This window comes from Pongo pygmaeus, chromosome 3 (assembly GCF_028885625.2).
Source record: "Pongo pygmaeus isolate AG05252 chromosome 3, NHGRI_mPonPyg2-v2.0_pri, whole genome shotgun sequence".
Lineage (NCBI taxonomy): Eukaryota > Metazoa > Chordata > Mammalia > Primates > Hominidae > Pongo > Pongo pygmaeus.
This window is the reverse complement of record NC_072376.2, coordinates 5,990,325-6,134,503: the sequence shown is the minus strand read 5'-3', so window position 1 is coordinate 6,134,503 and position 144,179 is coordinate 5,990,325. Positions and strand designations below refer to the sequence as shown.

At 44.2% G+C, this 144,179-nt stretch overlaps 1 protein-coding gene across 13 annotated transcripts; it reads left to right on the top strand.

Moving 5' to 3' along the window:
* The first annotated feature begins 42,930 nt into the window (after positions 1 to 42,930).
* On the top strand, positions 42,931 to 140,695 carry KIAA0232 (KIAA0232 ortholog). 13 transcript variants are annotated; one of them, XM_063663506.1, is made up of 14 exons: positions 43,364 to 43,513; positions 47,288 to 47,406; positions 48,530 to 48,619; positions 56,302 to 56,408; positions 64,724 to 64,782; positions 65,011 to 65,094; positions 84,188 to 84,687; positions 99,317 to 99,454; positions 114,659 to 114,725; positions 115,917 to 115,998; positions 118,408 to 121,690; positions 129,090 to 129,198; positions 134,194 to 134,291; positions 138,114 to 140,695. In XM_063663506.1, exons 7-14 carry the CDS (start codon positions 84,457 to 84,459, stop codon positions 138,291 to 138,293), a joined length of 4,188 nt encoding a protein of 1,395 aa, XP_063519576.1. In that variant the 5' UTR covers positions 43,364 to 43,513; positions 47,288 to 47,406; positions 48,530 to 48,619; positions 56,302 to 56,408; positions 64,724 to 64,782; positions 65,011 to 65,094; positions 84,188 to 84,456; the 3' UTR covers positions 138,294 to 140,695. The 13 variants fall into 13 exon arrangements, with proteins under 13 accessions (XP_063519573.1, XP_054340709.1, XP_054340714.1 ...); XM_054484736.2 differs by lacking the exons at positions 48,530 to 48,619; positions 56,302 to 56,408 and adding an exon at positions 123,701 to 123,772 and having other exon boundaries at positions 43,363 to 43,513; XM_063663501.1 differs by lacking the exons at positions 48,530 to 48,619; positions 56,302 to 56,408; positions 65,011 to 65,094 and adding an exon at positions 123,701 to 123,772 and having other exon boundaries at positions 43,363 to 43,513.
* Positions 140,696 to 144,179: the final 3,484 nt, after the last annotated feature.

Below are 144,179 nucleotides of genomic sequence, written 5' to 3'. Positions count from 1 at the left end.
CCTCAACCTCATTTCACACTCTGCTCCTCACACAGTAGAGTCTCAGAAGACCATGGCCACAAAGGGTCAGGGCACCAGCCTTGGGACAAGACCCAAATCATCAACCAGATGTCACAGCTGCTGACCCTGGCCTCACCCAGCCGCCCTCTGCCTTGCCCCTGTGCCCACCCCAAGCCTTGACAAGAGCCGTTCCCTCCATTAGGAACGTGCTCCCTTCACTGTCCGCCCGCAGAGGTGCACATCTTCCGGGTCTCACACATGGTGATAACTCAGACGACTCAGTCAACTACTCATTGACTGAGTGAATATATTCACGGTTGTGTCTCCAGGGTCCTCAACTGATTCCATACATTAGCTGCGTACCTGCCGTGTACCATCCCTCTTTCTCAGATTCTCAGTCAGCAATCAGGAGACCTGGGTTTCAGCTGCGTGACTTGGAGCAAGTCACGTGTCCTCTCTGGCCCTCAATTACAATCAAATCTTTCAGAGCTGGAAGGGATCGTAGAGTTCTCCAGGCTAAGCCCTTGCGCGATGCATGGGACAGCTCTGCTGCATCCACATTCAGTCATGACCCAATCTCTCCTTGTTCACCTCCAGGGACAGGGAGTTCACTCCCAAACTCCCAAGAAAGTTCACTCCTAGGTATCTTCCAGAGTAAATGAAGATCCCTCAGACTGGAAAAGGCGTAGGCATTAGCAGACCTGGTTCAGATCACACTTCTAGCTCTATGGCCTTGGGCAAGTCACTTAACCTTTGTGAGCCCAAGGTTTACCATCCATAAAACGAGGATCATAATGTTTTCTGTTAGAGTTGGCTCCAGGATCAAGCCAGATGGCCAGGAAGTGCCTGGCACACTGTAGACTCCGGACTCATTTAAGAGATGTCAAACATACACTAAGGAGCTCCACGTCCTGATTACTACAGCACTTCCCAGGACCTAGACTCCGCGTGGTTCCGGGTGAGGGGCTGGGAGGGGAGGGCTGGTAGAAGGTGGTTGTCTGCAGGCCCTGGCAAGGTAGCATATCCTAGGAGGAGGCCATAATGAAGACGCGGTCAGAATGGTGTAAGAAAGAAACTAGATACATAAATGATAGCTAAGTAAATATTTTGTTATTGTGGTCAGATACACAAGCCTTAAAAATTTACAATTTTAACCATTTTTAAGTGTACCGTTCTAGGGACCTTAAGTACAATCACAGCCGGGCACAGTGGCTCATGCCTGTAATCCCAGCTGAGGTGGGAGGACCACTTAAGGCCAGGAGTTCAAGGCCAGCTTGGACAACATAGTGAGACCTTGTACAAAAAAATAAAAATTAGCTGGGCCTGGTGGCACACGCCTTTGGCTCCAGCAACTCAGGAAGCTGAGGTGGGAGGATCACTTGAATCTAAGAGCACAAGGCTGCAATGAGCTGCTATCATACCACTGCACTCCAGCTGGGGCAATAGAGCAAGACCCCGTCTCTGAAAAAAAAAATGTAAGTACATTCATAGGCCAGGTGCAGTGCCTCATGCCTGTAATCCCAGCACTTTGGGAGGCCAAGGCGGGCAGATCACCTAAGGTCAGGAGTTTGAGACCAGCCTGGCCAACATGGCAAAACCCCGTCTCTACTAAAAATGCAAAAATTAGCCAGGCATGGTGGGGCACGCCTGTAATCCCAGCTACTCAGGAGGCTGAGGCACGAGAACTGCTTGAGCCCAGGAGGTGGAGGTGGCAGTGAGCCGAGATTGTGCCACTGCACTCCAGCCTGGGCGACAGAGCGAGACTCTGTCTCAAAAAAATAAAAAATAGGCTGGGCATGGTGGCTCACACCTGTAATCCCAGCACTTTGGGAGGCCGAGGTGGGTGGATCACGAGGTCAGGAGATTGAGACCATCCTGGCTAACACAGTGAAACCCCATCTCTACTAAAAATACAAAAAGTTAGCCAGGTGTAGTGGCAGGCACCTGTAGTCCCAGCTACCTGGGAGGCTGAGGCAGGAGAATGGCGTGAACCCGGGAGGCGGAGCTGGCAGTGAGCCGAGATTGCACCACTGCACTCCAGCCTGGGCGACAGAGCGAGACTCCGTCTCAAAAATAAATAAATAAATATATAAATAAATAAACAAACAAATAAATAAAATAAATTAAAAAGTACATTTACAGTGTTGCGCAGCCATCACCTCCTCACCCATCTCCCGAACTTGTTCAATCTCCCCAACTGAAACTCTGTCCCCATTAACCACTAACACTCATTCCTCTCTCCCCCAGGCCCTGGCACCCACCATTCTACTTTTTATCTTTATGAATTTGACAACTCCAAGAACCTCATATAAGTGGAATCCTGCAGTATTTGTCCTTTTGTGACTGGCTTGTCTGATTTAACATAATGTCTTCAAGGTTCATTCATGTTGTAGCATGGGTGAGAATTTCCCCCTTTTTTTTTCTTTGAGACAGGGTCTCACTCTGTCACCCAGGCTGGCACGAGCTCAGCTCACTGCAGCCTCAACCTTCTGGGCTCAAGCAATCCTCCCAACTCAGCCTCTGGAGTAGCTGGGACTACAGGCGCTCACTACCACAACTGGCTAATTTTTATTTTTTTGTAGAGACTGGGTTTCCCCATGTTGCCCTGGCTGGTCTCACACTCCTGAGCTCAAGCCATCCTCCCTCCTTGGCCTCCCAAGGTGCTGGGATTACGGGTGTGAGCCACGATGCTGGGAGTGGTTTTCCTCCTTTTAAGGCTGAATAACATTCTAGTGTAGAATATACTACATTCTGTTTATCTATTCATCTGTCAATGGACATTCGGGTGTTTCCACATTTTGGTTACTGTGAACGATGCTGCTGTGAGCAGGGGTATACAAATATCTATTTGAGTCCCTGCTTTCAGTTCTTTTGGGTATATGCCCAAAAGCAGAATTGCTGGATCATATGGTAATTCTGTGTTTAATTTTAAAAATTTTTAAATTTTTTGTACAGACAGCGTCTCGTTATGTTGCCCAGGCTGGTCTTGAACTCAAACAATTCTCCTGCCTCAGCCTGCTGAAGTGCTGGGATTACAGGCATGAGCTGCCACACCCAGCTTGTTTTTTTGAGGAACTGCCATGCTCGTTTCTACGGTGGCAGCACCACAGAACATTGCCACCAGCTATGCTAGCACCAGGTATTTCTCCCTATCTTCAGTTTTATTTTCCCCATATCTTCACCAACACTGGTAATTTTCTGTGTGTGTTTGTTTGTTTTTATAATAGCCATCCTAATGGTTGTGAAGCACTATCTCATTGTGGTTTTGATTTGCGTTTCCCTAATGATCAGTGATATTGAGCATCTTTTTATGTGCTTATTGGCCATTTGTATATCTTTGGAGAAAAGTTATTTGTCCATTTCTTAATTGCTTTTGTTGTTGTTGTTGTTTCTGAGAGGGAGTCTTGCTCTGTCGCCCAGGCTGGAGTGCCATGGTGCAACCTCAGCTCACTGCAACCTCTGCCTCCCCGGTTCAAGCAATTTTCCTGCCTCCACCTCCCAAGTAGCTGGGATTACAGGTGCCTGCCACTATGCCCAGCTAATTTTTGTGTTTTTAGTAGAGACGGGGTTTCACCACGTTGGTCAGGCTGGTCTCGAAGTCCTCACTTCAAGTGATCCACCCACCTCGGCCTCCCAAAGGGCTGGGAGGGGTTACAGGCATGAGCCAACGCTCCTGGCCCATTTCTTAATTGGGTTGTTTGTTTTTTGTTGTTGAGTGGTTGTTCTTTATATATTCTGGATATTAATCTCTTATCTGATATGTGATTTGCAATCATTTTCTCTCATTCCATGGGTTGCCTTTTCAGTGTGTTGATAGTGTCCTTTGATGCACAAAAGTTTTTGATTTTGATGAAGTCCAGTTTATCTATTTTTTCTTTTGTTGCCTATGCTTTGGTGTCATAGCCAATAAATCATCGCCAGATTCAGTGTCATGAATCTTTTCCTCTATGTTTTCTGCTAAGAGTTTTATAGTTTCAGCTCATACATTTAGATCTTTGATCTATTTTTAATAATTTTTGTATAGGGTATAAACTCAGGGTCCAGTTTTACTCTTTTACATATTAATACCCAGTTTTCTCAACACCGTTTGTTATAAAGACTATCCTTTTGCCCATTGAATGGTCTTGACACTTTAGCTAACATTCATTGAAAAAAGTAATTGAAAAAATTTTAATATATAGAATAATTATTATATATAATATATAATTATTGTACATAACAATATATAAATTATATAATATATTAATATATTATGTATTTAAATATATATTATATACATTATATTTATATATATATATAAATAAAATACTGAGATCTTTATTCTATCCCATTGATTTATATGTCTGTCTTTATGCCAGCATCACACTGCTTTGATAACTGTAGCTTTGTAGTAAGTTTTGATCAGGAAGGGTGAGATTTTGAACTTTGTTCTTTTCCCAGATTATTTCACTATTTGGGATCCTTTGAGATTCCACATAAATTTTAGGAAGGATTTTCCTATTTCTACGAAAAAAATGTCATTAGTATTTTGATTGGAACTGCATTGAACCTGTAGATCACTTTGGGTTGTATTGACATCTTACCAATATTAAAGATAAATTTTTCTTTTTTTTTTTTTTTTTGTTTGAGACAGAGTCTCACTCTGTCATCCAGGCTGGAGTGCAGTGGCACAATCTCAGCTCACTGCAACCTCTGCCTCCTGGGTTCAAGCAATTCTCCTGTCTCAGCCTCCCGAGTAGCTGGGACTACAGGCGCCTGCCATCACCCCCGGCTAATTTTGTATTTTTTGTAGAGATGGGATTTCACCATATTGGTCAGGCTGGTCTTGAACTCCTGACCTCAGGTGATCCACCCACCTTGGCCTCCCGAAGTGCTGGGATTACAGGCATGAGCCACCATGCCCGGCTAAGATAAATTTTTCAAAATGACATTTAGTCATGAAACTGCTGTGGAAAATAGTCTGGCAGTTTCTCAGAAAGTTAAGCATAGAATTACCATATGATCCAGAAATTCCATTCCTAGATATATACCAAAAACAACTGAAAGCAGGGACTCAAACAGATACTTGTACACCAGTGTTCAGCATTATTCACAAAAACCAAAAGATGAAAGCAACCTGCGTGTCCAGCAACAGATGAATGGATAAGCAAAATGCAGTATATGCATACAGTGAAATATTATTTTTCTGTAAAAAGGAATGAACTTCTGATACATGCTACAACATGGATGCATCTTGAAGACATTACGCTAAGTGAAACAAGCCAGGCACGAAAAGAAAAATATTGTATTATTTCACTTATATAAGGTTCCTAGAATAGACAAATTTATAGACACAGGAAATAGAATAGAGGTTACCAGTGGGGAGGAAGAAATAGGGAGTTGTTTTTCAATGGGTACAGAGTTTCTGTTTGGGATGATGAAAAAAAGTTCTGGAAATAGATAGTGTTGATGGTTATACCGTGTTGTGAATGTACTTAAGGCCACTGAACTGGACACTTAGAATGGTTAAAATGGTAACAATGGTAGATTTTATGTTACATGGTGTAAATGTGATATGGTTAGGCTTGGTGTCCCCACCCATATCTCGTCTCGAATTGTAGTCCCCAGGTATTGAGGGAGGGACCTGGTGGGAGATGATTGGATCATGGGGGTGGTTTCCCCCAAGCTGTTCTCCTGATAGTGAGTGAGTTCTCATGAAATCTGATGGTCTTATAAGGCAGTTTTCCCTGCTCTTAACATGCTCTCTCTTGCCTGCCACCGTGTAAGATGTGCCTGCTTTGCCTTCCGCCATGATTGTAAGTTTCCTTCCATGATTGTGAGGCCTTCTCAGCCATATGAATAAATTAAACCTTTTTCTTTTATAATTTACCCAGTCTGAGGCAGTTCTTTATAGCAATGTGAAATCAGACTAATATTAATACAAAACATATATATTTTACCATAATAGAAAATGTTTTGAAGGGAGACAGACATTTATTCTCTGATTACCAGTGTCATGTATTTTCATAGATGACAATGTAGAAATACAGAGAACAAGCAGAAGGAATGCAGGGAAAAGATGCAAAATGCAAATAGCTGTCAGATTTGGGGCAGCAGTCCAATTTTTCTGTGGTTGCCCTGGGACATGGATGAAGTGGCTTCCCTGCGAGTTCCCCAGCCGTGCGCTGACTCTGCTGTCTGGCGGTCATGCACCCCCACGTGCAGGTGAGCACAGGCCTCCGAGGAGACGTCTTTGCCCTTCAGTTGGCTTGGACACACATTTCCCTTGGCTGTTCCTACTTGGGTTTCTCCCTGCTCCCAGAAAACTTAGTGAGGATGGCTGGGATTCCAAGATTCCAAGATTGTATCTTGCGAGAGTGAAACTCTAGGGTTTTTTTCTGCTGCTGTTTTTATTATTTATTTATTTATTTATTTCTAATAATGTACTGGGCTTTCTAGTTTTATGTCAAAAGAATTTTATTGTTGTTGTTATTGTTGTTTTGAGACAGGAGTTTCACTCTTATCACTCAGGGTGGAGTGCAATGGCTCTTTCTCAGCTCACTGCAGCCTCCGCCTCCTGGGTTTGAGCGATTCTCCTGCCTCAGCCTCCCGAGGAGCTGGGATTATAGGCGTGCAGCACCACACCCAGCTAATTTTTTGTATTTTCATTAGAGACGGGGTTTCACCATGTTGGCCAGGGTGGTCTCGAACTCCTGACCTCAGGTGATCCACCCGCCTCAGCCTCCCAAAGTGCTGGGATTACAGGCATGAGCCACCGGGCCCGGCCAAAGTCAAAAGAATGTTGATTGCTGGTCATTTTCACACCTACAAAATTATGAAGGCAAATTCTGCAAAATGACTTTTAAACAGAACCTCAACATTAGTCATACTCTTTCCTGATAAACCCATATATAGGAACCTATCCAGAGGAAACATTTGACTTATAAAAGGGTGTTTTGCAGCATCATTTATAACAGCAAGGACCTGTCCATCAAGAGGATTATGGCCATCCACTCATGGATGCATTTGCATATGTCACTTACAAGGAGGGCTATGTTAAAACCGTAGGATACCGTAGGATAAGTGAAACAAGCAGGATACGAAAGTTTCATGCAGTATATGCTTAAACTCTATTAGAGAGGCACAGCAATAAAATCTTTTCAAATACTTTTAACAGCATGAAACAGTCCAGTCCATGATTTTTAGTGAAAAAGACCATGAAACTGTGTATGAAAATTGCTACAATGTATGATATAATTATGAAAAATATAGGCTGGCTGGGTGCGGTGGCTCAGGCCTATAATCCCAGCACTTTGGGAGGCCGAGGCAGGTAGATCACCTGAGATCAGGAGTTTGAGACCAGCCTGGCCAACATGGCAAAACCCTGTCTCTACTAAAAATACAAAAATTAGCCAGGGGTGGTGGGGCACGCCTGTAATCCTAGCTCCTCTGGAGGCTGAGGCGAGAGAATCGCTTGAACCCAAGAGGTGGAGGTTGCAGTGAACTGAAATCATGCCACTGTACTCCAGCTCAGGTGACAGAGCAAGACTCCATCTCAAAAAAAAAAGAAAAGAAAAGAAAAAGAAAAAGAAAGAAAGAAAGAAAAGAAAAATATAGGCTGGGCATAGTGGCTCAGGCCAGGCGAGGTGGTGCATGCCTGTAATCCCAGCACTTTGGGAGGCCAAGGCGGGAGGATTGCCTTAAGGACCCCAGGAGTTTGAACAGCCTGGGGAAAAAAGTGAGATCCCATCTCTACAAAAAAAAAAAAAAAAAAAAAAAAAGACAATTAGTTGGGTGTGGTGGCACGTGCTTGTAGTCTCTACTACTTGGGAGACCGAGGTGGGAAGATTGCTTGAGCCCAGGAGTTTGAGGCTGCAGTGAACTATGATTGCACCACCGCACTCCAGTCCCCAGGTGATGGACGGTGTCTCTAGAAAAGCAAAAAGAAATAAGGAAGGAAGGAAGGAAGGAAGGAAAGACCTTAATAAGAAAGATTGGAAGGAAATATGCCAACATGTTAATGATTGTCTTTAACTTGTGGTACAATAAGTCACTTTTTTTTCTTTTCACCTCTTTTTTTAAACATCTTCACTACCACAAAGCCATCCAACTCTTAAAATCAGGAAGGAAAGTAGCTTATTTTTATGCTTAGGCAAATTGAAACTTCATCAAAATGTAAGTCCTTGTGTTAAGGTGAGAATAGAGGTGTTTTTTCTTTCTGTTTCTATTTTTTAAATTTTTATTTGCTTTATTGTATTGCTGTTATAATAAATTCTATGTGTTTGTCATTTTTAACCCATTGAATTTAGCCATTTCCCTTGTCACCTTCCCACTGCCCCAACGCCAACCCCAATTCCCAATGACTAGAGCCTAAACATGAGAATCACTTGACCCCAGGAGGTGGTGGTTGCAGTGAGCTGAGATCACACCATTGCACTCCAGCCTGGGTGACAGAAGGAGGCTATGTCTTTTTTTTTTTTTTTTTTGAGATGGAGTCTCACTCTGTCGCCCAGGCTGGAGTGCAGTGGCGCGATCTTGGCTCACTGCAAGCTCCACCTCCCCGGTTCATGCCGTTCTCCTGCCTCAGCCTCCTGAGTAGCTGGGACTACAGGCGCCCGCCACCATGCCCGGCTAATTTTTTTGTATTTTTAGTAGAGACACAGTTTCACCGTGTTAGCCAGGATGGTCTCGGTCTCCTGACCTTGTGATCCGCCGGCCTCGGCCTCCCAAAGTGCTGGGATTACAGGCTTGAGCCACCACGGCCGGCCAAAGTCTCTGTCTTAAAAAAGAAACAAAAAATAAAACAACAACGACAACAACAAAAAAACCCAAAAAGCAAAACAAAAACTAAATGTAAGAAAAGGTCTGAGAATGTATACAAATGACAACACTGAGTTTTATTTTGTATCCTTCTGGCATGGGTTGTTGCCACCTTCCCTCGGATTTTGCAATTGTTGCAAATCCATTTTGACAGAGGAGGGTGGGCCGAGATGGAAGTCAAAGAGCTCACACTTCCATTCAAGGCACAATATTCGTTCTGAGCTGTCACTGGTAGAGGCTGCTGGGCGGTGTCAACCCCTGGCCTTTCCATCCTGCCCTGAATTCAGCAGAGAAGCTTCCAGGAAGCCCGCAGGCACAAAGATGCAGATGCTGCCTCCAGCAGAGGGGCTGATGTCCCAGGAGAGGCCCTGAGGGCAGTGGCTGCCTACTCCGATGGCCGCCCACCCCCGAAGGATGTCTTTGGTGCAGGTGATGGGTGCCTCTCACTTTGGAGTTGCCGATGCTGCTGCCCTGGGAAACCCCCTCCTGCCTTTTCCCCTCCCCCATTGCTTAGATCCTGCTCTGTTCCTGATGCTGGCTAGGAGTGGGATTTTGACATGCACCATGAATTGGAAGCTGACTGTCACACCATGGCAGCAGGGAACAGCACAGAGGCAGTGCTGCCCATGGACATAGAGAGCCCTGAGTGAGGAGAGATCTGGGGAGTTCTCGGCCGTGCACTGGCAAAGGACAATGGATCTCCAAGGGGTGCGGCCAGCTGATGGGTGATGGCATGGATGGAGGGTGGGTGCATCAGTGCTGGAGCATCAGCTCTGTGCACCCCTGAGGGGAGAATTGCCCCTGCCGAAGCCCCGGCTGGTCCAGAACCACACCAGCCGCTTTAGGGGTGTCTGTGGACCCAGGACCCACACAGCCTCGAGAGCCAAGAGTCCTGAGTGTGTGCACCTGTCGGCTTGGGTCTGGACTTGCAGCCCCAGCCAATGGGGCCCCAGGTCATGCTACCCATGGGTACACACAGCTGAGCATGAACGCGGGCACTCCTGCACTTGTGTGAGTGCTGGCAGGCTCGTCCCCCTCCCAACTGAGCTGTGGGAGAGTGAGGGCAGGCGTGAGAATGTGGGAGTGTGCCAGGGTGCTGCATTCCTGTGTGAGCGATGGTGCATGTGCATGAAGCTTTGTTGGTGGGCGGCCACCTGTGTGCTTGCCTGGGAGTGAGAGGGAGTTGTTGGGGTGGCTACTGCTGGGAGCAGGGAGGAGGGGACCACAGAGGACCGCAGGGGACCTTCCCAAGCTGGCTGCCCGCCCAGGCTTCCGTGTGTTTTGGCAGGGCTGCCCAGGCCCAAGGGCCCTCAGCGTCCAGGTAGAACTGCTCTGTCCAGACACTGCCCCTCCACACCCTTCTTCCCTCTCGCCTCTCTCCTCCCCACACTCTCAGTCTCTTGCTTTGTCTCTGTCCGTAGGTCTGTGGCCCTTTCTGTTTCCATCTTTCCCCCTCCATCTCCCTCTGTTTCTCTGTCTCCCATTCACCCCCAGCTAAGGATCCTCCTTAGAGGCCCTAGGCCCTGCCACGCCTTCCTGGCAAGCACAGCCCAGCTGGCCTGGGAGCCAACAACCTTCCCTCCCAGGCACCGGAGTGGGTCAGGAGGGCCTCCGGGAAGTCCTCTCTCCTCATCTCTGACATGGCTCACTGTGACTGCGTTTTATGGGGTCTTAATGAGTCCATTCAGACAGACGGAGCTGCACCAAGGTGTGGGGACAGACGTGATGATTAAAGAGGTTGCCAGTAGCCAGCATGGCTGGCACCAGGGTGTTCAGAAGTGAGACTAAAAAAGGCAGTGGGTGGGGCCTTCAGAGAGCCAGAGCCAGGGTAACAGCCCTGAGTGTGCAACAGCCTTGCTATCTGCTAAGTCCTCCCACCCTGTGCCTCCTGGGCACAGATCCGGGCGGACTGTCCTCTCACAGATGGAAAAACTGAGGCCAAGGGAGGGTCAGTGGATGGTTTGAGGCCACACAGCACAGCAAGTGTTTGCATGGAGACCTCCCTGCCCCTGGGCTATCCAGACTGGGGAGAGCCCCACCCAGCTCCTGGCAGAGAAAAAGGCCTAGGAAGGGGACTTGAGCCAAGAAGCACAGGAGGCGAAGGGGACTGTCCGCCACTCAGACAGCAAACGCTTCCGGAAGCCTCCATCACCACCTAAGAGGCTCGACTAGGTGATTTCCCAAGGTCGAGTTCTCTCCCTGCAAAGAATTCTGGGGCCTGCTATAAGGATAATTAAATATTCTCCACTTCACTTCGTTCCTGCACTCTTTCACTCATTCCATGCACTCACTGGACACCTAGGGCCCCAAGGCACCTGTTAGAAGCTGGGGAGCCAGCAATGGATCTGGACCTGAGAAGCGGCACAAGGGGCAGGTGCTGAGGCCATAGGGCCCCTCCAAGCTCCAGCTGAGGGCCCCTCCCTACCCTGAGCTCCGTCTTGTGGTACGGCTGTCCATCTGTCTCCACTGGCCTGCGGCTCCTGGGGGCCCAGCGCAGTAGCTACCCACAGCTGCAGCTGAACAGCGTTGCTTGTCAAAGGGGGCGACAGCACCATTTGGGTGAAAAGCCTCATAAACAGCACGGGTTCATGCACAGGCGAAGGGTCATGAGAGTGTGCACTTAGGCTGGCTGGGTCCGGGGGGCAGGAGAGGGGTCAGGCCAGGGCAGGGGTGGCGTCAGGAGGCCAGAGCGGTGACTTGGCCTTGGTCCAAAAGGATGCTGCCCCTGGCTTGGGAGAAGACCCCACTGCCGGTCCCACCCTCCCAGGCTGACCTTGGCCAACACAGAGCCCAAGCACTCACCCCTCTGAAATATTTACAGATCGGGAAATTGAGTTGAAGAAGTCATTTCCCAGATCCACAGCTACTCAGAAAGAGGACCGGAATTCAAGTTCTGATGTCTCTGGTTTCTCCCACTGAATCCAGCAGCCCCCCATGTGTCAATCTTTTTTTTTTTTGAGACGGAGTCTCGCTCTGTCACCCAGGCTGGAGTGCAGTGGAGTGATCTCGGCTCACTGCAAGCTCCGCTTCCCGGGTTCACACCTTTCTCCTGCCTCAGCCTCCTGAGTAGCTGGGACTACAGGCGTCCGCCACCACGCCCAGCTAATTTTTTGTATTTTTAGTAGAGACGGGGTTTCACCGTGTTAGCCAGGGTGGTCTCGATTTCCTGACCTCATGATCCTTCCGCCCCGGCCTCCCAAAGTGCTGGGATTACAGGCTTGAGCCACCGCGCCTGGCCCCATGTGTCGGTCTTAATAATAACATAGCAATAACAATAGTAACAGCAGCAGCAACCCTTTGCAGATGAGCCTCAGCGTTAAAATGCACTTTCTGTAATTCTCTAATATTATCTCACTGGCTGCTCTTGAGAGCTCTGGGAGGTAGGAATTCTCATCTGCTTTGACAGATGGCGAAAATGAGGCACACCTCAGCCAGGCATCTCCTCACACTACAGGGCAGATCCAGCCCCTGCAAAGCTGGGCCTAGTTCCTGGGTGGGGCTGTGTCAGGACAGCTGGGCACCGATGGGGCTTTCACCCACACTGGGGCGCCTGCTCAGCCAGGCTGCCTGTGGGGCGGTGACTGCTTGACAAACTTGCTGTGTGGCCTGGACGTCAGGGCGAGAGTAACAGCTCCAGGAAGGCCAGAGTTCAGCCCAGGCAGCCCACTCGGCCCCACTGCTCGGGCTGCCCTCTGAGCATGTGTCATCCTGCCAGGGTGCCTCCCACTGCGCCCTGTCTTCCTGGCAGCTGCTGTTCAGGAGTTCTGCACCCCGCCCTGGGTGTCCCGCCAAAGCGGAGGTGGCCGTGCGGTCAGAGGCAGCGTCCCCTGCCCTCCCTGTCTCCCTGCCTGTGTGTGCCCCTCCTCCCATGGCCGGGAGCCTTTCTCCTTTCCCTTTTCGTTTTGTCAGACTCCCACCCTACTGTCGCAACCTGCCAAAGAGGCACTGCTCCAGGCAGCTCCTGGACTCGCCCAGACGCAGCCAGACCCTCTGCTGTACTCACTGCATCGTCGTGGATGTAGCTGTCTCTCTGCCTTTCTGGACATCCTGACTATGGCAGAGGTCCCCAGCCCCATGCGGGGTGGGGGTGGGCAGGGTGGGGGGTCCACGTCCCCTTTTCTTAGGTGAGGGGGGTCACTTGAAGCCAGGGCAGGTGTGGGGATGGGGGCCCCAGACTTGAGCATGTGCCAGGCAGAGGGAAAGGGAGCTCCAGAGAGGTCTAGTCAGGGTACGGGGCTTGATGGCCACACCCAAGCCAGAGAGGAAGCCAGGAGGCTGCGAGCCAGCCTAGAACCCAGCAGCCTCTGCCGTGATGAACCAGGGCACCCCCCTCTACCCAGCGGCTCAGCCAACCCCCTCAGAAACTCAATTTTATTTAACCAGCACATATTATGTGCACTCTGGACCAGGAGTGGTTCACTTACTCCTCACAAGCAGGCTGCCAGCAGCGGGGACACGGGCACAGAGGGGCTAGGGAACTTGCCCAAGGTCACACTGCTGGTCGGTAGCAGAACTGAGATGGGAGCACTGACCATTTGGAGCTGCAGTCCAAGCGCTGCTGCCCAGCTCTTCCCCAGGGAGCCATTCTAGGTGGAAACTGGACCCCGAAGAGCAGGGGCTGGACTGGGGTTGAGACTGCTGGCGTGAACCTGACAGATCGCCATGGCCCAACCTCTTCCTGGCTGTGTGGCATTAGAGGAGTTGCTTCACCTCTCTGGGCCTCAGATGTCTCCATTTTAGAGTAGGAATAGTAGCAATAACCATCCATTCAGAATTTGTTAAGCACCTTCTGTGTGCCAGGTCCTATTCTGGAATCCGGGACCACAGCTGTGGTGAGGACAGGCGAGACCTGCCTCACGGTGGGGCTGGGGTGGTGAGGACCACCTGAGACAAGGTGTGGACAAACACCTTCGTCTACTTGTGGCTGGCTCTCCTTAATGCTCCACTGGGCCCTGCACATTGGGCCTGATGGCGAAAATTTGGGAACCGCACACCTGGAGGTGAAGGAGATTCCAGGGCAAGGCAGTGCAGGAGCAAGGGCCAGGGGGCTGGGCGGGGCGGGGCGGGGCGGGACAGTGCTGGGACAGCGTTTGGGTGGGCCCTAGGGCCGAGATGTCCCTGCTCTAGAGGCTGTGCTGGAGGTCCCGAGGTTGGAATGTCCTCTCTGTGTCCTGGGGTGGGGATGGGTGACAAACGGTAGCATCAGGCCAGCAATCCCTGGGCACGTCTTGAGGTACAGGAATATCCTGTCTGATAGCTTCCGCATGAGTTTCCTGACCTGTGAGCAGTTCAGGTTCACCTGCCCAGCTGGGCCCAAAGCACGAACACTCACGCGTGTGGGCTGGGAACATCTTTTTTTTCCAGAGAATCCCTTTCTTTCTGAATTCAAAAGCGACATTTGTTCATAATAAATAAGATTGGAAAAGCTAGGAAGATACCAAAATTATATGAAAAAAAAAATCACAAAATCACCCCATCCAGCCCCCCTGAGACGAACGCTAGTAATATGTTGGTGAACAGTCCTCTGGCTGGTTTTCTGCGCAACTTTCAACCTGGTTAGGACCAAGCTATGCGTAGAATTTTGTGTTGGATTCTTTTTGTTTAACATATAATATGCTATCACCTAGAATTACGTTTATGGTTTCTTTCTGATTACAAAATGAATATGTACTCACTGTGAAAACAAATCAAACAATTTTAGAAATGTGGAACGGTGAGAGTCCAGGGTGAAAAAGAAAGTGAAACTCCCCCCCAGTTCCCAGCCCAGAGACATCGCTGTGTAAACTGTAAACAGGTAAACACTGCTGTGTAAACTCCCCGAGGAGTGCAGACCAGCAGAGGTGTTTAGAGCACAGGCCCAGGATCAGGTTGGCCTGGGAACCAATCCTGCCTCCTCAGGCAAAGCCTTAGCTGACCTCTCTGAGCCTTGGTTTTCTGTAAGCGAAATCGATGAGAGCAGGGCCTACCTCATAATGTTGCTGGAGGAATTAAGGAATATACCAAAAGCATTGCCGTCAGTGAGTTACAACAGGCAAAGTGCTCTAAGCAGGACACAGGAAGTGCTGGAATCATGTTAGGTTGTACTGTAAACACCCGACAGAAACCACAAAGGGGAACGCAAAACTCACCATGCACCAGGTAAGGGCTTTGCACCTGTCTCATTTAATCCTCCCCCAAGCTCTGTGAGATAGGTACTTTGATTATCCCCATTTTACAGATGTGAGAACCGAGACTGAGAGAGGTTGAGTGTCATAGAAGCACTATTCATAATAGCCCAAAGGCAAAAGGAGCCCGAATGTCCATCAACAAATGAATAAATCCATCATGATATATCCAATATACATAAAAAGGAATGAAAGACCAGGCATGGTGGCTCACGCCTGTAATCCCAGCACTTTGGGAGGCTGAGGCAGGAGGAGGCTGAGGCAGGAAGAGGCCAGGAGTTCGAGACCAGCCTGGGCAATATGGCGAAACCCCGCCTCTACAAAAAATACAAAAATTAGCCAGGCAGGGTGGCATGTCCCTGTAGTCTCAGCTGAGGCAGGAGGATGGTTTGAGCCTGGGAGGCAGAGGTTGCAATGAGCCAAGATTTCACCAGTGCACTCCAGCCTGGCGACAGAGGAGGACCCTGTCTCAAAAAACTTAAAAAGGAATGGAATACTGACATGTGCTACAAAACAGAGGAGCCTTGAAAACATTATGCTAAGTGAAAAAAGCCAATCAGAAAAGACCACATGTTGTATGCTTCCTTTTCTATGAAATGTCCAGAATAAGGAAGTCCACAGAAACAGAAATAGATTAGTGGTTGCCAGGGAATGGGAGAAGGAGGGTGTGGGGACAGACTGCTTAATAGGTAATGCGGTCTCCTTTGGAACTAGATAGAGATGGTGGTCGCACAGCATTGTGAATGTACCAAACGCCACTGAATTGTTCACTTTAAAATGGCTAATCTTGAGTTTAACCTCGATTAAAATTTAAAAAATGAAAAAGGAAGAAAGGGTGAGGGACTTGCCCAAGCTCGGGCCACACAGCCATTGATGGTCCTCCTGCTGGGCAGACTGGAGACCACATGGCAGAGCCCTTTGTTTGTAGCATTTCTGCCCATCGCCATGACCCCGATTTCCAGAGAGGAGTCACCAGGTCAGAGGTGGCAACCTGTACACGGATGACACACTGGGGGACTGGGCCTTGCCCTGAGGGGGACCTGGGTGGGTGGGAATGCCAGCTGCCTGGCCAGAATCCCACGAGACTGGTCAGTGCAGTTGTCTCCAGAGCCCAGCGGGGTGGAGGGCGGGACTGCCCTTTGGCCTGCACTTTTTGGTTAAGGCTGTGCTTTCAACACCCGCCTCCTGCCTGCCTGGGTTATATTTAATCCTGCTCGCTTCCGGAAACCAGGACTCCGAGGACAGCGTGGCCTGCTTCTGGCTCCAGAGCCCTGTGGGGTCCACCACGGCACAGACTTGCCTTTGGTCACCGCGCAGGCTCAGAACCCTGCTGTGCTTTCTGAGCCCCAGTTTCGCCATCTGAAAACAGATGCGACAATGGCCCAACCACAGGGAGGTTTCGATGGGGGGATGGACCTGCGGGGTCGGCTCAGAGCTAGGCCTATTCAGACGAAGTCACCAGGAAAGGAACTGTCTGTTCACTTGCCCCTAAGATGTTCCGGGTTTCTCTTGCGGTACCTTGGAAAGTTGATTGTGGACCTAGAAATATGTCCAAGGTCTATCATTACATGGAAAAGCAAGCGCAATGGGTGAGGGGGCCTCTAGCAAACACTCAAGTGGGAGCTATTATTATTTATTTGGGCTTTTGATGTTTGTTCCACGTATGTTTCCATACACACAGAACATTTCTAGAAGACTTCATGAGAAACTGTGAACAGCAATTAGTTCCTTCTGGGGATGGGCAGGGAATGAGATTTTTCACTCAATACCTTTCTGTTCTCTTGAAAGTTTTCGCCATGAGCATGTGTAACTTTTATAATAATAGTTTAAAATAACATTAAACTCTGAAATAAAAAATGTTCATTATTATGACCCTTTCAATTAATGGAAGAGGAAAATGGCACCCAGCCTCACCTCCTCCAAGAAGTCCTCCTGATAGCCCAGGCACCCGGCTTCTCCCAGGCAGAAGGGATCACTCTGCCCATCACTCTGTTTCCTTATCTGCCTCTCCTATGAAACTAGCAGGCTGGGAGGGATGGGCCTGTCTGACTCATCCCTGAGTCCCTAGCACCCAGCCCTGACGAGTGGCACTGGTGGCCACAGATGAGGGAAGGAATGAGGCTCCTAGAGGCTAAGCCAGCTGACTGGGATCGCAACGTAAGTGGTTTTGCAGGGTGAAACCCTGGTCTCTGGGCTCCAACTCAACCATACCCTGATTTCTCTAGGCCAGCTCTCATCCACTTACCAGAAATGTCTAATAGGGGCAGCCTGAGGATTGTCCAGACGGCCTCAGGCCTCCTGCAGGTGCTATGGCATTTGGAGTTTGGGAGAAAAATTTGTTCAGGCTCCAAGTGGGAGCTGGGGTGCCCAAGCTGTGGAAAATGCCAGAGGGTGGTCCAAACGGAGCCAGCCAGAAAGGCCACCAAAAAAGAGTGGTTTGTTCTCCCTATTTCCTTACCTGACACTTTAAAATTAAGATTTCAGCCACCTAAATCAGGTACAAACTTTTCCAATGATGGCAAAGTCCCTCTCAGGTGAAGAGCAGCTGCCACTGCCTGGAAGGCTTTAGAACCCAAAGGTCTGGTAAGGCAGCTCTTATGAACCCATTTTGCAGATGGGAAAACTGAGGATCAGAGAGATGTAATGCTTTGAAGAACAAGGTCTCGCATTGACCCTTCAGAGTCTAGGATGTCTGTGTTGACACCAATGTCCCACATGACACGGCTTTGAGTCAGGCTGCCTGGATTTCTAATCATTCCTAATTCATAAGTCTGAATTAATAGTTTAAAATAACATTAAACTCTGAAATAAAGAATGTTTGTTATTATGACCCTTTCAATTAATGGAAGAGGAAAATGGCACCCAGCCTCACCTCCTTTGAGTCAGGCTGCCTGGGTTTCTAATCATTGGAAGATTAAATAACATAGTGCAGTATACAGAAGGCACTTAAGGCTACTGCCTGGCACAAGGTAAGCACACAATAACTACCATTAGTGGCTGTTGATGCCATTGCAGAGGCAGATTTTTGAGGTGTGTATGGCCTTTATTGGTGACTCTCTCAACATATGTCCATCTACCCCTTGGAAGCATCAATGTCTCACCACCCTGTCCCCCAACCTTCCATTGCAGGAACAGGCTCCAACCCTACCTTAGAAGAACTGGGGCCTCTGTGAGCTCCACCCACCCTGGGGGCAGCACCTGACCTGGCTCTGGCCCTTTGGCCTGCTGCCTGCACATGGTCAGTGCTGCCAGAGAGCCTGACCTGCCCAGAGAGGGCTGACCTTGACCTCTAAACTGGACTTAGGGGATGTCTTCTTGGCAGACCCTCAACCAACAGCAAACATCATTTCCACGTGCCTTAAAACAAACAAGTGCAAATTACACTCCTAAATTACAGAGACTGGGAAAACTACCTCCTCCTGCTCTGGTTTGCTTTTGAAGAGGTATCCTTGGAATCATGATCTTTGAATTTCTGGACTCATATAAGCCTTAAACATTTTCGGTGGCTAGGCATGGTGGATTGCTTGAGGCCAGGAGTTTGGGATCGGCCAGGGCAACATAGCGAGATCTTATCTCTATAAAAACTTAAAAATTAGCCAGGCATGGTGGCACATGCCTGTAGTCCCAGCTACTCAGGAGGCTGAGGTGTGAGGATTGGTGGAGTTGAGGAGTTCAGGGCTGCAGTGAGCTACAATTGCACCACTGCACTCCAGCCTCACTCCAGCAAGAACATGTCTAAAAAAATTTTAAAAATAAAAAATAATAAAAAATTGGGAGGAGGAGTGTCATTATGTACTCCCTTGTATATTTATACGTTGACTCTCCACATTTTTTCCCTATATTTACACAGCTGCAAATAATGCAATTTCTATTTTTTTTTTTTAAGACAGGGACTTGCTGTGTCACCCAGGCTGGAGTGTAATGCTACCATCATTACACCTCAAACTCCTGGGCTCAAGCAAATTCTCCCACTTTAGCCTCCTGAGTAGCTGGGACTACAGGTGCACACCACTGCACACGGCTAATTAAAAATATATGTATTTTTCTAGAGATGGGGGCTCGCTTTTTTGCCCAGGCTGGTCTTGAACTCCTGGCCTCCAGCAATCCTCCCTCCTCAGTTTCCCAAAGTGCTGAGATTACAAGCATGAGCAACCATGCCCAGCTCTAATGTATTGTAAATGTTGACATTTTAAAACAAAATTGTGGCCAAGTGTGGTGGCTCATGCCTGTAATCCCAGCACTTTGGGAGGCTGAGGCGGGTGGATCGCCTGAGCTCGGGAGTTTGAGACCACCTTGGCAACATGGTGAAACCCCATTGTTTCTACTAAAATACAAAAAATTAGCCGGGCGTGGTGGCTCAAGCCTGTGTAATCCCAGCACTTTGGGAGGCTGAGGGAGGATCACTTGAGGTCGGGAGTTCGAGACCAGCCTCACCAACATGGAGAAACTCAGTCTCACTAAAAATAAAAAATTAGCCGGGCGTGGTGGAGCGTGCCTGTAATCCCAGCTACTCAGGAGGCTGAGGCAGGAGAATTGCTTGAACCTGGGAGGCAGAGGTTGCAGTGACCCAAGATCACACCATTGCACTTCAGCCTGGGCAACAAGAGTAAAACTCCATCTCAAAAAAAAAATATATATATTATGTTATGTATTTGATAAGTAATTATTGAACATAAAAGTAAATTGTTATTAGAAATGTGTTAATTACACAAATAGGCCTTGTTTTCTGAAGTAGTTCATGACATCTGCAGATTAATATTTCTTATAGCTACAATGAGACATGGTTTAGGGTAGATTTTATTCTTTTTTGTATTTATAGATATAAAACATGTAGAAAATTTATTCATATAAAGAAGTGGATGGAAAGGGAAGACCATTTGTTATAGAAATGTCACTTAAGGCCAGGCACAGTGGCTCACACCTGTAATCCCAGCACGCCTGTAATCCCAGCACTCACGCCTATAATCCCAGCATGCCTGTAATCCCAGCACGCCTGTAATCCCAGCACTCATGCCTATAATCCCAGCATGCCTGTAATCCCAGCACTAATGCCTGTAACCCCAGCATGCCTGTAATCCCAGCACAAAGTGGGTGGATCACTTGAGGTCAGGAGTTCAAGACCAGCCTGGGCAATATGGCGAAACCCCCATCTCCACTAAAATACAAAACTTCGCCAGGAATCATGGTGCATGCCTGTAATTCCAGCTACTTGGGTGGCTGAGGCACAAGAATCACTTGAACCCGGGAGGAGAAGGTTGCAGTGAGCTGAGATCACGCCACTGCACTCCCAGCCTGGGTGACAGAGTAAGACTTCATATCAAAAAAAAAAAGAAAAAGAAAGAAAAAAAAAGAAATGTCACTTAATTCTCTGAATGTCTTAAAAGATATATGGCCAAAAAAGTCACATTATGATGCTCCATCATCTAAATCAGGGAGTCCAATCTTTTGACTTCCCTGGGCCACACTGGAAGAAGAATTGTCTTGGGCCCCTCATAAAATACACTAATATTAACGATGGCTGGTGAGCTTAAAAAAAAATCACAAAAAACTCATAATATTTTAAGAAAGTTAAGAAAGTTTACAAATTTGTGTTGGGCTGCATTCAAAGCCATCCTGGGCTGCACATGGCCCGCAAGTCATGGGCTGGACAGGTTTGATCTGGATTGTTTTTTTGATCAGTCAGTGGACAACTTGGTCAGGATTTTCTTCAATGTGTTGGAAACACCTGGTTTATGCAGGGATTTGTCACTCAGTCTCTAGAGTCCTTCACTTTCTCAGTTTCTGGGGAAGTGCATATATGGCAGACACACCTGACAGCAAGAGCGTGACATAAGCACACCCTGAGAATGACCCCAGGATCTGAGAAGAATGTGTGTTCCGAGTTCCAAGCTAAGGAATCTGGGAGTGACCAGCCCGGAGATTCATTCCTTATCTGAGGAACATGTGAGCCCCCAGCTCATACCATGGAACTCAGGCTGTGCAGGAGATCACAGCCTGATCTCCTTGTTTTGGGTTAGATGAAGGTTGCCAGGTGGAGGTTAATGGGGGGAGGTAGGGTGCCAAGGGAAAAGGCTACATAAACTGCAACCTTTTTACAAGCAACTGTGGTTCTTCTGCCCAGCCAATTACCGCTGGACCACCCTGTATGTAAGTCCCCTCAATAAACCCCATGTCTCATTCTCCAGCCTCTGGAACATGGTGCCATCCCTATTGAAGTCAACAGGAGTCCAGCATAACAGTGCACCAAAAAGAGTTTTCCGAGAGTCACCCAGGAGCTGGTGATTATACCTGTCACTCTTTCACTTAAATAAAGGCACCTTGTTTAACCAGACATTTGCAGAAAGAATTGGAAAAATTTAATGTTGTTAATTTCAATATACTTTCCCCCCAAACTATTGTTAAAGGCTCTTGTAATATGATCCATATATATATATGTGTGTGTGTGTTTTTGAGATGGAGTCTTGCTCTGTCACCCAGGCTGGAGTGCAGTGGCACGATCTTGGCTCACTGCAACCTCCACCTTCTGCCTCAATTCTCCTGCCTCAGCCTCCTGAGTAGCTGGGATTTACAGACACGTGCCACCATGCTAGGCTAATTTTTGTATTTTTTTTTTTTTTTTTTTTTTTTTTAGTAGAGACGGGGTTTTGCCATGTTGGCCAGGCTGGTCTTGAACTCCTGACTTCAGGTGATCCATCTGCCTCGCCATCCCAAAGTGTTGGGATTACAGGCGTGAGCCACCGCACCTGGCCATATTTTTGACAAAATGTTGGAGCTATAGACTTAATTCATCTGATTTATGGGAAATATCCACTGTACAAGCAGTTGGCAAAGCCAGTCCTCATTGTTGGTTCAATAAGCCAATCAGACATGCTTTCCCCAAGAGGAAAGCATGTCTTCATCTTTCAGTTCAAATTAAGGGGGCAATATCCGTCTCCGTGACCGTCACCCCCACTTCTGAGCTCTAGATGAATGATGGATGCGTGGGCAGGTGGAGAAGCCTTTGGTCTTTCTGCCAATGAGCTCTTCACTCAATCCCACAAGACTCTTGCTCTGAAAACATAAGGCAAAAGAATTGTGTTCATTCAAAGCAAAACAAAAAAAGCAAAACAAAAAGTCCTTACTCCTGCCCTACTCTACAATAGATCTGAATTCAGAACATTCCAACAGGAGGCCAAATTCCTGTTTCCAACACCAGGTCTGCTCCCAATGGGAATAAAAAAGACAGGAAGTCCCATCTCTGTGCCTGGATTAAATGAGCTCTGCCAATCCTCATGGCCTGGGTTCCGATCCGGGGGCCTTCCTCCTGTATGGTAGGAGAAGCAGGGTATGGAAGTGGAGCTGGGGAGAAAATGCTGACTTGTCACTCAACAGGGAGGGCTGGAAATCAAGTTCCTTAAACTCTCCATGCTCATGTGCCACTTGGAAAGTCTGTGCAGGCCCCCAGAAGACACATTGCCCCATGAAGGCTGCTGCCTTGGGGGCACTCTTAGAACTGGAGGGACCACTGTGCCACTTGCCCAAGGAAAGCAGACCTCACCTGAAAACGTCCTCAGCTGGAAAGCAGCGGGGATGGCCGAGGCCTCCTAGTCCTCTCCCGCCAGCCCAGACCTTACTGCTATGCCCAGAGCCTCGGGTGGTTTCTCCTGGGATGTCTCCAGGCACCTCACACACAGCCCGGCTGGTCCCATCCTGCTCCACCTCCTGGGCTCCTCTCTCAGTGAGGGCACCACCTTCCACTAGAAATCTAGAAGCTATTCCTTAATCAAGGTGCCATGGTCAAGCAATCACCAAATGCTGCCATGTCTCCCTTCTGGTCATCCAGCGGTCAGTACCTTCTCTCTACTGCCATAGACACAGGCCTGGCTGAGACAGTCCTCCTGGGCCATGGCACCTGCCTCCTAGCAGGTTCATGGATCCTGCCTTGTTCCTCCTACTTCCTACCCCTCCCAGAGGCCAAGGGGCCGTTCCCAAGCCTGAGCTTGAGTCTCCTCTGCTCAAGGTCTTCCATGGCTCCACCCAGGCTGGACATTCGAAGCATGGTGTTGTCTCATGCACCGTGGCCCTCCAGTCCCTCTTCTGCCGGCCCCGACCCTCACCTCACATTGCACACCGGCCACACTCACACTGCATGTGAGTGAGCCCAGCTACCCTCTCTCTGCCTCTGTAGAACGGAGCAAGAGCACATCTTTCCATTGTACAGTGGTTGTTAGAATTAAATAAGTACCCACAGTGCTAATCCAGAAAGGGTACTCCATGGTCAGTGTTCACAGCCACACTCCCCTGACCCTATAACTTTCTGTTTTGGGCTTCAAACTGGTGGGCTTGTAACATGGAAGACAGTTCAAAACAATGCAGGGTCCTGGGTGCAGGCCAGACCAACCCGTGGCAGCCTGGGCTCATGTGTGTGACCTCAGAAAAGTCCTTTTTGTCTCCTGACTTCAGCTTCCCCATCTGAAAAAGGAGAGGGCTGGACTGAAGGATGCCCAATGTCCCTAGGTGTCTTCTTCATCCACATCCCTTCTTGTCCCAGATGGTAACAGCTCTATCTCGTTTCTCAACTGCCTGTGGACAGGGATCTTGTAAAGTAACCTCCATGTGGCCCTTAACATCCCGCTCTCCCATTCTTTCACCCACCCACCCCCAACAGAAAAGGGAAACTGTTTCCCTCTAGCCTGCAGCCCTGGCCTCCCGCCACTGAAGGAACACCGTGTCACCAGTGCCGGCAGGCGGAGGACAAAGGCGGCTCTGTCCCCCAGGGCAGTGGTTATCCACTGTCACCGTGCAGCCTGGACTATCATCATATGCCCCTTGTCTCCCACCTTAGGGCGCTGAGGGTGGGCTGACGCTCACATTTCCGCACTGGCCCCATTTCTTGCTGCAGAAACACACTGACTGCCTTCACAGGCTTCCTACAGCTGAGCTGGGGACCTCTGCCTGGCAGCCAGCGAGGAGGTGGGCAGGAGGAGCTGCGCAGCCCTCAGGGCCCATCTGGAATGGAGCAGCCCGGAGGCCTGATGCGGGTGGAAGTGGCCAGCAGCCGGCCAGCTTTGGGGGCTGGGCCAGGCACGGGGAGGGTGGGTGCAGGGGTGAAGTGGGCTCCTAAACTGTGATGGCCTGTGACCAGTCTGTCTAGCGGAACAGGCACAGCTCCTGAAACATTGATGTGCATGGTCTCGCTTTTACGTTCATTTATGTACAGGTTAACTATAAATGTATCTTTTGCATCAAGTTATCCACAGCACCTGGCTCTGAGTAAGCACTTAATGAATGTTAGCTATTTTTTCATTGCTCTGATGTGCTACAGTGGTTTTAAAGCACGGCCCTGAAATCCTTGGTACTTATCGCCATGAGATACGAGTTCTGGGTCCCTGCCTCTTGACCAGGTGAGCTTGTGACTGCTTCAACTGAAAAATACCGAGCAAGCTCGCCTCGTGTGGGCGGAGGGAAGCTATCTCACCTCTTGCTGTGGTCTGAATGTCTGTGTCCCCCAAAATTCTTATGTTGGAATCCTAACTCCCAAGATGTTGGTGTTAGGGGTTGGGGTCTTTGGGAGGTGATTTGCTCGTGAGAAGGGACCCTTGTGAATGGGATTGGTGCCCTCATAAAACAGACACCAGGCTGGGCGTGGTGGCTCACACCTGTAATCCCAGCACTTTGGGGGCAACAGAGTGAGACTCTGTCTCAAAACAAACAAACAACAACAACAAAAACCCAGAAACAGCCGAAAACAAATCTATGGTGTTAAGAATCTGAACAGGAGTTGCCTTTTGGAGGGGTCGGCTGGGAAGGGGTGTGAGGGAGCATTCTGGGTGTGGGAATTTCTATGTCTTGATTGGAGTGGTGGTAGCGAGAGTGAATGCATTTGATGCAACTGCATTTTACACCATGTAATTATACCTAAAAACAGAGAGAGAGAGAGAGAGATGGTGGGGAGTGGGGAAAGAGAAAGGAAGGACACATGGATGAAAGCAAGAGGCAATAAGATAATACGAAATGAAGTGTTGGAAAAAAAATAAAAGAGTCAGCCTCGTGGCCTCACACAGGTTTAATTTTTCTGAGCCTCAGTTTCTCCATTCATAAAATGGAATAATCGCCTGACCTCCTAGAGCTCCATAGGCCTAGAAGTTTCTGCCCACAGTGTCTGGTAGACAGGGGTACTTGGTCGTCAGTCCCCTCCCTCTGTTCCTTTCTGGACTGCATCATCCTCACCCACGAAATAGGGATGAGGACCTGATGACAGCTAAGAAAAGCCCCAGGTGGCTTCCCAGGGATCTCTGCCTGTGACTGACCTCCCCATTCCTGTTGCCTGCCTTGGCTATATCAATCTTCAAAACATGCCTTTTTGGCCAGGTGTGGTGGCTAACACCTATAATCCCAGCATTTTGGGAGGCTGAGGCTGGAGGATCACTTGAGCCCAGGAGTTCAAGACCAGCCTGAGCAACAAAGTGAGACCCCATTTCTACGGAAAAAAAAAAATCAAAAAATTAGTTGGGCATGGTGGCAGGCACCTGTGGTCCCAGTTACTCAGGAGGCTGAGGTGGGGGAATTGCTTGAGCCCAGGAGGTGGAGGCTGCAGTAAGCCATGATTGCAACACCATACCCAGCCTGGGTGACACAGTGAGACGCTGTCTCAAAATAAATAAAAACAAAACACCTCAAAACATTCATTTTCATTTGCTTCTTAGAACTATCTGCCACCAACTTGTACTAACTTCCATCTCTCACCTGGGACCATGCAGCCAGCAGCTCCTCCTGCAAGGGATCATGGCTTAACACCATCCACCCCAATGTCTCAGAGCTGCCTCATTCTGCAGGAGGAGGCCCTTGCAGAGATGGTGGTGGCAACTGCACAGCAATGAACAAAACTGCTTTTTAAATGTCACTAGTAATTCCCAGGATCATGCACAGCTCTAGAAAGCACCACAGTAACTATTCCTTCTGAACACCTTGGCACAGGAGACACGGAGTGACCCTATGTGGCTTTCACCCGAGGGGAATCATGTCTGGGGCTAAATACCAGGACAAAGGAGAGAGAAGCCTGGCGGATGTCGGCTGGGGCAGTAGTGGTCAGAGAGCGAAGGGCTTGAAGGTCATATCAAGGAGTCTGAATTTTGTTGTGTACAACCCAGAGGGGTGTGGGAGATGGTTAAGTAGAGAACTAAGAGAACAATAAGAGATTGTGTACCAGAGATTGTTGCCTCCCCACTGTCTGTTTCTCCCTCCTTCCCTTCCAATGAAACCTTGATTTTATTCTGGCCAGAAATGTGTCTGGCCAAAGACTATATTTCCCAGTCTCCCTTGCAGCCAGATGTGGCATGTGACTGTGTTCTAACCAATGAGACATGGCAGAAATTGATGAGGGTGCCTTGTGGAAAGCTCAATCAGAAGAGCACACAGCTGATGAAAGCTCTTTTTACCCATTTCTTCTTCCTCCTGCACTCCACCTGGAATGAAGATATTATGGTTGGTGCTCCAGCAGTTATTTTGGGCTATGAGGTGATCTCCAGGTTAGAGGCCAGAACTTAGGTAAGGCAGAGCAAAAAGATAGGTTAGTTGTTCCTGATCCTAGTCCAGTGATCAGTAGCCCGAGGATGTCTGGTAGACCCAAGCAGAAACGCATTTAGCCTTTCACATCCCATTCAGAGTTATCCTCTGACACCTATCCTCCAACATCCTCCTCGTCTGTCAATGCGCCACTATGCTTTAGTTTTTTAAACGAGAAACATGGGTGTCATCATCCATTGCCCTCTTTCTCATCTGCAAACCCCAACAATTGTGCCTCTAATTCACCCACTTCTGTTCATTCCTGTCACTGGCAGTCTGGCCCAGGCCACCCTCCCCTCCCACCTGGAACACTGCACCTGCATCTTATCTGCTCTCCTGGCTTCCACCCCCCTTCCAAGCAGCATGATGTTGTAGGATGGTAATCCAGTCCTGTCTTTGCCTTGTAGCTTCCTCCTGAACTTAGACAAGAATCTGCACTCCCTACCTTGACCTCCCAGGACACCTTCCCTTCCTTACCTGCTCCCACTCTCTCTGCTTTTCAGATAAGAAAACTCACCTGTGATGAGCCCGAGGTCATAGGGTGACTGTGCTGGGCACAGCAGACACAGAGATGAGCAAGACATGTGTCCCCTCCACGAGCCCCCAGCCAGGTGCTGGACATAGACAGAGAGATGAGCAAGATATATGTCCCCCCGAGATATATGAGCCCCCAGTTGGGTGCTGGGCACAGCAGACAAGGATGAACAAGACACAGGTTCCCCTCCATGAGCCCCTGATTGAATGAGAAACTCAGACAAGTGAGCTGGTGGCAAAACAATGGGGCTCCTTCTGACCTTAGGGCCTCCCCACATGATGTTCTCTGTGCCTGCTGCCTTCCCCTTCATCTAGCTAAGGCCTGGTTAGTCTTTTCTTTTTCTTGAGGAGGGTCTCACTCTGTCACCTAGGCTGGAGGGCAGTGGCACATTCATGACTCACTGCAGCCTGCCCCTCCTGGGCTCAAGCGATCCTCCCACCTCAGCCTCCCGAGTAGCTAGGACGACAAACACACCTCACCACGCCCACCTAATTTTTTTTTTTTTTTTTTTTTTGAGATGGAGTCTTGCTCTGTCACCCAGGCTTGAGTGCAGTGGCACGATCTCGGCTCCCTGCAAGCTCCGCCTCCCGGGTTCACACCATTCTCCTGCCTCAGCCTCCCAAGTAGCTGGGACTACAGGTGCCCGCCACCACACTCGGCTAATTTTTTGTATTTTTAGCGGAGAGGGGGTTTCACCATGTTAGCCAGGATGGTCTCGATCTCCTGACCTTGTGATCCGCCCACCTCAGCCTTCCAAAGTGCTGGGATTACAGGCGTGAGCCACTGTGCCTGGCCTGAAAACAGACTAATTTCAAAGAATTGGCTCACACAATTGTGGGGTCTGACTGGGCAAGTCTGAAATCTGCAGGTGGGGGGTCTACAAGCTGGAAACTCCAGGGCAGGGGCTGATGCTGCATGATTGGCAGAATTCTTCTTTTTCAGAGAAACCTCAGTTTTGCTCTGAAGGCCTTCAACTGCCCGGCCGAGGCTCACCCACACTAAGGGGAATCCCTTCTCTTAAAGTCAACTGATGGTAGATGTCAACCACAACTACAAAACACCGTCACAGCAACACCTGGGTTAGCATTTGATTGAATAAATGTGACTGGAGCCTGGCCAAGTTGATACATAAAATCAACCGGCACATTCCTCTTAGGTGACGATTCTTTCCCTCTCTCTTTGAGGTCCCTGCTGGAGTAATTCTCCCCAGAGCTAAGTCCACCATCTTTGGAATGAGTGTTTGGGGGTGGCCAGTCCCCCTGCCGCCCGCCCAGGCCAGGGAGCTTGCCAATGCACGGTGGGCACACCCCTATTCCCTCCTCACTCATGAGTCCGGTGGGACAACTCATCCGGTCAGTCATGATGAGTTGTCCCACCGCTGGGAACCTCTGCCCTGAGAGGTCTGGATGGGCTCAGCCTCATGGCACCAGAGCAGGAGGCTCATGAGCAGCCCCGGGGGACCAGCAGGTCACTGGCAACTGTTAAGCTGTGGAGAACTTCTCAGGGTTCAGCTGGCATTCCAAACTCCCTTGCCTCCCACGGGCCTGGGCAGGGCCCCTTCCTTTCGTCCTTAGCCAGCCGCCACTCTGTCCTCCACTGGGAGTCCCTGCCCCCATTACTGCACCAGCTCCCCTCCCCCCACCCTGAGGACACCCACCCTGTTCGTTATAAAGGGACACAGGCACAGCTCACAAGGAACAATTGTGGGCAGAGTCCAAAGTTCAGGGTTTTAAGGACACTGTTCCCACCCCTGGCCTCGTCTCTGAGATGATTCTGTGCCCATCAGAGGCTTCCAGCTTCTCCTTTTATGACCCTCAGCTTGTCGGTCTCCCTATCCTCATACCCCCTGCCCTTGGAGAGACCCAGCCTTCCTTCTACAAGATCCGCTGCTGAGGGAGAAGGAGCTGGCTGGGGCAGGACTGTAGGCTCAGGCAACATGCCCCAAGTTCACTCTCAGCTCACATGCTCGAGACATTGTCCTGGTGCTCAGACTGCCATCCAGGAGGCCCTCCCAAGCTCCTGGGCTTCCATCCTCGTGATCCAGTGGCCCTGGTTCCCAGAGCTGTGTGGGAAAGGGCCCCTTGCCTCTGGGATGGGAGGAAAATGCTCAGTCCTCTGTTAAGCTGGTCACAGACTCTGACGAACCTTTCCAGGGCCATGAGTCATGCCGTTTTCCAAAAGAGGAAGGAGGCTCAGGGAGAATAAGTGTCTTGCCCAAAGTCACACAGTGGAGTCAGCACTTGAATTTAGCTCTGACTCCCATGGCACCTGCTGAGTGCCTGACCTGCCCCCTCCGTCCCCCATGGCCAGCCTGCTCCTCAGTGCAAGGATCACCTCAGCTGTCACAGCTTTAGAAGTGAGCTGTGCATGAACCCCTGAATCCCGAAGCATCAGGGAGGGTCACCCAGAACCCCAAGCCTGCCAGATGCCGAAGCCATGCCAAATAAATGGGATAGCCCTACTCATCATGCAAAGCTCCAGTGATGCTTTAGCTTCCCAGGAGATCGCTCTTGTCGTAATGAGCACCAGTAGCAAGTGATGGCCAGCAGGCCCCCACTACAAGCCCGACACTAGGAAGAGGTGTTCCCAGCCCACACACAAATGCCTGAAGAATCACTAATTTGCTGCCCATTCTTGCTGGGAAGAGAATTTTCTGGGAGGAAGGGCTTTGCACGCTCTAACTCACTTAACACACCTATGAGAAGGAACTGGTATTATGCCCATTTTACAGATGAGAGACTGAGGTGGTTACTGGTCCAAGGTCACACAAATAGTAAGTGGTAGAGGCAGGTGCATCTGGCATCAAAACCCTCATTCTTTGAACCATATGACAGAAACTCTTTGCAGTTTGCCCCAGGCCCTTCAAACGTGATCATAATTCCAGAGGGGCAAGGAAACCTGTTCCCAAGCTCTTAACCAGAATTGGATTCTGTCCTGGGGAAGGCTGACTGTGGACATAATTATTCGCTGCTGAACAGATCTGTAGCTTGTTGTTAACCAACACCCTGGCATCTAGAACCGCCATTGGGTCCCCGTGATTCTAGTCAAGGGATTCGGCCATCCAGAGCAGGGTATCGGGGCCCTCTCAGAGCTTGAACCTCTAACAGGATGGGGCCCATACCTGGGTGCAGCTGCGGTTGTGGGGATGCCCCTCCTGAGCAGCTGCTGCCTTTGTGTGCTCTCCTTCCTCTCCCCACCCCCACTCTCTTCCCAGGTCTCCCTCTGCTTACTACCCAGCATGGGCAAAAGCAGCTGCACCCAGTATGGACCAATAGGGGCACACCCATTTCGAGGCGCTAAATGTGGTGCTGATAACAGAGTCCCTAGGCCTGGCCTGGCCCAAGGATGGAGCACCCCAACACCCCAGCTGTCTTGGGGGCCCACTGCTCAGCCTGGCTCACTCCCCGAGGGTTGGTGGTTTCTAAGCGCAGCTGGTGGGCTTGTGTGTGATGGTGGACGGAGCCTAGAGTTTAGCAGGGTGACTGCGGCCAAGCTGTTTCTCTCTGGATCTGTTCCTTAGTGTTATTGATGTTGTTGACAGCTGACCGGTCCCGCACTGTGCTAATCATTTTACATGGAGAAGCTCCCTGTAAAGCTTCTAGGTTGTAATTCTCATCACAACCCCGTGAGGTAGCTCATATTATCACCTCCATTTTACAGATAAAGAAACTGAGGACCAGAGAGCTCAAACTGATGTGCCTTAGGTCACACAGCTAGTGAGCAATTGAGCCAGACTTTGAACCCAGACAGTCTGGCTCCAGGACAAGCCCGCACAATATCTATACAGAAACAGGGCCTGGTGTATTTTAGGGTTGCCGTGATTTTGTCCTTATCTGCAGGTGCCTTTACCTCTGATTTCATTTGCCCTATGACCTGTATGGTAGGTTTTATTACCTCAGTTTTATCACACTTTCACCCTCCTCCAGGGTAGAATCAGCTTACAGATGAGGTAACAGGCTCAGAGGGGTTGAGCAACTTGTCAGGTGTCCCACAGCTGGTACGTGTGACAACTCGAATTCAAAGAAGTCCCCTGACTCTCACTGCGGAGCCTCCCATTCAAGAGGGACCTCAAGATGTCACAGAATTTAGACATACTGAACGTCCTGACTTCATGAGTCCAGATTCAAATCAGTAATAACCCAATATCAGAGGAGTTGAAGAATTCTTTCATGTATTTGTCCAACCTTGTTCCAGACCTTGTCCTAGGATCCTTGGGGTTGCAGTGGTGGGGATGGAACTATAGAGATGAACAAACCATAGATTTAGGAACTGGAATTTCAGCAATGCTTTTGGGTCTTCTGACAAGGTGCAGGCAGGCCACCTTTCTTGTATGGCAGGGCAGGACAGGGCTGGCCTGCGTTCCAGTTCTGGCTGTGTCACTCCCATGCTGTGTGACTTAGGACAAGGCTCTGCTCTCTCTGTACATTGGGTCATCAGGCAGGGATGAGCTGCCTGGTGTGGTGACTCCAGGTGGCTCCAGGAGGAAGGCAGGGGCCCTCTCAGGTGAGTAGCCACATTCCTCCCTATGGCTTGTCCACAAAATAAGGGGACCTCAAGGAGACAGCTCTGTGCTCCTGTCATGCTGTAGCCTGGGAGGGACTTGGAGCAAGGCTGCAGCTTCCTTGGGGTCAGATCATCACAGGGGCCATAGTCACAAAGCCAACTGGCTCTGAGCACGGGCTGTGGGGTCCAAAGACCCAGGGTTAACTCCTGGCTCTGCCACCAGCCAGCTGTGTGACCTTAGCCAAGTTACTTAGCCTCTCTGAACCTCAATTGCCTCATTCATAAAGTGGGGAACCTAGCACAGTGCCTAGCAGCTGCTCATTTACTGCAGGCACAGTCACTGAAGCTGAGAATTATGAAGCTGATGAGGATAGAGGGTCCAGCATAGAAAGAGCCACCTACAAGCACCTACTATGTGCCAAGACAAGGAGACAAGAAGGTGATGCGATTTACTTCTGGGCATACAGCAAGAACATGGCAAAGCTGGACCTGAGCATTGGGATGCTTCAGCGCCTGCAGTGCCTGGTGGCTCTCAGCCTGTAGCTAGCTCCCTGGCTGAGGTCTGGGGCTGTGCCCTAGAGGAGGAGCCCCTACGGCCACTCCTGCTGGCCTCTGGCTGGGGCGGCACCAGCAAATGTCTTCAGTCCATCTGGCAGGTCTCACTTGCTTGGTCTGAGAACCTGCCCCACAGGCCTGAGCTCTGCAGGGAAAAGAAATAAAAATAGCCAGGTCTGAGAGGGCAGTGGCTAGGCCGTGGGCAGCAACGCGTGCCTTTCCCATGACTCCTGCTCTGCAGAGGAGAGTCCTTCCCTGAGCCGTCCTGTGTGCCAGGCCCTGGGCTGGGCGCCCGGGAAGCAGAGTCATGGCAGGCAAAGCTGCTCCCCAGAGGAGCCCATAGCTTGGTGGGTAGGACATATTTGTCCAGTGCAGCACCTTGGGGTGGGGGCCCGAGAGGGCTAGCAGTGGAGCATTGCAAGAGAGACCCCTCACCCTCCTGGGAGACCACAAAGAAAGCTTCCAGAAAGAGGACACACTGGAGAAAACAGTTGTTAAGCAGAGTGGCGGGGGGCGTTCCAGGCAGTGGGACCAGCATTTGCAAAGGCAGAGAGGTGTGACAAGCATGGCCCATTGAGAGAAGTGTAAGTACCTGGGTACATCCGGAGGCTGGGGTGTCTACAGGGACAGGATGGAGGGTCAGGCTAGGAAAGCAGGGAGCCTGGGACTGTGGGGACAATGGGGAGCCAAGGGAGGTTATAAAGCAGGGAGTCACGATCTCTCCTCAAGATCCATAGCCTTAATCCCATCAGCAAAGTCCCTTTTGCCACGTAAGGTAGCATAGTCGCTGGTTCCAGGGATTAGGAGGTACACTTCTTTGGGGGGTCATATTCTGCAGACCCTGTCTCTGTAATAAACTGCACTGAATCCCCGTCCAAAGGTTTCTAGGGACTCCAACTAAGACACCCCCAACTTTAATTCTGGTCCCTGGGCTCCCCATCACGGACCCCAGCTCCAGATCCTTGGCTCAGCCCCTTCAAAAATCTTGGCAGGTCATTCTCTAAACAGGCAGAGCTGGGTTCAAATCCTGCCTCTGCTGCTTACTTGATCTGTGACCTTGGGCAACTCACCGGTCTCTTTCAGAGCCTCAGTTTCCTCATCTGACAAAGTGGGTAAGGGGCCCAAGAGATTACTAAGCAGGTTAGAGGGTCAATAAGTGCCTGGCGCATAGTAGGTGCTCCAGAAACAAGAGCTATTGTCAGTTACCAGGTAGTTCTAGCCTTTTGTTTCCTTCCCCTGTGCAGAAAATAATCATCATAATTACATGCTCTGCTGTCATCCTGACCTGCCAACCCTGCTAGGGGCAAAGAAGTTTGTTTTGTTTATTTGTTTCCTGGATGCAAAGAATCTGTTGATTTCTCCAAGCCTAGCGCTGGCTGAAATTGTCCCAGCCAACACTGACGCTGCCTAGAAGGTGGCTGCAGCTTTGGGGTGGCACCAGAAAGGGTTCTTTTAAGGAGCCACCAGCACCTTCGCCTCAAAATCAAGAACAATACCAGGCCCCATGCCAGCCACAGGAGTAACTAGGCCAGATGGTTTCAAGGCAGAAATTCCAATAGTCCCTGAAATGCTATAAATCGAGCCACAGACAGGAGGTGTGGTGACTTGACAGCAATTTCTCCCTAAGGCAAGGCCTCCGCGGCATCACAGCCAGCCTTCCCTCCACTCGACTGCAGAAATAAATGAAGTTACGGATGCTGGTGTTTCTTTGCATTGAATCAAATGGATTCCCTGTGAATGCTGTTTGATATTCTTCTTGATCATGTCAACTAGACAGAGTGTGTTTTTCTAGCATTTGTTTTTCAAAAAAAAGATGTGTGAAAGAGGAATTTTCACATAATTCCTGAACAGGTTTTGGTGGCAGTGGTGTTTGTTTTCCAAAAGCTGGGACAGGAACTGCAGAGCCTTCTGGTGCTTTCCTTCATCTTCTCCCCAGGGCAGCCGGAACTCGCCCCTGGGGTGGCCCACTCTCCCCCACTGGGAGCAGCAGAGACAGCCAGCTGCACAGGCTCGGGGTGTAGGCTGGGAGAATGCTCCCCCGTGAACTCACAAGCACATGTTAGGTGCTGTGGATACGAGAAGCCCAGTCATATGGAGAGTATGTGGTTGGGAGGCCAGGCTTTGGAGCCAGTGGCCTGACTTGTCGTCCCAGCTCTGCCACTCCTTGGCTTTGTGACCTGAGGCAAGGTTGGTATTTCTCTCTGCTTCCATAAGATGGGATAACAATGGCACCCACTTCATAGGGCAGTGAGGGTTTGATGCATAAATACAGGTAATCTGCAGAAGCTCACCTGGCACACAGTGGGCACCCAGCAGACGCTAGTAATTTAACTCTGCTGATAAAGCCCCTCGTTAAGCAGATGACAGGCAAAGTGAATCATGTATACACCTGAGGACAGGAACACCATTTTGCAAGTGAGGAATAAGGCTTCAGAAAAAAAGAACCAGGCTGGGCGTGGTGGCTCACACCTGCAATCCCAACAGTTTGGGAGGCTGAAGTGGGAGGATCGCTTGAGCCCAGGAGTTGGAGACCAGCCTGGGCAACACAGTGAGACTCCATGTCGATAAAAAATATAAAAATTAGCTGGGCATGGTGGTGCGTGCCTGTAGTCCCAGCTACTCCCAAGGCTGAGGCAGGAGGATCTCCTAAGCTCAGGAGGTCCAGGCTGCAGTGAGCTGGGGTTGTACTACTGCATGCCAGCCTGGGTGACGAACAAGACTCTGCCCCCATCCCCCAAAAAAAGAAAAGAAAAGAAAAAACGAGCTATAGCAACATTATGCCTAGAAGCCGAAAGGTGGAAGCAACCGAAGTATCCATTGACGGATGAATGTATAAACAAAATGTGGTCTATCCTACAATGGAATGTGATTCAGCTTTGAAAAGGTAGGAAAGTCTGACACATGTTCCAACATGGGTGATCTCTGAGGACCTTATATCAAGTGAAACAAGCCAGTCACAAAAGGAGAAAGACTGCGTGATTCCGCTTATATGAAGTCCTTAGAAGAGTCAAATTCCTAGAAACAGAAAGTAGAATGGTGGTTGCCAGGGACGGCGGGGGGAGGGGAATGGGGGATGAATGTTTAACAGGAATAGAGTTTCAGTTTTGCAAGATGAAAGTCCTGGAGATGGACGGTGGTGATGGTTGCACAACGATGTTAATGTCCTTGACACTGAACTGTACACTTAGAAATGGTTGAGATGGTAAATTTTATGTTATGTGTATTTCACCACAGTTAACAATTTAAAAGAAACGAACCAACTTGGCTGGGCGCAGTGGCACATGCCTTGTAATACCAGCACTTTGGGAGGCTGAGATGGCTGGATTACTTGAGGTCAGGAGTTCGAGACCAGCCTGTCCAACATGGTGAAACCCCATCTCTACTAAAAATACAAAAATTAGCCAGGCGTGGTGGCACGTGCCTGTAATCTGAGCTACTTGGGAGGCTGAGGCAGGAGAACCTGGGAAGTGGAGGTTGCAGTGAGCCGGGATCTGACTCTATCTCAAAAAAGAAAGAAAGAAAGAAAGAAAGAAATGAACTGGCCCAGGTCCCTCTTCTGGGAGGTATGAAAAGCAGAATTTAGACCCAAGTTTGAGTGACTATCCGACATGAAAGCCCGTTGCCTTCTATCTATTGGATGGGTAAAATTTAGCAGAAGTGGGTGGCTTCAGGAAAGAAAATACTTTACCAAGGGAAGACAAGAGGAGACAGAAAGAGATGAGAGATCAGTAGGCATGAAGCCAGGAGAATGGGTGTCAGGCTGCTTCCGCTGTGTGACTTTGGCACACCACTCACCCTCTCCGGGCTTTGGATCTCTACTCTTATATAAAGGTTAAGTTGGGAGGGCATCCAGGGCCTTTCAGCTCTAAGGTCTACGGTGGGGTGAGATGGGATGCCCAGGCACATTGTGAGAGCTCCACTAGGCATAAGAACTCACCCCATCCCAGAATCCTTGGAGAGCCCACGGTTGGAGGGTAGGGATAAGTTACAGACAAACAGCAATTGGCAAATGTTGGCTGAGCACCTACCACGTACCAAGCTCTGTCCTAGGCTAGGCTCCTGCTCTGAGGCTGACATCCTGTTGGGGAGTAAAGGCAATAGAGAAGTAAGCAAACAGAAATAGATCACATGGAGAAACAAAGATGGGTAATGGGGTGCAGGTGCTCAGGGGTGGGGCTGCAAGAGTTCCTGGTGGAGGAGAAGGCTGCACTCTGGTTAGTGGCCCCTGGAAGGCACCCTGGAAGAGGTGGCATCTGGGCCAGGCTTTGAGCCTGGTTCCCCAAGCCTTTACTGAGCACGGGTGCTAGAGATAGAGAATTCATGGGCCCATCATTGTGGGGAAGACAGACATGGCAGCAAACACATCACAGCACAGCCCAGGACTCACCACCACAGGAATCTGACTAAACTATGGGGCAGGAGAGATGGGGACAGCGGAGCATCTCATGGGAGGTTTTCCTGTTGAAAAGGACACATGAGCAGGGCTTTGAAGGATGAATACATTTCTCAGAGCTGGGAAGTGTGCCCCAGGCTTGGGGAATGGCCGGTGTGAAGGCATGAGGGTGTGCGGCAGAGGCTTGGTGCAACTGAGGGCTTTGGGGTTGGCTGACAGGTTTGTACGCAGGTGGCTCTGCAGGTTTGTATGGAGGTGGCTCTGGATAAAGCAACTAGCTTCTCTGAAGTCCAGTTTCCTAATTTTCTCAGTGAAGGAGAGTAATAATGCCACCTGGTGAGGGGTGTTATTTTTTGCGAGTACTTTTGAGTATGAAGTGGTGTAGGGACTCTTGTTCTTCCCCAGTTCTGCACTGCTGGATCACATGGCATCAAGGGAACAGAGATGGGGAGTGAAGTGAACTAGCTCCATTGTATTCTGGGTATGCCCCTTCGCTGTACATTGACCACCCACCGCTCTTACAGAGAATCCCCCTCTGGGACCTCAGTACTCCACAGGGAGCCCACCAGTTCCAAAACTCTAACCATCTCAGCCCAATCCATCTAAAGCACCCCATCCTGAATGCCATATTTTGGGGACCTTCCGTTTCTGAATTTGGTGGCCAAGGATGAGTGAAATTCCTACCCAAGGCTAGGGACCTTGGTGGGGGCTGCTGTGTTACAGAGATTCCAGACCCTGGTGGTGGCGAAGCTGCCTCTCATCAGGAGAGGTGGGGCAGGTAGACATTCCTGCCGCCAAGGTCTCCCAGTCTGAGCTGAAGGAGCCTCAGGGATCTGCCACCCAGTCCAACTTTTCCATGTGGGAAATGGAGGCTCTGAGAAGCAAATCGCCTGCCTTTGACCTGGTGCTTGCTCTAGGCAGGCTCCATGCCAGGAGCTTTCCCTGAGGGGTCTTCTCCCAGTCACTTCTTCCTGGAAGATGCCAGCTTCCTGCCATTGCCCTCAGACTATGAAATAATTATGGCATGTCAACATAAATATAATATCCATTTTAATAGCTATCATTTATATCCGTTTCCCCTATAAACACTGTAGCATCATTGGCTGTTACTAGCAATCCTGTGTTTTAGGAGTGACCCAAATGGGGCTGTAAATCTTCAGCACTGTCTGATCTTTATTTATGCATTCAATATATATGAATTTTGAGCGCCTGCTGTGTGTGAGGCCCTGTTCTAGGAGCTGAGGAGGCAGCAGTGAACAAAGTAGACAGAGCCCTGCCTGTCTTCCTGGAACTTACAGTTAGAGGGGGAGCAAAGCCATAGGTAAATACATATATGACACAGCACGTGTTGATTAGTGCTAAGAAGAAAAAAATCAGGTGGGCACGGTGGTGCATGCCGGCAATTCCAGCACCTTGGGAGGCCAAAGTGAAAGGACTGCTTGAGGCCAGGAGTTCAACACCAGCCTGGGCAACAGAGGGAGACCACAGCCCCGGTGCCTCTGACCTCCCACCGTCTTCTCTAAAAGAATTTTTAAAAATTAGCTGGGTGCGGTGGCACACTTATAGTCCCAGCTACTCTGGAGGCTGAGGCAGGAAGATTACTCGAACCCAGAACTACAAGGCTTCAGTGAGCTATGATTGTAACACTGCACTCCAACGTGGGCGACATAGACCCTGTCAAAGGAAAAGAGAGAGACAGCATAAGAAAAAAAGCAAGAAGGAAGGAAGGAAGGAGGGAGGGAGGGAGGAAGGAAGGAAGGAGTGAGTCAGTTGACACAAAGGGGTGGGTGTTGTGCTATTTTATTACCACAGGAGATGTTTAAGTATAGTGGGTTGAATGTTGGCCGCCAAAACATACGTCCATATATTGATTAAATTTGACAAAATCGTCCCCGGCTGGGTGCAGTGGCTCACACCTATAAATAAATAATCATTTCCAATTCCTTCACATGCTAATTGTCCAGACGCAGGGTACTTCTGGGCAATGCAGAGGAAGCCTCGGGAATGGTTTGTGTGGTTATAATGATGACAGTAAGTCGGAAGCCAGGAGGGAGGTCGGGTCAGGGTCTGGCCTTCAGGCTCCGTGGAGGGAAGCCTTCTTTGCTTGGGTGAATCCCAAAAGGGACAGGGATTCACCAAACATAAGAAGGGGCTTCATATACTGGCAGATGGATCAAAAGATGAGTGTTCACTGCTGAAGGGTGCTCCCACTGTGAGCATTTTAGAGAGATGCGAGCCAGCTTGGAGAGAGGAAGTAACTTGTTCAAGGTTTCACTGTGCCACATGGCTGCGCTGGACTCAAACCCAGGTCTGTTTGAGCTCAGTCTGGCTGCGAGGTCACCTCTGAAACAAATTCACCAGGTCGGTGCACTAGGACTCTAGCTCAGGCAGCCAGGGAGAGGGTGATGCTGTAAATAGAGCAATGAGGGAAGGGGCCCCTGTGTGGAAAGGCAGTGAGTCAGGCAAGAACACGCTGGGGGCTGGGGAGGGTCCCACCAGCAACGCAGACAAGCCCAGGAGGCGATTCTGGGCCTTGGAGAAAGGCGGGGGTAGGGGAGAGATATTAGGTGTCTTTCCATTTTCATGTTACCTAACAGCTACTGGAGTGGAGGAGACTGCCCTAGTGGTACACAGAGTGATAACAAAGGAGGGATAAGAAAGGAGGGAATGGGAGGGACAGAGGAAGAGGGGGACCCGGAGATGGGCAGTCAGAGCTAACTAGTGGGGGCTTTAAGGAGGGATGGTCACGGGTGCTGGTATTTATTGAATGTTTGCTGTGTGCCGGGTGTCCTCTGTGTGGATTCACTTACCAGATGAGGTGACTGAGAGGCTAAGTAATTTACCCACGTCAGTGAGCTAATCAGCCAGTGTGCTTAATCACCGTGCTCCCCTACTTCTGGTGACATTGCTGATGACGTTGTTGATTTTCCATGGATTGGGTGGAGGGATAGAAGTGAGGAACAACTTTGGAAGCAGGAGACAACCACACCTCTGATCTGGTTTGGCCCTGCAGGGACAGGCAAGTGGAACAGGGTGTTATCCCTCTGTCATTTCCTGCACTAGGAAGATGAAACCCTCAGAAGGTCAGGGGCTTGCTCAAGGTCAGACCATGAGGCTATGCCAGAGGCTTGAACTCTCTCTTTAGGCCTGGAATTATGTTACTACTAGTAAGAGGAATGGAGAGCCACTGAGAGGAGAGGCTGTCAGGATGCGGATGCAGGCCTGGGGTGGTTAAGAGAGCAGGCTGTGACGTGGGCCACGTTGGCTGACAGCATCTGAACTGAGATGCCCAGTTAGCATCCCAAGTGAGGGTCTTGATCCCATGGGGAGGCAATGGGGAGATTATCTGGTCATGGTTTTATCTTGGCCTCATTCATTTAAAAGTCATCTCATGATGGATTTTAATGATACTGTGTGGCCCAGTAGTAAGCACAGGGCTAAAATGAAATCCTGGTGCTGCCTTTTAGTAGCAGTGTGGCCTGTGCAAGCCATCTAAAGTCTCCAGAGAAGCCTTGGCTTCTGTGGCTGCAAAATGGGGATCATCTCTTCCCTGCCTGGTATTGTGGGAGTTAAGAACAATGTGAGCAAAGCACCTGGCATGTATCTGGGGGTCAGTAAACAGGAGCTGGCATTGTTCGTGTCAGGTGACAGGTGAGGGTTTGTACATCTTTTATCAAAGTGTAGCTTCATTGAAATTTTGTTTCGAAATCTCTCTCTCTCACACACACACACAGAGGCACAGAAAAAAGGAGATTTTTGAAATCTTCCTGCCCAAGTCCCTTCTTGTGCAGATGGGGTAACTGAGGCCCAGAGAGGGATATTATGTACCCAAGATCACAGAGTCGAAGAGGCCTGGCCCCTGCCTGCTGTCAGTCCGTTTGCTGCACGACATCACAAAGCGTCCCGGACCCAGCCTCATCCCTGCTGTTCACTGAGCATACACATTACACAATCACTGCCCCAGATGGCAGCTGTTAGAATCCTCGCTAGCATTGAACATCCAAGTCAGAGGGCACTCAGAGTCGTCAGCTTCCTCCAGCATTGCCTCACCCGGCTGTAGGGGTTAAAAAGCTGTGGCAGGTGCTCCTGAGACTAGAGAAATGAAATGAATGATCTCAGACATACACAGGAGACAATGGTTTCTTCTTAGAAAATGCTGAAGGGGGAGTCTACCGCCTCCACACCAACCCTGCCTTAACGCAGGAGTCCTCTGGCCTCATTTGCATTCCCTAGGGATCTTAGCCCACAAGAGGGAGAAAGCTACTGTTCTCCTGAGTTTAAGTTGGCTGATCTCTACCCGGGAGCCTTAAGGAAGGTCGTAGGCAGCGTGGCACACTACAGGGGATAAGGGGCTCATGCAGAAGAGCCCTGTTCCTGATTGCTCAAGGGAAGGTGGGATTGTTTTCTTCCTGATGTCCACTCTGACTACATCACAGATGATAGTTCAGTCCTGCACCTACAAACTGGCAGGCCCCGTGCTGGGCTCTGGGCATACGAAAATAAGCACCACAGGCAAGATGCCTGCTCTTGTGAGATACGGGTCTTGAGTGAGGAGGCTGAGATGAATGAGGAAACAAACATACAAACAAGATAATCTCAGATACTGGTAAGAGCTGTGAATAAAGAAACCAAATATACAAATATAGCAGTGGCATCATGACTGGGAAGGTTGGCTACTCCAAACTGGGCATCTAGATGTCTCTGGGCAGGTGACATCGTAGCTGGGCCTTTAACAAGAAGGAACCAGCCACGCGGAGGTCTGGGGAGAGAGTTCCTCACAGAAATCAGCAGATGCAAAGGCCCTAAGGTTGGAGTCAGCTGAGACTCCTAGGATTTTTATCACAACAATTTGGAGGACAGGGGGCTATTTTGTTACGAAAACAAAGTAAACAAGACACTTTCTTTCCCTAATCTGTCATCTTTCCCCACCAGCTCCAAATCCTATTAATACAAGATAATTCCTACTTAAAAACCTCTTCTTCCAAGAAGTATTCAGGTTCTACTAGTTCATGGTAGAACGAGTATAAAAACTGGTCTGTGGCAAAGTAATTTAAAAAAGGTCAATAAACTGCACGCGCGTGTGTGTGTGTCACTATACAGATGCCAACTGTGTTTCCTTTCTTCAGAGACTGAGATATACTGTTATTACTTTTCAAAGAATTTTGCTGTTAATACTCTTTTGTAAAATATGATGTAGATGACAGATATGTCACCAATGTAGCAAAAATCAAAAGCTGATCATCCTTTGCAAATCCCCCATACTTTGGTCTGTGAAATCCTGGAGTCTGGGGGCACCTGTGAACTAGAAGCTCTGCTACTCTCCCCTCCTTTACTCCCAAGTGGCCCTGGATTTCCCATGCCCTTTCCATTCTCTTCACTGTTTTTAGAGCTTGAGTTCCAGGAGCACAGGAACTGTGCGTTCCTGGCACTGAGCCAGGTCCACAACAAGCACTCAGAAGATACTGACTGAATGAACGCATGATTTATGATGATATACATTCACCTGGGAGAATGCTGAGAGAATACAATTAGGAGCAAACTGGTTAAGGGAGACAGTAGCGTAAAGGAAACGAAACCCCTATGTCAGAGCCAGGAGCCTGGGTTCATATTCCGTCTCCTGCAAGAGGTGGTTTAGCAGGGTCAGAAGGCCCTGTCCACTCGGTAGCAGCCAGGCTTGGGTGAAATCACTTTCTTTGAGCCTCAGCTTCCTCACCAGTTAAATGGGGATGACAAAGCTTAGTCCCATGATTTTTGTAAAGAACAAAAAGATATGTTTGCAGAAAAACACTCTGTAGATAGCATGTAAGCGACAGTTCCTCGGTTTGTCCTTCCGTGGATGCATGCAGCATCTAGCCAACTGAGCAGATGACCCCTTTCCAGTGTTTCAGCATCTGCTTCTCCCACAAGCCCGTGAGCTGGTGCAGGAAATTCTCCTACAGGTTCTGAACAGAAAAGCATAGTGCCTGGCACCTAGGGGGTGCTCCATAAATGAACAAATGACCCCAGGTAAGTCACTCCTCCCATTGGACCTCTTTCCTCTAAGTAATCTCCCTTCCTTTTCCAGGTCCATGATACTTATTTGATTTTTTAGAACAGGCCTAGGAGTCACATTTAGGGAAGGTAGGTGGGTGTGAAGACACTTTGATTAAAAGGTTAAATGCACATTTTTGGTTTCCACTTTGGAATCTTCCAGAATTTATTTTTGCCTAGTTAATAAAAAAAGAGCCATGTCACATTTCTTTAGCTTGTCTTCTGGGTTCCTTAACAACAACAACAAAAAATTAAAGTCTTTATTTTAAGCCGCCTACTCCAGCCATCCCAGGACGCGGCGAGGAGGGGGCGCGGACAGGTGGCGCGCGAGCCCGGGAAGGCGGGGGCTGCACCGGGCCGCGGGCGGGGCCGTGCACGCCGAGCCCCAGTTCCCCATTGCGGGCCAGGGGCGGGGCGCGGCGGCGGAGTTCGGGGGCTTTTGCCGAGGGCAGTCCCACGTGCCCCTCCGCGAGAGGCGTCTCCTCTCCGACGCCCAGCACACTGGTGGGCTCCCGCTTCCTGCCTGCTCTCTCTACTGCTTGCCCTCTCACCTCCCAGCGGCTTCCGTCGCCCCGGCCAGGCTGCGCGGCGCATCCCGGCCCTAGATCCCCACCCGCCAGGCACCAGCCCCGGCCTGTCCCCCCCGCGCCCTCAGCCCGCGGCCCACCGCCCGCGCGCGCCCGCAGGCCAGCCGGAGGGAGGGGTAGGGGCGGGGCCCGGCCGGCGCTGATGTAATCCCGGCACCCGGGCGGAAGGATATGGAGCGCGCCCCTGGTTGGCGGGGCGCTGAGGCCAGTTGCCGGGTAACGGAGCAGAGCGGCTCCCGGCGCGCCGCCTCCCGCCCTCCGCGGAGTGGCGCTGGGGCCGCCGTCGCCGCTTTACGTAAGGCGCAGGCCAGGGCCGCCCGGCGCTCGGCAGCCGCCCGCAGCCCCTCGGAGCCAGAGGAGAGGCGCCCCCGCCGGCCGCCGCGCCGCCCGGCAGCCTCGGCAGGTACCGCGGGCAGGCGGTGGGGAGGGAGGGCGCGGAGCAGCCCCTCGGCCGGGTGGGCGCAGCCCGGGGAGGCCGGACGCTCGCCGCCGTGGGGCTCCGGGGCCAGCCCGAGGGAGGCCGGGCCGCAGCCGAAGGCTTCGGGGCCAGCCCAAGGGAGACCGGGCTGCCGCCGGGGGCTCTGGGGCCAGCCTAAGGGAGGCCGGGCCGCCGCCGAGGGCTTCGGGGCCAGCCTGAGGGAGACCGGGCCGCCGCTGGGGGCTCTGGGACCAGCTTAAGGGAGGCCGGGCCGCCGCTGATGGCTCCGGGGCCAGCCTAAGGGAGACCGGGCCGCTGCTGATGTCTCCGGGACCAGCCGAGGGAGGCCTGACCGGTCCCGACCCTGGTGGTGCCGGGTGTGCGGGTGAACTGTGGGTCCTGGGACCCCCGCCCCGACCCCAGGACGCCGGGACACCGGCTTGCGGCTCGTGCGCCTTGCGGCTCGTGCGCCCGGGTGGGCAGCGGACGATGAGTCCGCACAATGGGTTGCCGTTGGCTGCCTCTTGCCTGGGGCAGGTGTCGCCGCGCCGGGGCGGCTCTTCTGGGGGAGACGAGGCGGGGGTGCTTAGACTTGATAGGACGTGGAGCCCCGAAAGTGGGCGCGGGAGGAAGGCTTCGGCCGGTGGGAGGCGCCCGGCGTCCCCGGCAGCGGGGTCAGGCCGGCAGGCTGGGCCGCTCGCTCGCGTCCCCTCCGTTCTCCTCCCCTCCAGCATTGTCCTTTTGGGGCCCCGGGAAGGGAAAACCGCGGGGTGGGGGAGGAGGGCCGCAGGCGGGCGGGGCCGGGAGGCCGGCTGAGGGACTGGCGCGCCGGCCTATGGCGCGGGGCGCGGCGCGGGGGGGCGGGCCTAGAGGGCGGGGCCGGTGCAGCGCAAGGTTTGGCGAAGGTTACAGCTGGAGCTAGGAGTGACAGGCCCACAGTCATCCGTGAGCCGCCCGGCAGACCCTGGCGCGAGGACGCCCCGAGTTGCTGCGGGGCCTGATCCGGTTCCTTTCCAACAATACGTGTCTCCAGCTGGCATTTCTAGAGCTCTCTGCTTCTTCCCGCTGGAGAAACCAGTGTGTGTCGTGTTGGAATGCTTCGTGTTGCCCTAGAATTCAGCTTGCGTCTTGTGGTGTGCAGATGACAGGACCTGCCGAACTCTTGGTACAGACCCCTAAATCATGGCAGAACTGTCTTGTTTTCTTTTTTGCCACCTTTCTGTTTTTGTCCTCTATAGGCAAGCTATAAAGACTTAACCCAGTTAAAAACAGGAGGGAGATTCAGCGGAGAGGAGGCATGCGAGATTCTTTGGAAAAAATTATATAAATGTAGTTCTTGCTAATAATTACCTGGGCTGGATACTTTGACTTATTGCTCAAGTTCCTAAGAAGGGATTTTACATTTCTGGCTCTTGTTTTAAAAACTGTTAGAAAGCTCGTGAGGGGGTAGGGACAAGCAGTTTTGATAATAGGCGATGCTGTGGATAAAACTGTACGGTAAAATGCCCAAGCTAGATTCTTCCAGTGCAAAATAAGACCCGTTCAGAACACTTTGACCATTTCATGGACTTAGAATTTAAAGGCGGGTGAGGGCGGGGGGGAGGAGGAGCGGAATCTATCACTCGGCATCCTCAAGGTCAAATATTCTTCCATCAGTTATTTTGGATTGAACCATTCCTAAATAGGTCTCAGAATCTCTATGTCGCTTCCTTATGACACAACCTATTTCCGAGATTTTGCGTTTGCATACCTATAGAAGCTCCTTTCACTTAATACATCTTATAACTCAGATTCAATTGCTGTACTTGCTAAATAATGCATTTTTAATCATTCAAAAAGTGGTTTACAGCTTCTTTGGGTATAATGGTTTTTATGTAAGCCCGTTACATCAGTGAAATGCTAGTTTTTAAACATTGAAGGGAAGGGAGAATATTCTTATTTATTTCCATAGGAAGTAGAATTCAAAGTGCAGGTGCTTTTTTGTTTGCTTTGGAGAAAAAGTATAGGTCTTTAATATGATGTTAACAGAAGTCAAATCTAAGGATAATTAGCTTGTTATACAAGTTGCAAACATTTAAGAAGATTAGATGAATTTTTTTTTTTTTTTTGAGACGGAGTCTCGCTCTGTCGCCCAGGCTGGAATCTGTGATCTCGGCTCACTGCAACCTCCGCCTCCCGGGTACAAGCGAGTCTCCTGCCTCAGCCTCCCGAGTAGCTGGGACTACAGGTGCATGCCACCACGCCCGGCTAATTTTTTGCATTTTTAGTAGAGACGGGGCTTCACCGTGTTAGCCAGGATGGTCTTTGTCTCCTGACCTCGTGATCCGCCTGCCTCAGCCTTCCAAAGTGCTGGGATTACAAGCGTGAGCCACCGCGCCTGGCCGATTAGATGAATTTTTAACACTTCCAGTGGTAATATAGGGTAATGTAGCTAGCCTGCTCTGTGCTTTGTTGTACGGTAGCACTCTTCAAAAGCAATTAGAATGTTCTTGTTCTTTATTTTTCATTGTGTGGAAAAGTACTGAGCCTGGGCTTTGTCCTTGTTTTTGTAGCGTTTGATTTGGCAGTTAATGGCTTGTGAGCTAGTTTCCTTATCTGTAAAATGGGAAGATTGATGACACCTGTTTCACAGAATAGTTGGGATGATCACTTGAGGGAAGACGTGAAATTTCGTCAAGACTCAAACCCTTTAAAAATACTCGCCTAGTGTAAGTGTTAAAACCTCAGATTGCTTGCTTTGCTTAAAGCTTTTTTTTATTATTATACTTTAAATTTTAGGGTACATGTGCACAATGTGCAGGTTAGTTACATATGTATACATGTGCCATGCTGGTGTGCTGCACCCATTAACTAGTGCTAAATGGCTTAAAGCTTTTAACTTTGTCTTCAGGCTCCTCCCCACCCCTTCCTATCCATACTTTGCCTGGCTGCCAGAGTCATCTTTCCTGAGCTCAGACCTTGTCAGCCTCTGGCTCAGTAGTCTTCTAAGACTGCCTGTGCTTTGGAGCTTAGAATTCAGAGATATCAGCATCGCAATGCAGGCCCCTTGCAGTCTGGCCCCCAGTCATCTCTGTACTTTATCTTGTGTTCTTTGTCCCCTTTCCACACTGTCCAGCTAAACAAGACTGCTCTTGATTCTCTAAACATGCCAAGCTATTTCAGACCTTCTTTGCTTATATTCTTTTCTCTTATTGGAATGTCTTGTCTCACTCCCACTCCCTCCAGTTCTTAAAAGTTCATATCAAATATTCTCTCTGGAGTCCTTTGGAAGTCCTATTACAATGAATTATTCCTTTCCTCAATCATAGTTCTCTATTTTTCCTTCATTATTGTCTATATCATGTTGTATTATAAATTGGTCATGGTAAACTCTGGCTGTGGTGTCTATCTCATCATTTTGCCCCCAACACCTTGCTCAGGCATTTAAGCATAAGTGCTTAATGTTAAACATAAGTGTTTAAATGTTTGCTAAATAAAGTCAAAGTCTGTGATCAACATTAAAGAGTATGTTAATATTATAAAGTATATTTATTTTTATTTTTTCTGACCCTGGCTAAAGTCTCCAAATAAAGTTTGTTTGTTTTTGAGACAGGATCTTGCTCTGTCACCCAGGCTTGGAGTGCGGTGGTGTGATCATGGCTCACTGTAGCCTCAACCTCCCACGCTCAAGTGATCCTCTCACTTCAGCCTCCTGAGTATCTGGGACCACGGGCGTGCACCACCATGCTCAGCTAATTAAAACAATTTTTTTTTTTGTAGAAACAGGGGTCTCCCTGTGTTGCCCAGGCTGATCTCGAACTCCTGGGCTCAAGCAATCCTCCCACCTCAGCCTCCCAAAGTGCTGGGATTACAAGCATGAGCCACCACACGAGACCCAGGTGAAGTATTTTTAATAAACATCGGTGCCAACAACAACATTAGAAATGTAGTTTTACTATGTTGAATATAGTTACTATTTAGAATATTTCTTTACAGTTATTTTTGGCCTTTCACATAATCACATAGTAAGTGGTATTTTATACAAAGTAAAAACTGTCATCTTTCCCATCTATATCTAAACTTGTAGGGTCTAATGGAATAGATGCAGCGCCTGCATTGCTGACTGTAAATCACCGACCCGTTTTTTGGGTAGAGGGAACCAGAGCACAAGGTTAAAAATATTCCTTGTATTGGCCGGGCGCGGTGGCTCACGCCTGTAATTCCAGTACTTTGGGAGGCCGAGGCGGGCGGATCACGAGGTCAAGAGATTGAGACCATCCTGGCCAACATGGTGAAACCCCGTCTCTACTAAAAATACAAAAATTATCTGGGCGTGGGGGAGCACGCCTATAGTCCCAGCTACTTGGGAGGCTGAGGCAGGAGAATCTCTTGAACCCGGGAGGTGGAGGTTGCAGTGAGCCAAGATCACGCCACTGGACTCCAGCCTGGCGACAGAGCAAGGCTCTCTCAAGAAAAAAAAAAATTTTTTTTTTTAGCCTGGCTAATTTTTTGTAGAGATGGGGTTTTGCTCTGTTTCCTAGACTGGCTTCAAACTCCTGGGCTCAAGCAATCTGCCCGCCTTGTCCTCCGAAAGTACCGAGATTATAAGCATGAGCCACCACACCCAGCCTGCATCTCTTCTTGTCACCTTATATTTCAACACAAGACCTCTGGCCACTTCCATTATTGACAGAATACTCTGAAATATCCTTTCCACCTTTCTCTCTCTTTCTGAGTCTTGGAGTCTTGGCTTAAATGCTGCTACTTCTATTTCTGTAACCTGATTTTCAGAATTAACTCATTATTTTTCTCCCACACAGTGCTAGCCTGATACCTCTACTTATCTGTTTTTTCCTTATGACTTTTTAGTTTATATACATGAAGGTCTTTCCTGGATTATAAACTCCTTGAGAGATGTAGAGGAAAATCTTAATCATTGCTGATTTCCTCTAGTGTGCAATATAGTCTTTTACATAGTACTCATTTGTTAAATGTTTGACTGAATTAACTCAAAATTTACAGTCTCTGATTTCAGGAGAAGGAGGATAGAGTTGGAATAACTTTGTATGAGAACTTTGTGAATCCGCGTGACACAACAGGGCCCAGCATATAGTAAGTGCTCAGTAAGTCACAGCTTTTAGCTATTAATTTGAATAGGTGGAGAGAACACTAGTGGTTGGATACATTGGTTAATTGTATATGCTAGTTTATTATGACAGTGTTCACATATTTATTTCTGGTGTGTGTGTAAAGAAAAAAAATCTCATTTTCTTTCCTTTTTTTAATTTTTATTTTGGGACCGAATCTCGCTCTGTCGCCCAGGCTCGAGTGCAGTGGCGCGATCTCGGCTCACTGCAAGCTCCACCTCCTTGGTTCACGCCATTCTCCTGCCTCAGCCTCCCGAGTAGCTGGGACTACAGGCACCTGCCACGACGCCCGGCTAATTTTTTGTATTTTTAGTAGAGACGGGATTTCACCATGTTAGCCAGGTGGTTTTGATCTCCTGACCTCGTGATCTGCCTGCTTTGGCCTCCCAAAGTGCTGGGATTACAGACCTGAGCCACCACGCCTGGCCTTTTTTTTTTTTTTTCCCCCCAAGACTGAGTCTTGCTGTGTCACCCAGGCTGGAGTATAGTGGCATGATCTTGGCTTACTGCAACCTCTGCCTCGTGGGTTCAAGTGACTCTCCTGCCTCAGACTCCCCCGTAGCTGGGATTACAGGCGCGTGCCACCATGCCCGGCTAATTTTTTATTTTTTGGTAGAGACGGGGTTTCACCATGTTGGCCAGGTTGGTCTTGAACTCCTGACCTCATGATCTTCCTGCCTCGGCCTCCCAAAGTGCTGGGATTACAGGTGTGAGCCACTGTGCCTGACCAGTCATCTCATTTTCAACTTGCATCTACGTTCTTTCATTAATTTTGTGAGTAAGTTGGAGAGGGCTTTTGCATAAACAGATTCATGACAGTGGTCCTAAATTATTCTGAAGACAGGCAAACCTGTCTGTAGATGAGCAGGTTTTTTGCATATGGCTTAAGAAAGTCTGGAAAATTGGCCAGGCATGCTGGCTCGCCTATAATTCCAGCACTTTGGGAAAGCAAGGTGGGAGGATCACTTGAGCCCAGGAGTTTGAGATGTGCCTGGGCAACATGGTGAAACCCTGTTTCTACAAAAAAATTTTAAAAATTAGCCAGGTGTGGTGGCACATGTCTGTAGTCCCAGCTACTTAGGAGGCTGAGGCAGGAGGATCGCTTGAGCCCAGGAGATCAAGGCTGCAGTGAGCCATGATTGCACCACTGGACTCCAGCCTGGGTGACTGAGCGAGACCCTGTCTCAAGGAAAAAAAAAAAAGAGTGGAAAATAGAAATTGTCAAAGGTTATGCTATACAGTATGTTATTTTCAGGAAAGCGAATATTTTCACTTTAATCTTACATCTTGTTAATATACATTAAGCAGTAGAAACCTCCTGTTTGGTATTTGGAATGACTATTGAGATTCTGTTTCTGACATCTTCCCTAAGTGCTTACCTGTTGCCAGGCTTTCTCCATATCTGTCTCTTCCTCAGTGTTGCCCCTGGTTGGATAGGAAGAAGATAAGGAAAACCAGCTGTAATTATTTCAGAGTTGTTCATCCAGTTTGGAGATTTTTTCAAGCCCTTCCTTTTTTTATTTAATTTTTTTTTTTTTAATTAAAAAAGGTCTTTTTTTTTTTTTTTTTTTTTGAGACAGAGTCTCACTCTGTCACCGAGGCTGGAGTGCAGTGGCACGATCACAGCTCACTACAACCAGGACCTCCTGGGCTCAAGTGATCCTCCTGCCTCAGCTGGGACTACATGCTCATGCTACCACTCCTGGCTAATTTTTATTCTTTTTATGTAGAGACAGGGTTTTGCCATGTTTCCCAGGCTGATCTCAAACTCCTGGACTCAAGCGATCCTCCCGCCTTGGCCTCTCAAAGTGCTGGGACTGTGGGTGTGAGCCACCATGCCCAGGCAAGCCCTTTATTAGATGTCTGATGAGTATGTTGCTCCTTGCTCGCATTTTCCCTGAATATTTTAATGGAGAGAAAGTTGAAATAAAGTAGGCATGTTTTTAATTCTTTCTTTGGTTGTTTTCCTTGCCACTGCTTTCTTTGGTTACCATCATAGATAATTGAGTCCTGATTCTATTTTTGTTAATCTTTTGCCAGTACCATCTGAAGGAGTTTCTTGTTTTTATATCCTTTTTTTTTTTGTTTTTTTTGGAGGCAGTCTTGCTCTGTCACCCAGGCTGGAGTCCGGTGGTACAATCTTGGCTCACTGCAACCTCCACCTCCTGGGTTCAAGTGATTCTCCTGCCTCGGCCTCCTGAGTACCTGGGACTACAGGCGTGTGCCACCATGCCCGGATAATCTTTTGTATTTTTAGTAGAGATGGGGTTTTGCCATGTTGCCCAGGCTGGTCTCGAACTCCTGAGCTCAGGCAGTCTGCCCGCCTTGGCCTCCCAAAGTGTTGGATTACAGGCATGAGCCACCATGCCTGGCCTGTTTTTATATACTTTAAAGTTTAAATTAAACTTGTTAAAGTATATATTTTGTATGATTTGCCAAAACATTGGAATATAAGTAGCTGTTACAAAGCCTTTTTTTTTTTTTTTTGAGACAGGGTGTCATTCTGTCACCCAGGCTGGAGTGCAGTGGCACAACTGTGGCTCACTGTAGCCTTGGCCACCTCCCAGGCTCAATTGGTCCTCCCACCTCAGCTTCCTGAGTACCTGGGACTACAGTTGTGTGCCACCACACCCAGCTAATTTTTAATTTTTTTGTAGAGATGGGGTTTTACCACGTTACCCAGGCTGTTCTGGAACTCCTGAACTCAAGCGATGCTCCTGCCTCTGCCTCCCAAAATGCTGGGAACTCCTGAACTCAAGCGATGCTCCTGCCTCTGCCTCCCAAAATGCTGGGATTACAGGCATAAACCACTATGGCTGGACTCAAGCTGACTTTTTAACATGATCAATAAGTCTCTTTCTTCATCTCCCTTCCCATCCTGTATTCATCTTCCCTTGAAGACCACAGATAAATTTTAAAAAATGGAATCATGGTAAAGAGTGTTCTCGTGTCATTATTTAAACAAACACTAAACTTTGTATCTTGGAATGCTTTCCATATCAGACATACAGATTGATATGGGTTGGCTGTGTCCCCACCCAAATCTCATCTTGAATTCCCACATGTTGTAGGAGGGACCTGGTGGGAGGTGATTGAATCATGGGGGCAGGTCTTTCCCATGCTGTTCTCATGATAGTGAATATGTCTCATGAGATTTGATGGTTTTAAAAAGGGGAGTTTCCCTGTATAAGCTCTCTTCTTTTGACTGTCACCATCCATGTAAGATGTGACTTTGCTCCTCCTTGCCTTCTGCCATGATTTTGAGGCCTCCGCAGCCATGTGGAACTGTAAGTCAATTAAACCTCTTTCCTTTCTAAATTACCCAGTCTTGGGTATGTCTTTATCAGCAGTGCGAAAACAGACTAATACACAGATCTACTTGAGGTACAGATTTGCTTTACCATGTTCTTTTTAAAATGTGCCTAGTATTACCTTGTGGCAAAGGTGCCTGAATTTATTTAACTAGTTGATATGAAGAGTTTCCAGGTTTTTGTTATTTGTAACACAGTGCAACAGTAAACATTTTTGTACATGTGTCTTAGTGAACTTTCATGAGTAACCGCCTTACTCTCAGCAGCCTTAAAAAAATTGACCAACAAGTTTCTAACTACTCTGAATAATCATTTGTCATGTTAAAAATTTTCTTGGTGGCTATATTAGTTTTACTACTTCCATTAAGGCTGGATGTTTTGTTTTCTGAAGTAGACCTGTGATATGATTTCATACAATTAAGCACAGATTTTTTATATTGCACATAGAATATTAGGCTCATAAAGTTGATAAAGGTGTACAGAGTTGGCTTTAGGAGCCTGTAATTGCATCATACAGGGCCCTTGGTTGCTTCAGTGATCTGCTGTTGTAGTCGTGATAGTCTTAGGTTATTTTTTTTTTTTTTTTGAGACAGAGTCTAGGTCTGTCGCCCAGGCTGTAGTGCAGTGGCGCCATCTCACTACAAGCTCCACCTCCCGGGATCACGCCATTCTCCTGCCTCAGCCTGCCGAGTAGCTGGGACTACAGGTGACCACGACCACAACTGGCTAATGTTTTTGTATTTTTAGTGGAGACGGGGTTTCACCATGTTGGCCAGAATGGTCTCGATCTCCTGATCTCGTGATCCACCTGCCTCGGCCTCCCAAAGTGCTGGGATTACAGGCATGAGCCACTTCGCCCCGCCGTTCTTAGTTATTTTTGAATTCAGAACCCACATTATCATTCTGCACTGGGTCCCACAAATTATGTAGCCAGTCCTATGAAGACTTTATAAAAACTCATAGTAAGAACCCCTCATCCTCTCACCTCCTAATACTGTTCCCTGTGACTGCCATTAACATTACCTAATGTTAACTAATTAACTAATTACGATTAGTTAATTAAGTAATTACCATTAGTTTATCCACTTGAGGACTTTTTAAAATGTGTATATAAACAACATTGCATATTGTGCTTGAGCCATTAAAAAAAAACTATTTATTTGAAATCCACACAGAGTCAGTGTGTATTTTCCTGAAAAACTCCATAATGGATCATGAATGCTACAGACTTTGAGAAGATAGAGGCTCCAAAAAACTTAGCCTTAAGAAGTTGGTACTGAACTGTAGTTTTAGATTTTGTATTGGTTTGTGTTTGAAAAAGTATGCTTAACTTGAAGCTTTAGCGAAACAGCCTAAGTTTCAGTGTTAAGATAGCAGCTATCTCTGAGATTTCACCTTGTAAAATGAAGTAAAACCTTAAGCTCATCATAGGTGAGTCAGGAATAAAAATAAAGTTTATTCATCAATCAGGTTCAATTGAATAAGGGATTCACTAGGATTATTTGGTGCTTTCTTAAAAAGTGGTCAGAATTCTTGGTGAAGTAAAAGGGCTAAGGATTCTTAGAAGTAGCTACAGAAAATGGATAAGGGGAGAGTGAGCTAACACTGGTTAACAGTTCTAATCTGTTAGGGCATTGTGTTGGGGACCTTAGATAAACCATTTAATGTAAGCCTCCTGAGAACTCTGAGAGAGATGGGATGATTGTCATTTTACAAATGAGGAAGCTACAACTCAGATTCCAAAAAACTTCCCTGTGGTCACAGGTAATATATGGCAGAGCAGGAGCCCAGACTTCCGTCCTTCCAACTTAAAGTTCATGTTCTTTCCACTTCCCTACTCTACCTATAGATCTATTCATTTACAAAGTATTTGTTGACTGTCTGCAGTGGGCTAGGTACAGATGCCAGGATGGATTAGACATCCAGGAGGTTTATTGGGGGAATTAAGGGTAAGGCGAGAGGAAGCAGGAGTAGTATGTAGGAAGAGCCTTTTGACTTCCAGTTGGTCTGATTCCCGTGAAGAGAGGAGAGGAAGAGTGGCTAGGAATAGTCTTAGGTCACTGTACAGTTCTGAGAAAGTCTTGACCAAGCTGATGGGGAATTCTCATGCTGAAGCTGTGCATCCTGCACTGGACAGAAAGACCTGAGTCTGTTGTCCCTTTCGGATTAAACCGTTAGTTGGGGGCAGCCTGATGGAAGCATGGCTTGGTGTCAGTGCTGTTGTGGCTCTGAACATGTAGCAACTTGAGGCTGTCAGCTTGGTTTCCTGTAGCAGCTTCTCTTGAAGGGTGATCTGAGCAGGGCACCTTTGTAGTGGCTGCACACGGTCCTGTCCTGGTGGGTGTGGGTAGAAAGACTGATAATACAAATAAGCAAGTAGATGCACATGTGAAGTGAAAATTAGTGCCAAGGGGAAAAACAGAGCAGAAGATGGGGTGTTGCATCATATGTGGTGGACAGGGAAAGCCTCTGTTGACACTTGAGCAGAGACCTGAAGGGGAAGAGAGAAAGATGTGGAGATACCTGAGGAGCAGAGACCTGAAGGGGAAGAGAGAAAGATGTGGAGATACCTGAGGAGCAGAGACCTGAACGGGAAGAGAGAAAGATGTGGAGATACCTGAGGAGCAGAGACCTGAAGGGGAAGAGAGAAGGATGTGGAGATACCTGAGGAGCAGAGACCTGAACGTGAAGAGAGAAAGATGTGGAGATACCTGAGGAGCAGAGACCTGAAGGGGAAGAGAGAAGGATATGGAGATAGCTGAGGAGCAGAGACCTGAAGGGGAAGAGAGAAAGATGTGGAGATAGCTGAGGAGCAGAGACCTGAAGGGGAAGAGAGAAAGATGTGGAGATAGCTGAGGAGCAGAGACCTGAAGGGGAAGAGAGAAAGATGTGGAGATAGCTGAGGAGCAGAGACCTGAAGGGGAAGAGAGAAGGATATGGAGATAGCTGAGGAGCAGAGACCTGAAGGGGAAGAGAGAAAGATGTGGAGATAGCTGAGGAGCAGAGACCTGAAGGGGAAGAGAGAAAGATGTGGAGATAGCTGAGGAGCAGAGCGTTTCAAGGGGTAGGGGAAGAGCAAGTGAAAGGCCTTGGTTCTGCGTCCATGATGAAGGTACACTGAAGAGGGTTTGCTGATGGACGAGATGTGGGATGTGAGAGGAGGAGCCATCGTAGCGTGGGGTTGCCCTTGACTGACATGGGGAAGGTCATGGCAAGGGTAATGGTGGTGAGAATTCAGGGTTGTGTTGTTTGGCTTTAGACATGTTATAAGTTTGAGATGCCAGTTAGATACCTCCTTGTCTAGTAGCTTGGTAGCATTAGAATTCTGGAATTAAGGAGAAAGAAGCAGGGTAGAGGGAAAGGGTGGAGCAGTCTCTGCATAGGTGGTATTTATAACCATGGGACTAGAAGAGGTAAGCCAGATTGTGCAGTTAAATAAGGCAGCCACAAGCCACATGTGGCTTTTGTTTTGTTTTGTTTTGTTTTTGAGATGGAGTCTCACTCTGTCGCCCAGGCTGGAGTGCAGTTGCATGATCTCGGCTTACTGCAAGCTCCGCCTCCCGGGTTCACGCCATTCTCTTGCCTCAGCCTCCTGAGCAGCTGGGACTACAGGCTCCCGCCACCACGCCTAGCTAATTTTTTTGTATTTTTTAGTAGAGACAGGGTTTCATCGTGCTAGCCAGGATGGTCTCGATCTCCTGACCTTGTGATCTGCCCACTTCAGCCTCCCAGAGTGCTGGGATTACAGGTGTGAGCCACCGCGCCCGGCCCACATGTAGCTTTTGAACTTTGCATGTGGCTAATCTGAATTGAGATGTGCTGTGTCAAATATGCACCAGATGCCAAAGACAGTGTGAAAAATTACAATGTAAAATATATCATTAATTTTTACCTTCATTATATTTGGAGTGATATTATTTTGGATATATTGGGTTAAATCAAACATATTAAAGTTAATTTAACCTATTTCTTTTTTAATACGGCTACTAGAAAATGTATTTATTTATTTTTTGAGCTAGGACATCACTGTCATTGGCTGGAGTGCGGTGGTACATTCACAGCTTCTTGCAGCCTTGGTCTCCCAGGCTCAAGTAGTCTTCCCACATCAGCCTCCTGAGTAGCTGGGACTTTAGGCATGCGCTGCTGCATCCAGCTAATTTACTTTTTTTGTAGAGACTGGGTCTCACTATGTTGCCCAGGCTGAGCTCAAACTCCTGGTCTCATGCAATCTGCCTGCCTTGGCCTCCCCAAGTGCTGGGGTTACAGGAATGAACCACTGCACTTGGCCTAGAAAATTTTAATTACATGTATGACTGGCATTATTTTGCTCTTGAAGGCACTGGTGGAGGAAGTGAATGGAAATAGAGAAGTCCGAGGACAGAGCCTGGAAAGCTGGGAAGAGGAGGAGCAGCCAGCAGAGGAGCCAGCGAGGGTGTGGACTGGGTGAGGAGAGGATGATGAGAGGTGTGGTTTGTGTGTAAGTGAGCTGCACTAAAATTTCATTAGAACTTGAGTAAAAGGTAAAATTGAGTAAAAGGTAAAATTTCTAATGAAATTGAGTAAAATTTCATTAGAACTTGAGTAAAAGGAAAGTATCAGAAACCAGGTCTAATTAATATGTAATATGTGGAATTGGTTATTTGTAGAAGTGAACGAGTCCTGGAGATGGTCTGTAGGATCAGGATAGGATCGGGATCCTTCCCTATATTTTTCTTTTTTGGAGACAGTCTTGCTCTGTTACCCAGGTTGGAGTGCAGTGGCACGATCTCAGCTCACTGCAGCCTCTGCCTCCTGAGACATAAGCGATCCTTATGTCTCAGCCTCCCAAGTCACTGGGACTACAGGCGTGTGCCACCACCCCTGGCTAATTTTTGTGTTTTTAATAGAGACAGCATTTTGCCATGTTGGCCAGGCTGGCCTCAAACTCCTGACCTCAGGTGATCTGCCTGCCTTGGCCTCCCAAAGTGCTGGGATTGCAGGCGTGAGCCACCGCCCCTGACCATATTGTTCTTTTTTAAGTGAGTTTCATGCCACCTGTTTAAAGAAAGCTCTAACATAGCCTATCTGAGGAATCAATCATGATAGTAGAAAAGGAAGCACACATTTATAAGATTTGACACAGTTAGTGCAAGAAGGTGACTCTTATGGCCCTTAAAACTTTGGTCACATGGTTTTCTTTCAGCTTGTAATCTTCACTTAGTAAAACTACCATAAGAATATCTTACCTTCCTTTTGCTCTTTCTGAGCTCGTAGGGTGTCTTTGAGAATGTTCAAGTAGGCTTCTTGAGTGGCCTTAGCTACCGTGATGAGAGGGCTTTGTTTCCATTCTTGGTTTTCTGGTTTATATGTTGGTCACTTGGTTATGGTAGTCAGCATCCTTTGGCACCGCCTTGTGTCCTGATCATCGCATAGAGTTGAGGAACAGACTTTGGGACATTTACTGACAACAGTCAGTTGGAGAGCCTTCCTCATGCAGCACGTCGGCTTCTTTTTAATATGTTGGAAGCTATAACAGTGTAGTGTCAGGCAGATTTTTTTTTTCTTTAGACATTATACTTTTTTCCTCAGTATTTTATTATTTCATTTCCCAAAAAACACACTTGCACATTTAAGAGCAGTGTTTTAACAGTTTTTTTCCGAAGCCATGAGATAGAAACTGTCATGGAAACTGAAGCTCCTCTGAGTGGAACTTACTTAGGCCTTGCCAGGGTGGGCAAAAATGACATTGAAAAGGATCAGGTATCACCCTGCATTTTGCCATTGGCTAAAGTGGGGTCAGAGCTGGTTGCCATTTTCTGTCTGTCTGGAGGTTCAGGCCTGTCATCTTCTCAAAATGCCTCCAGGCCTGTTGGGACAGTGAACAGTAATGGCCAAACTAAAAACTTTAAGAAGGATATGATATGCTAAATGCAGGGAAAAAGGCTTTGCTTTAACCCTCAACAAATGTATAAAGAGGGCTGGGTGTGGTGGCTCACATCTGTAATCCCAGCACTTTGGGAGGCCAAGGCAGGAGGATCACTTGAGCCCAGGAATTTAAGACCAGCCTGGGCAACATAGCAAGATCCCATCTCTTAAAAAAAAAACTTAGCTGGGTGTAGTTGGTGTATGCCCATAGACCCAGTTACCTGGGAGGCTGAGGTGGGAGGATTGCTTGAGCCCAGGAATTCCAGGCTACAGAGCCATGATTGCACTACTGTGCTCCAGCTAGCCTGGGTGACAGAGCCAGACCGTGCCTCTCAAAAAAAAAAAAAGAGGCTGGGTGCGGTGGCTCACGGCTGTAATCCCAGCACTTTGGGAGGTCGAGGCGGGCGGATCACAAGGTCAAGAGATCGAGACCACGGTGAAACCCCATTTCTACTAAAAATACAAAAAATTACCCGGGCACAGTGGCGGGCGCCTGTAGTCCCAGCTGCTCAGGAGGCTGAGGCAGGAGAATGGCGTGAACCCGAGAGGTGGAGCTTGCAGTGAGCTGAGATCGCGCCACTGCATTCCAGCCTGGGTGACAAGAGCGAGACTCCGTCTCAAAAAAAAAAAAAGAGAAATAAAAATGTTTGAAGGAAAGGCTACAAGTTAAACGAGGAGTGGATAGTATGATAGAAAGGGCACCAGCTTTGGAGATAGGGCACATACATGGTGGCCCTGGTTTTGACTCTCCACGAGACCCTAAATACCGTCTAAATTTCTTAATCCATGAAATGGGAGGTCTGGCTTAGCTCATGCTTTTTCATGTTGCGAAAGCAGTGTTTGATGCTGAGTAGGTGATCAGATGTTGATTCAATGAACAAGGAATAACATAATTATAGAGAGCCTAGGTACTTAAGGCATGAGCCAAGGGTCAAGGTGATGGAGAGATGGGTATTGGCCATCCCCTGCTCCTCACCTGTCCCACCTTAACCTGTGTAGTGTAGCATTGGCTACTACTGCTTTGAGACATATTTGAACAACACTAGGTTAGATAATCCCTTTCTAAGCTTAAATATGTCATGCTTCTGATGCTGACACCAACCCTCTTCTTTCTTCTCAGTTACATGCTTTATTTGTGAGACAGGGTCTCGCTGTTGCACAGGCTGGAGTGCAGGGGCGTGATCATCGCTCACTGCACCCTTGACCTCCAGGGCTCAAACGAGCCTCCCACCTCAACCTTCTGAGTCTCTTGGACTACAGGCATGTGACATTATGCCCAATTAATTTTTTATTTTTTTGTAGTGATGGAGTCTCCCTGTGTTGTCCAGGCTGGTCTCAAACTCCTGGGCTGAAGCCATCCTCCTTCCTCAGCCTCCCAAAGTGCTGGAATTATAGGCGTGAGCCACCGTGCCCAGCTGCTGTGTACTATTTACTAAGATAAAAGTTGCACAAGAAGAAATGCAGTTTCGTCAGGTGTAGGGGAGGAAGTCAGAGGTGCTGTGTTTGTTTCCTAGGGATGCTACAACAAAGTACCACAAACTTTGATGGATGGCTTGTAACAACAAAAGTGTATCTTCTCACAGTTCTGGAGGCCAGAAGTCCAAAATCCAAGTGTTGGCAGGGCTGGTTCCTTCTGGAGGTTCTGAGAGAGAGCTTGGTCCATGCCCCACTCTTAGCATCTGGTGGTTATTGGCAATACTTGGCATTTCTTGGCTTGCATTGGTACATTACTGCAGTCTCCGCATCTGTCTTCGCGTGGGATTCTCCCCTGCGTGTCTCTGTGCGAATTTCCCTCTTCTTATAAGGACATCAGATCATTGAATTAGAGTCTCTCATCCAATTTAGGTGGCTCATAATCTAGTATGACCTCATTTTAACTTGATTACATTTTCGCAGACCCTGTTTTCAAATAAGGTAATGTTCACAGGTAATGGAGTAAGGACTTGAACATACCTTTTTTGGGGGAAACAGTTCATTCCACAGCAGGTGTTAAAGTTGGGGGTAAACAATTTCTTAAAAATTGTGACTCATTTCCTGAAATTGATCTCTTTTCATGAGAGCTAGGTCTGTCAGAGGAATTAGGATAAAACAAACAAAAAATTCATGTCTACTAGAAAGTATCGATTTGGCCTCAAGTCAAAATCGTGGATGGCATAGCCTAAGACTATATAACTATTAGAAAGACTCTTATAGAGACTAAGAATTCTGTTTTTTACACATCGGGTTTTTGCTTTGAGATTAGTTGGGTTTTTTGTTTGTTTGTTTTTTTGTTTGTTTGTTTTTTGAGTCGGAGCCTCGCTCTGTCGCCAGACTGGAGTGCAGTGGCACGATCTCGACTCACTGCAACTTCCGCTTCCCGGGTTGAAGCGATTCTCCTGCCTCAGCCTCCCGAGTAGCTGGGACTACAGGTGCCCGCCACCACGCCTGGCTAATTTTAGTATTTTTAGTGGATACGGGGTCTCACCATGTTGGCCAGTATAGTCTCCATCTCCTGACATCATGATCCCACTGCCTCAGCCTCCCAAAGTGCTTGGATGACAGGCATGAGCCACTCCGCCTGGCTGGCGTTTGTTTTGCATATGCTCTGTTTTCTTTTTCTTTCTTTCTTTCTTTTTTTTTTTTTTTTTTGAGATGGAGTCTCACTCTATCGCCCCGGCTAGAGTGCAGTGGCATGATCTCGGCTGACTGCAACCTCCATCTCCCAGTTTCAAGTGATTCTCCTGCCTCAGCCTCCCGAGTAGCTAGTATTACAGGCGCCCGCCACCATGCTCGGCTAATTTTTGTATTTTTAGTAGAGATAGGGTTTCACCATTTTTGCCAGGCTGGTCTCAAACTCCTGACCTCAGGTGATCTGCCTGTCTTGGCCTCTCAAAGTGCTGAGTCATCGTGCCTGGACTTACGTATGCTCTGTTTTCTTCATGTGTTCTGATTTTATTATATTTGAAAATTTGGGGCCAGTTGTGCTGGTTCATGCCTGTAATCCCAGCACTTTGGGAGGCCAAGGCAGGCGGATCACCTGAGGTCAGGAGTTTGAGACCAGCCTGACCAACATGGAGAAACCCTATCTCTACTAAAAATACAAAATTAGCGGGGTGTGGTGGTATGCACCTGTAATCCCAGCTACTCAGGAGGCTGATGCAGGAGAATCACTTTAACCCAGGAGGTGGAGGTTGTGGTGAGCCGACATCATGCCACTGCACTCCAGCCTGGGCGACAGAGGGAGACTCCGTCTCAAAAAAAAAAAAAGAAAATTTGGAGGAAAAGACCTTGCTCATTATACTTGTTTGAATTCTGTAAATGAAGTAAGCAGAATGGCAGAAATGTCGTTTGGTAACATTTTATGTAGTTTTGGGTCGCATAGAAGATGCAGAGCCAGGTTGGCTCCTGGGCTTATCACTCTGAAAGGTTATGTGAGGGGGGTGATACCAAGAGCCCAGTTAGGAAGGGCGGGCAGGTTCTTAAGGGTTTGTTCAGTTCAGCAATGCTTTTCCAACAGCTTATTAACATGGAATGTAGTGGGAATACAAATATAAATATAGACAGAGTTCTTGATAATTTGGTCTTAGGATAATTTGTAATTTTCTTAGTTTGTAGGAAATTAAGTTCAGCAGCTGGGTATTGAACCAGGATGTGGAATTGTCACCATTTCCCCAAATCTTGATGTGTTAGACCTGTTGTGTCCAGTAGAACTTTGTTTGATAATGAAAATGTTCCCTGTCTTTTCTATTCAGTATCCACTGGCTACATGGGGCTATTAACACTGGAAATGTGGCTTGTGCCATTAAAGAACTGAATTTTCAATTTTATTTAATTTTAATTAATTTAAATGTAAATAGTCACTAGTGGCTACCATATTCATTGGACAGTGCAGTTCTAGAGATTCAGTTCACCTTTGTTCAGTTCACCTTTGTTCAAAGAATAAGTGGATAGTGGTTGTAAGAGACTGAAAAGATGCTACTAGGCCAGGCATGGTGGCTCATGCCTGTAATCCTGGCCCTTTGGGAGGCTGAGGTGGGAGGATTGCTTGAGCCTAGGAGTTTGTGACCAGCCTGAGCAATGTAGTGCGACCCTGTCTCTACCAAAGAAAAAAGCTGGACTTGATGGCCACACACTTGTCGTCTTAGCTACTCTGGAGGCTGAGGTGGGAGGATTGCTTGAGCCCAGGAATTCCAAGCTGCAGTGAGCTGTGATCGCTCCATTGCACTCCAGACTGGGTGACAGGACAAAAAGGAAAAAAAAAAAAGAGAAAGGTGCTATTAAGTGGCTTACAGTGCTTAGGACTTTAATTAGCATATCCATGTTTTTAAATGTAGAACATAGGGTTTTCATAAAGTAGAAATGTGGATTCTGGTTTATTTGCAGTACAAAGAAAAATACAGGGCCTGTGAGGATGATCATTTTGTGCATGTGCTGAAATCACACTCTTTTAGCTTTAGAAGTTATTTGTATGCATGCCACCATTACCTTCCAGATTAAGTTTGTATCCCTCACTGTGTATTGCACATAATAAATGCCCACTAAATGGTGGTGGTTTCTGCTGTTTATATGCAATAAAGGGGCCCTTGATCCTGATAGGGCTGTTAGTTCCTTCATGAGTGTCACAAGTTGGGTTCTCTGGGAAGGCAGGTACTTTGGGAAGCAGATGCAGACAATTTAGCATGCAGAATGTTGATTAGGGCTTGCTCGTAGGGGCCAGACTCAGGGAATGGAGAAGTTGAGCTACCTTGCATGCCCAATTATAGCATAGCCTTGGCCAGCCCCATTAGAATAGCCCGTGGAAGCTGTCCTGGCTTGGGCTGGGTAGCCAGGCCTGTACGCTCTCTCAGTCGGTCAGGATGACTTGCCTGGAAGAGGGCAAGATGTTGGGTGAGGCAGTTCTCTGTAACCATGGCAGTACTTGAAGGGGCTGACGGAGCACTCCCAGCAGCTGGGGCTGCATGACCTTCAGTTGAGGGTCTGGGTTGTACATCACAGCGTGCCATGGTTGGACAATATTTTTCTTAGAAATTTTTTTGATTGATTTCATTTGACTCATTGGTTGGCATTCTGGAAAAATATGGGGTAAGTCTCTTCCTCTTTCTCTGTGACTCTTCTCAACCCCCGCCAACCCACTAGCCCCCTTACTAAATAACTATGTGTGTGTGTGTCTTATGTACGAACAGAGTTACAGTGCACATTTAACCTTTTCTTCTGATGGAAGCTCCAACCAGAATGCTTATCTTCACGTCTTCCCCAAGGACGTAAAGACAGAAAGGAGATTTTGCTATAACATAGAATACAGAGTGGTGATTCAGGTATAGAGCAAGGTGTGGTATGTTGGTGATGTAAGGAGCACAGAAGAATGAAATTAATTGGTGTGAGGTTCTCTCAAGGAAGGAAAGAATGACAGAAGGTTGAAAGAAGAATAATAGTCGAATATGAGTGCATATACCTGGGAGCAGTGGCTCATGCTTGTAATCCCAGCACTTTAGGTGGCTGAGATGGAAGGATCACTTGAGGTCAAGAGTTCAAGACCAGCCTAGGCAACATACTGGGCATACTTGAGCAACATACTGCTTCTTGACCAAAAAAAATAAAAAATAAAAAAGCCAGGTTTGGTGGGTGCATGCCTGTAGTCCCAGCTACTGTGGAAGGTGAGGTGGGAGGATCACTTGAGCCCAGGAGTTCTAGGCTGTAGTAAGCTATGATTGTGCCACTGCATCTCCAGCCTGGATGACAGAAGAATACCTTATCTCTTGAAAAAAATTAAAATGAGTGCATATATATATATATATATATATATATATATATACACACACACACACACATATATATACACACACATACATATATACACACACAATATGACTTTCTCATATAAATTGAAGCCCAGCTCCCTTAAGTTCAAATGGAAATATTCCATGGGTAGTTGGAAATATAGACTGAGAAGACAAGGTAAGAGAAAGATTTGTAGGGGGTGACTTTTGATAAATTACACAAATCTTTGATATTATCAAACATGAATGCTAAACATTGAAACATGAATATTCAAGGGTCTGTCACACAGCTCTCAAGTTATATAGTTACTGGTAGTTAGGTAATAGTTGGAAGATTCCAGTAGTTATGTAGTTACTGGTAGTTAGAAAATACTCGAAGGTTTCATTTGGATAAGATTACCCTGATTAAAATTTCAAGTATAATAATTTCTTTCTTTCTAGAGTTGTCTAATTTCATATTCACTTAAAGAGAATACTTTTTACTAACCTCAGAATCAAGTATTTCATGTTAGAGAACTTGGCCAGAATTTATAAAAAAGGAATAACCAATTTTATATTTGACATGACTCATTTGGAAGTGGATTTTTATGTTTAATGTTTGGATTGTTAGCTATTTTCCTTCCATGTTTGTTTTTGCTTTTCTGAGCCATACAGTGGGTAGTTTTCCTACCTATTTTCTTCCTTTACATTTACCTTGTAACATAGTATTTGTGACTTGAACATATCTGAAATTTTAAGGAGATATCCTTATAGGGCTCTACAGATAGTCATTTTTGAGGGGAAAGGTTTTAATTAACATAAAATTCCATCCAAAATGTATCACCTTTGTTAAGTATGGCACTTTGCTGATTATTTAAAATGTGTTTTTGAGAATGTTACATGTTAACTTGTCTTTAAAGTATTTGTATTTGAGGTTTTGAGAAATAAATCTATTTTATTTATTTGGGGAGAGTTCCATAAGATAAACATCACAGCTAGTAGGAATTCTTAATGTGTTTCCCAGATTCGAGGATGCCTTAAAGTACAATTAAATTTGGTAGCATTTCTAACACTTTTAGCAGCTGTGCTTAATACTTAGCAAATGTTTGTTAAATACAGGTATTCCTGCTCTAGCGGGCCTCCCTCCACCAGCCCCTGGAGGGCTCCCTCTTGTTCTGGTAAGTGAACACTAGTGTGCCATACTCTGCCATCCTTAGTTTAGAGCCACTGACCAGTTGCGTTGATTACCTAGTGGAAGCTCTGCCATTAACATCCCATTGTCAGACAGCTGTCTTTTGGTCCATTAAAAACTGTGATTGCTTTGTAAAGTGTAAAGAAACCTAAGATCGTTTTAATGATGGTAAGTACGTCTTTGATACTAAAATGCCTGCTTCGCTGTTGTGTAGGTAGTGTGCAGTGATAAAGGTAGGGCGCAGTGGACTTTGCCCTTGTAACCGTTCCAGAGAATGCGTTGAGAATGAAGACAACCAGTAAGTCCCTAAGTGTATGTGGGAAATGGGAAAATGTGGAAGTTTCTGATACCATATAAAAGGGAATACTAATTGATTTACTGTATAGAATAGTACAATTTATGCAAGTTATTTAAAGGAAAGAAAAGGAGATGAATATAATTAATGATCTTATTCCTAAATTACATCTTCAGTTTAACTTTTTAATCCTGGGAATTCAGGATATAAAGACCTCAGGTCAGGTGATCTATGCCTTGCTTATATTAATAACTTGGGCCTTGGAGAAAATTCTTTCTGATTAGAACATCTCCTATTTCCCAAGCTGTGTTCCAAGGAAGCAAAAGGGGTCAATGAATGAATAAATGAATGCTCTCCACTACTTTGTTTCTTTCTTGGAGGTTCCGGGTGCATATTAGCCTATTAAAGGTTTCAAGATATCCTGAAATCAACAAACCTGCTCTTGTTTCAGCTTTGGTATTTCCCTAATTTATGCAAAATGAAGAAGTTTATGGCAAAGGAATATATTTTTATATCACCCAGAATATACTTTGGGGAAACTGCGTAGCGAGTTATCCTTTAAATGATGACACTGTTTATTTAAATATCTTCCTAGGGTCCAGAAGAATTACTATAGTTATCTTCAGAACCATATCTAAAGGCTTGGTTTAATGTTGGAAGCATATAATTAATGGATGAGAAATGAACATATGTACTACTTTGATCCTATTCTGAGTTCTCTAGTGTGTATCTTTTTGCCTAAACAGAAAATTTTATTTGGACTCTTTAAAATTTTTAACTATTAGGATATGAATCAGATAATCCATATAAACTTTTCATATAGAATAAGATTATTGACAGATATAAACACATTATTGAAGTATTGCTTCTTACCTGAGTCCGTTTTGGAGAACTGTAATTTGTATTACTTGGCTGTGGCTTTTATAGTAATTTAAAAAATGTTAACTCACTGTCTTACCAGTGAGTTACAGAATTTCATGCTACCTTTACCCCACTCATTGAAACTCAGAAGATACTTGTGGTTTTGAGTTTAGTAGTTGAAAGCTGTAGAATTTATGTGCTCAGACATTTTGAGGACCAACAGTATCACATTGTAAAATTATTTTGGTACACTATGATCTAATATTTTATATGATAAAATGTTTCAACATTGACAAAGTGGGTTTCATCATATTGGAGCTTTTTGCATTTTCAAAAAGTGTAAAAATTACTTATTTTAGTTTTTTTCCAAGTAAGCTTAGGGTTTTTGAAATTTTGCATTTCTTAATGTGTAGATGTTTCAGTTTCTCCTAACTGAAATTTTTAAATTCTAAAACTTAGTTGTTTTGTCCCTTTTCCAACAATTTTTCCAAAAGCTTTTAGAATTTCATAATTTTGTTTTATCTTGTTTTTGCATTTTGTTTGGTTGCTATTTTGTTATCTTTTGCAAGGAAGGAGGAGGATTTGCTTCAGTTGTAAGTGTATACATTTTCCCCTTCCCCTTGGGCCCAAATGTTTTGTCCTTTTGTCCTGTAAAGTGTCTGATGTGAGGTTTACCCCTGCTAAGTAAAAAAGGCATTTTTGTAAATCTCCATAACTTTTTGAAGGCATAAAAACTGCCATTTTGTAGCCCTGCTAAAGAATTTTGACATTTAATTGGTCTAAATGAACTAAATGTCTACATTGGTTATTATAATTTGATAACCTGTAAAAAAAATTTTTAATATGGCAGTCCAGCTTTTCAAACCAGAAATATGAACAGATGAATAAGAATCATCAAATAACTGGAATCAAGTAAAAGTTAGACATAAAACAATGTAACTTTGCACAAGCAGTTCATCTCCATAGTACAATTAAACAATAAATTCAAACAGTAACAATTAAAACAATAAGAGGCCTGGCTGTGGCTCATGCCTGTAATCCCAGCACTTTGGGAGGCCAAGGCAGGCGGATCACAAGGTCAGGAAATCGAGACCATCCTTGCTAACACGGTGAAACCCCGTCTCTATTAAAAAAACGAAAAATTAGCCGGGTGTGGTGGCGGGCATCTGTAATCCCAGCTACTTAGGAGGCTGAGGCAGGAGAATGGCGTGAACCCAGGAGGCGGAGCTTGCAGTGAGCCGAGATCATGCCACTGCACTCCAGCCTGGGTGACAGAGCGAGACTCCGTCTCAAAAAAAAAAAAAAAAAAAGAATTAAAACAATAAGAACATATAGGCTGATTGAAACTTTCAGGTCTGTGAGCATTTGACAGTGGCATTTCCTCAGTAGAGGAAAATTTATCCAGGTTGCATAGAAAGCTTTTCCCTTTTATTTAGCGTCATTACACACTAGATCTAGCTCTCATTTGTTTTGTTTTAATAGAAGTCTGTTTAGTACTTCTGAATCTATGTAGAACTGATTGCTTTTACCTACACTGTATCATTACAAAATTGGTTTTTCCTTTTTATCTGTCTGTCTGTCTGTCTATCTATCTGTCTATCTAATCTATCTTATCTATCTATCTATCTATCTATCTATCTATCTATCTATCTATCTATCTATCTAATCTATTTAAGACAGGGTCCTGCTATGTTGCCCAGGTTGGCCCTGTACGCCTGGGCTCAAGTGATGTTCCTGCCTCAGCTTCTCCAATAGCTAGGATTATAGGCACACACCACAGCGTCCAACTTTTCTTCCTTATCTTTTAAACATAAAGACTAACCAGATTAACCAAATCTGTTACAGGCTTGCAATTTATGAAAACATTTCCTACTTCTCTTGCTATCGAGTAGTAATCTTATCTATAAGAACAATCCTGTTTATGAAAATATTAATAATTCATTTTAATTGTCACTGGAGAATATATACTTAACATGTTTATTTCTGATAACTTGACTAGTAAGAATGGAATTTCTCAATCTTTATGCAGTTTTTCCTCTTTTTGTAGAAAGAACTCAAGTCTCACACTAGTTTTGTTGATTACATTACTTTTTAAAAAGCCTTATTCATTTCCTGGGACTTGACACACTTCTAGAATGGGGAAGAAAACTGTAGGTCTGATTGTCCATTTCTACATAGCTTTTCAGATACCTAGGGTAAACCGGTTTACATAGTTTATAGCCCTTGGTTCCTGTTTTCAGTGCTTGAATTCCTGTTTGGGTTGTAGATTCTTTATGGATTTTCTCTTCTGGCTGTAGATTGGCTTTGGAGCCAGGCTACCTACTAAAGAGAATAAGCATTATCTTCTATTCCAAATTCATGTGCTGAGATCAGAAAATAACAGACAAGGCCAGGCACAGTGACTCATGCCTGTAATCCCAGCACTTTGGGAGGCCAAGTCAAGTGGATCACTTGAGGTCAGGAGACCAGCCTGGCCATCATGGTGAAACCCCATCTCTACTAAAAATACAAAAATTAGCTAGGTGTGGTGATGTGCACCTGTAGTCCCAGCTACTCGGGTGGCTGAGGCAGGAGAATCACTTGAACCTGGGAGGCAGAGGTTTCAGTGAGCTGAGATCATGCCACTGCACTCTAGCCTGAGCAACAGAGTGAGACTATGTCTCAAAAAAGAAAAAAGAAAATAACAGACAAGAATTATTTATAAATGTATAACTACTTAATTGTGTGTTTGCACTCTCTGGCTTGCCAGGCAAATATTATTTAGAATTTTGGTGAAAAGTAATAGACTCCAAACGCCAGAGTCTTAATATTTCAAATGTCTGTTTTCTTTGTGCTCTTTTCTATATTCTCTCTTTTACTTTATGTTATATATCCTTTATGCCTTCCCCCTCAAGTCTTTTCCTTGTGTGAAAGTCCTATAAACACCCAAATTGAATAATTATGAAAAGACAGTTGCAGGTAATGCAGAGTCTTGGGTACCGAGCACATCAACAATGTGAGTATGAACTTTGTAGTGAGAAAGGACCAGTTAAAAATATAGAGAGTTCAAGCATGACTTGCAGAAGTACTGTACTGGATCAAAGGGAATGGTAGAGGGCTTCTGTGGGAAGAGTACAAGTTGCTTTACCTAAGGCGAAAGCCTGCTAATATAGGATGGTAAATACCTAAAGGAAAATCCTGAGAGGGTCATGATTGTCTCGATATCACTGACACCAGGCACAGTGCCTTGTACACAAGAGACCTCTAGTACATGGGATCGTGAGAGAATGAGTTAAAATTCCTATGTTAGTTAGTCCCTGCCTGTGGACTCCAAATGTGATCTGAGTTGGTTTTTTCTCCCACCTGCTAGTATTATGAATATCATTTTATTTACCAAACTTCTCTTTTTCGGAATTTATTCTCTCCATTTAGATTTGGGAAGTAGCACAGTTTTGATCACCTGCCAAGGCCTAAGCATTCTACTGAATGGTACATATGGAGTATGTCACAGTTTGACGTGAAGAACTTTAAGCCTATTTGATAAGGGACCCATTCCCAGGAGGCAGTTAGAGAGTAGTATAAAAGGACATCATCACAAGGCAGCAGGCCATGAGGAGAGCCAGCACTCTGTAAGTGTTGGGAGGAAGACAGCGGTGTGCCCTTAAATAATTAGAAAGGGCTTCTTCAGGAAGGCAGGGCAGGAATGATTCCATTGCCAGTTGGGTGTTAGTGTTTCAGCCATGTCTGTGCTTTCTGAAACTTTTAGGAGCCTATTAACTTTTGTTTCTGATAGTTTGTCTATGTTTACCAGAATGCTAGTTTCAATAATGTTAGACTTCAGAGTTGTTTCCTATTAACAGCCCCATATTCCACCCCTTGAAGTGGTCATTAGGGCTAGTGATACCTGCCCTATTAAAGTGAAGTGAGGCTAAGAGACTTGCTTTGACTCATAAAATGTGAGTAACTCACTTCCAGGAGGAAGCATTCAAAGTACCAGTGCCAGCTTTGGTGCAGATCTTATTTTCTCTGGCCCCCTAGACTAGCAGGGTTCAAGATGATGGCCATTTTGTCACCCTGTGTCCCAGAATGATTATGATGAGTAATTACCCTTATCATCCCTGCCAATCCAGGATGAACACACAGTATGAGAAGGATAGAAACCTTTGTGGAAGTCCTAGCGAGAGAAATTAAGCAAGAGAAAGAAATAAAAGGCATCCAAATTGGAAAAGAGGAGGTCAAATTATATCCCTGTTTGCCAATAATATGCTCTTATATCTAGAAAAACCTAAAGACTCCACCAAAAAACCACCTAGATTTAATAAATAAATTCAGTCAAGTTGCAGGTCACAAAATCAGCATACAAAAATCAGTGATGTTTCTATATACCAATAACGATCTAGCTGAGGAAGAAATCAAGAAGGCAGTCCCATTTACAATAGCTATAAAAAAACAAGGTACCTAGGAATACATTTAACCAAGGAGGTGAAAGATCTCTACAAGGAAGACTATAAAACACTGATAAAAGAAATTGTAGATGACAAATAAATGGAAAAACATCCCATGCTCATGGATTGGAAGAATTAATATCATTAAAGTGACCATACTATCCAAAGCAATCAACAGATTAAATGTAACCCCTATCAAAATACTAATGTCATGTTTTACAGAATTAGAAAAAAAATCCTAAAATTCATATGAAATCAAAAAAGAGCCCTAATAGCTAAAACAATCCTGACCAAAAAGAACAAAGCTGGGGGTATCACATGACCTGACTTCAAATTATATTACAAGGGTATAGTAACCGAAACAGCATGGTACTGGTGTAAAAATAGATGAAAATAGATGTACAGACAATGGAACAGAATAGAGAGTCCAGAAATTAAGCCACATATTTATAGCCAGCTGATCTTTGACAACGCTAACAACAACATGCATCAGAGAAAGGACACCCTCTTAAAGAAATGGTGCTGGAAAAATTGGATTGCCCTATGCATAAGAATGAAATTGGACCTCAGTCTCACCATATACAAAAAATCAACTCAAAATGGATTAAAGACCTAAACGTAAGACCCGAAACTATAAAAATACTAGAAGAAAACCCAGGGAAAACTCTTCTGGACATTGATATAGGCAAAGAAATCTGTGACTACGACCTCAAAAACACAGGCAACTAAAACAGAAATAGACAAGTGGGCCTTAATGAAACTAAAAAGCTTCAGCAGAGCAAAAGAAAGCAGCAGCAGATTGAAGAGACAGCCTGTAGAATGAGAGAAAATATTTGCAAACTATTTATCTGATAGGGAACTAATATCCAGAATATACAAGGAATTCAGACACTTCAACAACAGCAAAAACAAGAAGATCCCATTAAAAAGTGGGCAAAGACATGAATAGACTTTTTTTTAAAGAAGACATACACATGGCCTACACGTATATGAAGAAAAGCTCAGCATCACCAGTCATCAGAGAAATGCAAACCAAAACCAGAATGAGATGTCATCTTACCCAGTCAGAATGGCTATTATTAAAAAGACAAAAACAAACAAACCAAAAAAAAAAAAAAAACAGATATTAGCACGGATGCAGAGAAGAGGAAACTCGTTTAAACATTTTTGGTGGGAATATAAATTAGTATAGCTTCTATGGAAAAGAGTATGGCGATTTCTCAAAGAACTGAAAATAGAATGAGCATTCGATTCAGCATTCCCACTGTTGAGTATCTACCCAAAGTAGACACTCAAAGGAAAAGAACATGTCAGAAAGACACCTGTACTCATATGTTTATTGCAGCATTATTCACAATAGTAAAGATGTAGAATCAACCTAAGTGTCTATCAGTGAATAAATGGGTAAAGAAAATGTGGTCTATACACACAATAGAATGCTATTCAGACAAAAAAGAGTGAAATCATGTCTTTTGCAGCAACATTGACGGAACTGGAAGTCATTATCTTAAGTGATAAGGCACAAGCTAGACATAGAAAGCCAGATATTGCGTAAACCCTGACTTACTATGCAATTTATGCATGTAACAAAATTGCACATGTATCCTATAAATTTTTCTTTTTCTTTCTGAGACAGGGTCTCACTCTGTCACCTAGGCTGGAGTGCTTTGGCATGATCTCAGCTCACTGTAGCCTCTGCCTTCCCAGCTCCAGTGATCCTCCCACCTCAGCCTCCCAAGTAGCTGGGACTCCAGGCGTGAGCCACCACGCCTAGCTGATTTTTGTATTTTTTTGGTAGAGATGGGGTCTCACCATGTTGCCCAGGCTGGTCTTGAACTCCTGAGCTCAAGCAATCTGCCCACCTCGGCCACCCAAAGTGCTGGGATTATAGGTGTGAGCCACTGTGCCTGGCCTAGTTTTTTTTTTTTTTTTTTTTTTTTTTTTTTTTTTTTTTTTTAAAGATATAAACCTTTGTGTTAGGCTATTGTAATTTGGGAGTTGTTTCTGTTGCATAATCTACCCTATTTTAACCTTTTCCCTCAGTTTGTTCTTGACCCCTTATCCTAGTTATTCTCAGTTCTCTTTTTGTTTTGTCAATAAGCTTTAGTTGTTCTTGTTATTCCATACAGTCTGACTTTGTCATTGAACCTTCCATGATTATATTGAAATGTAATGAAATTTGACCTTTTGAAATTTGAGACCTATCAAACATAAAGTAGATGTTTTCCAGTTCTCTCAAACAGTTCTTTCTGGGCACACTGTGTTACTTCAGAGTAGCTGTGATTAGTAGCCTTTCTTCCAGCTAGTGTCTTGGACAATCTACTGGAACGTGGGGAGGGGCATATGCACTCTATTGAAAGAGCTAATGAGTCTTTGTTAAGCTCAACATAGTCATTTGCTAGAGAGGAGAGAGTCAAAACCAGTGTGGTCTAGTAGAACTTTTGTGATTATGGAAATGTACTGTATTTGCACACTAGCTACATGTGGCTGTTGAGCACTTGAACTGTAGCTGATGTGACTGAGGAACTGACTTTTAGTTTAAAATAGCCACATGTGACTAGTGGCTACCATATTGGGCAGTGCAGTAAGGGTCTTAGAACACCATGGGGATGACATAATGCCAGGTGAAAAAGGCAGAATACGAAAGTATATGTATGTTATTATTTAATATATAGAAATAATAAATTTAAAGTTCTATGCAAAGGAAAAAGCACTAGTAATAAGCACACCAAAATACTAACAGTGAATATTAGGTGCTGAAGTTATGTATGAGTACGTACTTCTATTTTTATATTTTAAAAATACTTTAAAACTTTGCTAATAAAGGTATATATGATAAACATGAGAAGAAAGAAAGAAGTGCTGTGGTGCTAATAAAGACCACTTCAGCAAGTGAATATATCGGTTGAATAGAGCTGCCCAGATTTTTCTCCACAAGGTCCACATTTTACATTTTGCCCAGAGAAGCCCAGTTTGTGACTGTTTACTGTCTGGTGCTCTTTTTGATCAGTTGTACTGTACCAAAAGTAAATTGAGAGAACAGTCCACAGATAGTATTTATGCAGCCATGTCAGAAAGAGAGTATGCTTTTTGAAATAATTTTCATATGTTGTAATCACACCTAAAATTATTTACAGTGTATTACAAAAAAGGGAAATATCTTAATATTTAAATTAACTTGGCCACATGTCTGCTGTACTTGAACACTAAAGAAACTGAACTATAGATAGTATGTCTCTTATAGCTTACAAGAAATGCTATTAGTGCACTCTAAATAATTAGGAACACCAATAGGAGTTGTAATTTGAATTATTTTTAGTAATGTATGTCTTATAGAGTATAAAAAGATATTACCATGTTTCTTGGAACATTATTACATAAAGGATGAGATTTTAGGAAGATTTGTGAACTTCTTCAATTCCTCACTGCTCCAAAAAACCCTTCATTATTAAATTACTTGTGTGAAGTGTGGCATTATGTTTGGTCTACTTCTTGGAAAAGTATTTACTTATGTACTTATGTAACAATTTAAGTACTTAGATCTGTTTGGTTTTTTTTTTTTTTTTTTTTTTTTTGAGACGGAGTCTCGCTCTGTTGCCCAGGCTGGAGTGCAGTGGCGCAGTCTCGGCTCACTGCAAGCTCCGCCTCCCAGATTCACGCCATTCTCCTGCCTCAACCTCCTGAGTAGCTGGGACTACAGGCGCCTGCCACCATGCCCAGCTAACTTTTTGTATTTTTAGTAGAGACGGGGTTTTACCGTGTTAGCCAGGATGGTCTCAGTCTCCTGACCTTGTGATCCGCCCGCCTCTGCCTACCAAAGTGCTGGGATTACAGGCGTGAGCCACCGCGCCTGGCCAGATCTATTGTTTTTTCTCCCCCTTAATGGCCAAACCATTTGGGGTTTATTATATCACCCTGAAAACATGTAGACTAGGTAAAGAATTAAATACTTTCATTTAAAAATTTAGTTTAGTCCCTGGGCTGGTTATAAATTCTCATGCCCAGGGCTCTGACTCCTGGAGACCCAAAGTGGCATGTATTTAAACTTAGTACAGGGTTTCCTGGGGGCTGCCATAGGGGTGAGCCTGGCTTGACAGCTGTTCTCGCCTTTCTCCATCACACTGTCACTGCTGGGCGGCACAGAGCGATGTTAATATTGACCCCAGAGCCTGCATAGAGTTGTTCCAGCCTTTGGGGGATAATTTTCGTTGGACCAGGGCTATTTTTAATCTTAAGGTCTTTAAAAGGGCTTGCAGTTGTATACTAGGCATACAACTGCAAGTATATGTATGTGCTGAGCTCTCTCTCTGGACTGCTTGGGGATAACATAGTTTAAATGTGTGGAGATTGCTCTGCAGATGTCTGTGTTCTAAAACAAGTAGAAAACTGGACAGCAAAGAGAGGTTGTTGTATTTCCATATTCCTCCTCCTTTGCACTTAACCACCTTGGGTTCTTTGCACTGTCATATTAGGACTTTGTAGTAGAGAACTGCAATGTTACCTGAAATAGAAAAGGCCCTGATAGGACTAGAACTAGGTTATTATAAATGAAGATGATCTCATAGTTGGTTTTTTTTTTTTTTTAAGGATAGTAAGGAAATTGAGTATTTTGTTCTAAAAAACTAACGTTTTAAATAATTACTGTTCTTCATATAATCCTATTAGTAACAGAACCTGTAATACTAAGCATATAAAAACAATTTGAGTGTGGTAGTCTTTAACAGTACCTTCAATTTGTATGCTATTTGGAGAAATGCAGAGACCCCAAAATACACAGATAGACTTTTCATTTTCCCATGCAACAGTCTTGTGAGAAGTTGAAAGGAAGAGTCAGTATACGTTATTCTGTTTTACAGATGAGAAAACAATGACCCTGGGAAGTTGTGGGCACAAAAGCCAGCTATTAAGTGGCAGAGGTGGGACTGTGTGCAAAAACCTAGATACTATGATTGCTAAACTAGTGTACTTTCCACTCGCCATCCTACCTCCGTGAATTAAAGATGACTCAAATGATATATAAAGTTTTACGGGAATTATCTATTTTTTTTACATTTTTAATAGAAACCATTTAAACTTTAAAGCAAAAAAGACAAATTTTAAAATAAGCGTATTCATGTGGGAATACACATGAATTAGGATGATTTGGGCTAATTTTGCATAAGGGAAAGATAAGATGATTTGAAGGTCCTTTTCTCTTGGCAGAAGCCTCTGAAGAGGGAAGGGAACATGAAAAAAAAACACTTGATATATAGTGGTGCTTTTTCTTTAAAACTTTTTTATAGAATTTAAACTAAAACTTAACTTCGTATTGACTAAATTCCATGCTTGGAATGAGTGTAAAGGCAGATAGACAGTTTGAAATTTGGGTGTTTGCCAGTTGTGTTCCTCATAACGCCAGGTGAATAAACATGAGTTTTTGCCTGTGCTTGTCAAAACCAGCACTGACCCTCAATGCTGTGACCATTAGAGGTAAGTTTCACCGTGGTGGATCATACGTGAAGTAAGTTTTAATTAAACAGAGATAATTCATGAACCAACATACCTAGGAGTCTCCTTTCAGTTCAGAACTAGAAATAGTCTCTAATTAGGTCAAATGTTTACCCCTCTACCAAAGGCTTGCTGGTTAGGTAGAGAAAGCTTAGTGCCCAGTATTCTGTACATGGGTCATCTGCTAACAGTTTGAGTTAAAGCAGGGAGAATGCATACTCTTTAGCTCCAAGAACATTTAGATCTGTCATTATGGTACAGGAAGAAGCCATCTTGTGGTTGGTGCTTCTGTCTGAAAACCCAAGTTATTAGTATCCACTGAAAAGTGCTGGATAGATGAATGTAGAGTAGTCTGAAGCCACTTGTCAGCCTTTACTTTTTCTTTCTTTCTTTTCCTTGGTCCTCTGTAGTCTGTACTGTATAGATTTTAATCACTCATGACTATAGATATAACTAGTTATTTTAAAATTACATGCAATCAGATTTTGGACAAGTTGTAAGAACAGTCCTCTTAAGGATAATAATGCAAGCGAAGGTTTTAACCAGCTTTGAGATCATGTGGGAGTTCAATGTGCTTTGCTTTATTTTGCATTCATATGCTGATTTTGTCTCACCGCCTTGAATCCTTTCATTTGGCTAAAGAAATGTGAACTCTCTATTGACAACAGAAAGAATCTTATGGTTGGCTTGAGATCATGTTTTAAAGTAAACATAATAAAACTAAAACAATATATCAGTCTTTACAGTGAATCAAATCTTTCATGGTGTCAATTTTTAAGGCCTTTGAGTTGTACAGTGAAACAAATATTTTGGAGGTTCTGTGGTAGACAATTGTGTAGAACAACATTCTTCTGATATCCTTGTATCCTCTGGGTTTGATGTATATTATTGGATTAAATTTCCTGAAAATTTGTGTAAAATTTTTGCATCTGTACTCATGAGGCATATTGGTCTTCTTTGTTTCTTATAGTATCTTTTTTTTTTCTTTTGAGATGGAGTCTCGCTCTGTCGCCCAGGCGGGAGTGCAGTGGCGCGATCTCGGCTCACTGCAAGCTCGGTCTCCTGGGTTCATGCCATTCTCCTGCCTCAGCCTCCCGAGTAGCTGGGACTACAGGCGCCCGCCACTACGACTGGCTCATTTTTTGTATTTTTAGTATAGACAGGGTTTCACCGTGTTAGCCAGGATGGTCTCTATCTCCTGACCTCGTGATCCGCCTGCCTCGGCCTCCCAAAGTGCTGGGATTACAGGCGTGAGCCACCGCGCTCAGCCTGTTTCTTGTAATATCTTTATTGGCTTTTGGTATCAGTTTAATGCTGTCTTCATAACATGATTTGAGAAGTATTGGGAGAGTTTGTATAGAATTGGAATTATGCTTTTCTTAAATATTTGGTAGAATTTACCTTTGAAGCTATATGGGCCTAGCAATTTCTTTGTGAGTTTTAAACTATAAATTCAATTCCCTTTATAGATATAGGACTATTCATTCTATTTCTTCTTGAGTAAGCTTTGGTAGTTTGTATCTTTCAAGGAATTTTTCCGTTTCATTTAAGTTATTGAATTTATTGGTATAAAGTTTTTCTAATATCTCTTATTCTCATTTTTATACCTATAGAATCTGTAGTGATCTCACCTCTCTCATTCCTGATACTCATAATCTATGTCTTCTCTCTTTCCTGATCAGTCTGGCTAGAGGTTAAAGAACCTGTTTTTGGTTTTATTGTTTTTCTGCTTTCTATTTCATTGGTTTCTGCTCTGATCTTTTTTCTGCTTAGTTTAGGCTTCGTTTGCTCTTCTTTGTCTAGTTTCTTAAGGTGAAAACTGAGATCATTGATTTAAGACCTTTTCTAATGTAGACAGTGCTCTACATTTCTTTCTCAGGACTGCTTTTGTGGCATCCTAAAAATATTGATAGGTTGTGTTTTCATTTACATTCAGTTCGAAATACAGTACTTCCTAATTTCTCCAATTTCTTCTTCCCCCACTTTTTTTTTTTTTTTTGAGATGGAGTCTCACTCTGTCGCCCAGGCTGGAGTGCAGTGGCACTATCTCAGCTCACTGCAGTCCCCTCCTGCTCCCAGGTTCAAGTGATTCTTTCACCTCAGCCTCCCAAGTAGCTGGGACTACAGGTGCCCGCCACCATGCCCAGCTAATTTTTTTGTATTTTTAGTAGACGGGGTTTCACCGTGTTAACCAGGATGGTCTCGATCTCCTGAGCTCGTGATCCGCCTGCCTCGGCCTCCCGAAGTGCTGGGATTACAGGCGTGAGCCACCGTGCCTGGCCTCCCCTATTGTTTAGAAATATGTTTTTAGTTCTCAAATATTTGGAAGCTTTTCCAGACATCTTTATTTACCAGTTATAATTCCATGTGGTCAGAGAACATGCATGTATGATTGAATTCTTTTAAGCTTATTGCACCTTTTCTGTGGCCAAAGATATAGTTTATCTTAGCTCAAGTTGGTTAATAATGTTGTTCTCTCTATATCCTTACTGATTTTTTTGTGTATTTCTTCTTGCAGTGACTGACAAAGAGGTTTTGAAATGTAGTGTAATTGTGGACTTGTTTATTTATCTTTGCAGTTCTACCAATTTTTGTTTTATATGTTTTGCAAGTATGCTATTAGATGTATAATATAAAGGACTGGTATGTCCTTTTGATACATCCATCCCTTTATCATTATGAATTGACCTTCTTTATCTCTGTTAGTATTTTTTGCACTGAAATCTACTTTTGTCAGAAACTGATGTAGACACCCTAGTTTTCTTTTTATTAATGTTAGTGTAATATTTTTTCTCTCCTTTTACTTTTAACCTATTTGTGTCTTTATATTTAAAGTGGATTTTATACACCTATAACATTCAAACCAAGAACCAAATCAGGAATACATTCCCAGGCTGGGCGAAGTGGCTCATGCCTGTAATCGTAGCACTTTGGGAGGCCAAGGCGGGTGGATCACGAGGTCAGGAGTTCAAGACCAGCCTGGCCAAGATGGTGAGACCCCGTCTCTACTAAAAATACAAAAATTAGCTGGGCATGGTGGTGGGCGTCTATAATCCCAGCTACTCGGGAGGCTGAGGCAGAGAATTTTTAGAACCCAGGAGACGGAGGTTGCAGTGAGCCAAAATCGCACCACTGCACTCGAGCCTGGGCGACAGAGCAAGACTCCGTCTCAAAAAAAAAAAAAAAAAAAAAAGAATACACTCCCTGGACTGGCAGTAGCTCAGTGATTCCTTCAAGAGAGAACACTCCCATTTACAATAGACACACACACACACACATGCTACCTAGGAATACATCTAATGAAGGAAGTGAAAGATCTCTGCAAGAAGGATGATAAAATCACGGATAACACAAACTAATGGAAAAATATTTCATGCCCATGGACTGGAAGAATTGGTATCGTTACAATGGCCATACAGCCCAAAGCAGTCTACATATTCAACACTGTTCCCATCAAACTACTAATGTCATTTTTCACAGAATTGGGAAAAAAAAAACTATTGTAAAATTCATGTGGAACCAAAAAACAGCCAGAATAGCCGAAGCAATCCTAAGCAAAAGCAACAAAACCAGTGGTTTTATGTTACCTGACTTCAAACTGTACTGTAAGGCTACAGTAACCAAAACAGCATGGTACTGGTACAAAAATAGATATGTAGACCAATGGAACGGAATAGAGAACCCAGAAATAAAGGTGTACACCTGTAGCCATCGAATCTTCAACAAAGTTGACAAAAATAAGCTACAGGAAAAGGACTCCCTATTCAAGAAATGGTCCTGGAATAGCTTACTAGCCATATGCAGAGGAATGAAAATGGACCCCTACCTTTCAGCATATATAAAAATTGACCCAACATGGATTATAGATATTTAAATGTAAGACCTTGAACTATAAAAACCCTAGGAAAAAAACTTGGAAACACCATTCTGGCCTTAGGAAAGAATTTGTGACTAAGTCCTCAAAAGCAATTGCAGCAAAAACAAACATTGACAAATGAGATCTAATTAACCTAAAGAGCTTATGTACAGCAAAAGAAATTATCAATAGAGTAAACAGTGTATAGTATTAATAGATACACCATTTCGTATACAGACCACCTACAGAATAGGAGAAAATATTTGCAAACTATGCATCTGACACAGGTCCAATATCCAGAATCTATTGGAAACTTAAACAATTCAACAAGAAAAAAACAACCCCACTAAAAAGTGGGCAAAAGACATGAACAGACAATTTTCAAAAGAAGACATACAAGCAGCCAACAAGCGTATGAAAAAAAGTTCCACATCGCTGATTATCAGAGAAATGCAAATCAAAACCACAATGAGTTACCATCTCACATCAGTCAGAATGGCTGTTATTAGAAGTTAAAAAACAGATGCTAATGAGGCTGCAGAGAAAAGGGAACACTTATGCACTGTTGGTGGGAATGTAAATTAGTTCAGCCACTGTGGAGAGCAGTTTAGAGATTTCTCAAAGAACTTAAAACAGAACTACCATTTGACCCAGCAATCCCATTACTGGGTACATCTCAGAAAATAAATTATTCTATCAAAAAGACACATGTACTCATATGTTCATCACGGCACTATTCACACTAACAAAGATATGGAATCAACCTAAGTGCCCATCAACAGTGGATTGCATAAATAAAATGTGGTACACATATACCATGGAATACTATGTAGCCATTAAAAAAAAAGAATGAAATCATGTCATTTGCAGCAACGTGGATGCAGCTGGAGGATAATATCCTAAGTGAATTAACATAGGAACAGAAAATAAAATACTGTATGTTCTCACTTAGAAGTGGGAGTTAAACATCAGTTACTCGTGGATGGAAAGGTGACAGCAGTAAACACTGAAGACTGCTATAGTGATGAGGGAGAGAGGCGGTAGGTGTTGAAAAAACTGTTGGGTACTGTACTCAGTACCTGGGCAGTGGAATAATTCATACCCCAAACCTCAGCATCATGCAACATACCCAGGTAACAAACTTGCACATGTATCCCCTGAATCTAAAATAAAAGTTAAAAAGAAAAAAGAAGACGCCGTATCTTACTTGGGTAGAGCAGGTAGAGAAGTTTGGGGAAAAGCTGGCGTGTTTAGGCTACATCTACCAGATTGACATTTAGGAAAATAAATTTAAATTCTGTGGAAAAAATTAAGTGGAGGGTTTTTTTTTTTTAATAGGCAGCATATAATTAGGTCTTGATGTTTTAAAATTCAGTGTATCTCTGCCTTTTAATTGATGTGTTTAGGTCCTTTACATTCATTATTATTAACAGCTGTGTTATCAGAATTTGTCTTCAAGTGATAGTAGATAAACCATTTCATACAAGAACTTACAATAGTATTCTTACATTTCTCCACTCCTGGCCTTTATGCTACTGTTGGCTTATGTTTTACTTATATGTATGTTATTAAATAAAAGTTTTGTATTATTTTTGTTTAAGCAATTGTCTTTTAAAGATATTTAAATAATAACACAAATGTTGTTATTTCTGGTGCTCTTTGTTCCCTTGAATGGATCCACATTTTGTTCTGTCTTAGTCTGTTTTCTGTTGCTATAACAGAATGACACAGATCAGGTATTTATAAAGAATAGTTTATTTGGCTCACAGTTCCTGGAGGCTGGGAAGTCCAAAAGCATGGCATTGGCATGTAGTGAGGGTCATGGCATGGCAGAAAGCATCACATGATGGGGAGGGTAAGAGGAGGCGAGAGTGCTTGAGACAGAAATGGGGCTGAACTTATCCTTTTATCAGGAACCCACTCCTGTGATATGAAGTTGGAGCCCTCATGACGTAATCACCTCTTAAAGGTCTTACCTCTTAATACCATCACAATGGCAGTTAAATTTCAACATGAGGCTTGGAGGTGATATTTAAATCATAGCATTTGCTGGCAATAAATTCCTTCAGTTTTCGCATATCAGAAAAAGTATTTTACTTTCATTTTGAAAGTTTTTAATTTTTTGCTTTTTATTTTTATTTTTTATTTCCGTAGGTTTTTGGGGAACAGGTGGTGATTGGTTACATGATTAAGTCCTTTAGTGGTGATTTCTGAGATTTTGGTGTACCCATCACCTGAGCAGCATACACTCTACCCAGTTTGTAGTCTTTTATCCCTTACCCGTCTCCCACCCTTTCCCCCCGAGTTCCCAAAGACCACTGGTATCATTCTTATGCCTTTGCATCCTCATAGCTTAGCTCCCGCTTGTGAGTGAAAACATATAGTGTTTGGTTTTCTATTCCTGTATTACTTCACTTAGAATAATGGTCTCTAGTTCCATCAGAGTCACTGCGAATGCCATTATTTCGTTCCTTTTTGTGGCTGAGTAGTAGTCCATGGTGTATATATATATACACACATATATACGCGTATATATATACACACACATATATACACGTATATATATATACACACATATATACACGTATATATATAACACGTATATATATACACACACACGTATATATATATACGTGTATGTATATGTGTGTGTGTGTGTATATTTATATGTATATACATACACCACAATTTCTTTTTCCCCTCATTGATTGATGGGCGTTTGGGCTGGTTCCGTATTTTTGCAATAGCAAATTGTGCTGCTATAAATATGAGTGTGCAAGTATCTTTTTGAAAGACACTTTCAATGAGTATAGAATTCTAGGTTGACAGTTTTTTTTCTTTCAGTACTTTTAAGTTTTTGCTCCATTATCTGCTCACTTGTATTGTTTCCAACAAGAAAACTGAGGTCATACTTATCTTTTGTTTGCTATATTTAATGTTTCTTTTTTCTCTGAGTGCTTTAAAATTTTTCTGTTTATGACAAGTTTGAGTAATTTTATTATAGTGTTCTAGGGGTCGTTTTCTTCATATTTCTTGCACATCTCCAGAATTGAGTGTGTTATTTAGTTGACAATCTCTCTGGCATCCTGAGATCCAAGTGTTAAATGAATTATGGAAAATGTTTTGAAAGTCAGCTGGAAAAGTTTAGCTGGTGGAAGTTACAGAAAATCTTTGCTTTAATTTATCTAGTTGTCATAGTTCAGAAAAGATAATATAATAGAGAGGATTTTAAAAGTAGCAAAACATGTATTAGTGACACATTAATTTAGTAACTTAGTCCTGTGGTGAACTTAAAACTGTTGTCTTTATATTTAATGTGTGTAAAATTTACTGCATAGTGATAGATAAATGCAAGAAACTCAGTCTTAAATCTTTGGGTAATGGTGTTTGTCTTTCTGACTTGATGCTTTTACTAACATTTATTAACAATACTTTGAAAGTAATTTTTGGTAGCCTCCTTATTATCTGTTAAAATTCATGCAAAAGTTGAGTTTAGGAGGTTTACCTTTCATTACATTAGTTTTCATTTTCTAGTGGTTTGTAAATTAACCAGAACTCTAATATAAAGAATATTATGATTTAATAAAGCCATTGTTAGATTACTTTCACATATTTAAAGTATGTTAATTTGGGGGGGAAGCTATTAAACTAAAAGTGTGTCATCTGTCATAAAAACTAAGAAATTCAACCTAGGTATATAGGAAGACAAGTTTCAGTAGGTATAACTGTATAGCCTGGCTGTAAAACAGATTGGTGCTCCACCTTTATTTGTCATCAGAGATGACCATCATCTCTGATTGGTCATCAGAGATGACCAGTCCTAAAGTTTCGAGCCTTACAAAGTAACTGATTACTTGTATAAAACATAAAGAACTAATTTTTTTACCCATGTTTCAATGAAATTACTCTTCATTTATTTCCGTTATACTTAGATATGAACTAGTGATTTATTAGTTAAGTTTTTCAGCATTACAGAAACAAAATTTTACTAGTCCAATCTCTTGAGATAGCAAAAAAAAATTGGCATAATTGAGCAGAAGCAGAGCATCAACTCCTGAATTTTCATTTATTTTAAATGATACTAAGCTTTTTAAAAGTTCACAATGTTCTTTTAAGTTTTTTTAAAAAATTTATTTATGAAGACAAGGTCTCAATATGTTGCCCACACTGGAGCGCAGGGGTTATTCATAGGCACAGTCATGGTGCAGGACAGCCTCAAACTCCTGGGTTCAAGCAGTCTTCCTGCTTCAGCCTTCCAACTTGCTGGTACACAGGAAGGTACCACAGTGCCTGGATTCATTTTAGAAGTTTAAAATATCAAAGATTATAGGGGGGGAAAATCAGTGTTCTAAGATACCAAAAATATTTTAATAAAAAGGGACAGTTTATTTGATTTTTTTCCTCAAAAGGTCAATAATTTATTATTTATATATAATGCATACTTTGTTTTCCTCTCTCATTTTTGTAGGTTCTGCCGGAGACTTCCATTTGGCCTCAATGTGAAATTAAAGTAGAAAATCACATCTACGTGTATGTTGCTATCAGGATGTTGATTCATTAGTCATGCCTGAAGAGGGAAAGTCTGTTTTAGGTGGCTGACTACCAGCAAAAATAAATGCTTATCCTACATGTCAAGCATCTCTACTTTTTACTGGAGTGAAAATCCCCTCCAGATACCAACAGAATATCAACTGCAGAAAATGCTTCACATTTTAAGGATGTCGGCAACCTAAATTCATGTACCCTATCTGTACAGTTGTTGTGGATGGTTTGCCATCTGAAAGCTCCTCAAGTTCTTATCCAGGCCCTGTGTCTGTTTCTGAAATGTCTCTGCTTCATGCTTTGGGTCCAGTGCAGACCTGGCTGGGACAAGAGCTCGAGAAATGTGGCATTGATGCCATGATTTACACTCGGTATGTCCTCAGTCTTCTGCTGCATGACAGCTATGACTACGACCTGCAGGAACAGGTATTTACATATTTTAAGTGTTTTGTGAAAACTGATTGTATCTGTGTGTATACATTCCTCTTAAACAAGCGCTTTTATACTTTAAAACTGAGCTATTCATGTGTGTCTGCAAACATTTAACCTGTCAGTGACCAGATGGTAAGATTGCCTTGGAGTGTCAATCAGCCTGTGTCATCGAGCACCCTGTTAAGTGCAGTTATTTTCTCCGTAGTTAGACTTTCTCACTGTTGGTTACGTTTTGGCATAGACTCCAGATCTTGTCATGGACTGGTCATAGTTTGGTGACCTGCTACCTTTGAGTAGCAGTGCTCTGGAATGTTGATTTCTACTATTTAGAAAACTCACACATTATGAATAGATATTTAAACATTGCGTCTATTATACTTCTTACCATCCAAATTTAATATCGTATTTTATCTGCAAGAATGATGTTTAACTGCTTATTAGTCAGTATGTATGACAGATCAGTAGACTTAAAGTTCAGTAAAACACACAATTTTGCTACAAGTCAGGGTGTGTTACCTTGCAAGTTGGTCATTACACATTTTATTTGACTTTGCTGCTGAGTTTATAGTGAGAAATTGGGCTGGGTGTGGTGGTTCACACTTACAGTCCCAACACTTTGGGAGGCCAAGGCAGGAGGATCCCTTTAAACCGGGAGTTTGAGACCAGCCTTGGCAACATAGAACCCAGTCTCTACAAAAAGTATTAAAAAATTAGCCAGGCATGGTGGCATGTGCTTGTAGTCCGTAGCTACTCAGGAGGCTGAGGTGGGAGGATCACTTGAGCCCAGAAAGTCGAGGCTGCAGTCAGCCATGATTGCGCCATTGCACTCCAGCCTTGGCAACAGAGCAAGACTCTGTCTCTCTCTTGCACGCATACACGAGAGAGAGAAAGAGAAAGCAAGAGAAACCAAATACAAGTTCTTGAAAAAAATCTTAACCTCAGTCTCATTCTTAAGAGGAGCTACTGAAAGTGAGGCCTGCCAGAGGGAACCAGAGTCGTCAGTAGTGAATAAATGGGCTCTGGGTGACTTCTGTCTACAAATTTCACATAAAATCTTTTGGTTTTTATAGACAGTAAAAAGAAGGAGGTATTTTGTGGGCAGTTTTTTTGCTGTTTTAAACCATCGTTACCCACTGAAAGCAGGAAGAGTTTCATTGTCAGAAGAAATTGGCTTTGCCCCTCCAAACCACACAAAAAAGCTTCAAAGTCCTATAAATAACACATACAGAGGATTTCACCAAGATGCTTAACTTTTTTTTTTTTTTGAGACAGGGTCTTGCTCTGTCACCCAGGCTGGAGTGCATTGGTGTGATCATAGCTCACTGAAGCCTTGAACTCCTGGGCTCAAGCAGTCCTCCCACCTCAGCCTCCCAAAGTGCTGGCATTACAGATGGGAGCTACTCTTTCCAGCCAGCTTAACATGTTTTATACCTCAGTTGTGCAGACCGTGTTTGATGAGAGGGGTTTCTCATCATGTCTAGCTGGACACAGCGGCATTTTTTTTGCTTCCAGGTTGCTTGCTGCCTTGGCTGGCATTAGGTCAAGTAAGATTTTGAAGGGATTAACTTATAACCTGATAATCAGCAAATGTGTTATTTTGGTGGTCAGTATTTTGTATAATTTCCTTACCAGAGCTCTGTTATCATCTTTCTGGTAAATGTCAAATATGCTCCTTTACAGGCAAGTAAGATGTTAAATCTACAAACATGGAAGGACTTTCATTTCCAGAAATGAGGAAAGTATTTCTCATCATTCAAAAATTGTGTACTTTATTGTAAGCATGTACTCACAGGGAATGATTTTTTTTTTTTTTTTTTTTTGAGACAGGGTCTTGCTCTTTTGCCCAGGCTGGAGTGCAGTGGCGTGATCATAGCTCCCTGCAGTCTTAACCTCCTGGGCTCAAGCGATCTTCCTGCCTCTGTCTCCTGAGTAACTGGAACCACATGTGTGTGGCACCCCACCCAGCTAATTTTTAAAAACTATGTCTCTTTCTGTTGCCTAGGCTGGAAAGAATACTTTTTTAGTAGGATTTGAACTTCTCATTTCTTAAGAGTTGTATGTCAGCTATTATCAGTCTAGAATATTTAATCAACACCAATAAATTTACTAGCACAAAGTATGTGCTGGGTGCTACAGGACATATAGGATAAAACAGGCCAGATGTTAATAAGATTATAGTAATAACATCTCTGATCAGACTTGTGAATCCTCTGGTTTCTTTACTAGCTCTAGGGGGTTGTGGTCAGAGATAAGATGAACTATCAGTATCTGCAGCTGTGTTTTATCCTCCCTCCATAGTTCTGGTTCGTTCCTCAGGACACAGGACAGATAAAGGTTAGGGAAAACATAACATGTCTGGAGTTACAAGGAGAATCCGTAGGGAAATAAAAGGCCCTAAAATACTTTTCTACTTGGTCCAAAGTAACAGCTGTGTGTGCCAAGTCCCACGCCAGTGAAGAAGGTCAAATTTTAAATGATACCTGTTTTAGTAAGACATGACTTGAGAATCCTTTATCCCCTTCATTGCTTTTCCGTGAAGTTACAGTCCCTTGTTAAAGGTGGCAAAAGCCAGATGCCTGACTCAAAGGGAGGATGTGCTTACTGTTTCCCCAGGCAGAGAGGATGCAGAAGACAAGGATGGTTCTCTTCTAGCAAGAGTAAGGAGAGTGGAAGGGGCCTTAGCTTCTGTCATTCAGAACTCCAGCTAACAGCAAGGCCGACAGACCTGGGTGAAGATGTGTGCCACCTTTCCTGATCTCTGGCTCATGCCTGTGATAACGCAGCCCCTCGAGTGGAGGCCAAACCACTGTACTCCTGGGTGTTCATTTCCTCACATCTTCGCTCACCCCTTAGTCCTTGAGTTAGTCTAGCCATGAGCGGCCAGTTTTAAGACCCATCACTTTTCTGTTTTAGGCTAAAGCAAACACACAGTGCTCTTGAGTTCTGAAACAGATTTTATGCATCAGTTTGGTCTCAGTTGTGCAGGATGATAAGGAAGTAAAGCTGATCAGATCCTAGTCTTGTTTAAGGCTGAATCATCTATAAACCTCTAATTTGGGCAGGGTTATAAACACATTTGTGGTGGTGGGCTGGTTAAAATGTAGTTCCAGAGAACCACTGCCTTGTAATATGCAGATGCCGTCACTGTGCCGGTAGTTTTATTTCCACAAATGTTTCTTCTTTCTTTTTTTTTTTTGTTGTCATGATTACTCTGTCTGGGAAGTACATTCTAAGATAATCAGGAAATCACTACATATCACTTTTATTTTATATAAACTGCTTTTCTCACCCATCTTTCAAAGCCTAGGTCACCTCTGTCTCTGAAACTTTTTCTGATAATTTCTGATGAAAGCAATGTCTTCTACCAAACTTGATAATATTTTACTGTAAAGCTTTTCATTATCATTACTGGAATGTATTCTGTTTCTCAGTAGGTTATAACATCCATATGGGCAGAAATCATATATTAATCTTTTTAAAAAATGTTTAACCAGCCTGGGCAACATAGTGAGACCCCATCTCTTAAAAAAAATTATCTGGACGCAGTGGGGTTTACCTGTAGTCCCAGCAACTTGGGAAGCTGAGGTGGGAGGATCGCTTGAGCCTGGGGGGTGGAGGCTGCAGTGAGCAGCGATCATGACGCTGCACTCCAGCCGGGGAAACACAGCGAGACCCTGTCTCTTAAAACATAAATAAATTTAACTTTTTAAAATGAAACAATTTCAGACCTCAGAAGAACAGCTAGGATAATACAGAGAGCTCTCATGTTTTCTTCAGTCATCAATTGTTAGTATTTTCACACATCTGCTTTCTTTTTTTATTGATGTATAATAGTTGTACATATTTGTGGGTATTTTGATATTTTGATACATGAATATAAGATGTTATGGTCAAATCAGGGTATTTGAGTTACCTATCTCCTTAAACATTTATCTTTTCTTTGTGTTGGAAATAGTCCAATTCTTTTCTAGCTATTTTGAAATATACAATAAATATTGTTAGCTGTAGTCTCCCTACCATACTGTTGAATACTAGAAGTGACTTTCTGTTTATGTGTATGTTTGTACCCCTTAGCCCACTTCTCTTCATCTTCTACTTTTGCTTTATTCCTGTCTTCTCTTCATGCTCACCTCTCTGAGTAAACTAGCGTGTACTTTCTAAGACCAAAGACTTTCCCTTAGTCATATTACAATCATGCTGACCTCTCTGAGTAAACTAGCGTGTACTTTTTAAGATCAAAGACTTTCCCTTAGTCATATTACAATCATGCTGACCTCTCTGAGTAAACTATCATGTACTTTTTAAGACCAAAGACTTTCCCTTAGTCATATTACAATGACAAAATTCAGGAAAAGTAGCATTGATTAAACTTTATTGTCAGATATACAGTCAATATTCAGTTTTTGTCACCTGTCCCGATATTGTTTCTCATTGCAGTTTTCTCCCTCATCTAGTATTTAGTTTGAGATTATGCATCGACTTTAATGGCCACATCTCCTTAATCTCCTTTCATCTGTAATAATTCCTTGTTTTTCCTTTGCGTCTCATGACATTGACACTTTTGGAGAGTCCAGGCCAGTTTTGCAAAACATCCCTTAATTTGGGTTTTTCGGATATTTCCTCATGTTTAGAGTTGGCTTGTGCGTTTATGGTAGTAGCATTGCATAATGATGTTTCCTTTTTTTCTGCATGTCACATCAGAGGGCCAGTGACGACAGTCTGTATCATTCTTGGAGATGCTGACTTGGTTTATCATGGTTCAGATGGTGTCTGCCAGTTTTCTCCTTGTAATGAATAAGCGATCTGTGCAGGCAGACTTTGATACTTTTACCATCCATTGATGTTCCTTGCCTGAATCAGTTATTAGTTGGGTGGTTGAAAAGTGGTGATTTTCCTAACTCAGTTATCCCGTCTACATTTAGTAGTTGACATTTTACTACAGTGCCTTCCATCTTTTAAAAATAAGTAGCCTAGTCCCATAAGGAACATCACAGCATGTAAGATGCAGCACCAGCCACTTAATATGTAAGGATTGCCTTATTCAGCCTGCAAGCCAAACCTCGAAAGTAAGTATTAAGCTCCCACAGCCTGAAAGTGAATGGCATGGCAGTGTGCATTGACTGGTGACCTGGAGCATTAAGCTTAGATCCTGTACATCTTACAACACATTTATCACGTTAGTTTAAAACATTTTACATTCTTACTCAAAAATGACTAAAAGGAGAACTTCAGTAACATTATAACTTAAAATGGGAGTTAACTTTTCCTGCCTAGAGGTTGTGCTAGATTGATAGTTGATAGCAGATCTCCCCATGATCTGTCACAGGTGGGAAGGGATGCACTAGCAGATGAGGGTGTGTTTCAGTATTGTTCTTATAACCCCAAATATGCTTTTGTTTCCTTTATAGCTAATTAAACTACCATTGAGAGTTCATTAAAACTTTTCTTGTTATACATTGATGTTCGCAGCATAATGCATTCTTTGTTTATTATTCTTATTAGGAGTCTGCGATGATAACAGAAAACCCAGCTCAATCTGGCTTAAACAGAAGTAATAGTAAAAGCAAACACATGTGTGTCATGTGCTGTGTGCCAGCCACTGTTGCAGGCACTCATTTTCCATTCACAGTAACTCATTTAATCCTCCTTACACCATCCTGTTATTATTTGTATTTCATAGGTGGAGATACTGGCAGTGGTTAAATAGCTTGCCCAAGGCCACACCGCTAGTAAATTTTGGAACATTTACTGGATTAAAAAACTTGAAATATGTGGGAATTAGGGCTGACCCCAGTGGCAACTTGATCCAGGGTCTGCAGTAAAATCAGTGCCCCATCTTTTAGCTTGCCTTCTCTGTTGTCTTTTTTTTTTTTTTGAGATGAGGCACTCACTGTGTTGCCCAGGCTAGAGTGCAGGGGTGATCTCAGCTCACTGCAGCCTCTGCCTCCTGGGTTCAAGTGATTCTCCTGCCTTAGGCTCCTGAGTAGCTGGATTGCAGGTGTGCATTACCACGCCTGGCTAATTTTTATGTTTTTAGTAGACACAGAGTTTCACCATGTTGGCCAGGCTGATCTCGAACTCCTGGCCTCAAGTGATCCACCCACCTTGGCCTCCCAAAGTGCTGGGATTATAGGTGTGAGCTGCCATGCCCGGCCTGTTTTCTTTATTCTCAAGCTTCACCCCTACCCTGCCCGCTGTCAGCTCAGACTCACACCCTTTTTTGTGTATGTGTGTCCAGCAGAAGGAGCAGGCTTCTCATCCTAATAGGTCAGCTTTGCTATGGAACTGTTCCTGACCTGACCACTGCAGTGACAAGACTTGGGTGGCTAGGGTACAGGCACCTAGAACCACAAGGTCTAAGAATTGGAGAGGATGATTCTCCAAGGGAAATATGGAATGAGTAGGGTGCTGAACCACCCCAAAAAAGTCCTGTCTAACTACCTGTGTACAAAGTAGTGCTTTCTTTCTCTCTTTTTTTATTTTTTATTTTTTAAAATTACTTATTTATTTATTTATTATTTTTTTTGAGACGGAGTCTCGCCCTGTCACCCAGGCTGGAATGCTGTGGTGTGACCTCGGCTCACTGCAACCTCCGCCTCCCAGGTTCAAGCGATTCTCCTGCCCCAGCCTCCCAAGTAGCTGGGATTACAGGTGCACGCCACTACGCCCAGCTAATTTTTGTATTTTTAGTGGAGACGGGGTTTCACTATGTTGATCAGACTGGTCTCGAACTCTTGACCTCGTGATCCGCCCGCCTCGGCCTCCCAAAGTGCTGGGATTACAGGTGTGAGCCACCACGCCCAGCCAAAGTTGGGGACCTTTTCTGCTATGTTTTCTGTTGGATTCCCAGCCCTTAAAACAGTTCTGGAATATACAAGAGGCTCAGATACGTATTAGACAAATGGATAGCCACATGCTTCTTTCTCAGACCTGTGGCTTGTGTGTAGGAGGGAAGCATGCTAGGAGTGGATATAGACCCCTAATCACACACTGGGGCCTGCCCTGCGGAGAGGTTACTGTTGCTTGTTTTAAATCCCCTAATCAAATTGTATCTTCTAGCTCAGAGTCCATCCTTCTAGAAGTGTAACTGGATTATTACATTATCTGTATTTGCCCACAGGTTGTGTAATAATAATCCCAGTCCTGAGTGCTAGGCGAGACTCATCCCTTCTTCATTCAACAAACCTCGTTTGCTCCTTCAGCCTATTTGTAACATACTCCTGTAGCGTGTCCTGTTCAGCATTACACTTCTTGAAAAGCTAGCATCTGCGGTGTTTCCTGTTACAGTTTATTAGAATCTTTAACAATAGGAACTATAAAAGTCTGACCCTAAAGCGCTCCTTGTGTGTGTCACTGCATATACTGTATTTCAACAAACATTTATTCAACAGACTTTAATTAAATAACCTTCTACATCACAAGCATTGTTATTTGCATTTAAACAAGACTTCCTATTTTTATTCTCTTATTTCAAATCAGCATTTCAGAGCTCCAGGAAGAAAGTCAGGAATATCTTTCTAGGACCTTCCCTATCCCTGAAAACTTCCTAAGAATTATTCCATGCTATTACTTGAGCCCAGGAGTTTGAAACTAGCCTGGGCAACATGGAGAAACCCTGTCTCTACAAATAATACAAAAATTAGCCAGGCATGGTGGTGTGTGCCTGTAGTCTCAGCTGCTCGGGAGGCTGAGGTTGGAGGATCACCTGAGCCCAGGGAGGTCGAGGCTGCAGTGAGCCATGATTGTGTCACTGCACTCCAGCCTAAGCAACAGAGTGAGACTCCGTCTCAAAAAAAAAAAAAAAGAAGAAGAAGAAGGTGTTCATGCTACTGATGGAAGAATATATACATGCCAGTATTCACTTTGACTCCCATAGTGACAAAAACCATTCTGGGTAGTAGGTATGAAATAGCATATACATCACTGGATAATTCATGAAGAATTAAGCAGGCGATATCAGAAGGGTTATAAGGTGAAAAAACTTGTACCACTGACCCAGACCAAAATTTCCTTTAATAGCACCTTGACTTTTATCCCAAGTGACTTTCAGACCTCCAGTCTCCTGTTCTCTCTTTCCCTTTTGAGATTTCCCCCACTTACTGTAAGTCAGTATCACATTGTTAAGAACATAGGCCTTGGAGTCTGAAGATCTGGGTTCTAACCCCACCTTCTTTACTTTCCAACTTAGACCACTGACTTGGACAAGTTAACATCTCTGTGCCTGACTCTCCATTTCTTTATTATTATTATTATTATTATTATTATTATTATTATTATTTTATTTTTAGAGATAGGGTCTTGCTTTCGCCCAGGCTGGAGTGCAGTGTCTCTCAGAGCTCACTGAGCCTCGAACTCTTGGGCTCAAGGATCCTCCTGTCTCAGCCTTCCAAGTAGCTGGCACTACAGCTGTCTTTTCATTTATAAATTGTACAAATTATGTACATATCTAATATCGTTACTGAGGATTAAAGGAGATTCATTTATTGACCATATAGGTGCCAGGCATCGTTTTATATACTGATAATATAGTTAGAGGAATACTAGACACAAAGTAAATGCTCAGTAAATATTGACAACTATTGCTATTGTTGTTGCTATTCATACTATTCATACAAACATTTCCTTCAAATAGTTATTTTCCTATTAACTACTCCTCTTCTAGCAGGTAGGCTAATGCGTTTGTTAGAGGCAAAGATAAGCTGCTGATACAGTATTTCCAACATTTACCCTAACAATCTCAATTTGAAATATTTAGCCCTGCCATATATCCTAATTATGCATTCAGCAAACATGGTCACTATAATATTTCTGGATGTAATTATTACCTTTGACACAACTGGGTCCCTTTAAAAGGTGTTCTTTAAGACTGACAAATTCCAGTGGCAATTACTGTTATTTTTTGTGACATGATGACCAGGTTAAAAAAATAATAAATTTTAGGAAACTAAAGTAAAAATCTTTTGATGGTACATATAGATAGAATGAACCTGGATTTGTTCACTGTAAATGTTATAATGGGAGGGGTAGGGGTGGTTCTCTTGAGTTTAAAAGAGAGTTGTTTAGCACAAAAGAAATACTTTTATTTGTGATAAGAGTGTTGTTGCCTAAGAAACTACCCCAAAACTTAGTAGCATTAAAACAACAACAACAACACTTATCATATGACAGAATCTGTAAGCAAGGAATTTGGGCAGGGCTCAATTGGGTGATTCACCCAAAGTCACTCATTGGTACTCAACTGACAGGCTGAGCTGGAAGGCCCAAGATAGCTTTACTGACATGTCTGTCATCTTGGCAGGTGTGCTGGAGGGCTGGACTCAGCTGGGATTGTTGACCAGAGCCTCTTCATGTGGGTCAGGAGGTAGCTAGGCTTATGTGGTTGGCTGGGTCCCTCAAAGCGAGTAGCCCAAGAGAATCAGGTAGAAACTTAAGGCCTTTTACCACCCAGCCTTGAAAGTCACATAGAATCACTTCCATTGCACTCTGTTGAGCCGACTGGAGCCCACACAAGTTCAAGGGGAAGAAGCATCACTCTCTTGATGGTAGAACCACCACTCTGTCAAGGTGTTTGGTTTTGAAATTTTAGACCACCAAGGACAAAGAAGCAGCTACGGTTTTTCCAAAGAAAAAACAAGCCTTACCCAAAGAATTAGGATTTCTTTTTATTAGTAGTATACTTTAAGTTCTAGAGTACATGTGCACAATGTGCAGGTTCGTTACATAGGTATACATGTGCCATGTTGGTTTGCTGCACCCATCAACTCATCCTTTACATTAGGTATTTCTCCTAATGCTATCCCTCCCCCAGCTCCCCACCTCCCAACAGGCCCCGGTGTGTGATGTTCCTCTCCCTGTGTCCATGTGTTCTCATTGTTCAACTCCCACTTATGAGTGAGAACATGAAGTGTTTGGTTTTCTGCCCTTGTGATATTTTGCTGAGAATGATGGTTTCCAGCTTCATCCGTGTCCCTGCAAAGGACATGAACTCATCCTTTTTTATGGCTACATAGTATTGCATGGTGTATATGTGCCACATTTTCTTTATCCAGTCTATTATTGATGGACATTTGGGTTGGTTCCACGTCTTTGCTATTGTGAATAGTGCCGCAATAAACATACGTGTGCATGTGTCTTTATAGTAGCATGATTTATAATCCTTTGGGTATATACCCAGTAATGGGAATGCTGGGTCAAATGGTATTTCTAGTTCTAGATCCTTGAGGGATCGCCACACTGTCTTCCACAATGGTTGAACTAATTTACACTCCCACCAATAGTGTAAAAGCGTTCCTATTTCTCCATATCTTCTCCAGCACCTGTTGTTTCCTGACTTTTTCATGATCGCCATTCTAACTGGTGTGAGATGGTATCTCATTGTGGTTTTAATTTGCATTTCTCTGATGACCAGTGATGATGAGCATTTTTTCATATGTCTGTTGGCTGCATAAATGTCTTCTTTTGAGAAGTGTGTGTGCATATCCTTTGCCAACTTTTTGATGGGGTTGTTTTTGTCTTGTACATTTTTTTAAGTTCTTTGTAGATTCTGGATATTAGCCCTTTGTCAGATGGATAGATTGCAAAAATTTTCTCCCGTTCTGTAGAATTAGGATTTGTAACTTATAGTGTTGCATTTGAGAGTATATGGAGCAATACCTTTCAGATTCTGAAAAAAATTATCTCCATTCTAAAAGATCTTACCCGAACTAGTAAGTATGAGGATAACGAAGATAGCTTTTTTTTTTTTTTTTTTGAGACAGGGTCTTACTCTGTCACCCAGACTGGAGCACAGTGGCGTGATCTCTGCTCACTGCAGCCTCCGCCTCCCAGGCTCAAGCCATTCTCCCACCTCAGCCTTCCAAGTAGCTGGGGCTACAGGTGGGCACCACCATGCCCGGCTAATTTTTGTATTTTTTTTTGTGGTGACAGAGTTTCGCCATGTTGGCCAGGCTGTTCTCAAATTCCTGGGCTCAAGTGATCTGCCCACCTCTGCCTCCCAAATTGCTAGGATTATAGGTGTAAGCCACCATATGCCCAGCCTAAAGATAGCTTTTGACAGATGAGGCTTCTAAGGTTACTGGGAGTATTCTAGGTCTGTTACCTGATACATATATTATTATTCTTAAAACTGTTACATTTACATTGTATATTCTCTGCTATGTGGGATAAATTCCACATTTAAAATAAATCTGTTAAGATATATGCCAACTGTTGACAGTAGTTACCTCTGAGGATTGATGTTGGGGTGGAACTGACTTGTACTTTCAAAGCAGCTTTTTTTTTTTTTTGAGACAAAGTCCATTTCAAAATTGTTATAAAGGTTGCTTGAAGCTAATACATGTTTTTGGTAGTTTATGAATTGATACGTTTAAAATAAATAAAGCTGGCCAGGTAAGGTGGCTGACGCCTGTAATCCTAGCACTCTGGGAGGCCAAGGTGGGCGGATCACTTGAGGCCAGGAGTTCAAGACCAGCCCGGCCAACATGGCAAAACCCTCTCTCCACTAAAAATACAGAAATTAGCCAGGTGTGGTGGCGCATGCCTGCAATCCCAGCTACTCAGGCTGAGGCACGAGAATCTCTTGAACCCAGCAGGCAGAGGTTGCAATGAGCCAAGATCATACCACTGCACTCCAGCCTGGGTTACAGAGCAAGACTCTGTCTCAGAAATAAAATAAATAAAGCTAAGTATTCTTCTTCTCAAGCTTCTAGGAATGACGTTGATTAATAAGATTAGTTTTAGCTCTTATATGAAAATTGATTCAATTTTTTCCCATCACCATCAGGTTTAGATTTTGCATTAGCGCTTACGTTAGGCAGAAGAAAATACATAAAATTTTACACATAAGGAATATGAAAATAATTTCAGAGTGAGAGTTGGTGTTAACGATGGGTACACAAATTCCTATACTTCCCAAGACACCATTAACACTTTTTGTGTGTGTAAAATGTTCTCATGGAATAGAGAAGTTTTAAATATAAATATCCAATGTTTTAAAACTGACATTTCTGCTTTTATGTGCAAATGTGAATGCATCAATACAGAGAAAACTAGGGATGGTCCCTGAGTGGCAACTGCCAGTTTAGGAATCACCTTGAAGGAAGAATAAAGGAATAGTGTGTATAAAGGAATAGTGTGTACAAAAACACAGAAATAGGAGGGGCCTGATGCTGTAAGGTCAGAAAAGGGTATGCTGAGGAGGGGGTAGTCGAAGGTCAGAGTGGGGCAGGCCCGCAGGAAACAGACTCTGAAGAGACTGATGTGCTGTGCGAGGGTATTTCTAGTTATGTCCTAGAGACAAAAGACCTGTAGATCGAGTTTAGCCAGCAGGACTTAATGGCATAGCAGTGGACAGATGGGCTTGGACCACTGAAGGCAGGGAGGTCAGTGAGGGGAGGTCATCACTGTGGGCTGAAGACCTAGTAGGAAAAACAGGAATGTAGTTAACCTGAAATTATGCTTGTTTGATTGGAGCGGCTCATTTTTTAGGGGCAAATAGGGGTTCTTTTGAGCAATAAATCAGTTGATTTATTACTGAATGCTGTCCTCAGAATCTGACTGTATCTCATTCACAAGCAACCCAAAGTCTGGCCTAAATTGGCTTACGGAAGAAAAAAAGGCTCAAATAACTAAAAGTCCAGAAGTTGGGCTGGCCCCTGCTAGGTTTGATTCAGAGCTTCCCAGTGTCATTCAGGCTTCTGCTCTGCCTCTCTGCCTACCTCTTTTTGTCAGCTTGGTTTTGCAGCCAGCTCCTTGTAGGGTAAAGGGCGGTGACAATGAGCATGCTTCTGGGATCATATTCTCACACACTGTCCAGAGGTCATGTTCCCTGCATTCCCAGCAAGAACCATGAAATGTGCATTTCTGATTGGCCACGTGTCTCTCTCTGAGCCAATCTTTGTGGCCAAAGGGATGATGGGGGTAGTGTTAATCCCATGCAGACACATTGTGGTTTTGGTCATTTAGGCACTGTTAGGCAGGGGCGTATGCTCAGCAGTGAGCCTCCAGTGACTGCTGATGTATTTCCAAGTGGCGTGTGCTTTTTCTCCCCCAGTTCCCAGTCTCCCTTTTGATAAAGACAGCATGGGAAAGTCAATCAGAACTCTAGCCTTACGTGACCTCCCTGTAGTGTCTAGAAAAGTACCTGATAATAGACTCTCGTGCTAGGGAGTTCCTTAGTTGTATCCGCTTTTGGTACTTGATAATTATGTTCTTTCTTTAAGATTAGGGCTTTCTGAGTAACTATTTGACAGATGTCTAATATTTTATGTTTATGTATAAGCAGACTTTTTTTTTTTTTTTTTGAGACACTCCTAACCTGGTGATCCACCCACCTCTGCCTCCCAAAGTGCTGGGATTATAGGCATGAGCCATCGCCCCCAGTCATAAGTAGACTTTTAATAGTACAGGATAGGAGGCTAATAGGATAACAATAAGTGAAATAGAAATATCTTGGTTCTTTTTATACTCATTTCTTTAAACTGTGATTAACAGTTGAATGCTGTTAAATTTTGGTTAAGTTATGATACATTAACATAGTACGTTAAGCCAGAAAAAAATAGCATGAGGGACCTCTCAAATATAAAGAGCAGAATGCAAACAAGTGTGTGTAATATACTATTGTTTATGTAGCTTTTGCTACAGATTTGATGTTTCTTAATTCAACCTAAATAATGTGATAAAGTCACTCTAACATTGTTTGAATCATAAATAATGTCAGGCTGCTTCATACATTTTTTATTCTGTCAAAAGTTAAAACAAGAAGTGAAAGCTCCATCTCCACACAAATTTATCATGGGTAAGTTGTCCAGGCTCAAACTGCTCTTCCAGCATCATTTTTCATACTTGATACACAGTGCAAAGGAAATTTCTTTATCTCAAAATCTATTTGCCTACTTAAGTTAGCAAGGAGCTTTCATTAACTTTCATTCCTTAGTATTAATCTACAATATACTGACATGCTAGAAGGCAAATATCAAGATACGAATTTAACAGAATTCTATAAATGCCTTCTAACCAAATATGTTCAGTTGAACTCATGCTTGTGGATTAATACCAGCATTTGGCGATTTCTATTTGTGTGAAGACATTTTCAAAGATGAAATACATAAACTTTTTTTATAAATCAGCATTAACAGGGCAGTTGGGTAAGGAAAAGACATCCAGATTGAAAAGGAAGAAGTAAGACTCTAGTCACATATGACATGATCTTGTATAGAATATAGGGAAAATCCTAAGGAATGAAATTAAGAAAAAACTCCATTTGCAATAGCATAAAAAAGAATATAATGCTTAAAAAAAATCTGACAAAAGTGCAAGACTTCTGAACCAAAAACTGTAAAGCATCTTTGAAAGAAATCAAAGAAGACCTAAATAAATAGAAAACATCCCATGTTTGTGATCAGAAAACAATACTGTTAAGACGGCAATACACCCCAAGTTGTTTTATAGAATCAAGACAGTCTCTCTTGGAATGCCAGCTCCCTTCATCGCAGATATAGACAAGCCGATCCTAAAACTCGTGTGGAAATGCAAGGGGCCTTTTTGTGACTGAGTGTGTGGTAGGTGGAACATAGCAGTGTCCAAGTTAGCCCTGGTCATTTAACCTGGTGCAATTTCATTGCAGGAGAATGACATCTTCCTGGGCTGGGAGAAAGGAGCTTATAAGAAATGGGGAAAGAGTAAGAAAAAATGTTCAGATCTAACTCTAGAAGAAATGAAAAAACAGGCTGCTGTCCAGTGTCTTCGATCTGCTTCTGATGAAGTAAGTTTGCATTTTATTTCTAACACTTAAGAGAATAAAAGAAGGGGTGTTTTAAGTTTACAAATATGACAACTTGACCTCCAAAAACTGGGAAAACAAAGTACTTATTTATTTTACTAAGTAACATGAACGTTACCACTTTTCCTTTATGGTATTTTTCCATATTTTCTGAAGTTTTATATGCTTTTCTTTTATATGTGCTACTCTAATTTTAAAGAGTATACACAAAATTTTATATCCTTTTTCCAACTTGACTATTTCATCCTGTTATTACATTGTCTTTATTCTTTTTAGTGGCTAAGTTGCATTTCATCAAATAATATTTCAACAGCAGTATAATATTATAATATAATCTTTATTACTGGATGTTTACCTTGCTCTTGATTTTTTTTTTTTTTTTAAGACAGTGTCTCACTCTGTCGCCCAGGCTGGAGTGCAGTGATGTGATCTCAACTCACTGCAACCTCCGCCTCCCAGGTTTAAGCGATTCTTGTGCGTCAGCCTCCTGAGTAGCCAGAATTACAGGCACGTGCCACCATGCCTGGCTAATTTTTTTGCATTTTTTAGTAGAGATGGGGTTTCACCATGTTGGCCAGGCTGGTCTTGAACTCCTGATCTCAGGTGATCTGCCCGCCGTGGCCTCCCAAAGTGCTGAGATTATAGGCATGAGCCATTGCGCCCGGCCTGCTCTTGATTTTTCTGTTATGCTGTCTAGAATATGTTATGTGGGGTTTTTCAGTGGTCTGTATTATTACATTTGGATACGTTCCTAGAAGGGAATAGCAGTTCAAACACTTCAAAAGTACTATATTGGCATATGATTTATATATTTTTTTGTTTTTAGAAAATATTACAATATTATTTAATTCTTTTAGCATTTCATATAAAATATTTCTCATGTCTTTCAGTTTCCGGAAATAACAAAATAATTAAAAAATATCTTTTGCAGTTAATATTACGAATTCTTATTTTATTATTCACTCTAAGATGTTATCTGTGAGATCATAACTACTGAAAGAATTATTTTGCTTTGACCATGCTATTTGAGAAGGTATGGTTTAAGAACATTTATGATGCAAGGCCAAATTGAGCGGATTCTGACCTCCAGAAACTTCCTTCCTGAACTAATTGTTGTATGGTCTAGTGTTGCGATCGTTGGCTTTGTTATCTTTGACAATCTGCAGAAGTTTATTCTGTCTGGCTGCCACTGATGCAAATGGTTTTTAAGGCTTGCTTAGTGTTTCCCACCTTTCTGTTCTCATCCAACTCCTAATTATCTCTGAGGCCAGGAACAGTGGCTCAACACCTGTAATCCCAGCACTTTGGGAGGCCAAGGCGGGCGGATCACCTGAGGTCAGGAGTTCGAGACCAGCCTGGTCCAACATAGTGAAACCCTGTCTCTACTAAAAATACAAAAATTAGCTGGGCATGGTGGTGCATGCCTGTAATCCCAGCTACTTGGGTGGCTGAGGCAGGAGAATCACTTGAACCTGTGAGGCAGAGGTTGCAGTGAGCCAGGATCGTGCCACCGCACTCCAATCTGGGCGACAGAGGGAGACTCCATCTCAAGAAAATAAAAAAAGAATTGTCTCTGAAAGCCTGACTCCCCTGGCCATATACTCATGATACATTGTGTATACCTCAAATAACATGGCCCTCACATCCTAAGTTGTAATTATTCATTTGACTGTGCTCACTGGGCACAAGGACCATGAGTTACCTATCTTTTCGACAGAGGGAGACTCCTTCTCAAAAAAATAAAAAAAAAGAATTGTCTCTGAAAGCCTGACTCCTCTGGCCATATATTCATGATACATTGTGTATACGTCAAATAACATGGCCCTCACATCTGAAATTGCAGTTATTCATTTGACTGTGCTCACTGGGCACAAGGACCGTGAGTTACCCATCTTTTTTTTTTTTTTTTTTTTTTTGTGGCTGAGTCTTGCTCTGTAGCCCAGGCTGAAGTGCAGTGGTGCCATCTTGGCTCACTGCAAGCTCCGCCTCCCGGGTTCATGCCATTCTTCTGCCTCAGCCTCCCGAGTAGCTGGGACTACAGGCGCCCGCCAGCATGCCTGGCTAATTTTTTGTATTTTTTAGTAGTGATGGGGTATCACCGTGTTAGCCAGGATGGTCTTGATCTCCTGACCTCGTGATCTGCCTGCCTCGGCCTCCCAAAGTGCTGGGATTACAGGCGTGAGCCACCGCACCCAACCAAGTTACCCATCGTTTTTATCTCCTACTACCTAGCACAGTGAGTGCTTATCACATGAAAGTTACTGATTTTTTTTTAAATGAATCTAACATTCATTTTTTAAAAAGCCTACCCTTTCATCCAATTATTTTTTCTCTTCCCAGCTGTTTTCTTCTCCCCCACCTCTGATGTTTTAACTTCTTAATTTCTTTTTCTTTTTCTTTTTTCTTCCTTTTTTTTTTTTTTTTTTTTTGAGATGACGGAGTCTTACTCTATTGCCCAGGCTGGAATGCAGTGACGCAAACCTGTCTCACTGCAACCTCCTGGGTTCAAGCGATTCTCCTGCCTCAGCCTCCCGAGTAGCTGGTATTACAGGCATCCGCCACCACACCCAGCTAATTTTGGTATTTTTAGTAGAGGCCAGGCTGGTCTCATTCCTGACCTCAGGTGATCCACCTGCTTCCGCCTCCTGAAGTGCTGGGATTACAGGCGTGAGCCACCGCGCCTGGCCAACTTCTTAATTTCTTGAAGTTGCTGCTTCATACAGCATGGGATAGGAGTTTGGAAGTTACCACTTATACATACAGCTATCTTAGGCACCATTTCATTACAACAATTAGGAACATAATTAACCTGGTTTAAGGAAGAATAGAAATATGTGTAAAGGATACAGGGATATCTCACTGAAGCCAAGTGCCAGAAGTATAGCAGCCTCACGAGAGACCTGAACTGGGACTTACGTGATGGACAAAGTCACTTTTGGTAACAACCAACCTACAATCTCATTTCCTTCTGTACCTGAGTCAGGATCATTCCCTCTCTGTCTAAACTCTGGCTTTCTCTGCTTTAGCACATAGTGAAGAATGGCCATTCCAGCTTCCAGCCCAGCATGACCATGGAACTCTACTGTCCAAAACCATTCATCTAGAGAGAGAATCTGATTGGCTGGGCTTGAGCCAGGTGGTTGAGCCTGGGCTTAATCAGGCTTGAGCCAGCCTGATTTGATAAGCCCTGGTGAGGGGGCAGGGCTGCCTGGAGGTTCATCACTTTAGCAGGGGCTGTGAGTGACGTGCCCAGAGAAAACTTGGCAGAGAAAACTTTGTGGTTAAAATGGTGGGTTTTTTGGTTTTTTGTTTTAATTTTAAAAAATACAGGGACAGGGTCTCCCTATGTTGCCCAGGCTGGTCTTGAACTCCTGGGCTCAAGACATCCTCCCGCCTCAGCCTCCCAAACTGCAGGGTACAGGCCTGAGCCACCATGCCCAGCCAAAATGGTGTTTTCTTTGTGACACTGAAGGGGAGTAAATTGATAATTTGTAGATTGATAAGTAATTTAGAGCTTTTAAAGGAATTCAGAATGCAGATTTTTTTTTTTTTTTAACAAGTGATAAGTTAATTCAGGTAAATTATTTGAGCAAAATCCAAAGAAGCTGCTGAGTTATAGTCGGAAAGAAAATATGGGTAGTGCAGGTTCAAACTGGGAAAAGATCTTATTTCTTCTTTGGACCAAAGTTGCTGAGAAATGAGCCTAGCCTTTGACTTACAGTTAAGCTGGGGAAATGACAGGGGCAGCTGAAATCAACTGTGAAAAGATGAAGAGTATAAAAACCTATGAGTAATGCAAGACCCTTCTCCTGTAGCTTGTTGAATTTGCGTGTAATTCATACTAGCTGAGTATGTTGTGTGATGTGACGAACTTAGTATGAGGTAGAAACGGTGCAAGGGAATGGTTGTGGTTTATAAAGATCTTTGATTCTTTAGGTTATTGCTTTGGGAAAATGCTTTCCTTTGCCTGGCTGTCATAGGCAGGATTTTTATTTTCAACCCCAATAAAGCCTATTTGTACTTTCTTGCTCTTTCCTTCTCATTTTATTTAAAAAAAAAAAAAAAAAGATTGTTGGATTGCTTTTTTCTAACAATGATTTTTAAAAATCTTACCAAATTAAAATTAGCTGAGGAAGTGAATGTGCCACGCATAACCAGATGCTCAGTAATTACTTACGGAATGAATGAGGAGAGTCTTTCAAGTCCCAGTCCCTGCTCCAGAGCTGTTTTTGTGCATCAATCTATAGATCCCTTAAACCAGGTGTCCCTGACCCCCGGGCCATGGACAGGTACCGGTACATGGCCTGTTAGGAGCGGGGCTGCACAGCAGGAGGTGAACAGCGAGCAAGCTTTACCACCCGAGCAAGCTTTACCACCTGAGCTCCGCCTCTTGTCAGATCCGTTGTGGCATTAGATTCTCGTAGGAGCACGAACCCTGTTGTGGACTGAGCATGCGAGGGATCTAGGGTGAACGCTCCTTGTGAGAATCTAATGCCTGAGGTGGAAGTTTCATCCCAAACCCCATGCCTACCTGCTGGGTCTGTGGAACAATTGTCTTCCATGAAGCCAGTCCCTGGTGCCAAAAACACTGGGGACCACTGCCTTAAACCAGCTCACTGGCCTCTTGGGGAGCCAATGAAAAGAACCCTCTTTAACTATTGCCTGCTGCAATAAAAAGAATCAATGTGTGATAGTTTATGAATGGTAGGCCATCTGTGTGTCCCCTGGGTTTCTTTTTATAATCTGTCTATTGGCTTCAATGGAAAGAAAGGAGCAAAGAGGACCTACATCGAAAATTATAATGCAAAATTTTATTTTGTGTTTTTGTCATGAATGTTTGCATATAAGTATGCTCATTTCTTGAGGATGATCGTGTTTGTGGTACTGCGTGCTATGCTTTCCCATCCAGTCCAAATGCCCTCTTAAAAGCACTTCTCAGTACAGCTCTTTAGACAGTCACTACTAATTGGTCACAATCAAAAACCACAGTTCAAGTTTATAATCTAGTAGATTAAAATGTGAATGGCAATTAAAAGACAATAATATAGGTTATATTATTATATTAGATATGAGAGTAGGTAGGAAGTAGTGGTGATGTTATGCATTACATGTGAGATGAATTATTTTCTCATTATGTGTGTGACTATTATGTGTGTATGTGACACATGTGACCATGAGTGTATGTGACTATTATAGTTACAATGTGAACTGTTTCTATAAAAGCATCCATAGTTATCAGACTGTTCACTGGTGTCATGGTTTAAGGAGAATGGCTTACTTCTCTGGCTCCACTTACATACTTGTGATACTACACCGTGCCTCCACTTTATCCTTGTAACAAGTTGTACCCCACATTATGGCACTTCTCTTGGCCTGCTCAGCTCATTATTTTATGAGAGACATTGCCAAAACAGAAGGGCAATTCAGTTGTGTCAGAATTTAATTTTATACATTGATTAAAATTTGGCTGTCCCCGTGTAAAAGTTGGCAGAGCAGTTGGTGAATATTTCTCCAGGGAATCATGACCTTTGATGGGCTTTATTGGTTGTTAGGTCCCAGCTGAAAACTGCCTTGGCTAATTCCCTTTCATTTACATATGCAAATGACATGCAAGTCTCTGGGTGTTTGTTTTCGATAAAATGTTTTGCATATGCTTTGATTGCAGTTAGTAATGGGGTCTGTAAAGAGGAATGGTATTGTGAATCAGTCATAGGCAATTCAGCCCTCCTCCAGATGCATATTTTTTAGGTGATTATTATCCTGAACTGTCTGTTTCATTCCAGTTATCAGTGGACCTGGCATATACCTGGTATTTGTTAAATATATGCAAACCACTCTTCATTTCCCCCTTTAAAAAAAAAAACTACTTACATTTGTTTTATTTTTATTGAGCCACTTAAAACTGAATCAAAGCTAGTACTTTATCTCCCACTTTGAGGGTGGTTAGAAGATTAGAAACTTAATGAGGCCCTGTTTGAGGAGTAAATAAAGTTAAAATGCAGTAACTCTTACATAATACCATTCTTTTGGGGTGTTAATTTTGAAGGTAACAGCACTGCAGCTTACCTTGGGGAGCTGCCCAGTCCTATTGTTATTTAAAGAGCCTTAGAGGACTTACACCCTAAGTAGAGTAGAGTCTTAACATTCACTTGCTTATATTCTCACATTGAACTAAGTCTACCAGTAAAATTCTTTTTGCCAGTTAAAGTACAGAGTACATCTTAGTATTTTGTATATGCATTATTTATATGCTGTACAGGGTTACATGTACAAAAAACCATGTAAAGTATGTCACAGCAGTGTTTACCTTCAAGGTTAATTTTGACCATATACAATTGGCCCTTCATACCCATGAGTTCTACATCTGTGGAGGTAACCAACAGTGGATCAAAAATATTTGGAAAAAAATGGATGATTGTGTCTATGCTGAACACGTATAGACTTTTTTCCTGGCATTCCCTAAAAAATACAGTATAACAACTACACCCATAGCATTTACATTGTATTAGGTATTACATGTCATTTAGAAATAATTTAAAACATACAGGAGGATGTGTGTAGGTTATATGCAAATATTATGCCATTTTATATAAGGAACTTGAACATCCACAAATTTTGGTATCCTCAGGGGGTCCTGGAACCGACCCAATATAGGGATGACTATATACTGTGTCTTGACACATGGACTGTTGAACCCAACCTTTTCTGGGTAATACTAAGAGCGTCAATACAATGATAACATTTATTGAGCACTGAAAATACGTGAGGTGCCTGTCTGAATACATGATGTACATTGCAAGAAGTGATGCTGTGCTCTCTCTACAGACCAGAACCCCCTGAGAAGAAACCAGTGATTACTAAAGCTGAGAGTGCTCACAGTTGTTGTGTGATCACAGCCAGTCCTGCCTGAGGAAGCCTAAGTCCTGTGTCTTTGGGTATATAGATGGCAGTGGAGCTGGAGCATTTGAGGAAACACGGGCCATGCTAGGGACTTGGGCTTTTCCCCCTGAGCAGCTGTGAAGTGTTAGGGTTTGGAGAGGAGTAGTGCAACCTGACTTACTTGCCAATCAGATGCTGATCAGACCGTACTGGTTGCTGCACTGAGACTAACTAAACAGGGTGAGTGAGCTGTGCTGGAGGGACAGAGGGCAGATTGTGAACACCCAGTGAAGATGCAGTTGCAGGGGTCCAGAAGGCAGATGGCTGGGGGATTCTGCATTTGTTTTCGAAGATGGAACTGTCAGGATTAGATGTGGGGTAGAGATAAGGGGAGGAGACAAGGAAGACAGCCAAGGGTTTTGATCTGAGCAACTGCAAGAATGTAATTCCTGGCCCGGCACAGTGGCTCATGCCTGTAATCCCAGCACTTTGGGAGGCAGGCAGGTCACTTGAGGTCAGGAGTTCGAGATCAGCCTGGCCAACATGGCAGAAACCTGTCTCTACTAAAAATAGAAAAATTAACCGGACATGGTGGCGCCCACCCATAATCCCAGCTACCTGGGAGGCTGAGACAGGAGAATCACTTGAACCCAGGAGTCGGAGGTTGCCGTGAGCTGAGATCGTGCCACTGCACTGCAGCCTGGGCAACAGAGCAAGACTCCATCTCAAACAAACAAAGAAAAAATTAGCCGGGTGTGGTGGTGCATGCCTGTAGTCCCAGCTACTCAGAAGGCTGAGGTGGGAGAATTGCTTGAACCAGATGGTGGAGCCAAGATCATGCCACTGCACTCCAGCCCAGGTGACAGAGCGAGACTCGGTCTCCAAAAAAAAAAAAAAAGTAATTTCTGTTTACTAAGGAAAAGGAACATAAGGAAGGAACATCTTTGTGGTATGAATAAGGATTAACATATGAGATGCCTCCTAGGAGACAGCTAAGTGGAGATTTTTGAACAGGCAGCTGAATAAACTGAATATGCATGTCTAGGGTTGGTGGGGTAGAGTGGTTTATGAGGACCAGGCAAGAAATAGACCATTTTCTTTTTGTTTATCTAGTCCAAATCTTCTGATCTCTTTTTAGAAAAGGTAGAAAATTGGGATTTTTCAACAGGAAGTTTTCTGATCTTTCAAATGTTGAAAAGTGAGAATATGAGAGCAGACACAGAAGTGGAAGGGGCTGCTGTAAAAATTTGAGAATGAGGCACTATAAAATAGACATGCATGGGGTTAGGGGCTGGGGTATGAAAACAGATTGAGAGTTTGAGGACCAGAAAGGGCCAAATCACGGCCCAGTGAATCCCTGTGTGTCCACTGAAGTTGAAGAGGCCAGGTGTTGGGCACAGCTGGAGACCCATGTATGCTTTCCTCATAACTTTGCTTGTCATCCCTCTCAGGTCACCACCATACCCCGCTTGGTGTTTGTCTTTCCCATGCTTATTTTCATGTGTTTACTAAATACTGTTTGAAGGTGTACACAAATACACACAGCATGATTTTGCATGTTCTTAAACTTTCTATAAATTATACCATACTCTATATATTTTTGTAACTTATTTTAGTTAAAAATTTTAAAATTTTATCTATATTGATAACATGATCTTATAATGTCTTCATTCTTCATTCCTAAATAGTTGTCCATTGTGAACTATGTAACACTGTTTATTCTCCTGGTAATGGGCCTTTCAATTGCTTCTCATTTTGGGCTATTATAAAGAATGTAGAAAGGAACATTCTTTTTTTTTTTTTTTTTTAAGATGGAGTCTCACTCTGTGCCAGGCTGGAGTGCAGTGGCGTGATCTCAGTCAGCTCACTGCAGCCTCTGACTCCCGGGTTCAAGCGATTCTCTGCCTCAGCCTCCTGAGTAGCTGGGACTACAGGTGCACGCCACCACGCCCAGCTAATTTTTGTATTCTTAGTAGAGACGGGGTTTCACCATGTTGGCCAGGATGGTCTCGATCTCTTGACCTCATGATCCGCCCACCTCGGCCTCCCAAAGTGCTGAGATTACAGGCGTGAGCCACCGTGCTTGGCCGAAAGGAACATTCTTACATGCTTATCCTTGTGCGTATGTACAGTACGTTTTCTTGCATGTATACTTAGGCATCAGATTCCTTGACTGAAATCAGTGTTTTTTTGTAACTGTCACAGCCTTATAGACTGGAGTATTTGATGAAAGCTATGGACCTAACCAGAATGTTATACTTAAACTTTTCTTATATGAATTACTTTGTTACATGCCCATTAGTGGCCTCCTTAAGAGTTCATCCTTCCTAGATTAAAAATAACTGGTCTAAGTTCTGACTGTTCTTCTTAATTGAACCACGAAGTGAAACAAATAGTATCCAGACATTCAGCTCATAGCTTTCTGAGCTTCTGTAGCCAAATATCCTTCAGGAAGTTTACTGGTTAGATATCTAAAGGGAAAAGAAACTGCCATCTCCATGTGAAAGTAAGAAACAGGACTTTTTTGCATATAATAAAAAATAGGGTTTGCCTGAGTGTGATGGCTCATGCCTGTAATCCCAGCACTTTGGGAGGCTGAGGCGGGTGGGTCGCTTGAGCCTGGCAGTTTGAAACCAGTTTGAGATGGGGTTTTGCAGAAACCACGTCTCTGCAAAAAAAAAAAAAAAAAAAAAAAAAAAGAAAGCCAGGTGTGGTGGCACACGCCTGAGTCCCCAGCTACTTGGGAGGCTGAGAAGGTGGGAGCAACATGTGAGTCCTGGAGGTCAAGGATATGGTGAGCTGTGATCGTACCACTGCATTCCAGCCTGGGTGACAGAGCAAGATCCTATCTCAAAAATTAAAAAAAAAAAAAAAAAAAAAAAAAAAAAAAAATCGAGGAGGAGTTTGCCTAAATCAGTAAGGTGCTATAATGAACTAAGAAAATTGAAGGACTTAATTCAAGTTGAAGTATTTTCCTCTTTTTGTAAAATGATGAAATGGAGGCTCAGAAGTTAAATAACTTGTCCAGCTTCACACAGCACAGCAGGTCTCATAAGTCCAGGTCATGTTCCCTTTATGTTACATCACCCTGCTAAAGAGCAGGGTTACCTTTTTCTAAGCCTCGATTGATCACGTTATTTAATTATTATAACAGTTTGATATCCTCTATTTTTTGTTGAAAACTTTAACCTTCTTTTTTTTCCAGCATTCTAAAGAGTACATAATCTGTGCCCTAGATCATGTTTGAAGATATTTATCCATTGGATACTTCTCTCCTACTCTGTATCATTTTCTAGAGAGCAAATGTGCATGAGAGCTGCAGACAGGCCAATTTTTGTAGACCATTCCGTGTTCAAGGATAGGAATCACAGCTCTCATACAGGGGCCTTGGCAGAAACGGCTTTTTATTTAGAGGAGTTTTTTTTCACTTTGTATTGCTTCTCTGGCTATTGAAGGCATGAGTTTGTGAACCCTGGCACATATTCTCAGTCTTCTCACTTGGTGCTCTTTTGCTTATTTGCTTAACATTAATTTAGTTCTAAATTTTAAAAGGGTTTTTAAAACTCCCAGTCATTAAACTATGGAATTGATCCATTGCTTTCCAGTAAAATGATTACTATGATCACCAGTAGTCATTCTATCAGTATCTAGTGGGGTTTCCTACCACTAATCTTCCAACTCTGCTTTAAAACTAAAGACTAAGATCTGAAAAACTGTAAAAGAGCTCCATGTGCAGGGCTGGGCTGAAAATAGGAGTGTTTGAAAGCCTGTGCTTCAGTTATTGCTGCATGACTAAGTACCCCAAAACTTAGTGGTTTGAAACAACTATTTGCGCACAATTCTGTGAGTTAGCTAGGGCTCAGCTGGGAGGTTCTTCTGCTGTTCTTGCTTGGGGTCTATGATGGCAGGTGGAGCTGAAACACCCAGGATTGCTTTCCTCATGTGACTGGTGCTTCAGCAAGCGTGGCTGGGAGCTGTGACCTTTCCCCACATGGCAGATGGAGAAGACTCAGAAGGTAGCATTCCAGGAGGGCATCTGTCACACTCGGCAACATCTTATTGTGAAACCCAGTCACTGTGGGAGGGGCCCAACCTAGGGGCAAGTGCTGGGAGGCACAATTCATTGGGGGCACCAGAATAACAGCCTTTCCTCTGACAGTTACTTTCTGGAGAGATTGAGTAGACAGGTTCTGGACTTTGGGATACTAGGCGTCCCTGAGGAAAAGCATGAGACACCATAATGAAAATTGGGGACTGAGTGATTCCCCCTTCCGTTTCTGGTGCCTGACTGACAAATAGGTTTATCTTCCAAAGATAGAAGTGTGGAAGATTTCTCAACGAGGAAGAGGTTGTTGTAAAGAAGAAACATTTGAGGGACAAGATGAGCCTTTAAAAATTACAACCATGATAATAGAAATGAAAAACTCAATAGATGGGTTGGAAGGCAGCTCTGGAAATCTTCCAGAAAGTAGAACAAAAAGATGAAGAAATGGTAAACAGGAGACAAAAGAAATTAGGGGACCAGTACAGGAAATTCAGTAACCAGCTATTAGGAAATGTGTCCATAATACTAGCACCCTTTTTCAGATGTAGAAACTGAGGCTTTGATAGGTAAATGATTTGTGTAGGGTCATGTGGTTAACCCTGGGGTGAAATTTAGAACCAGATCTCTTTGACTCCATTGAGCCATGTGCAAATGGAACAGGCATTTAACACTGAGTATCATGTAGGTTAGTGATCACACTATGGCAGCACCTGTCCGGCATTTAGGGAATATCCAGTCTAAATGAACCCTCCATAAAAGAGAAACCTGTAAGATGATTAATATGGCACAGAAACCTTTGAGTATGGAGAGCAGAGATGAGGCAGAATAAGTCAAATTGCCTTTCTTTTACTTTACACTTAATAACTAAGGTCCAAGTTGAGAAGGATGTGAAGTATGCAGAAGATGGAGAAATACTGGAAATGTTGTAGGGATGGGAAATGATAGGAATTTGTCAGGGAACAAATAAGACCCTCATGAAGTAATAGGACACCAGTTGCTGTGTTTGACCGAGGCTCAGTCTCCATCATCATTTAACTCTTCAACCCCACCCCACAGCCAGGAGCAGAGAGTGTAGCAGTAGCAAGAACCTAGCGTTGGTCAGAGAGAGAAGGAGCAGGCCATGAAGTCCAGGGAGAATCCAGAGGGGTTTTGGTGGTATGCATTAGGTTAATTATCTTTTTATTCCTCCAACCTCAAAATCAAATCATCGCAGAAATTAAAGGCATTTTTGAAGTGATGAATCAAAAAACAAGATTGTAGAAAATTAAAGACGTACAAAATCTAGAAATGACACCAACATTTAAGTGACTAAGGTGACAGGGACTCTGGATGCCTCACATGTGTCATGTTAGCTTTTTTTACTGAATCTTGGGAGGGAAGTGGTGGCATTCTTGGGTCCAGAAAGAGGAAGTGGCACACATGTCCTTTGCTGCCCAGTGAATGTAGCAGGGCAAGAATTCAGACCCAGGCCAGCATGACTCCAAGCCCCAAACCCAAATACATTCCACTGAGTCCTCTTCTCAGAGAAATTAGAGTGATTATCATGTGAATCTCAGGAGGACAGGGGTCCTCATAACCATTTTTTCACTGGGTGCATGAATGAGCCAGTGAGTGGTAAACTAGTGGCTGGCTGGCCGTGCATTCTGAGGGTTGCTCACTGAGCGTGTCCTGGAACTTGCCAGTGTCTGTATGTGGCTCGCCACTTTGCAGGTTTAGAGTACTATAATTTGAATTTTCGAGTGCTCTTAATGGTTTGCAGAGTGTTCTCCATGTGTTGGGTACTGGAAGATGGGGGATATTATCCATTTTACAGTTAGGAAAAGCACTTCATGACTTAAGTGGTAGAATGGTGGCATTTTTTCACCTACAGCTTGTGCTCCCTTAGAGCTGTTATTAAGATATCACTTAATCTTTCTTTGTTTTTTAAGATACTGTAGGCTCTCAAAATATTATTGAATGGCCTTATGGATATGCTATGCTACTGAAATTTTATTATTAATATTTTCTAATGGTTTATATAATTGGGAAAGTGAATAAAAATTTCTCATTAAAGCTGTAAATTAACACTTTGGAACACCTGCCAGGAGACAACAAAGGGTGATGACAGCTTCTCCTGTGCCTCTATGCTTCCCAGCTTGCTGTGATGGTGACCCAGGGTTCTCATGATTTTTTATTTTTTATTTTTATTTTTTTTTATGTTTTTGAGACCGAGTCTCGCTCTGTTGCCCAGGCTGGAGTGCAATGACACGATCTCAGCTCACTGCAACCTCCACCTCCTGGGTTCAAGCAGTTCTCCTGCCTCAGCCTCCCAAGTAGCTAGGATTACAGGTGCCTGCCACCACGCCCAGCTAATTTTTTTGTATCTTTAGTAGAAACGGGGTTTCACCATGTTCGCCAGGCTAGTCTTGAACTCCTGACCTCAAGTGATCCACCCACCTTGGCCTCCCAAAGTGCTGGGATTACAGGTGTGAGCCGCTGTGCCCAGCCGATTTTTAAAAAAAATATATAAGATGCTACAGGTAGTCAAGAACAGAAAAACCTGGTTGGTAGAGCTTGCTTTTACACAGAGAGTAAGGAGTAGGCTCTTATTTTGCTGTTTAAACATGAGAGCAAAAAAAATATATGTTTATATATGACAGCAAATATATATATATCACTCATATATAGTATACATATTTACTCATATATTAATAAAAATATGTGTGTATATGTAATTAATTTCTAAGACAAAGCGTGAAAAAATATGTAGTCACTAGGTTGTAATGACCATTCTGATTAAATGGGACCCCATTTTAGAGTATTGGAAGACGTTTAATAAGTGATCCCTAGAGGTTCAGTGTTCTGCATTGGGAGACTAGCCCTAGGTTTAAAAACCTAGTGACATAGGCTTGCTGTACAGAACAGTATGCAGTGTGTCAGCTGACACTGGTGTTGGTTTCACGATCCGAAGGAAATGGAATATAATTGCCGTCCTTGTCACACCTTGAGCATTATGGTAAGCAGGTGCTTTCTGGTGCAACTGTTTGTGGTTGAACAGTGTTTATGACTAATATCTGCCATGGTTTTTAAGAGTGTTTTTAAAGGAAAGGGCAACTCTTGTCTGGCCTATTTTTCTATCTTCCTATTAAAAGCTGTGGTATGACGTGGACAGAATGTAACTCTAGATGTTTACAATTAACTGTTTTCATTGTAATCTGTTTCTTGCTACTCAAACTGTGTAACTGTGGGATTTCTTATTTAGGATATCTATAATATTTGTGCTGAGTCATTTTGAGTTAAGTGAATGGGGTGAAGTTCTATTTTTAGCCCGTCAAGGCCTAGTGAGGGCACTGGCTTAGCAGAACTCTCCGTCACGCGCATCTGTTTGAGTTATGCCCACCAATAAAGACTTGATTCCAGTTTAAATAGGACTTTGGTCACTGAATAAATCTAAAGTTTCTGAGAAATACGTTGACTTTTTTTGTCCACTGTAAAAAAAATTTTTTCTTCCTGTGAGAAATTGAGACTCTTAAAAGTTAAAGTCTACGTAATGAAAGATTATTTGCTTGTGCCTGTTTTCAACATTCGTTTTTCTTTAAAGGTTGACTCTTACTTTTACCCTCCCAAATCCAGACTCTTCTATGTACTCTCCTTAAATTTTAAACTCCCAAGCTTTGTATAGAAGTCGATAATCTGGTCCAGATGCTGAAAAGAAGACAAAGCTTTCACATGTGCAATATTGGCTTCGTTTTCTGGACTTTTGTTGTTGTTTTAATCATGAGTGTTCATGTTTCTTTAAAACAGAAAAAAAAAAATCACCTTGTTTTTTTTCAGGGTGTGAGCTCCTAGAGAACTAAGATGAGGTTTTGTGATTTTCCTTTGTTTTAAGTCTGGTATAAGATCTCGCTCACATAAATATTTAATACTCTTTTTGATGGTGACTGACTTTTGGTCGTATGATGGACATTTAGGCCCTTAAATCTGCCCCACAAGCAAGATGACACACCTTTGGAAAAACAGAAGCTATTCTGGGAGGTACATGAATATGTTCACATTTTATCACTAAGTTTCATTTAATATGCTTTATTAGTAATAAGCAGGTATACCAATTTGTATCTACAAACCTATAATTTTTAAACTGTAGTATTCACATAAATATTGGTAATATATTTATTTTGGAACGTGGATGATTTGTAAAACCTACGTATTAAGACAAAAGTATACAAATACCTGATTTGTACATACCTGGCTGTAACCTAATGTGTCTTTTTGTTGTCATGCAGAGCTCTGGTATCGAGACTTTAGTGGAGGAGCTCTGCTCCAGACTGAAAGACCTTCAGAGTAAGCAAGGTGAGGTCAAAAGCACTGCACGCACATGCCAGGATTACATCCCTGAGGAATCTGGATTAGGGAAAATCTTAGAATTGATCAGAAAAGAAAACAACCAGAACAAAGTCTTTGTGTCCAGTGTGTGTCACTAGGCCAGCCTCATGCTCCATCTGCAGCTCTGTTAGTGGCTTCTGTGTCAGTCCCAGCAGTCACTCATAGAGATTCCTGCAACCAAGGGAGGGACTTAGTCCACAGGTGCCCTCAGGGATAGGAAACACTTCATGGTTTTCTGTTTTTTGGGTTTTTTGTTATTGTTGTTGGCTTCAAGTTGAAGCTCAGAGATCAGGAACAATATTGTCTCTTTCCTTTCCCCATCCTTGCCCCTCTGTTAATATCCTCCTGTTGATGTTAAGACTGCTATTGAGACATTAAATTAAGATGTTAAGACATGAGTTACTTCAGGTTTGGAAGGGACTTCTGTTTTGACTCAGCTTTTTTGGAAACACAGACTTGGCAAGCTTATTTAGTTTTTTCGATATATGAATCCTCCTCATACTTTTTCTAACTTTTCTGCAATCCCTAAGAATGAGACCTTCATATTGAGGGTAAGGATCCTTGTTTCCTTGCCCTCTTCATGGTCATTTTGCTGCCCACCAAGCCTTGAGCCTGCCTCTTCAGGGCCCAGTTTATCTGTAACCTAAGGCATATCCTAGGCTAAACTAAAGGTATAGCCCTTTTTCCTGTTTTAGTTCAAATAGCCCTTGCTCACCTACATGTTAAGTAATAGAGCAAATTGTAATAAAGAATATTCTTTACAGATTAGTTTTAGTCAAGATGAGTCAATGTAAAGTCTATGAGTATAGAGTTTTGTGAGAAAATATTTTTGGAATCTAAACAGATGTTCTGTCCTTCTGGTCTAATTAGTAAGTACACAGGGGACTTCAGTCTCTTAATTAAGTGCCTCTAGAGCACTGTATCAGTGACGAGATGAACAACTCTCACCTCTTGGCCTGATGCTAATGTGGTTTAATCGGAGAACTCCCTCTGGCACACTGAAAAAATAGATTTTTATTAAAAAGATCGGTATCGAGTTTGCCTTTTAAGCACCAAAGTCTCTATTTCTTTTTAAAATTAGTTGAGAAACTTTGAAATACATGGGCATTTATTAACTAGATATAAGACAAATCTTTCTTAATTTTTGTTTCATAACAGAAGAGAAGATTCACAAAAAGTTAGAGGGGTCTCCCTCTCCAGAGGCAGAATTATCCCCTCCAGCAAAGGATCAAGTGGAAATGTATGTAAGATTGTATTCAGTAATAAAGTGTGCATTTGTTAAAATGAAATGAATAACTGCTACATGGTTTCCGTTTTCTGTTTGTCATCTCGTTTAGTTTCATTATATATAATTTAAGAAACATTTATCGAGTGCTTATATGCTTGACACTGAGAATTCAAAGGTGAAATAAGATGGTTCTGTCCTTGGTGTGCATATTCAATAAATATTTGTGGAACAAATGAGTGAAACACAGGTTATTATTTGCTAAGTCTATGTATGTACTATTACCTTTAATATTCACAACAGCCCTTTGAGACAGCTGTGAGAAATTAGGATTATCAGCCGGGCACAGTGGCTCATGCCAGTAATCCCAACACTTTGGGAAGCCAAGGCAGGTGGATCACCTGAGGTCAGGAGTTCGAGACCAGCCTGGTCAATATGGTGAAACCCTGTCTCAAAAATTAGTTGAGCATGGTGGTACATGCCTGTAATCCCAGCTACTCAGGAGACTGAGGCAGGAGAATTGCTGGAACCTGGGAGGCAGAGGTTGCAGTGAGCTGAGATTGCGCCATTGCACTCCAGCCTAGGCGACAGAGCGAGACTCTGTCTTATAAAAAAACAAAAAACGAAACAAACAAAAAAAAACAAGAAAGAAAGAAAAGAAATGATTATCCATGTTCACAAGCAAGAACACTGAGTTCCCACTGTTTACTGCAAAGGGAACGTAGGCAAATCCTTGACCTGCCAAACCTTCCTAAAGATACTTTTATTTTTTTCTTTGTAAATAATTAGTCTTAAAATAATCTGCATTATGAACAGACTTCCCTATTATACATTTTATTTTAATCTTTCGAACCTCTGAAACCTAAGAAAAAAATAGCATTTCCTTGGTTTGTATAGACCTGTATTGACCAGCACAGTAGCTGCAAGCCATGTGTGACTACTGAGCACTTGAAATGGGGCTGGTTCAAACCGTGATATGCTGTCAGTGGACAGTTCTCATTGGATTTCAAAGACTACATATGAAAAAAAAGTAAAGTATTAAACATTTTAAAATATTGATGACATGTTGAAATGATAATATCAGGAGTTTAGTTAAATATATTACTGGAGTGCATTTCACCTATTTCTTATGTTTTTAATGTGCTTGCTAGAACACTTAAAATTACATATGAAGCTCAAAATATATTTCTGTTGGTCAACTCTGACATAGACTGAGAAAGAGAATCAAGTTCAGGCCCTTTGAAAACATGGCCTTTTACCACTTCATGTGTGACCTTGAGCATTGCCTCTGAAACAACAGTCCCCTCAGTAGCCAATGTGACTTTAAATTCTTCCTTTTGCAATCTGTTCTGCTCTGAAATCTTCAGTGGCTCCCAGTTTCCTAGCAAATCAAAAATACTTGCTCATTTTCAAGCCCCCTGAAACCAGCCTCCCTGGCTTTTTCTACACTGCATTTCTAGTGATCACAGCTCTAATTAGTTTTCCATTCTGTGAGCATAACATGTGTGTCTTCGTGTCCTCACACAGGCTCTCAGGCCTCACAGGTAGTACTCACTAAACTTGTGGAATAAATCTGGAATTTCAAGGCTCAGTTGTGGCCCACTTTCATTGTTCTAGGCCTCACTGACATCCTCTTTCTGAATACTTGAATGTGATCATTCCTCCCCTTTCTGAGGGCCTGCTTCAATGCCAGGCAGTATGCTAGCGGTTACTTAAGAAGCTGCTGTTCCGACTCATTTTGCATATTAATTCGTTTACTCCTCACAACTCTGAGAGGTAAATATTACTAGCTCTATTTTGTAGGTGAGGAAACTGAGCTATGGAGAGGTTAAGTAACATGCCTAAGGTCACACAGCTAGTAAAGCAGGGAGAGCCAAGATTTGACCTCAGAGAATGTGGCTTTAGAGCTCATACTCTTGACTGATTGCTACCGAGCTTTTTAACTGCATATATTTTCAACGCTCACAATAACTTTGTGAGGTAAGTCATAGGATCACCATTTTGCAGTTGAGGAAATAGTCTGAAGCAGTAAATAATGTGCTTAAAGTCGCAAGCAATAGTGACTTAGCTGAGATTCAAATTCAGATAATGCTTACTGAAGAGACTGCATTCTTCTACTATTTGTCCTTTTTGACTTCTTAATTAAAATGCAAACTTTGAAGATAAAAACTGTCATGTTACGTATTTTCTTAGTATTCTTACAGTGTGTATCACAGTGCTGAGCAAAATGGTGCATGATGCATGGGACTAATCTTAAGCATGTTTTACTGTATTATAAATTATTGTAAAGTTAATGATTCTTGGATGACGTGAATGTTGACACTACTAAAATGAAATATTCCATTCTTCTGGTTGGTAATGTTGTTTTACTGTATCTAAAAAATCTGCATACTCGTTTTTTGAACTCTTTACTCTGTTTTTCAGGTACTATGAAGCATTTCCACCACTTTCTGAGAAACCAGTTTGCCTGCAAGAAATCATGACTGTGTGGAACAAGTCTAAAGTCTGTTCTTACTCTAGCTCTTCTTCATCATCCACAGCCCCACCAGCTAGCACAGATACTTCCTCTCCTAAGGACTGCAACAGTGAAAGTGAAGTCACCAAGGAAAGAAGCAGTGAAGTACCCACCACTGTGCATGAGAAAATCCAGAGCAAAAGCAAAAACGAGAAGGAAAACAAATTTAGTAATGGCACAACTGAAGAAAAGCCTGCCTTGTACAAAAAGCAAATCCGACATAAACCTGAAGGAAAGATTCGCCCTCGTTCATGGTCTTCTGGCTCCAGTGAAGCAGGCTCAAGTTCCAGTGGGAATCAGGGAGAATTAAAAGCATCCATGAAGTATGTTAAAGTAAGACACAAGGCACGAGAGATTCGAAACAAAAAAGGGCGGAATGGGCAAAGCAGGCTTTCTTTGAAGCATGGTGAAAAGGCTGAAAGAAACATTCATACTGGAAGTAGTAGCAGTAGCAGCAATGGTTCTGTCAAACAGCTGTGCAAGCGGGGTAAGAGACCTTTAAAAGAAATAGGGAGAAAAGATCCTGGGAGCACTGAAGGAAAAGACCTGTACATGGAGAACAGAAATGACACAGAGTATAAAGAGGAGCCCTTGTGGTACACCGAGCCAATTGCTGAATATTTTGTTCCTCTGAGCAGAAAAAGTAAACTAGAGACCACATACCGAAACAGACAAGATACAAGTGATCTGACATCAGAGGCAGTGGAAGAATTGTCTGAATCAGTGCATGGTCTTTGTATCAGCAACAATAATCTTCATAAAACATACCTCGCAGCAGGTACTTTCATTGATGGTCATTTTGTAGAAATGCCTGCAGTTATAAATGAGGATATTGACCTCACTGGGACCTCATTATGTTCTCTACCAGAGGACAATAAATACCTAGATGATATTCATCTGTCAGAATTAACGCACTTCTATGAAGTGGATATTGATCAATCCATGTTGGATCCTGGTGCCTCAGAAACAATGCAAGGAGAAAGTCGGATTTTGAATATGATTCGACAAAAAAGCAAAGAGAACACAGATTTTGAGGCAGAATGTTGCATAGTGTTAGATGGTATGGAGTTGCAAGGGGAACGTGCAATATGGACAGATTCTACCAGCTCCGTAGGTGCTGAGGGCTTATTCCTGCAGGACCTTGGCAATCTGGCTCAGTTTTGGGAGTGCTGTTCATCCAGCTCCGGTGATGCTGATGGGGAGAGTTTTGGAGGAGACTCTCCAGTTAGACTCTCTCCCATCTTAGACAGCACAGTGCTCAATTCACACCTGCTTGCTGGCAATCAAGAGCTCTTTTCAGATATTAATGAAGGATCTGGTATAAACTCTTGTTTTTCAGTGTTTGAAGTGCAATGCAGTAATTCTGTTTTACCATTTTCTTTTGAAACACTCAACTTGGGAAATGAAAATACAGATTCTAGTGCTAATATGCTTGGGAAAACACAGTCTAGATTGCTAATATGGACCAAAAATAGTGCCTTTGAAGAAAATGAACACTGTTCTAATCTTTCAACAAGAACTTGTAGTCCATGGTCCCATTCAGAAGAAACACGTTCAGACAATGAAACATTAAATATTCAGTTTGAAGAATCCACACAGTTTAATGCCGAAGATATTAATTATGTAGTTCCTAGAGTCTCGTCAAGTTATGTAGATGAAGAACTTCTAGATTTTTTGCAAGATGAAACTTGCCAGCAAAACAGTAGAACTTTAGGTGAGATTCCTACATTAGTTTTCAAAAAAACATCTAAACTAGAATCCGTCTGTGGTATTCAGCTAGAACAAAAAACAGAAAACAAAAATTTTGAAACTACACAAGTATGTAATGAAAGTCCACATGGAGATGGCTACAGCTCAGGGGTTATTAAAGACATTTGGACAAAGATGGCAGACACAAATTCTGTGGCTACAGTAGAAATAGAAAGAACTGATGCTGAGTTGTTTTCGGCAGATGTAAATAACTACTGCTGCTGTCTAGATGCTGAAGCTGAACTGGAGACCCTTCAGGAGCCTGATAAGGCTGTGCGGCGGTCAGAGTACCATCTGTGGGAGGGACAGAAAGAGAGCCTGGAGAAAAGAGCATTTGCTTCTAGTGAGCTATCAAACGTGGATGGTGGTGATTATACAACACCCTCTAAACCCTGGGATGTAGCCCAAGATAAAGAAAACACATTCATTCTTGGAGGAGTTTATGGAGAACTCAAAACCTTCAATAGTGATGGGGAATGGGCGGTCGTACCACCTAGTCACACAAAAGGAAGTCTGTTACAGTGTGCAGCTTCTGATGTTGTGACAATAGCTGGTACAGATGTCTTTATGACCCCAGGAAACAGTTTTGCTCCTGGGCACAGGCAGTTATGGAAACCCTTCGTGTCATTTGAACAGAATGATCAGCCGAAGAGTGGGGAAAATGGGTTAAATAAGGGATTTTCTTTTATCTTCCATGAAGACTTACTAGGAGCTTGTGGCAACTTTCAAGTCGAAGATCCTGGACTTGAATACTCATTTTCTTCCTTTGACTTAAGCAATCCATTTTCACAAGTTCTTCATGTAGAATGCTCATTTGAACCTGAAGGGATTGCATCTTTCAGCCCCAGTTTTAAACCGAAATCAATCCTCTGTTCTGATTCAGACAGTGAAGTGTTTCACCCCAGGATATGTGGTGTTGACAGAACACAATACAGGGCTATTCGGATCTCTCCTAGGACTCACTTTCGCCCAATTTCTGCATCCGAACTGTCCCCAGGAGGAGGAAGCGAGTCAGAATTTGAGTCTGAGAAAGATGAAGCAAATATTCCCATTCCTTCTCAAGTTGATATATTTGAAGATCCGCAGGCAGATCTCAAACCTCTGGAAGAAGATGCAGAGAAAGAAGGCCATTACTATGGAAAATCAGAGCTTGAGTCTGGAAAATTCCTTCCCAGGTTAAAAAAATCTGGGATGGAAAAGAGTGCTCAGACATCACTGGATTCCCAGGAGGAATCAACTGGGATTCTGTCAGTAGGAAAGCAAAATCAGTGTTTGGAATGTAGCATGAATGAATCCCTGGAAATAGATTTAGAAAGCTCAGAAGCAAATTGTAAAATAATGGCACAATGCGAGGAAGAAATTAATAATTTTTGTGGTTGCAAAGCAGGTTGTCAGTTTCCTGCTTATGAAGATAATCCAGTTTCTTCGGGACAGCTGGAAGAGGTATGTGTCTGCATGTTGGTATTTGACAAAAGGATTTGATCAGAGTTTAACCCAAGAACAGACATGCCAGTCAATGAAAGATAGGGTTAAATTTTTTGGAAATTAGCTTAAATGTCTTAAAACTTAAGTTGTTCTAATTTTACATGTAAAGACTTAAAATGGATTTGATATTCATAAATTTGAACTAGACAGTAGAGTTTTTCTGGAGAGAAAAAGCTTTTAAAAATCACAGGATGTAAGATTCCTATGTGTTGTCTTAAGATGCATGTTATTGGCCGGGTGCAGTGGCTCATGCCTGTAATCCCAGCACTTTGGGAGGCCGAAGTGGGTGGATCATTTGAGGTCAGGAGTTCAAGACCAGCTTGGCCAACATGGTGAGACCCCGTCTCTACTAAAAATACAAAAATTACCCAGGCGTGGTGGCAGGCACCTGTAATCCCAGCTGCTTGGGAGGCTGAGGCAGGAGAATCACTTGAACCCGAGAGGCGAAGGTTGCAGTGAGCCGAGATCGTGTTCTGCACTCCAGCCTGGGTGACAGGGTGAGACTCCATCTCAAAAATAAATAAATAAATAAATAAATAAATACATGTATTGTGCTTAAAGCAAAAACCTAACATGAAAGTGTTCTAACATTCAAAGTTGATGAATCAGGAAGTGGCTGCTATTAAAGTGTAGCAAGCCTGTCTAACTGACTCTTAGAAGTTGATCACTTTATCAAAACTTGTGTTTTACATATAAAACAAATTGTATCTCTATGGAGTTCTCAAAAATACATTGTGGTACATGTAGAAATTCACCCACAGCCCAAATGCAACAAAATTTCTTCTACAGAACCTATATAGATGTATCTTGCTTTATACAAAGTACATATTCCAGAAGCTGTGTGGATTATATGTTAAGGCTATGGAATGAGGATCATATTAAGTTGTGTTAATGAGAGTCATTGTACCTCTCTACTGTATGCCCAAGAAATGGCTTGAGGTTAAACTGATTGTACAAGAAATAACACTTAAGACAATAACCTGTTTCACAAAAAAGCATAGCAGTCTGCCCACTTTTCCACTGTTTTCGATATGTGAGTGCCTAGCCTTTCTCCAGAAACAGCTTATTTAATTTTGTTTTTGTTTTGTTTTGGGGACAGAGTCTCGCTCTGTCGCTCAGGCTTGAGTTACAGTGGTGCGATCTCAGCTCAGTGCAACCTCCACCTCCCAGGTTCAAGTGATTCTCCTGCCTCAGCCTCCCAACTATCTGGGATTAAAGGCATGTGCCACCACGCCCGGCTAATTATTTGTATTTTTAGTAGAGACAGGGTTTCACCAGGTTGGCCAGGCTGGTCTTGAACTCCTAACTTCAAGTGATCCACCTGCCTTGGCCTCCCAAAGTGTTGGGATTACAGGCGTGAGCCACCGCGTCCGGCCCAGCTTATTGAAAAAAAGAGATGGAGGTGTTTAGAAGCCATGCCACCTGTGGCCAGAGAGCAGATGAGTGTTGCACTTCCTCCCAACTGTCCTGCACACCCTACCCACCATTGCGCATCCAAATCCTACCCATACCATGAGACTTATTTCATATACCACCTCCTTCACTGACACTTTCCCTAATTTCCTCTCTCCCCTGCTCCAACCCCACTCTGCATCAGAATTAATTTTGCCCCTCTCGTAATTTTCATGCACTTTATGCCTCTTTTTGATTGCATTTTCCATGTCTCGTGAGTTATTTATATCCTGGACTATAAGCTCCTTGTGGCTGTGGACCATGCCTTACTCATTTGTCGCATCAGAGTGCCCAGGTGTGGGACTGCTTGCCTGTGATTCTAGGAAGCCCCCAGGCGACTTGAGAGTCACTGCTCTAATCAGCTACCTAGAGACCCGTAGAGGATGAATTTAATCCCATTGAAACACTGCTAAGAAAAAAACCCAATAATATTGTTAGCCTTTATCTGTTTGTTTATTGCCCCATTTTTCATCCTTAAATATTCCTTTATGTACTTTGTATTTCACCTGGTTCCAGATTGGGAAGAAAGAAAAAGAGGAAAGAAGCAAGATTCTACATCATACCACTACCATATTCCTTCGCTTTCTAGTATGTTGATGTATTTATGTGTTATCAGAATTCTGGGTTTCCTTGAAAGGTCTTAGCTGCCAAAAAAATTCCCAGAGAACATTTTGGGATTGTCTGATAGTTTAGATGTTGTCAGTACTGCTCTCTTGGCAGCATTGTTAGACTTTAGAAGCCAGGTTCAAGCTTACTTCATAGATTCATCTGAGATATGGAGGAGGCTGAGAGAGTGACCTGAAGGGACAGTTTGGGGCCAGCCTGGGACTAGAACCTGTATCTTTCTGTTCTGTCACATTGCTTGGTCAGTCTGAAAGGTGCTTTTAAGAGGATGTGCCTTCGACCCTTTTCCTGAGTCAGTACAGTCTTTTCAGAAAGCAATCTGGGAGGCGTGTTTAAAGATCAGTAGAACCCCATCTATTTCAGACCTAGATGATGAAAATGTAGGATTTCTGATAGAACTGGTGTCTAAGAGCATGAAAATAATATGATTATTTTCAAAAGTTTAGTGTAGTTCAATTCAGCAAACATTTAGTGAATACCTGTTTACATGCCTGTTGCTAAAGTAGGTGTCCTGGATGAATAAGACTTTGTCCTTGCCCATACAGAATTCAGCATAGTGAAGATGACCAACTTGTACCATGTTACTTATTTTAACTGAAATAGGTAATTTATTCATATGGTTCAAATTCAGAAGTTAACAAGTGTATATGTACATACACAGTGAAAGGTTTCCTCCCTAGCAGCAAGCACTAGTGAGTTCTGATGTATTCTCCAAGGATATTTTTTGCACGTATAAACAAGTAAATGTTCACATGTATTTCTTCTATTTTTTCTTTTTGCTGAAATGGTACTTTATTGTAATCACCCTTCGTTTTTTTATTTTCTGCATACTATTCCATTGCGTGGATATACCGTAATCTACCTAGTCAGTTCCTTATCTTCCAGGGCATTTGACCAGTGCAGTTTTAGGTGCTGTAGGTGGAATGAATGGTGGAGGAGGCACAGAATACTGTGGGAAGCCAGGAGAACCCTCCCAGCCTGTGAAGGTTGAGGAAGGCTTCTTGAGCATATCTGAGTGTCCAGAGTAGAAGGACGGAGGCAGGGCAATCCAGGCAGAAGGAACAGCAGAAGCAAGGGTAAAAAGATTTGAATCTGCTGATGTGTGCAGGGCAGCTGTGAACAGGGATCTCACGGTCTCTGGAGTATAAACCATACGGTTAAGAGTAGCACAGATGAAGGACACAGTGTGCCTTGGTATCTGGACATACATTTGTGGTGAAAATGTTCTTGTCGTTTCCTTGGTTGCCAACTTAGTACCAAGCACCTTGAGGCACAGAAAATAAGCAAAAGGCTTACTTGGTGTCTTCAGGGAATTTCAGTCCACTCAGGAGAGGAGCTCACTGTGCTGTGGAGGTCAGCAGGTCTGGAGGGACAGGAAGGCTCTGATGAGTAAAGAAGGAGTGGGGGTCAGGGGTCATCCTGGTGATGTGCCACCCGGCCCATCTATGTAGAGGCTTCTGTCACCACTATCCTACTGGATGCCCATGTAGACCTCATGCGGTAGGTTATTTTCCCCCCTTCTAAAGACACAGGCTCTAAGAGGTGAGACAGCTGCCCCAGATCCCAGTGTGGGGGACAGGCAAAGCATTTTCTACCACTCTGCACCTCTGTGAACTGAGGAAGACTTACACCAGCAGTTCTGTGTCTCTTGTTTGTCTCTGTTGCACTCAGTATCTCTTCATTGATGTTTCATTTCTTCCTTCCCAGAGAACAAGGTACATGGAAGTCTTGCTTTTCCTGGTGTGGCTCAAATGAGAGCTGATTGTGGCAAAGGGGCAAGATTCCCAGAGTAATACTAAAACCAAGCACCTTTCTCTTTACCCAAACTAGGAGTATTCTGTGAGAATTTACAGCTGTGAAGCCTTTGTTTCCTTCACTCAGCTTCCACCTTCTAAAGAATTTCTCAATTTTACATCTATTGCTAAAAACATTTCTGGTTAGGCTTTTTGGATTAAGTTTATGTCTTCTTTTCACTGTTTCATTCATTCATCAAGTATTTCTTATGTACCTGCTCCGTCAGGTACTATTCTTGGTGCTGGGAATAAGTAACAAAGCTCTTGGTGCTGGTGGAGTCACATCCCACCTTGGGGAGCTGACAATAAACATGTTAAGTTATATAGTGTATTACAATGTAAATGCTGTTGGAAAGGAGGATCGCTGGACGAGGGGCATTGGGGTTGGGAGTGATCGCAAGAGTTTGCTGTGTTATGGGCGGTGTGAGAGCAGGCTTCCTCACCAAGGTGCAATTTAAGGAAATACTTAGAGGTAAGAGAGTGAGCTGAGAGGATGCCTGGCAGGAAAGGGAGGGCAGCACTGAAGCCGCTGCTGTGCCTGCCTGTCCATGACAGCGACCTTCTGATCTGCTTTCAGCTTCCTCCATTGTCTCTTCATTCTTTTCATTCCCAGCTACACCAGAAGTTGAATTAATACATTAGATGATGTATTAGATGAACGTAGCATGATCCAGCCTAAAAGTTATAAATGACTGAGTGGAGAGATGTCATAACAAGATGCATATTCCTTGAATATGTTTAGTATAAAACGGGACAAATAAGTCCCTGCTATAGGAATTGACATTCAAATGGAGGATGCAGAAAAAAGACTCCCAAATTTATGGTAGAAACTGGTGTGCCCTTCACAGTGGTTTCAGCAAGAGAGAGAAGAAATGATGTATGAGATAGTCAGAGACTGTTGGCCTGGCGGAAACTTTTCTTCATGTCAGCAGACACTGAGTATCTGCTTTGTGCGGGGTCCCGTACTTGGGGATGCAAAGATGAAGAAGACGTGGTCCCGCCCCTCAGGAAGCTTACAGTCGGGTTCTGCTGGGATCTAAACTCGTCTTGGTTCATGCTGCCCCTGCTCCCAGGTGCCTGGCCCCTCCAGCCTGCTTTTCCTGACCTGTCCCATCCCCCACCATGAACTCACTCCCTTTCTTGATCTTAATCCTCAAGAAAGGATGAAAAGATAAGCGGTGTATTTAAACTGATCATTCCTGCAAAGAGCCTTTTCTTTCTCAAATAAGAACCTGTTAACCTCTAAATCCATTTATCTTCAATAGCGCCTTAGGGAGGTGATGGAGAGAGTTCTGGCTGGGGCACCTTCCTTGCTCCCCCTGAGTAGCACTAAGTAATCTCACAGGACAGGCAAGGCCTTTCTAAAGAGGCGTTAGAGTGCAGGGAATTGCATGACAGGTGCTGTTAGCCACCTTGGAAGAACTGCAGGCCTTGCGTGGTGCCACCTTGTTTGCAGGAAGCCCAGCCCTGTCCGTTCCCCTGGCCCTAGCATCTGTTTATCTAATAGCAGTACCAATTTTTATTGTTAGGATAAGCTGTAGGAGAAAATAGCAAAGGTTAACTGACTACTGTGGGTAGACAGTACAATTCTTCAGTTTCTGACTTAGGAGTGTTTCCGAAAAGTTAAGTGAAAACAAAAGTTTGAAGTGTTTCCCTTTTAGTTACATAACAGACACTCATTACGGAATTGAACAGTTTTAGACCCATAAATAATTAAGTTAAAAGCATAAGAAAATCCTATCAGGAAATTGATGAACAATTTGTTTCTAAAACACTTTAGATTTTAAACTTGAACACGTGGTGAAATGTCTTTTAAAACAATGAAGATGGGTGCAGTGTTCACAGGCCTCTCCACTGAGCAGATGTCTACTGAGAACACAGTATTAGAGGATGTGGGTGGTAGAAAGATGCAGTGGCCAAGCCTCACTCTGGGCGAGCTGGTGGCAGGCTCACTCTCTGAGGCACAGTGAGGAAGGCACGCTGAAGGGGGTTGCCCTGACTGCCAGCATGCCAGGTATACATGGTGACTGAGGCTGCCACAAGTCTTCTATTGGCCACACTACAAGGACTCTTCTTGGTCACTGATGACAACTGTTGTCTGTCTGCCATTGGCCATACTATCCAGTTCTCACTGGCCAAGCAGGTGGGCGGGGCCCAGCCAGGACTTGAGAATCCCACTGGGAAAGGACAGAGCCTGGGTTCAGGCTAGGTCCCTCTTCTGGGCCTGGGCGACTTCCAGATGTGAAGGATGTGAGTCTCTCCCGCTCTCAGGAATCATTCTCTCATCTCATTTGGATGGCTATCTCCTATTTTAAATTTGAATCATGGAATTTGAATTTGTAATTTGGTTTTAGCCTTAGTTTCCTTCTGGTTCGCACCTAAGCAAGATAATTTTAAGACACTTAGGTCAATAACTGTGCCTATAAGAATTTCCTTTGGGCCAGGCGTGGTGGCTCACGCCTGTAATCCCAGCACTTTGGGAGGCCAAGGCGGGCAGATCACCTGAGGGTCACAAGTTCGAGACCAGCCTGGCCAACATGGCAAAACCGCGTCTCTACTAAAAATACAAAAATTAGCCAGGGTGGTGGTACATGCCTGTAGTCCCAGCTACTCGGGAAGCTAAGGCACAAGAATCACTTGAACACTGGAGGCAGAAGTTGCAGTGAGCTGAGATCGCACCACTGCCCTCCAGCCTGGGTGACACGGTGAGACTCTGTCTTGGAAAAAAAAAAAAAGAATTTTCTTTGATTCCATTTTCTTCTTTTACTTACTTCTGCCTGAATATATGAGGGAGAAGAGGGTTCCCCCTGTTCTCTTCAGAGCACCTCATGCCAGTAAAGGCTCAGGGCTTCCCCGTTATCTCTATGCAGTTGTGGAATCTAGAAGTTTGCCTTGCTTGGGAGCGTTTTTGTTACATTATATTTTTGGCTTGTAAGAGTTTTTTTAGTTAAGATTTTCATGTTGCTTCCCATCTAAGTACTTCTTAAGCAATACTTTCTTTATACACTGAACACGCTGGCTTTTAAAATGCACTTTTTTCAGAACAGTATAAAAACTCACCAGTTGGCTGGGCATGGTGGCTCATGCCTGTAATCCCAGTACTTTGGGAGGCCAAGCTGGGCAGATTGCTTGAGCTCAGGAGTTCGAGACCAGCCTGGCCAACATGGGGAAACCCCATTTCTACAAAAAGCACAAAAAATGAGCCAGACATGGTGGTTCCCGCCTGTAGTCCCAGCTACTTGCAAGGCTGAGGTGGGAGGATCACTTGAGCCCTGGAGGTGGAGGTTGCAGTGAGCCAAGATCGTGCCACTGTACTCCAGCCTGGGTGACAGAGCCAGACCCTATCTCAAAAAGAAAGAAAGAAAAACCAAAAAACCTCGCCAGTTTAAAAGTTCTGGGTTTATAATCTATAGTTAATAATGCTTGAATATTCTTCCTCTAACCTGAAAGTTTATAAACTTTTTCTATATTTGGTTTAATCTAAACAGTTCCCTGTATTGAACACTGATATACAAGGAATGAATAGAAGTCAAGAAAAACAGACCTGGTGGGAAAAAGCCTTGTACTCTCCTCTTTTTCCTGCATCAGAGTGTGAAGGTAAGGAGACCTCTGTTGGTTCATTTATTCATTCCAATTTGTAATTTATTAAGAGCAGTAATTTCTTTTTCTGTGAATATCAGTCCAAGAAACATTTACCAAGAGGTTTCTGTGTGGGTAGCACTTTGTCATGCACTGGGGACACAGAGAGGAATGAGAACTGGGCCCTGCTCTGAAACAGCCACAATCTGATAGAGGGGAAAGGCATGGAAATACATCCAAGCATTACTGACCATGGATGAGGTGCGTATAAGCCACCACTGAGTCACTGAGGAGGAAATAGCGGGCAGTCCCTGTGAAGAGAGCTACCTGCACGGAGGCAGGAGGGTCGCAGCCAGGGGAAAGCACAGGGCCCCATGGCTCAGCTGAGTTATAGCTGACGCGAGAGAGACAGACAGGGCAGGAGCCTGTCAGAAGGTTTCAGGGCTTGGCTAGGTTAGGTAGCGTCTGACATGCAGGAAGGGAACGCCGTTCATAGGATTGAAATTGGAGGTTGTCAAGGACAGATGTTGTTTAGAACAATTCTAGTAACAGAGTGGAAATGGAATTGAAAAACCGAAGGGTATTGGCCAGGGTTTTAGGCTCTTGCAGTAGTTTGGGAGGCATAAGCTAAAGGCCTGGACTGAGGCAATCAAAGCGGGGACAGAGAAAAGGAAACAGGACCGAGAGGTTTTGTAGAGGAGGAGGAGTTTGTTGGATTACTTTCTATGAGGAGTAGTTATGGGAGTCTAGATAGAGAGGGAGACAGGAGTGGGCGCTGATACGGTGAGGAAGATTTTAGTTTAGGGTATTTTTTGAATGAGCAGTCTGTGAGGCCTTCCAGGTAGACACCCAGAAGTTGTTAAGAAACCCTGAATTGAAATTTTGGGAGAAGTAGGAACTAAGGATGCAACCAGAATTGATTAGCTCAAGAAGTTCAACTTGTCCAGATTGTGGTTTCGTGGGCTTCTATTGGCTACCACATTTATTTAACAACCGTCTCCTGTCAGAGCCCTGAAGGGGTTATGCAAATCTCTTGCATTTAAATTTACGGGTTCACGTGTTTGTCACATCCCCTCAGCGAATTTGTAGTTAGTGTGGAGCCAAATGACTTCTCTCACTAGCCACGATGCCCTGCACACACCTGCGCTGTCCTCAGAAAGCCTCCCTGGCGTCCCTCGGCAGCATGGGCTATAGCTGATGGGATGGAAGGCCGGATTGGCCAGGTTGACTCTTTAGGAGTGGAGCGTTTGCTGTTCTCTGGTCTGTAGCCACAGACAGCTTCCCAAGACCCTGCCTTCCTCCTTCCCAGAGGTTCAGCTGGGTCATAAGGAGAGTGTAGAGCTGGGTCTTCACTGTTAGCGTCTTCGTTGATTGAACAGCATTTATTAAAGGCCCGTTGCTGCTGCCGCCCTACCATTAGCTCATATCTGGACAGCCTTGGTTACGTGCAAGGTGCTCTCAAGCTTTTCTTTTACATAATTCTCACAAGAACCTTAGGAGATGCCCCCGCTAGTTTTCAGATGAGGAAGCTGAGTCTCAAGTTTAGTACTGTAATTTGCCCGAAATCACACAGTTAACTATTAAGCATGGGCTAGAATCTAGGTTGTGATTCTTGTGGTCCAGAAGTTTTGCCCTCTACAGCAGCTGCCTGCACTTGGTACCAAGGTAGATGCCAGGGCAGTAGGAGCACAGAGCTTCCCTTCATGTGTGTCCAATCTGGTAAACTGGGCAAGTGTAAGACACAGACACAGTTAATGGAATGAAGGTGGGATGTGGCCACAGCTGTGCCACAGAGGACCTCTCAGGAAGAGCTAGGAGGGAGAGGAGGATGCCACCTTGTGGAAAAGAACCAATTCCTTGCGGTGGCGTAGGATGATTTTCAGACACTAGAGTTCATGTTTCTTTAGTAAAGGGCAACCTTGGCACCCTTAGTCCAGTTTTCTGTCATTAGTTAGTAAAGAATCCAGTTCCACCTCTTAGCTCTAGGTTCCTGGTTATCTGTACAGTCTCTTAGTAGATACTGGTGTTTGTACATAATATTTTTGTTTTTACAGTGAAGTGGTATATAGAGAAACTCTCAGTGCATAAATACTGGTAATTATTTCTTTTGAATGACTTGAATGACCTTTAGCTCACACTGTGAGTTAGGTCCCTGCATATTTGCCCTGTAGCATCATGAAGCATCCTTCTTTAGCTTATGTGGGTTTGGGGCATGTAGTCTCAGAAGGATAGCCAAGAAAACAGGTAGTCACTTACCTACTCAGCAGAAGTGGCTGGGGACTCCTAATGCTTCTAATGTTGCACATGATTCATCACAAGCAGTTGCTGCTCTGAGCCAGGGGCTGACCTGGGAGCTCACAGCATCTCTGGAAAGGAAGAGTAGCATTGTCCCCTTTACCGTAAGGCGAGGAAACAGGCTCAGCAAAGAGGCAGCTTGTTCAGGTAACCATATAAGAAAGCCCCAGCTTTGTGCAGTCTGCCCCCTGCTGGCCTTGGTGCGTATTCATATGTGCATCCGTTCAGCACTCGGGTTAGGCACTGTTCTAGACTTGGGAATGCTAGGCAAACAGATTGCGTCCCTGTCCTCCCTCTGCTCAGGTACCTTCTCAACAGGGACTTGAGGAAATAGGGCACAGACCATGTGACAGCTGGGGCTGCCTGCAGGGAGAGGTGCCAGGCAGCAGTGGGTTGTGCAGGGGCAGGAATGCATTGGGTATGCCCCAGCGTGACTGGCAAAGAGGGGATGGCATGGGAGTGTGGTGGGGATGAGGCCAGCCAGGCAGCTGGGAGCCAGACCACAGAGGGCCTTGTAGACTGTGTGCACCGGGAGTGCCGTCCCATACAGCAGTCTCCACAGCTCACGCCCCTGGATTTTCAGTGCTTTCAAGACTTGAGTAATGTAAGCGTCTGGATGATTTTAGCATTAAAGACAGAGAGTCCTGCAGGGAAGCAGTACAGACAGGCGGTGAAGGGCCCAGGATTGAGAACTGTATTGGAATCCAGAGCCTCTTTCCCCAGCTATTAGGCTTTGGGTGCTGACTGAACCTTTCTGTGCCTCTGTAGTCTGTATGTATAAAAGGAGGCTAGAAGAATGCCCTCATTGTAAGGTAAAGTGCCTAGAACAGTGGCTGGCATGTCATCATAGCCTGAAACAGGGTGGCGGTCAACTAGAGCATCATGAAAACTATCAGCAGCTGTTCAGCATCACCTTTTCCAAATACCCTGTGGCACAGTAAAACCCTCTTGTATGTACAGAATTCCTAAAGCAGGAAGAGAAAATGAAAGAGTGGGGTGTGAAGATGTGCCTGCCTGCCTCTGAGCATATCCTTGTCAAGGAAACCATGCCCTACCCACTCCATGCCCCTCAGCCAGTATAAAAGTGGTGGCCATGTGGAGTGGGCCATGGAGTGAGAGGTCAGCCAAGGAAAAGATGCCTCTTTAGGAGAGATGAAGCCAGGGTTCCTCCCGGCCTCAGCAGAGGACACATGGCATCCTCCCCAGCCGCCCTAGGGCAACCATGCCTCCAAGCCTATGGCTTTGATCAGCAGCGGTCGTGGGTGCAATGTGTGTGCCAGGCACTGTGCTGGAGGCTTCACCTCTTTGAATTTGCACAGAAATGTAGGAGGGAAAATGGTGATGTTCTCATCTTAGAGATGAGGATACTAGGGCTCAAAGAGGTTAAATAATTTGCGCAAAGTTACATCGCAAGTAAATAGCATGACCTGGAATTGACTGAAGTCTGTCTAATCCCAGAGCCTGGGGTATTCTCATGAACCTCAACTAGTAACTTGGAGTTCTTGGAGCCGTCAGAGAGAACAGAAGCTGTGGAGAGCCTTCCATGTGGCCAGTGCAGCTGCAGGAAGCAGCCCAGCAGGGCCCAGATGGTCTTACCCTTGGCACAGCCTCGCTACCCTGTGCCAAGGTAGAAGGGCGCAGCAGTCACTTGCTCCAGCCTTGTCCTTTGGGGTGTTGTGCAAGGGGTAGGCATGCCACCTCGTCGAACTACCTTGTGGTAACTCTGTGGCAGGGGTTAGGGGGTGTGATCTGGTTTTGAGGAAGTAGATGCTCAAGGGTGTTAAAGGACTTAATGCACCATGAATGTCAAAGCCAGAGTCCAAAACCCTGGCCAAGTTCCTCCTTTTACTCTGCACTATGCCTCTGCCCCAGCTATGTTTCTCATGGAGGTAAGGGGAGTAAGAGGCTGTTCTGGATGAAGACCAGCAGTTCTCAGTGCATTAGAATTGCTTGGGAGCAATTCTGCTTTTCAGAAAGTGCCCAGCCCCTGCCCAGGACAGTTCATTTGGAATCTCTGGCAGGAGTCTAAGCCTCTCTAAAGCCCCCGGATGATGAGAATATGCAGCCAGGGTTGAGAACTACTGGGCTCATTGGATTTGTTTGATTTCTTCTCATCCCAGTTTCTTTCCCATTTTGTGGGCCATTTGCCTGATGGAATCGCTAGCACCATTTCTTTTTCCTATTCATAGATGTGATACATGGTTCAGTATGTTGTTGAGTTGAGGAAGAACACACAAGGACATGACCCTGTGTCGTTTCTCCATTGCGTTCCCTCCTGTCTGAGCTTCCTTTGTTCCTCTGTCCTATGAACGTGCTATGATGCACCATCTGTCTCCTCCGTCCATTTGTTGTGGAGAGCATGGGCCCTGTGGGTCTCTCTGTCCTGTGTTCCCCGGGCCGATCACATTACAGGTGTGAGTAGAAGCTTGTCCAATGAATGTCTCCTGGTAGAATAACAGGAGTGTATGGTTATGCTGGCCTATTTCTTTTTTTAACTCACTAAACCAAGAATTTTTTGTCAGCATAGCTTTTTTTTTTTCCTCTTACACACCTGCCTGGCTGTGCTTTTAGTGACGACGTAAAATCTCCGAAGGGTTGGGAGACCTAACTGATCTAACTTTTTAGTGAAAAATGAAACAAGAATGTATGTTTCATAACTGTGTCTTAATGGAATTTCCCCCTTTCCCTCTTTTCCCTTCTCCATTCCAAATGATTAAGAATGTTACACAAATGCCAAGGGAGAGAGTGGTTTAGAAGAATATCCAGATGCTAAAGAGACACCCAGTAATGAAGAGCGCCTGTTAGATTTTAATAGGGTAAGTGGACTGTCCTCCTCCTCGTCATTAACTTACAAACAGCCACCACCTCCACTTGTCACTGTAGTCAAAAACCTGAGAGTGATGTGAGTGGACCCCACCTCTCCCAGGAACCAGCCAGGCCTGTGGGTGCAGACTTCCTCTTCTCTGGCCTTTGTTCTGAGTCTGCATTCTCCCCCGCTTCCAAACCCCCTTGACTGTTGACTACCAGTGCTCCTGAAGAATCCCCAGCTGTCTCCCCAGTCTTGGCTCTACACTACTGCCTGAGGGCATTGCATTACAAATGCAGAGCTGACCCTGTTGCTCCTTGGGTGGGCACACTTTTCATCTTTCTTTTTTCTTTTTTTTGTTTACCTAATAAGTGGGAGACCTAGCCTTGTCCTCTTTGAAGGTACACCCTGAGGCAGCCTTGCCAGTGTGCTTCTTGCCGCTGTCCCAGCTTCTGCAGAACGATCCCGCCCTTTCCGTGTCCTCGCTGCACTCTGTGCACAACTCTTCTTGTTGCAGCCAGAGCATTTACCTGCATTCAATTTCTGCATGTCTGCCTCTTCCATAAGCCTGTGGGCACCATGAAGGCGGGTGCAGGGCCTATGCCTGGTTTAGTCTAGTCTTAGACCTTCCCTGGTTAAGGAAAGGCAGGCAAATGAACCTAAGGAAAAATCTTTTTATTTGGTATGAATTGTCAGTGTATTAGGGTTCTCCAGAGGGACAAAACTAATGGAATAGATATATATATATACACAGAGGGGAGTTTATTAAGTATTAAGTCAAACGATCACAAGGTCCCACAACAGGCCATCTGCAAGCTGAGGAGGAAGGAGAGCCAGTCCCAGTCCCAAAACTGAAGAACTTGGAGTCCGATGTTCGAGGGCAGGAAGCATCCAGCGTGGGAGAAGATGTAGGCTGGGAGGCTAGGCCAGTCTAGTCTTTTCACATTTTTCTGCCTGCTTTATATTCTAGCCACGCTGGCAGCTGACTACATGGTGCCCACCCAGATTAAGGGTGGGTCTGCCTTTCCCAGCCCACTGGCTCAAATGTTAATCTCCTTTGGCAACACCCCCAAAGACACACCCAGGATCAGTACTTTGCATCCTTTAATCCAATCAAGTTGACTCTCAGTATTAACCATAACAAGTCCACCCCTTGTCAATTTGAACCCATACACATCTCCTGAAATTATATGTACTCTTCAAATAAAGACAATGAGGTCATAATTATACCTAACATAATACAGCTATGCTTCATACAACCAGAAAAGCACCAATCCCAAACCCAAATGCTATTACATAGAGTTAACAATACTTAAATGCTGATATGACGTCAGAAAATCTTATGTCAGCCAGGCGCTGTGGCTCATGCTTGTAATCCCAACATTTTGGGAGGCCAAGGTGGGCAGATCACCTGAGGTCAGGAGTTCAAGACCAGCCTGGCCAACATAGCGAAACCCCATCTCTACTAAAAATACAAAAATTAGCCGGGCGTGATGGCGCACGCCTGTAATCCCAGCTACTTGGGAGGCTGAAGCTGGAGAATTGCTTGAACCCGGGAGGTAGAGATTGCAGTGAGCTGAGATCGTGCCACTGCACTCCAGCCTGGGTGACAGAGCAAAACTCCATCATTCATACATACATACATACATACATAAATACATACATACATAAATCTTGTGTCACATGATAAAGGACAAAAAATAAAATGAGATTTTCTTAGTACAAGTGTATACATGCACAAACATATTTTTAACAAAAGAAGGAGGAAATACTCAAGACATTTACAGTCCTGGTTTCTGTACCTGGTCACATGCTCGTAGCTGGTATTGATGACTACCTTCTTCTACTACCCATTCTGTATTCCCTTTGCCTTCAGCAAGCACCTCAGCAGGTTGTGGTTTTTTCCCGGTGGAGTGACCTAAACCTTCATTTCTAAAGAGTCTGAGCCATTTGTATCCTGTCTGGACTGGGCTGTTGTAGTTTCCCATTAACTTTAATCACAGGGCATGTGATCAAGTTGACACTCAGTATTAGCCATCAGTTAGTGTCCGTTCAAGTCCTGTGAGAATCGTCTGCCCAAGCACCTGTAGCATCATCGTCCACGTCCTGCTGCCCACTGACCTGTCCGGCTCCACACATGAAGGCAGATGTTTGAGGCCCCCACCGGCTCTCTCCTCAGTGACTAGTTCACATCATCCCCCTGGCCTCAAACCCCAAACCGAGACATATTCCCCAGTCCTCTCTCTCATCTTCCACACACAGTCTGCCTGCCAGTCCTGACCGTTGACCCTGTCAGCCACTTCGCATCTCCCACTTCTCCTCCTCTCCATCATTACCACTTTGTTCAAGCCACTGTCCCTGCTCCTGAACAGCTGCCATGGTGTTTTCATTGTTCTTCCTGCTTCCGTCATCCTTTCCAGCCTTCTCTCCACACAGCAGACAGAATGAGCTCACGAGCAGTATCTTGTTTAGTCCTCATAACGACCCTGTGAGGTAGGTACTGTTGTCATGCCTGTTCTGCAAAATAGGAAACAAGCACAAAAACATCAAGCGCTGTGTATCCGAGGTCAGAGAGCCACAGATTCAGTGTGGACCTGAACTCTGAACCTCAGCAGTCTGCCTCTAGGACCCATAGTGCTAACCATGATGTCGCTTTGCTGTTGCATTTGAGACAGATCCAAACTCCCTGCCACGCCTCTACAGCCCTATATGTTTTGCCCCCATCTGCCTTTGATCTCATCTGTCTCTGCTCTCCCCTTACTTTGTGTGGCTTTTCTGTGCTTCTGCCTCAGGGGTTCTCAACCAGGGACAATGCTGCCATTTGGAAATGAGGTGGGAGTGCTGCTAGTTACTATGACAGGGTGAGGGGAGCTTTGTAATGACTGTGACTGAGGAGGGGCCACCACTGTATCTCATGTCCTGGGGTCCAGAGATGCTGACCATCTGGTGTAGGGGAGACAGTCCCACACAACAGAGTGTTGGCACCTCTGCATGGCTGGCTGATCGGGCCTCTTCTCCAAATAACTCCCTTCCCAACACACCCGTCTGCAGTGTCCCCTCACCATCTGTATTGTGTCACTGCAAACTCCCTTCCCAACACACCCGTCTGCAGTGTCCCCTCACCATCTGTACTGTGTCACTGCAAACTCCCTTCCCAACACACCCGTCTACAGTGTCCCCTCACCATCTGTACTGTGTCACTGCAAACTCCCTTCCCAACACACCCGTCTGCAGTGTCCCCTCACCATCTGTACTGTGTCACTGCAAACTCCCTTCCCAACACAGCCGTCTGCAGTGTCCCCTCACCATCTGTACTGTGTCACTGCAAACTCCCTTCCCAACACACCCGTCTGCAGTGCCCCCTCACCATCCGTACAGTGTACTGTGTCACTGCAAACTCCCTTCCCAAGACACAGGTCTGCAGTGTCCCTCACCATCTGTACTGTGTCACTGCAACTGGCGCGTGTTGGTTTGTTCGTTCATCTCCGCAGCGGGTCTGGCATGTGCCTTCCACTGCTGGAGTCCCTGTGCCCAGTAAAGTTCCTGGTGTGTAGCAGGTACTCAAAGATTTTGAAAATGAAATAATTCTTTATCCTACCTTAACATGGCTAACATTTTGTCCAAGTGACTGAACATGTGGAATTCGGATTTTGGATCCTTTATGGATCAGAGAAGAGAGGTGGTTTTGCTCTGAAACAGTAAAACTGCATTTTTGTAACTCCACAGGAAAACACTGATGATTTGTTATTTCTTCTCTGTATATAAATAGAGTATCTCACCCTTTTGGAAAAAAAAGGTCTTTTTGATCGGTTGAAAATTGTTTTAATCTTAGGTGTCTTCTGTTTATGAAGCAAGATGTACAGGAGAGAGAGATTCTGGAGCAAAGTCAGATGGCTTCCGCAGAAAGATGTGCTCCAGCGCCAGCTCCACCTCGGAAGAGACAGGCTCAGAAGGCGGAGGCGAGTGGGTGGGCCCTAGTGAAGAGGAGCTCTTTTCTCGAACTCATCTCTAAACCTGCAAAATAGTACAAATTATTGTTTAAAAATGATATGTGATGGAAAATTACTCTTCAGTGAGACCTGTTAATCTAAAACAACTTAGGTTTCCTCTTCAATTAACTGATTCAGATTGGTAATAATTATCTTTCTCTTCTTGCTTATTTTAGAGTTGAGGACAGCTATCCTGTTAAAGATTTTTTTTTCCCAGCTGTTAAATTCTTGGCTATTTGAAATAGACTAGATTGTGTTGTCAAATCAAGAATGGGTGTGCATGTGCTTGTCTTAGAAGTATCACTGCTTTTTGCATCTTAACTGCAGTTAATTTTCCTTCTGACTGCGGTTATATCACTATGACCTTATTAGCATTGCAGTGTCAACAACCACTTCTGCTCTTCAGAGACTTCAGCTTTGGAGCATTTAGGCTTTGTCCTCCAAGAACTGGGATATCCATTCTTACCCTGCAGTGGCTTGATGCCTTTCTGAAGGCGAGAGGGAAGCCTGGGTGACTCAGCGGTGGTCTCCATTCAGCAAAATCTCATGTACATTTGAAGTAGGAACCACAAAGGTGTGCTTTCCAAGACTCACAAAATACTGTGTTTTCTATCTTAGGATTTCTTTTCCCCTAAAGTATCATGGAAGATACTATGGTTTGTGACTTTCTTGCTAACTGAAGAAGCCAAGGATTTGGGGTGTGGGGTCGTATGCGAGACACAGTGGGGTAAGGGTGCATACCCCACCCCTTACCTGTTCTCCTACTGCAGTTACATTTACACCAAAACCCCGTGCAGGGTTCTTTGTGGTTAGTGTTACATATGTGATAAGGACCTTAGTTACAGATTGTTATTTTCTGGTGACCTATGTTGAATTGAAACCCCCAAAACTTGAAATTGTGAACATTTGACATGCAGTAAAGGCCACCTCATCACCCAGAGAAATCTTTGGCTGCTGCAGCTAGCCGCTCCTTGGCTGTGATGTAGTATAGCTTCGATCTCATTTTGTGTTTGAGAGAATGTTCTGGGCAAGTTTTGTGTGTGGTGGGTTGGGGCGGGTAGAGTCATGAGTTTTCCACATCCCTGTGTGGTGGTTTTGCGACTGTCGCTCTGTGGGACTGGCTCCCAGTTCTCCTTGGTGAGCCCGGGGAGCCGGCGCATCTTGTGAGTCGTGTCTGTGCATGGCGATCCGTTCCTCTGGCTCTCATGGCATTGGGCCACAGGCTGAAGCCAGGAGGAGCAGTATGTGCACAACCTAAACATTTTACATTGTTTTTCTTTTTTAACGAACTCATTGTTTAAAAAACAAAAAACAAAAACAAAAAAACCTAATCTGTGAAATCAGCGTAGCATGTCTGGAACATCAGGAATGGCAGAAAAGTCTGATACGGTCTAGACAGCTTCACCACTAATTTGGCAGGCAATAAACACACACATAATTTATTAGCTGGGAGCTGAACTGGCTGTGAAATCTATGATTTGCTTTGAACATTTGGGTTTTGTTGCCTTTTTTGTAATTGATAACACAGAAAAGAAAGTACCATCAAAGACTGTGGAGTCATTGAAGGTCTGTGTGTCCTCACCGAGAGGGACCTGGTGTGCCCGCCGGGTTGATCTTCCCACATGTTAGGGTTTATTTTTATACAACACATCTTTTGACACTTTAAGGTGGGTTTGTGTGTGTGTGTGTGTGTGTGCGTGTGTGTGTGTGCGCGCGCGCGCGCGCATGTGTAAGGTTTTATGTTGCTGTTATTTATTTACGAACTTCAGATACGTTTTTATGTATTTTTCATTCTTCTGGAGCTTCCTAAAAATTGATAAGCATCTGCACTGAAATATAATTTAACAGCAAAAGTAAAAAAGGATTGAAAGTTGTAAATTCCTCATATCACTACAGTGACGATTATTCTAGAAATCGTTGCTTGTGTAGCAAAGACCAAATAAATAGATTTCAGACACAACCTTGATCACAGTTGATTTTGGACAGCTGCTGTTTATTAGGAAAGGGCTCCAGGTGGCAAAGGTGCACATTTCCTCAGACACAGGTGAGAAGATGCAGCACCTTCCACAGGTGAATGGGACGGATTCGAAGTGAGCAAAGGGATTCTCAAATTATGTATTTATTTGTTTTCATAGTTAAGTAGCTGAAGCTCAGAGGCTTTCAGCAACAGAGATGAAAGTGTGGCTTTTTAGTTTTGTGAATGGATGATCACAAAGAAAAAGCATTTTTAAAAAGTTGGCAAACGCTGAAACGCACTGTGGTATGAAGCGCATTGCATTTCCATAGCACTGAAGTACCAGTTTCCATTCCTGGGCTGAGATTGTTTTTCCCGTGGTTGTATTGTTCTGATTTCACGTACACCAGAGTAACTGATTTTTTTTTGTTTTCTTGTGGAGTTAACACCAAATAAAAATTGTAAAAAACAGTTTGTTGTTTTTATTTCTCATAGCAAAGCTTCTTTTGTAAAGAACTCCAGCTTCCTTTTACTCATGAGCATCCGTGAAAGAGCAAGTGCCCAGGTTACATTTGTTCTAGATGGAGGTCATTTAGCTCTCCTTGCAGACACTGCTGAAAACATTGTGCAGCTTTGCTAGGGAAGAAAGTGGTGTGGCCTGCTGAGAAATGAGTGGCTCCTCCCCATCTCACCCCCAGCACACGCAGGGACTACTACCTGAGTCTGCAAAACACATAGCATTTTTGTCCGTAGATGGTACACAAAGCCCAATCTTTTTGTTTTCTTCTGGGGAAAAAATTAAATCTTTATATGTTAATATGATTGATATTCATTGTGGAAAAAAAAATCAGTGTGCTTTTAAAGAAGTATAAGGGAAAAGGAAAACTCATATGTCCTTCTGTCACTTTGAGACATTCACTGGTAACATCTGTGCAAGCCCCTTTCCAGGATTCTGAATGTACAGTATATATGAATGCATACATAGAGAAATTTACATTAAAGAGTGTACTATACTTGTTCTTCTATAACATCAGAAATAGGTTTTTACTTAGATGTCTTCATGTCGGTAATTATAGAACTACATAATTATTTTTATAGCTGTATTATGTAGATTTAACAGGTTCCTCATTGATAAAACAATGTTTTTTTGGTTGTTTATTCAGTATCTGAATAACGTTTCTATGGACATCCATAAACATGTATGAGGGGACTTTTAAAAGTTCATGGAAAATGGAATTAAAAGAAAAATAAAAAAATATAAACTTTATTTCTCAACATAAGTTCCATCAAGTTCAAGATACTACTATAAGACATAATACCACAATACCAACCATTCAGTCTATCCCTAACTGAGGCTCCTGGAAATTTCGCCTTGTCAGTGTAGTCTCTGCATTGTGAGCTGAAGAGAAATGGGTGCCCTTTACAGATTTTTAAGATTAGGAAACAAAAAGTCGGAAGAAGCCAAATCAGGACTGTAAAGTGGATGCCTAATGACTTCCCATCAAAACTCTTGGGAAATGGCTCTCATTTGCTGAGAGGAATGAGCAGGAGGAGCACTGTCATGGTGGAAAAGGGCTCTGGTGACACTTTCCTGGGCATTGTTCTGCCACAGCTTTGGCTGACTTTCTCAGAACACTCGTAATAAGCAGATGTTAACATTCTTTGGACATCTGGAAAGTCAGCACATACACAGTGCTTTGAGCATCCCAGAAAATGGTTGCCTGGCCTCTGCTTTTGACCAGTCTGCATTTGCTATGAGGAGACCCCTCCCACCTCTTGGTAGCCAGTGCTGTGATCACAATCACATTGTCTTCAGGATTGTGCTGGTAAAGCCATGTTCCATCTCCTGTTACAGTTCTCAGAGGAAATGCTTTAGGATCTTGATTCCTCTTGTTGAAAGTTTCCCCTGAAAGCTCTGCTGCTGTCTCCAGCTGATCTGAGTGCTATGGTTTGGTAGCCATTGAGTGGCAAGTTTGCTCAACGTTAATTTTTCAGTCAGATCGTGTAAGCTGAACCATCTGAGGTGTCTATGGTGTTGGCTGTTGTTTCTGCTGTTAATCATTGGTCCTCTTTGATTCAGGCATGAATAAGATTAATTTTTTCCTCACAAATTGATGAGGAGGTCTCATCTTCACCATTGTCTCATCCCTTCTTAAAACAAGTTACCCATTGGCAAACCTCTGATTTTGGCTGGGGGCGGGGCATTGTCCCCATAAGCTTTTTTTGTAAAAAATCATTGATTTGGGGCCAGGTGCGGTGGCTCATGCCTGTATTCCTAGCACTTTGGGAGGCTGAGGTGGGTGGATCACGACGTCAGGAGATGGAGACCATCTTGGCCAACATGGTGAAACCCTGTCTCTATTAAAAATACAAAAAAATTAGCCAGGCGTGGTAGCACGTGCCTTCAATCTCAGCTACTCAGGAGGCTGAGGCAAGAGAATTGCTTGTACCTGGGAGGCGGAGGCTGCAGTGAGCCGAGATCACGCCACTGCACTCCAGCCTGGGCAACAGAGCGAGACTCTGTCTCAGGGAAAAAAAAAAAAATCATTGATTTCACCATTCTTCCACCCAAGCGTCACCATAAATTTGATGTCCTTGCTTCCTTTTTTAGCAGAATTCATGTTGCTCTGATAGGTGCTCTTTTCAAACAGTCATACCCTTCTTAGTGCCTCAAACTACATCTTAAGACATGTTATAACAAGTTAGTACAAGTTTATTTTGGTGCAAAAAATTTTTGAAATCTGTGCATAGCTCTTTTTTGGAGACAGTCTCACTGTGTCACCTAGGCTGGAGTGCAGTGGCATGATCACTGTAATCTCAGACTCCTGGGCCAAGTGATCCTGCCTCAACCTCCCTCATAGCTGGGACTATAAGCACACCTCACCATGCCCAGCTCATTTTTTAATTTTTTGTAGGAACAGGGTTGCCCAGGCTGGTCTCAATTACTTGGCCTCAATCCATCTTCCTCACCTCAGCCTCCCAAAGTGCTGGGATTACAGGTCTGAGCCATTGCATCTGGCAATAGCACAGGCCCTAAAGGATGTAGTTGGCCCACCCCCCAACACCATTTTTAAAGTCCTTACCCCACTGATTTGAAGGAGTGCAGTGGTGTCATCTTGGCCTACTGCAGCCTCCACCTCCCGGAGCTCAAGCAGTCCTCCCTTCTCAGGCCAGGAATTCTGACATCACAGCTAAGTGTTTTTAGAACAGCCCGGGGTGGGGTGTAAAGGCCTCTCTGCCTATTTCACTGAAAGTGCTCTGGCCATTGCCGTGTGCCTGCTGCTCCTGCTGCTGCCACTACAGATGCCACTCTGGCCATGAGTGGCTGTGGCAGTGCCCAGGAGGCCTGCATCTACCAGCAGTCCAGAACAGAAAGGAAGCCCTTGCCCCTGGTTCCTCTTGAAAGCAGCCAGTCGGATGGCCTCACAAGCTGGGCACTGTTGTGAACGCAGAGATTAGGAAATGAGCTGTCGTTTCAGAGCCCGCTGCTAGCCTTGTGCCACTGATGTGGTTAATTAATAGCATTTTCAGGGACAGTTGCCTCAATTATCAAGCTGGTAATGATGCTGCCACCTAACGTTTGGTTGGCATTGCTGTTGTCTGTGCTAATCATAGTTTACAGCTGACACTGAGGGCTTGCTGGCTACCATGCATTCTAAGCACTCTGAGTGTTAACTAGCAACCCTATCAGGGAGCTACAGCTGCTGTTTTACAGATGAGAAAACTGAGGCACAGTGGGGCATTAGGCACTTGCAGTCTCACACTTGGTGGATGCTGGAGCCCGGATTCACCTTGGGCACTGACTGCAGAGTCCATTTAACACTGAAACCTCCATCTCACAAAATCCCACTCATTATAAGTTATGTATTGTCTCTGGGCGTGGTGGCTCATGCCTGTTAACCCAGAACTTTGGGAGGCCAAGGTGGGCAGATCACCTGAGGTCAGGAGTTCGAGA

Coding starts and splice junctions, on each gene's coding strand:
- KIAA0232 (XM_063663503.1), top strand. CDS start 84,457: ATGTACCCTATCTGTACAGTTGTTGTGGATGGTTTGCCATCTGAAAGC. Junction 115,999..118,407: donor GCAAAGGATCAAGTGGAAAT/GTATGTAAGATT, acceptor TCTGTTTTTCAG/GTACTATGAAGCATTTCCAC. Junction 121,691..123,700: donor CTTCGGGACAGCTGGAAGAG/GTATGTGTCTGC, acceptor ACCTGGTTCCAG/ATTGGGAAGAAAGAAAAAGA.